The 144,179-nt window shown below is 40.2% G+C and overlaps 1 protein-coding gene and 1 long non-coding RNA gene across 4 annotated transcripts in view; both read right to left on the reverse strand.

Moving 5' to 3' along the window:
- Positions 1-28,896: 28,896 nt before the first annotated feature.
- On the reverse strand, positions 28,897-97,759 carry LOC128812868 (uncharacterized). The gene is made up of 3 exons (XR_008438858.1): positions 97,676-97,759; positions 95,963-96,027; positions 28,897-29,028 (listed from the first exon to the last, which is right to left on the reverse strand). It is a non-coding gene; the product is annotated as an uncharacterized LOC128812868 (long non-coding RNA).
- Positions 97,760-111,310: 13,551 nt separating this feature from the next.
- ZNF423 (zinc finger protein 423) overlaps positions 111,311-144,179 on the reverse strand; it is a 225,979-nt gene continuing 193,110 nt past the window's right edge. For all 3 annotated transcript variants that reach the window (XM_053987539.1, XM_053987538.1, XM_053987540.1), the window contains 3 exons: positions 134,555-134,686; positions 132,838-132,953; positions 111,311-111,957 (listed from right to left, as the gene is read on the reverse strand). In XM_053987539.1, coding sequence (XP_053843514.1) covers positions 111,928-111,957; positions 132,838-132,953; positions 134,555-134,686 — 278 coding nt within the window. In that variant the 3' untranslated portion in view covers positions 111,311-111,927. The remainder of the gene's footprint in view (positions 111,958-132,837; positions 132,954-134,554; positions 134,687-144,179) is intronic.

Here is a 144,179-nt window from a genome sequence, read left to right on the forward strand (position 1 = left end):
GCATGACTTGCAATTTTTTATTACATCTTATTTTTCTATTTCTAACATTATATTACCTATCTAGATTGTTACTCTTCTGTAGGGATAAAGATCATGCTGTACTTGCTTTTCCTGTACCAATTACTGCTATTTTAAGACTGTGTAGAGATGTCTGCAAATAAACATTAGCTGGAAGTTCCTGATGCTTTCCCCTGACACTGTCATTGGAACATTATGACCATAAACACCCTTGCCTATAGCAGTTATAATTGATTTTGTTTCAAATTCCGGACACCTGAGCAATGAAACACTCCAAGTGTTCCAAATACCAGGATCAGTCTATAAACAAAGGGCAACAAATTTCTGATGCAGCTGTTGCACCAAGTGACAAGAACAGACAAACTGCTTCTCCATAAATGCCAGCACCTGCTCTAACCTGTCTTGCCCAGCACTATACAGAGTGCTCACAGTCTGCACAAGGCTGTGATCCTGACAGCAAACACACAGACTTCCTCACCTTTACAGAACCTGAGATACATCTTTTGACACCCAAATTCACGCCCTCAATCCAACACTAGAAAACAAAACATCAGTGGGGGAAAAATAATTCAAAGAGCCTTGCTCTCTGAGAGTTCAAATGATCTTTTCATACAGTAAGACTGCAATACCCAGATAAAAACGTGCTAGTTCAGCTGGATCTCCACTTAGAAAATGGAAGTGCAGGGTGCTCAGACAGCAGCCATGAAGCAGCCTTGCACAGTCAGAGCCACTCTGCACATGAGCTCCCCCCAGCAGGACAGAATCCTGCAGTGGCAGAGCAAGCTCAGCGTGTCTGCTGGCTCCTGCCCAGCCCCAGCAAGCAGGGCAGATGATATTCTAGAGCCCCACAGTGCCAAACCAGCTCCTGCTCTCACACAATCAGCCTTTATTCCTAAACACAAGAAGCCCCACAGCACCCAGCATGAGGTCAGAAAGAACTTAGAGGTGAAGGGGATGTGCTCACCCAAAGGTAAATCTTGCAGGCTATCTTGGAATAATGCTGAGGGTTTTAAAGAGTGAACCATCCCATAGCAAAAAAGATAATAGAAATAATCTATAAACGCCTTATTCAAATGTACAAGATGTGTCTTACTGTTTATCATTCTTTGAGCACTTTCCTTGTCAAATCCTACTTTGCAATTGATGAAAAAAAATACCCACAGTGCTTCATAATGACATGGCACAGATACTTTAAGGCTGCTGATGAATAAGGAGGCCTTGAAAACCACTATGACCATGCTGTTCTTTGTTTGCCACATAAAAAAACAAATGCCAAACCTCTTCATTCAGGGTCTTCTATTCATCAGTCCAAAAAAAAAAAAAAAACCCCAAAAAAAAAAACAGGAAAAAGACTGGCACTAGAAACAACACTGTGTTGAAAATAATTCTCAAGGCCAGTGCCAGCTTACTGGGGAGCTGTTGCTTGTGAACTGGTATCCCAGATTGCCACCACGCACTGCTCAGGGGACAGGAACTATTTGGCTCACATTTTCTTTTACCTTGAAAATTTGGTGAGCAGTAGCTGAGTGTGCATTTAAGAAATCCACTCATAGCATTGGCCATCAACAGCTGGATTATATCTTTGTATTTTTTGTCTTTTGAAACTGTGGTGCATTTCCCTGATGAAAAAACATTTTTGGACAAGGGTCAAAAGACAAAAAATACCTACATATCCACACAGGATGATAGGAAAACCTGTCACATCACAGCAAGGAGAACAAAGGCAACAAGAACTGCCTGCATACCTTGGGAAGCTGACACTATACCAGCAGATACTAGAGTCTGCTAGGTGTGAGGATGGGGCTCAGGAGCTCTCAGAGCTCTGTGAACCACAAAGCACAGTTCATCATCTGCTCCCTTGAGAGGAAAACACTGCAACTTCTAACCTTGCACTACCAGTTTCAAGTTAATTTTAAAGAGAAAATTTCTGGACCATAGCAATTTTTTGGTTTGTTTTGCATCACTTTGTTTAGAAATAATAAGCAGGTGCATTTACCACTAAATTTCTTCATGATAAAATGTATTCCAACTTTATGAAGAAGCTTATACTTCTGTTAATTAAGATGAATAGTTTCAGGAGATTCTGAGAAAAATAACGCCTATACTCATAAAACTTGATGACAAAATCTGATGTGTTAGAGAGAAAAGTGATTACTCTAATGCATTATAATGCTTGATACATAGTCTCACAGCTCTCCCCTGCTGTGTTTTGTATAAACTATGAAGTCAACAAAGCACTGATAAAGAAACAAATTAAAGGTAGGATTCACATGATTCATATTTCAATAGAGAGGAATTAAAATAGATAATGGCTCCCAGACAAAGAAGGAAAAAACAGCATTTCTTGTATTATTTCATCCCTGACCCCATTAGAACTTCGTGATACTGCAGATCTATCCCCTCTCTAATTAGTACATACATTAACTGTTAAGTTACCCAACTTCAATTTATGATTTATGTCTGCAACATAAAAACACACATTGGTATTGTATTTGAAAAACATTACATCCCTGGTATAAACTGTTTGCTGAATGTTCAAGAATCTCTACCTTTTATCAGAAATCTGCATTCTTAGCAAGCCTCAGCCATTGTCCTCAAGCTCCTCCTCATCTGATGAAACAGCAAAGTGACCTCATTGAATATTTCTTTCCATGGACTATTTTCACCTGCATCCTTCCAAACTCATCTCTCTCAATTTCAAAGAAGCCAGAAACTGAAGAAGTGCTTAAAGGAGTAGATGCAAAGCAGAAAGTGACCATATTAGCAAAGCGACACACCAAGAGGAGCCACATCTGCAGCTCTTTGTCTCTGCTAGCACACTGGACCTGCCAAAGCTGCAGTGGCACCAAAGCCTTCAGTGGGACACAAAAGCACAAACACTTCTGTGAGAGACCTTGGCAGTGCTGCCCACGAGCCCAGGCTTTGCATACCATGAGGAACAGCTTGCTGCTTTCCCAAATATTCAACCAAATATTCAGGGCTACCAGCTGCTGGTAAGCATTTGCTAAAGACATCCACTTCACCATTTAGGCAAGACACTGGAAATGCCACAGTAAACTTTTCAAGGGCCTTTCTGAGCTGACTTTTCATAATTATGGTTAAATACGTAAAAAAAGTCATAATTGTGCTTAAACATATAATTTTTGATATAGAATCCTGAGCCTAGTTGTACCTTTTATTTCTCCTGTTGTCAGCATAAGAAAACAGGGCACATTTTAACTTAGTTCACTGTGTGTGCATCCATGGCTTGACTACAGGATTCTGCTGAATATGTTCTACGTTGCTTAGCTGGGCACAAAAGAGAATAATTGTTCAGAATGTGCTCTCCTACTCCAAGGTAAACACCAAAAATTTAAGTGTAAATAGATTTTAGTAAATATTTGTACTGTGTTATACATGTTGAGTATATGCTCTGTGTTAGGCAAATGAGCTGCCCCAGATCTTCATGGACTGTTTGCAGTTCTATAAAGCTCTCATCACACCTACTCACTAAAATAATTTGGGATCTTGAATATCAAAAAGGGCTCCTCAATGCAAACAAGTCAGTTTCCATTGTGCTGCTTATAGAGTTAGACAGCTACAAGAGCACTTAAAGGAGTTAAACTGAGCATGAGCAGGTGCTCTGTCTTTGTCTTGTGTGCTGAGTACTGACTGTGAGGTGTGCACATGATCTTGGGATAAAACCCAGAAACCTGAAACTCTTACAGGCAACCATCAGCTGGAGGCAGCAGCTTTGATGTATCATTACTCTATCAGTTGCAAAGGGAAAGACAAACCTTGCATAAATGCACTGTGATGTCACTTTGGTGACACAGGCACTTCTTTTCCTCACTCTGTATCTGTTCCTGGACCTTTCAGACTAATTTCTAAAAAATAATAACTTAATCTAAAATAATGGCAAAGTCACCTTCCCCTGCTTGCCCCATGTCTTTCATGCAGTGAAGTCCTAAAATTAGCCAAATGAAAAATTGCTGTCAGAAAATTGAAGGAGCCAGGTGTAGAGCTGGGGACACTTCACAGGGTGGCCTGCTGCAGGTCCTTGCTCTGGCTCTCCTGCCAGGACTCCCTGGTGACAGCAGCACTCTCTCAGTCTGTAGGAGCTGAATGGAGAGCTTGGCTGGGGACAGCAAGATGAATGCTTCAGTCAAACAGTGCTGAGAAAGTGGGGTGGATGACTTCTCTCCAAACACGTTCCCTGTCCCAGGCTGCCCACAGGAGAGAGCCCACTCACTCCTGTTCACTAAGTATATAGCCCTCCCAAACAGCACACAGCATCTCCATCTCAGTCTTCTGATGGAAAGGAAGAGAAAATGTAGAGAACTATTGAGCTGGAGCCTCATGTCCTCTCTCCTCAAGGCTTACCAGTGACTTTAACAGCCAGCTGAAGACAATTGTATTTCTGGGAAAACTTGTGGTAATATCTATAAGCAGGAGATGGCCTTTGGAATCTACAGCACTCCAAATCCTGGAAAATAGATGCCCAATCCAAAAAGTAACTGCAACACTTTTAGAGTCAATGTTCAAGTGCCAAATGAGAAATAATGGACGATTTCTCTGCAATGATATCTCTTTTTCAGATACAAAAAGGGCACTACTATTTTTCACTACTTTCTTCTTCTATTGTTCTTTCTGAACAATGAGTTGTTTTGTGCAGAAAAAAAAAATCCCTCATTGCTCCTGAAAACCCCATTGTCAAGAATCACAGAGAAAAGGAAACCAATTCTTTAATAAAAATAAAATATTTCTGATACTTGGGACCTGTAGGGGGCTGGTGCAAAATGCCACTCAAGAAATCAAATATCAGATGACCAAATCAACTAGGGGGATACAATGGCATGCTGGTGTGCTCATATCCAAATGCCTGAAAGGCAGATCTTGAATTTCTACAAGATATTCTACCTTGCACATTCTTGCTGAGGAAAAGAGACACTTGCCATTACCTACATGTAGAGGTAACCCTCCATCTCTCAGTGGGGACAGTGCTGCAGGAGGGAAGCAGCCAGCTCTGTTGGTGGGGTAAAAAGAAGAGATATTGCCCCCACAACCCAGATCTCCATGTGCAAATCTATTTCTGGTTCAGAATCCTTTACCCTGCAGATAATAAAGAACAGAGCAGCAAAGGATAAAGAACTTACATGGTAACAAACAAAAATACACAAGGACTCTGTCCTCAGTATTCAGGTCAGAATCTAACTCTGCCCAAAGTTCAGCAACATTCAGCTCTAGGGTTTTCTTCAAGGCCAAATCTGGGAAAAGGAGAGAATGAAAGATCTCATTATGTGTGTCCATTGCATGGAAAAACCTCTTCAACACACCATGTGAAACACTTTGTATTTTAGAAATCTATCAACCAGATCTAGTGCACATTGAAGTTAACAGAAAGCTTCCCACAGGCTTTACCGGGCTTTGGTTTAGGTTACATGTTTTAATTCTTTTTTTCCCTACAACAGAGAAGCACAGTAAATTATAGAGGTTCTCCTTGCTCTGTTCCCCTCCAGGCTACAGGCAGCATGCACAGAAGCTTCTCTCCATCTTCTTCCATGTTCATCTTTGATGAGGGCTCCATTAAACTCTCCCAGTTGTTACTGCTCAGAAGGATTTAATGACTGGTGTTCAACCCTGATAGCACTTAATAATAGCATTTATGTAAGGAATTTATGCTAAAATGGTTTTATGGCTTGCATGAGAATGTAGGAGCAATAATGATAATAATAATAAACCAGACACAGTGTCTTTTTTAATTCAAACTCTAAGGCAGGCATCAGTAGTCTTAACAGATAAGACATGAAAATACAATCTTGAATCATAAGCTCTCACAACATCATTTTCACAATTACAATTCAGAGATTATAAAAGCTGTTTTCCTGTGCTTTTTGTTACAGAGATTATAGAAACATAAATGTGCTGTTTAAATTTTTTGTAAGTTTTACTGAATACCAGAAGAAATCAATGCAAGCAGTGTTCTGTTATCAAACCTCAACCTTTCCAAACTTCTGTGTAACACCCTGGGGGCCATGACTCCTGAATGTATGCAATCAAGCATTTTAAAAGGCCAAAGACCAAAACTTTGGTGATTAAATACCCTGCTTAGCCCTGGGAGAAGCATTTAGCATATGCTTCTTCAGTGGCATTATACATTAATTTTATGTTATCACATCCATGGCATGTTTTGTCACTTTTAAGCAGCATCCCCTAATGTATATATAATATATAATTGCCAGACAGAAACCCTGAAAATGAGAACTGATGTTTGCTGGGAGTAGACATCAAAAAGATCATTTACTGTTTTACAGTGCAGTAGATGCATGACCAATGAAAACATCCATTCCAAGGCAGTTTGCTCTTTTACTACTGAAAGGTTTCATTGCCTTGGATGAGGCACTCAGTGAAAAAAAGATGCACTCAGTTCTTCACGATGATGCATTAAACAAGGTTTGGAGTTCTGTTTGTGTTTTAAAACACTTGAGCATTACCATGTTTCTAAAAAGTTTGCTTCTGAGTCATATTTTCAGGGAAGAAGCAGAGACAGTTCCTTTGTTTTCTTACTGTCACAAAGTTTAGTTTGATTAAAATGTAAAAGTGCTTCAAGTAGTCCCATAAAGCATGTCCAGCCTCATCAGCATTAGAAACATTGCTCAAATCAAATGTATTTAGGTGTCCTCATGCAACTCTTTCCAGCCCATCTCTCAGTGATCTCTTCAGCATCATGGGACATACTATCAGCTCTGTTCCATGTTTTGGCCATTTTCAAAAACCTCTTGCCAACCCTCCCTCGCTTAAAATTCATCTCTACCCAACTGCTCAACCAAATGCTCCTTCCCTCTCCTGCTCCATCTCATCTGCCACTGTCCCCACTCTTTTTCTGTCTGCTCAGGGCTGCTGCCACAGCTGTTCATCCAGCCAGGGAGCAGCGCCGCTGAATTTTGCAGGAGAAGAGCAAGTGCAGCCCCTCGCTTTGCTGAGAGACCCTCTGCATTATTTGTTTCAGAGGCAGCCACCTTCGCTCTCGGATTTCCAAATGGGAGAGGGGAATTAGGCAAGCAGGCAGGCAGATGCCTGTGTAAAAAGCTCTTTCTTATAAATAAATCTCCCAGATTTTAGTTTACAAAGTAGATTAATAATGCAACTACCAGATAGAATTCAGGGAAATTACGAACAAAGCTTTACCAAAATAAGGTACTTAATCCTGTAGCATATGAAAACACTGCCTCAGTATTAATGAATGACTCTCACTTTGGCAACAGGAAGAAGTAATTTTTTTTCATTTTGAAAGTATCAGATTCCCATAAATGTGGACTACCACACTCCCTAGCCAGTGGCAAGGTTTATGCCCTCTAAACATCGAAGCAGCTGCGAGGTACTTAAGGATTTATTCACAGGCTGCCACGATGAGGCAGTAGTAAGTTGTGGTGAATTCAGCATTTACAGCACAAATGATGCTGCTGAAATGCTAATTAGTGCTAATTTGACTAGGCCCGTTTTGGACCTCTGACAATCACAGCTCTTCAAAAGCAAGCAGGCCTGGCATATGCACATCTAAGGAAAATTTCCACCTCTCTATTTCCCTATTATGATATTTCTAAGTCAAAACATTAAGAAATGTAAAATATCTGTGTTTTCCTAAAGTAGTAGCCCAGGCTAGCTGCTGCTACAGATTGATTTCCAGAAAATAATGTTATCATATATTTGGCTTAATAGGGATTGTCAAAAGTATTAGAGCAAAGCTAGGAAGAAAACATGTCACTGAGCATAGATTTGAGTGTAGAGTTACGTACTTGTTCAGAAGCTAATAAAGAAAATAACTTCCTTTTCTTTTTTTTTTTTTTTTCTTCAGATAAGCAAAAGCTGTTTCCCAAAGAGAGGGTCATGAAGAGAGAAGCCAGTTTCTCTGCTTTCATCCTCTGCCTTTGGGCCCTGATAACTGTACTTGCCTCCCCCCATTTTCACTAGATGAATCAGGCTAGTGAAGAAAAACAGCTTAGAGATGCAGTAGGTTCATCCTTTGAGAAACCTGATGCAGTAAACTGTCTTGATCAGAAATATTTTTTCTACTAAGGTGAGCTACATAATTTGGTTCCTTAAAAGGGGGGACTTTGAAGCTACACTCTGCCTCCAAATACTTGTCATTTGACCCAGAAGGCAATAAGTGAAAAATTCTGAACAAATAAATCAAAAAAGCTGACACACTTTTCCAGGTGGTAAAGCTTTTGTGTGCTAACAAAAGGCTTGATTCTCACTGCTTTTGATCTCTGCAGAATGACAGGCCAACAAAAGCACGACTCAGTGATCGACAGTGTAGCAGAACAAGGCCAGCAGAGTCAATACTCAGAAGAAGAGAGTAACTACTCCAGGGATTTCTCAGGTGGGTGAAACTCTGGGCAATGAACATTTTCTAAAAATTACATTTTAATAATAGTTTTAAAAATGCACTTAAATACTTTGAAGACCTAAGTAACAAATACCTAAATAATCCTGGTTTGTGTTTGATGCAGTGCTTCTGTGCTTTAGGTCTCCACAATAACAAAAGGAATAGCAAAAATATTAGATAATTTCTGATGGCTGCTCATTTGATCAAACTATTGGCACTAAAAATGAGTAGCTCTAGCATCTTCACAGGGTGGTAGGAAGTGGTGGCAGGCAGGAAATAAATAAATAAAATCACAGGATGGTGCATTGCAACTTCAAACACATGACAAGCAGGAAAATATTTTTGTTGATTAAAAACCTCCAGATCATGGATTTGAGAAGAAGCAATAAATATACACTGAATCGAAGCAGAAATCATTCAAATGGGACAAAAAAAAAAAAAAAAAACATTAGGAATTATCTAAGGCTCTTATCCCATTTTTTACTGCTAAACCTACCAGAAAAATTAAAAGAAAACAAACAAAAAAATGAATGCCCAAAACTACAAAAGATGCAACAGAAGTGATGTTGTGAATAGGTCCTAAAAGATTGTTATGTGGAATTAATCCAGCTGCCTGTGGCTTTCACGTTTAGACACTGCTCACACGAAGTTGCAGCCTGCACTCACAGGCAAACAAAGCTCAGCCACCCCTTGTCACACCTCAGCAGAGATCACCCCAGGCCTGCAGGGAAGGGGAACCAACAGGCCAGGACACAACATTCTCTTTTCCCTTGATGGTTACAAAAATTACTTAAGCAATAGATCAGGAACTGGCCAAAGACCATCCGATAAAATATTTGAGGAAATGCATGAATATAGACATAGAAGCATGCATTTACTTGAATTTTTTTCTCTCCCTCCTTTCTATATGAATGTTGAATTTTCTTTTTTAATTTTTTTTAATGAGAACTGTAAAACACTGATAGAAGAAGAATCTTTTTTACATATACACAAACTCACACATGATAATATGATAATGTCCTGGAAATACAATGATATTCTAAGTTTTTCTTAGTGGCTTTTTACATTTTTGTTTACTTGGACAACCAATCCCTTCTAAGCCACACCAGATAAAGTCACACAGCCTGGAAAGTTCTTTGTAGGGGATAATGCACTTCAGCCATTCTCCTTGTTTTGCTCTATTCCAGATTTCTCAATTCCTATACTATCTATTTCCATGGTATAATTATACCTATGGAATTCCCTGATACCAGCCAAGGGTAGTGTTTATTCATAATACTATCCTTTCTCTCTGGTTTCTAAAGGATGAGGCACCACATTTTAGTGACTCCAAAATCAATCCAATCTCCTCAAAAAACAGACAAATACTGCAATAGCAGAAAATCTTAGAAGAAAAAATGGGTTGTCACATGTCTTTCAATGACCACAGAAGACTGCTAAATTAATTTCCTTAATGCATTTGATGGAAAGCAAATTTTTGAAGCTCTGATTTTAAGAGGGTTCAGTTGCAGCAGCGGTGACTGTTACCACAGGCAGCCAAGAGCAGCAACAAAGGCAAAGTACTTGAGAAGACTTCTACAAAACAACACCCATCACCACCTACTGTTAATGCTCCCGATAGCATATTGGCCTTAGAGTTGGCCTGTGAAAGCAACATTGCTGGGATTTGTGTAAGAAAAGTGGTTTTAACTTGCAAAATTCCTGTTGTGACTTAGGGACAGGCTCTTCATCCCTCTCAGCACCAGGGGGCTCCTGGAAGTGAGAAACTGGAGTCCACTGACTTCCCGGGAAAAACATTTCCAGTGTGTTTTCTGCACAAAGCCTGTGCTGCTGTTTATCGCTGCACTGCAGGAGAGGCACTCTGAGAGCAGGGCTGGGCTCTGAACACCGGCCCAAAGTTTTCATCATAAACTAAATTCACTCACTGTGCCCTGCTGCAATGAGCAAAGCCCTTTCTGTGCACACCTGAATAAATTCTCTTTCATCTTCAAATTGGACAGTTCAGCAAAATGCCACTTTTAATTAGAACTCAAATTTTCATTGATAAATATCTTGCATTTACAACATGAGACAAATTTACTGTGCTGCTGCTTGTGCAAACACATTCTCAATCCTCTTTCTGTTTTTCACTGATATCTTTTCCCCACCAGCACTGTGTGTTTGGACAGGTAGCACCTGTTTCTAACCCTGCTGATGAGAACTGCAGAGCTGCTGCATAGGTGCACTACACACACAAATGCTGACAGCACTGAATGCAGAGGGAGTTGAGTATTGGTTGTCAAAGACGATTAAGAACTGTGTGCAACTCAAGTCAGGCAAATAATATGCTCCATGGCAAATTAAGCTTTAGAATGGGCTGATAAGTGGACATCATTCACAAAGAAAAAGAACAACTACTCGAATTTGGGGATATTTTGTTCATAGAATTTTGAATAAGGACAATTAACCACGAGGAAACATTTTTTTTTAAAGCAGAAGCAGCCCAGACAATTCTTAATCCAGGGTGTAGCAATCCATTTGCATACGTAACTAACAATTTTCATGCACAACTACCTTGTTCTTCAAAATATATTTATGATTGCAATGCATTTAAAGTGAAATAGAATGCTCAGCCTTTGCATGGTCTAGAGCTATTAAACACTAGTTTGCTGAGGTGTTCAGTGATACATTTCTTAATCAATGAATTTTACTAGAGTCAAGTATTACCCTTAATGCAGCTCCAGGTTGATCAGCCCTGGAAAAGGGCTACTTGTAAAACAGAATAAATTATATTTCTAGAGATGAAACCTTGTCACTGTTTCAAATGGTTGGGTTTTTTTAAAACCTACATCTTTAATTCCTTATTTGTGTGAGTGCATTTTCCCTCAAAATATTAAATAAGCATAATGATGCTTTTGGTCTCTATTGTTAGAGTACAATATAATTTCACTGATCTATTCGAAATATGAGTTTTGCTTTCATAAGTATTAAATAACTAGTTTTTAACATGTCTACAACAGAATTGACTGCCAAAAAACCAAAAAAGCTTTTAGGGCAAAAGATATTCAAAATTTCCAATATTTGACATACACATCAGACTGGTTTCCCTAAAACAATCTGTGCATTCCAGCACCAGGGCACCAGCAGCACAGGCTTGAGGCCAGACTTACCAACACTGGGGAAAAAAAGTGGATCTTAACACAATAAAAATATTGTTAAATAATTTTAAGCTAAACATCTTGTGCTTGGATTTTTAAAGAGCTCAGAGCGTGTGTCAGATGGGGGATGATCCATAGTGATACAGTTAAAGTGCAGTTTTGGGATGACCTGCCTCCACATCTCTCTCCATCAGAGCAACTTTTCTCTTAAGCTGTCCCCTCTGGTTCTCAAATGCTTTTGAAGAAAGAAGAATGAAAGTTCTTGACAGTGCTATTAAAGCAAGAAACTTGTGCTTCCCACTCCCTTCTCCTCATGCCAGTAGCCAGACTCACCTCTGGATGTCGATGTACATACAGGGAGAAGTGGTTTTTCCTTCTCAAGTGCTTCTATCCACATCCTCACAGATATGTCCATTGACCTTCATGGCTCACACAGCTTCCAGGTCTGACCACACTCTGATGTAAAAGGAAGCAACAAAGTTGTGTTACTGTAGTCCTAAACCAGTCCCAATATAAATAGCTGAGAGAGCAGAGTGTTAAGCTGGGCAAGCTTGTGGCAGCAGCTCTCTGGCCACAGAAAGCAGGCACAGACTTTCCCAGGAATTTTCCCAGGGAAGGCTGTGGGAAAATCAAAGAATGAGTAACAATTTTTATCTCCACTTGTTGCACCTGCTGTTGTGCACATGTGGAATGTGTAATGGAGATTTGTTTACCAAAGGGTGATTTCTTAATTGGACACTGGATGGTTGGATTGATTGACAATTAGGTCAAAGCTGTATCGGACTGGTTGTAAGGGTTACTGAGTTTCTTAATGAGTATAGTATATTATAGTATAAGATGATATAGAAAGCAATTGATCAGCCTTCTGCAATCATGGAGTCAGTGCTAATTATTCCCCGGCTGGGAGCCTGCAGTGACACAAACTGACCACAGCTTACAGTTTCTGCAAGCCTGGACAAATCACAGGCAGATTTTACTCAAGCAGGACGGGGTTCAAGAGCCCTTTTGGACTTGCACAAGTGATATACCTTGCCTTTGCAGCATGGTAAAAAAGATTCCTCATTTGACATGTGGAAAGTACAGCCAAATTCAAGGATGGATCCAGGTGCCATGGGAAACCTCTGGGAAAGCTCTCACTTAGCCTTTTAGCAGTCACTGCAGTTGGCTGCAGTGCCTCCTTGTTCTTCAAGTATTTTCAGACTGCTCTGTAGTATTACAAGCAATACCATGTATTCCTTCAAAAACAGCAGTAGAGCTGTTGATAATTTCCCTTTGTACTGTTTCTTGCCTGGAAAAAGAAACCTGAAGATTGATGGCAGCACTCTTCCACTGCCTCCTTTCTCCTCTGAGGACAGGTCCTGTCTGCTGTGTCCAGGCCCAAGGGAAACCCAAACCGTTGGCATCTCTGAGAGTGAACACACTATTCAGTCACTAATTCTGAGACCAGCTGTGGCATGGATGCATGGTGAAAGAGTTAACTGCAAAACCTCTCTTTCTGGAGGATCTCCACTGCAGTAACACTTTACACCAGCTCCATTTTGTAGCTAATGTTTAATTTGTCCATAACTTTGACAATAAACCTGATTTGTGAATATGTGTGAACATACCTTAGTATGGTCAATTTATATTTACATTATCACATTACTTGCTTAAAGAAAAAAGAGTGGTAGATTTAATGAAAGTTTGAAAATGTTTCTGCAAAACCAAGAAGGGCTTGCACCAAGGGTACAGGCAGTACTGGTCCTGTGTGGAAGGCATTCAGACTTGAATTTTGATTTGTTTCCCTGCTCTCACCTGTTGAGCAGATGCCTCAGACACCATCCACCTCCTTCCTCCTTTCCTTGTTCATCTATTTGGATTGCAGACCCGTGAGGCAAAATCTTTCACAATACAAACCATTTACCTTAAACCTGAAGACCCACCTCAGATATACAAAAATGTACAGGAGTGAAGCTACTTGGCATGATGGCTGAATGGATTACAGAATGTCCAAAGAAAGAAATGCTAAAAGGCTTTAAATATCATCAATTAATGAAGGAAACTCCTCCCCTCCAAAAGTAATGCATAAAATAGCCCTCGCATCATTAGAAAAACTCTCATTCAGCTGTTACAGTACTGTGCATCCTTGGAAAGCTTAAATGGTTTTTCCTCTTCATGAATTCAGAGAATTTTCTTTTGGATCCATGTGTAATTTTAAATAATTACATGTGAATAAATAAATGAAAATCAAAGAAACTGTCTGTGCTTAGAAAACCAGCTTAATTTGGCATGCTCTGCTGCACACTTCTAAATGCTCAGAATCTTTCAGGCCTTGCTTAAACCAAATGCCTCCACACTGTGCAAGTAATCTTTATTTTAAAAGTATTAAATTAAATTTGGCACTAAGTGAGGTGTGAAATTCTTAAGTTGTCTCCTGAAAAAGAAGTCATCAGGTTCAGATAGGGAGGGCCATCCTTGTTGCCTCCAAACACACATTTATTTAGAAACTAAAACTCACCAAAAACCATCACATCAGGTGAAAAATAAATGTTGCCACAAGTCCCCCTTGCTCCCTGCAGGAGTCCCAGTATGCTTTTTAAACTGTGCTTATGAAATGCACTGATTCAGCTGAGCTATTCCTGCTTGTCCTCTTCCTGGAGTAGGCTGCTCTCCACAGTGCCTCTGCTGACTTCTGCTGTTTTGTGGATCTCCCAGACCCTGCTGTGCCATTTACATTGCCCACACTGGAAACAGAAAGTGTCAGGTTTTACTGATCACTCCACCCAGCTCCTTTTAGTAGCTGTCACTGGACTTTTTGTAACAGGGCAGTACTTGTGTCCTAACCAGGACAATTTATAGAGGGAGCCTCAGCTCTTCAAAGCCCTTCCTCCCTGCAGCCTGAGCCTTCTAAGCAAGGGAACAAGTGTTGAGTCCTGGGGACTCACTCGCTCAGTTTGCTCCCCTGGGAGGGTGTCTCACAGGTGTTCACTGTGACAGTGATGCCAATTCTTTGGAACAAAAACAAAACACAAAGGAGCCAAATCAAACCCCAAAACAAACAATCCCTTAAATATACCCACAGAAGGAAAGGGAAAGTAGTCTAATTTATATAACAGTATACAATTTCTTGCAAATATAAATGCAGAGCCTGATTTTACCTAAAATCTAGTATTTTAAAAATGTATTCTAAAAAATGAAATAATTAGCAGTTGTCAGTAATCAAATCTAGCTAAACATTAGAAATACTGAACTTTGAAACATTATAAACACATATTATAATGGAGACATGAAATAGCTCAGAAGTTTTAAAGTTCTACCACTTTCAGGACAGCACTTTCAGAGCAGTATGAACTGCATTGATTAACATTTCAAACCCACGTGAGCCTCCCTGGGGTCCATGGAATCAGTTCTCCGTCTGTACAGGGTTTTCTGCTTACAGGAACTAAGGATCTGAGGGCCAGACGCTGCATTGGCATGTCCACTTCATTTCAGGAGGAGTCTGACAGTGTGGTATCACTTAAATAATGAAGCACACATCTGGCAGGAGATTGCTGAGGTTGGCTAAGTTTGTACAAGGTCAATTCATCCTTTAAGCTTCTGTATGCTGAAAATGAAGCAAGAATTTTACATGGCAATCAGCAGAATCCACCAATTGATTTCAGCGTTTGTTTTCCAAGCAGCATGTCTTTCTTTGTAAATCAGTTTTGATTGTATTAAAAATAGAAGGGAGTGGTATTGCATTGCTCTGAGATGTATTTTCTGAAATGTTTCAGTAGCTAATGCATACCTATTCAAAAATATTGTGCTTTTTCTTTTGTAAGGAAGTAGAAAAACTACAATGCACCAGACATGACAAATGGAAAAGTGTACATATATGTCACAGATCTACCCCACTATTCTGCTTTGCAAGTTTTAGGTTATTTTTACCAAAGGTGGATAATCATTTAAGTAGAAATAATACAGGATCAGGCTTTGAAAAATGTATTTATTTATTACTTCCTCTAATTTTCACAGAAGGACAATACCTGCTCAATATGAAATGTGGAATCCAGTATCCTAACATACTGTTATCAACTTGCTTTACAAAACAGGCATTAGTACTGATAAAAAGTTTCATTTAGAAATTCTTTCTATGTTAAAAGAATAGCTGACATTTTTATAAACTCAGTGTAACATAGAAATGACACAAACATAATGAAAAATTACTTTAATCATTCAATAGTCCACAACATCAAAAAAAAACAACTTAGTGAGTAAGGGTTGTAGGTTAAATCTGAAATCTCAATGATTTTTCTCATTTTAACAATTATAAAAATACCCTTTCTCCAGAGGTCATGAAAATCAGCTACCTGCACCCCGGCTCAGTGCTCTCACTGCAAGCAATCTTTTCATATGGGTTTCTGGAATTAAAAAAAAAAAAGAAACCTTAAATATTTTTGCAAGTTTGCTTATTTTCCATGACCTGAAGATACTAACTTCAACATTTTTGTTGTTGCTGTTGATTTTTAATTTATTGTTGTTGATTTACTGTTGTTGTGACTTCTTTAATGTCTCCATTTGGCAAGCATTGATTTTTCATCAATGCTGCAAGTCAGAGCATGGACCAACTGCTGTGGACCAGCTGCTGTGGAAGTGACAGAGAGGAGAGCACACCCTCACAAGGGTGCACATACAGACACTGATCAGCAAGATCAGACTCACTCTGTGTCTGAAGGGACGAGGTCAAGTAAATACCAAGGGAAGCGGGCAGAAAACACCATCAGACCTCTCCTTCTGATGGCCCACCACTGCCATGCCAGCAAACATCAGGGCTCCATAGCTGAGCTCATGTTGATGCCTCTCCCTGGTTTTTAAAAATTCAGAGCCAGCCACAGTTAAGAGATAAGGGATTTTTGCCTTGGTATTTTAGTAAGGATCCTTCTGGTGCACTGTTTGGCCAAGGTGGGATGCACCACAATGCACACCCCTGATAGATCGTGTATACAATTTATAGACCTTACAAATTAGCAGATCTAACAAGGGTGCCCCAATGGGAGGCCTGGATGAATGGTGTGACATTCCCCCATCTGAGGAATTCCCCCTGGATGGGCCAAATCTCCAGTTTACAGGATATGTTCTAGAGAGGGCCTTGGTTTCCCAAGATAGGGTAGGGTTTTCTGGCCTCCTACTACGAGGCCTTTAGGATGTTTGGTCTCCTGGCCTAACAGAATGCCAGGACTATGCTAAGTTATCAGACTTAAGGAATTACAAGTATGCATGCTAAGAATACTGAGGATACATAAAAGTTATACAAAAGGCATATAAAAGGAAAGGCAGAAAATCATCCTGGCATCAGTGTGACTGGGTCTGGCTCCTTCCACAGAGCAACTCAGTGCTTCAGCCATCACAAGTGATGCTTTCTGCTCTTGTTGTTTCTTGGCATGTCTTTCCTGGGCTTTTGTCCTGAAGTGACTGAAAAACTAGAGGAGAATCTTAACAGAGAAATCTGAAAAAAAATATTTTCCTTTCATGGCATTTTCCACTTGTCTCAGTTTTATATTGCCATCCTGTGAGAAAGGTCAGCCTCCTCTACACCCAAGATACTGTAATAGGCACTTCAACACTGTAACGTCCCATTAAAACAATGACTTTTTCAATGAGCTGCCTTTTTAAAAGTAATATTAGTTTTATGAGCCAGTTTTTAAAAAAAAAGTAGAAAGACCATGGAAAATTCTGATATGTTGGCACCAGTCCATTATGATGCCAAAGCAACACCACAGAACCCAAATATAATTTTCAGTATCTCTCATCCATGATGTGCTTGTTTATCCCAGAGAAGGCACAGAGAGCCGATCAAGATGTTTTTTTCCTGTGGGGCTCAAGAGCTTCCTACTTGCCTTATCACCAAAAAGATATTATTCATGCAACACGTTACCATGGAGAGGAGCCACTTCACGCCTTGCTCATGTTGTACTTCCTCCCTTTGTTTTTCTGCCTTGAAAACAAGGACACTACATTCTTCTATATGTGGAAAGCACTGAGAACATTCACTTTAGCAATACTTCTGTTTATTGTTTTTTCTGTTCAGAGCAGCAAAGATGTACTGTCAGATCAGTTTGTGCTATTATTTGATTTCCTTCTTTCCTCTAACTTGGTCAGTCACTATTATTTTGCTTTCTTAACAGATAGACAACTTCTTTTGGCAAGCTTGTTGACAGGTCCATCTCCTCTGATGTCTTTCTTCACTACTACTTGGATGGGGAAAGGAGGTACTATTCCTTTCAAAAAAGGGGTGCCCAAATCTGGAGATACATGCACTGACCATACACTGCAACAGAAGTCCAGCAGCATTCCCACTCCAAAGGCACATAGCCATCCTATAGCCTATAGCCTTGCAGCCCTGGGGACTGCCCTTTTGTAACAGGGGTCTGGAAGCAGCTTTACTTTAGCAATGACTGTCCTGGAATCATCATTAGCTTAGGTACTTTGTATTGGCTCTTCCATAGTGAAACCAGGGATCTGAAACTGAAAAATCAGGGATTTTGACAGGTGTTTTATCTTTCTGGGCTTCTGGATAGTGGCCAACAACCCCTGGGTGCCCTGTCCATGTGTTCTGGTCAGCACATGCAAATGCCTGGGACAAGGTCTCAGCCCTGCAGAGTTCCACACCAGTAGCCACAAGATAGACAACGTAGACACGCAGACCAAAACAAGTTTGTCCTGTCTGTGGCAGCACCAGAAAACTGCAGCAGTACCATGAGGACACAGAAGGATATCTGGGCTTTACCCAGACACCAAGGGACTGGACCTCTACTTGACACCTTTACCTCCTGGCCTGCAGCTCATCTGACTGCTGGAGCAGTCAGAACTGTAGGACTGGGAAAAGACAGCAGAAAGGGTTATCAGGGTGATGGAGGGACTCAGACCCCATCTGATGGAAATGTGGGCTGAATGGCTGCTGCCACCACAGAGGCACCAGCCAGTCTTATTGTTCTACCTATTGCCTGGAAAAAAAAAAAAAAAAAAAAAAAAGCTGGTTACTTATATTTCCAAGGGCTTTACTTTGCACTAATTTTGCACTGAAACACAGAACATGCACACCAGCTGGCCATGGCAAAAGGCACACTGGAGGTAATAAACACCGTTTTTTTTTTCTGAATTAGACCTAACTGCAAGGAAGAAAACCATGTTCAAGCTGTATCAAGAGAATAAGCCCCAGTTTGCCTTGGTGTTGGATGAGATACCCTGCTCTAGCCAAGGATCTCTTGTGCATAGTGTCTGTGTGAAATTATTCCAAGCATCTCTTCCCGTGTTGGATTCTGCTACCCACAAATCTGAGGAGCAAGAAGAGGCTGAGTATCCTGCACTTGCAGCCTGTGTGAGTCAGGAGCAGGACCCAGGCATCCTTACAGCCAGCACTTCACTACTGGCGAAAGTAGTGGGTTTATATTGCCAAACATAATCACACAGGAACAATTATCTTTGGCAATCTCTAACAATAATTTTAAAATGTTCTCTTCAGTATCATCACTGAATTGAAATGGTAATATTTTTTTTTAAATCCACTGTCATTCTCCTTTCTAGCTCTAATTATCTGGACTGCATCCACACCATGAAGCAGAATTGTGACAAGAAAGCAATCACCCCAGAGATTTCTCAGAAATTTGCTTTCTAATTGGGTTGAAAATGCCTCAGCTTCCTGCATTGCATTTTGTACATAACTAGATTTTCTGTGATCACAATCTATGAAAGGCAGAAATGCATTATCGTGATTATTTGTGTTGTCACACCAGTGGACCTTATAGTACTAGGTGTTGTACGTAAATTCAGGCAAAAAGAATTGAATACTTGAGGGTAAAATTAAAAAGAAAAAAAATATTGGAGAAAGAGGTAAAGAAAATAAAATCACTTGAAATGAATAGGTGTTGCAGTGTAAGCATGACTCCGTAATTCTATTGCAAAAAACAAAAAAGAAACATCATCTGTTGGTGAATCTCTAGAACATTCCAGACTGTTATTTACAGATATGTCACTTATGTAGTGTAATCACTGTCTCCCTTATTTATTCATGGTAGAATGGAAATAATACTTACTGCACTTTCCTCATGAAATTTGATTAAATGTTCACAGTGCTTTGCCATCACTTGCTTGACAACACGGCTGTGAAATACCATTGCTAAAGACACACTGTGTTATATGTACAGCAGATACAACATTGACTAAGCTCATCTTTTCTGTTTTTAAAGTTTTAACTAAGCAATGCCTAATGAAATTTGCCAGCCTAACTGCTCCTGTTGTCTCTGCTGGTAACGCAAAAGCAAACGGCTGTAAGTACGGTACCCTGAAGGCAGACATTAGGAGTTTCTCTGTTGAATCCAGCAGAGAAGTTTCTTGCATCTCCGTTGAATGCCATCACGCTGTGATTAGTTAATCATTAAGTACATAGTGCTTTTAATTAACTGCCAACTCTGCTTGGGCATCTGTTCTGAAAATCACATCCGATCATGCTTTTCCCAGTCTGTGGCTATGGAGCTCTTCAATAATACGGTTGTTGCTCCATTCTCCAGCTCTCTCTGCTACAAGACAGCTCAAGTCCAGAGTGTCCTACATGAAATGAACTATAAATTAAGTATCCTTCCAAGGGAATAAGAGTAAATGGGAATTAAACAAATTTATTTGCCTCAATAGGTAATAAATGCCACTATTAAAAAGCAGAACAGGCCAATTAGCATTTTTTTCTGGAAGAAAGAAGAGGCTGGAACAGCATTTTTACTCTTCAGTATCATCACATAATTTTAACAAATATCCATTAAAAAAAAAACCAAACCACTAATCTTTAACTGCAGATTATAATCCTTTCTATTTTATAAGCGGCAGTGAGACTGAGAATAAATAAAACAGATTCTGCAAAATATTTCATTTGACTTCGAGTGCACAAAGATACACAGTGTGTAAACATTCCCTTACAAACACTACTTTTCTCCAACTATGTAGCTCAATTTCTCTTGGCTTCAAAAAGCTTAATTTTAAGAGTATTTTTAAATGAATCCTGGAATGGCTTGGGTTGAAAGGGACCTAAAAGATCATCTTGTTCCAACTTCCCTGCCATGGGCAGGGACACTTTTCCTTATCCCAGGTTGCTCCAGGCCCCATCCAACCTGGACTTGAACACTTCTAGGGGTGGCAAAGCCACAGCTTCTCTGGGCACCCTGTGCCAGTGCCCCATCACTCTCACAGTTAAGCAAATAATTTCTTCCTAAGATGAAATAAAAACCTTTGAAGCATATACTGGGGATAAAAATAAGATTGCAAAATATCTTAGGTAGCAGATTCTGTTTTGAAGGAGATAGGGAAAAAAACAGTAACATTTGAGCAAGACCACACAGTGAGCATGGAAGTAGGCAGGGCAACTTCTGCTGGTGCTGTGAATCTTGCTGAAAACCAGGTCAAACAGGATCAGAGGATGACTGAGGCCATTTGGTGGCACAAAATGAAATAAGGGCAGACACTTGGATCAGATGAGGCCCTGATTGTGTGACACAGGATTAGCAGTCTCAGACTAAGAATTCCCCACCCTAGGTAGGCACAAAGGGCTGGACCCTGCAAGAGCTCTGGCCTACAGAAGAACAGATTGACCAAGCAGACTAACAACAGAGCAGGTGTTTTATGGCATGAGAAATAGCTGTGCCAGCAGCCACCTGCTCCATTATCCCAACTGGAGCTGGTACAGCCTGCCAGAAAGCAACAGGCTCAGCAAGCACTGGTCCAGGTGAGATGCTTGGTTGCTCTGCATTTGTGAGCCACGCAGAGGCTCCTGGATTCATGGCAATGCACTGGAAAAAGCTGTAAGAGTGGTTATGTGGCTCATTCTACTCAAAACTTCTTAGGATGAGACATGCAGAAACCCAGTGTGCAGGACACATAAACCAGCAGCTTCTCTTGCTGCCACTCCCACACCAGTGTGCACCATCTCAGAGCTGTTACTTATCACGTATTAATCCAAGCAAGAAAAAAGGCAGAATTCATAAAGTGCCAATTATTTCTATATAGAAATACATGTCAAGGAAAAGGCCACTCTTTGTCAAGTGCTGAGAACAGAGAAGAATACCATCACTAATCTTTAAACTTGTAGTTCTTTCAGGAACAGAGCTAAGAAACTGGAATGAACTTTGTGACACAGAATAAAACACTCCAGTTAAACAATAGCTGGTCTATAGCAGACAGACACATAGGCACTATGGTTAATGTAAAAACCACTCACCATCAGATACACATTTTACATAATAACCCTTCTTCAACAAGTTCAAAGCAATTCTCCTGTTTTCTTTAAAAATTCCACCACAGATGTCAAGATGTGCCAGCACATAGAAAAGAAATATTTCATAACAATATAAAAACATGCATTTCTAATTGTTTCCATACTGAACCACACTGAGGGCAGCACTCTCCTATATGGAGTTCAAGGTATTCCTCGGAACAGGCTATTTTCTGATGACATCATAAGAACATTATTGCTCAGGCAACAACTTGTTACTATGGCAACCACAGCTTTTGCAGATGCTGAATGCCAGAGAGGTTAAAAACAGCATTTAGAGGTTTTTTAGTTAAAAGTTTGCAATATTTTATGAGAGTAGCAACAGAGAGTCCACTGCAGATGCACAGTGTTGTGCAGTTCTCTACCCGTAACTGGAAATCTGAGAACAATCAGTTATACCTTCCAGCCAAGGAGCTCCTGGGGTAATTGCACTTTTAGATGTATCCTTATATGCCACAGCAAATAGGAAGGCACCTGAACAATAAGTTTGTGATTTGGGGGCAGCTGGAAGATAAGGACTGCTACCTCATGCCTAAAAATTTAGAGATTTGAACATCTGGAGTTTTAATACTCTCAGACCAGAGACCACACAGACTGTGAAGACAGTCTGTTATTATATGAAGACATATCTCTGGGAAAGTGGATTATTTATTTTCCCCCCTGACTGCAAAGAATTATAGAATATGAGATAAAAACATCTGGTTTTGTAAACAATTGCTATCTGTTCTGAAACTACTGTCAGATTAAATCAGTCAGTTACAAAATGTTTTAAAACTAAAAGCCACATGTTACTCTTCTGGAATTTTATGCATTTTACTAACTGCAAGAAAATCTCAGAGGTACTAGAAGGCTGTCAAATTAAACATATCAACCTGGCCAGTAACCTGCCCTCCGCAGGACATTGTACAATTTCCTAACTTTAATCACAGGTTTGTTCAGCTGGCTTTGTCCACAAACAGTACAGCAGAGGCTTGTAAACAACATTCCCAGTAAATCAGATTTTCTGAATTATAAGGAGTCACAAACATTCTTAAGGGCCAGAAACCCCTCTTAAGCTTGACTGAATACCAGCAGAGTGGTTTTAATTTTGTAGTAGCAAACCTCAACTCACTTAGATCCTTTAGTTGTACTCCCTGCCAGGCTGAAGAGATACTTGGGGTGGTCTGGTATGAAAAGGAAGAACAGGAGCAAGAGAAGGGTGTACAGACTTTCCCTTGAAGCTTCTTTTCTTGGCAAGACCTTACAGTGAAACTCCTTAACAAAAGCTGTTAAAAAGGGAAAATTTAAACATGCATGCTAAAAATGCAAAACCTAAGGTATACTGCTTGTCAGGAGTTTGCTGCCACATTTGAACTAACTGGCCACTACTGGCAGTCTCAGAGGAATACTTAAAGCCAAATTATAACACTTGTTTGTGGGGTGATCTCAACAATGGGATATTGAGATACAACAGCAAGCTTTGAGAATTGCTCCTGTTCTGGGTCTGAATGAAAGTCATCTAACTCCAGGGCACTGAAGACAGCTTTCAATACACCCACCTACTTTACTCCTGTGTTTTTTCCCATATTATCCTATTGGGCATTCTTAGTGTCCAGGACATTTCCTTTTTAGTGCAGAATATTAAGGCCATTGCTGGGTTTCATTTCCGCACATTAACCAGCAATCCTGGCTCCTATTGGCAGCAAGCGCCCTCTCCACACAATTCCCCCCCATCATCTGTGAGAAAAGAGATGTGGAAGAGGCCAATTACCTTTTGGAGAGAAGAAAATTACTTGCTTATAATTGAGTTCTCTAAGCATGGTGTCCGCTATTAGAGCCACACTCATCCTCCCACCTCCCCCTGAGAGATGGGGTTTTATTCCTATTTAAGTTCTAATTATTATAATTAGTCTGAAAAGGATTTGGGAGTTAGGGGCTATGATATGCCATATAGACCCCTCAAGGCATCTTTTTGTACTAACTCATTATGACCAGTTCTAAACTTTACCATTTAATCTAGTCATTCAGTACCCAAGGTCACAACAGCTGAGACCCCCTGAGCATCAATCCATAGAGACTCCCACCTTCAGAGAACTACAATTAAAAGGTAAATAATTCCCTTGCTGCCTTCTCTGTGAGGCAATGCTATAAGTCAGAGAACGGGATCCAACCTCAGCCTAATTACTGCTTTGGCAATTCACGCAGTTGCAATGAAAAAGTTGGTGAATGCTTTTGCGTGCATCCAAAGAGGAACGCGAGGCCAGCTACAGTTCATTCCAAACTGGACAACACTCTGGCTTACAACAGCCAAGTTGCAAACTTTGTCTGTATTACCCAAACTCCAAGAAATTCTGAAGATCTTTGTTCCAAGAAAGCCAAATCATTGTCACAACATGCAGGCCGTGTTTTCCACCATGCTAATGAGAGATGCAATCCCTTTCTTTGTTTATGTCACCACCAAACTCCTATGGAATCAATACATACTAGTTTGAAATTACTTAAATCAGTCTGTGCTTAAAACAATTTGAAACACTCCAAGCTGAATTGAAACTTGAGCGAGTACAAATTCTTAAAAATACCAATGCCTGAGCTGACAGATTCCAAGAGATTCAACAGATGCTGGTATTTTCCTGAATGACAGCAGCCTACAGGCCTAAAAACTGTAAAGCAAAACAGTTTGTTACAGGGCCAGCAGCTGGAGTCATAGCTCACAGAATGGCTTGGGCTGGAAGGGACCTTCAGTATCATCTCATTCCAACCCCCTGCCGTGTGTACTTTCTGCTAGTCCAGATTGCTTGAAGCCCTGTCCAATGGGGCCTTGAACACGCCCAGGAATGGGGCAGCCCCAGTGCACAGTGTCAGTATGCAGAGAAGGACAGAGCTTCAAACAATTCTGTTGCAGATTTTTTTGAAAGATAAATTAATTACATCTGCAAATCAGAAAAATGGATCCTCAATTTTACCAACAAAATACGCTGCAGAACAATGTAATGCATGACAATTTTACATGCTCTTAACCACAAGTACAAACTTCAATGGCTGTATTGAATTCCCAGTGAAACAGTGTCTCTCTGAACCCGAATTTGGAAAGTGCAAGTAATAATGTACAAATGCACTTTGGAATGTGCATGTAATAATGTAAATTTCTAGGTAAATAAATATAAGTTAAGTACATGAAAAAGTATATTGATAAATGAATTATCTTCTCAATGCATTCTTACTGAGCAAATAACATCTTGGTACTTTATTATACATCAGTTACAATGTAGCATGTAAAGTGACCATAGTGGTTTGGTTGTACACACTGACATCACACTTGAAGACTGCACAACTCTAAATCCTTGATTGCAAGCAAATGCATCCTGAGAGAGGGGTTGTATTTATTCTCATTTTCTGCAAGAACTTTGAGTGCTGTTTCTTCATCCTGAAAGCAAGCTGAAGCCCTACCCTGGGATCACAGGTGTAGCAACTTCAGCACTGTTCCCAGCCATACAACGTCCTCCTAAGCAGGCACACAATTAAGCAGGATAGGCAATCTTTGCTCTAAAGCAGGTTCCACAAAATGAATTCTCTTCCTCCCAGACAACATTAGTATCACACTAGGGACCAATATGAAGAAGTTTGTACTGTTGCTGTCTGAGCTCTGTGTTTGCCGGTGACAAATAGACTCCAATTTCCTATGTTGCTGGGTCAGAAATAGCCATCTAATTTTCCTAAATTAAATAGTGGGCTAGTGTCATTTTCATAGCCAGGTACATTAACTACAGAAGCAATATTTCAGCTGCTCCTATTTCTTCTTCTGAGAAAATAAAGTGGGGGCCAATATTGAGGGACAGAAGTGGGGGAGTAGATCAGATACTGATACCCTAATCTGGACATGGTCTTGTAGTTGTTCAAATGGCTGAAGTCCCATATAAGAATTGTGGCAAGACTAAAGATTAGTTCCGACCATCATATTATTTACAGTTCTTGAAAGCCATATTTTGCTGGTGTCCATTCAGCTTTAACTACATTGTTAGAGGCTCACAGATCTCTGGGCGCATCATTTTGGGGACTAAAACCACTTGTTTCCTTTTCTTAACTGAGAAGGTTGTGTGTCATGTGCTGCTCAGATCTTTCCAGCACCATAGACAGAAGTTAATTTCCCATCTTAAAAGATGAGGAACAAAATAATATATTTTGTATTTACCACTGGCAGCAGCACAACTCCACGCAAGGGTGCAGGAGCCCGGGAGGCCATGCAGCAGCAAAGCTCCGGGGGAAGTTGTCAGCTCTCTCATATCTCCAAGCTGCTTCTCTCCTGCTGCTGAGGACACTGACCATGAGAAATTCAAAGCCCAGTGATGAGAGTTAAAAGGTGTCCAGGCAAGAACCAAGCTGCCCTGTGCCTGAGATGTGAGGACATGATCCCCCACCCCTTGAAGAGTTTCCTTTTTCTCTTATACCATCAGTGCCCAGAGAGATGCCTGCTCCTTCTGCCCAACTCTCAACCAATCCCTCCACACTTCTGCCCTCTTTCCTCCTCAAGAAAGGCACAAATCCCTTTAGCCTCTCTTCCTCTTCTCATCTTATCTCCCCAAGATGCAGAACCCATTCTTGTCCCAAGACACAGAGGCTTGACAGCCATCTCAGTCCCACCCTGCTTGCTTCCATCCTTCCATTCCCCCTGAATAGCAGCAAAATCATGAACCTGAGGAGGATCTTGGGCTCACTTTCCTCCACCCAGCCCAGCTCTGGTGGCAAACCAGGTTGGACAGAAGCTACTGAGCCACAGCTTTCCCGGGCTGGAGGGAGCACCCTGCCCTTCACATCAGTGACTGCCTGAAAGGAAAGGGCTGTTTCACTCCAGGAGAAGCTGCATCTGAAATGCCCAACACATTGGGCACTCAAACAGAGTCTGCACTCAAGCAGACTACAATTACAAATTAAAGGAGAAAATTAAGGAGCCAAGCCTTTGATTTGTATTCCTGTCAGCAAAATGTCAATTACATGAAAAGCTGTATTTTGGTTTTTTTCCCTTATGTGGCTTTTACAGAATGTTTTACTTTAAACCAGAGACAAAAATGGAGAAAAATCTTCATACTGAAGCTTGTTTATAGTGTGTTTTCCCATCTGTCATCCCCTCTTGTACTTAAAGGTCACCTCAACCAAAACTTCACAGATTCACTCCCAGGTCTTCTTGTGAAGTGTTAAGAGGAAGCTATATCATGTAAGATCATAAAAATACTGCCTCCCTCTAGCAGTGTGGGTTAAGTTCTCATTTAATAACAAATATATTATTTAATCTCTCCAGTCTGATATCTAGCATATCCTATCATCATTAAAAGCCACAAGTCTCTCCCATAAAGCTGCTCTCAGTTCATCATATCCCACAATTGTTAGTTTTTTGATCTTCCAATAGCTCTGTAAAAAGTCCATTGCTATAGATATCTCCATCCCAGAGGAAGCACTTTTCTTTGAGCTACTCTGTTTCATCAAGCTATTAGATGACCTGAAGTCCCTGGGAGCACCAGATTAGTGAATCTAGACTTTTGTGTGAGTGTTTTATTTCTGACATTCCACCTTCCGAGAGATGGTTGTAGGTGAATAATTCTACTCTGACAAAAGATATATTGGTTTAATTGAATGCATTTCTGCAAACAGATTCACATTTGACACCCCACCTGCAGTGCTGCACCCAGCTCTGGGACCCCCAGCAGAAGGACATGGAGCTGTTGGAGCAGGTCCAGAGGAAACCCATGAGGATGATCAGAGGGCTGGAGCTCCTCTCCCATGGAGACAGGCTGAGACAGCTGGGGTTGTTCAGCCTGCAGAAGGCTTCAGGGAGACTTTGCAGCACCTTCCAGTGCTAAATGAGGCCTACAGGAAAGACACAGAGGGACTTTTTACAAAAGTATGTAATCACAGGACAGGGGAGAATGGCTTTAAACTGAAAATAGGCAGATTTAGGCTAGATATAAAGAAGAAATTCTTCACTTATGAGAGCAATGAGGTACTGGAAACCCAGAAAATATGTGGCTGGTTAAACAAAAGCATCACTGACTGGACATGAAAGAAGCTTCACCTTCTGCTTTCAGAAGAGAGGAATATTCTACTATACATCTTTCACACCTAAAATTTAGCCAAATTTTCTCCTCTAGTCAATGGGGGCTCAGCTCTGACACAAAAATTACCTGTGCTGTGCCTTTGCTCCCAGTCATATTTGTAACAAGTCTCCAAAGCCTGCCATTTGTAGTCCACTCTGAACATACAGAGATTAAATATAAATCACCCTGAACATCTGAAAACTTCTCATTTGTGCAATTTTTAAGACCTCCCTGAAAACAGGACTCTAAAAATGCAGAAAATGTCACTTTAATCATGGCCAGCAGCCACACGCTATTTTCTAAACACCAAACCACAGGCAGGAAAGAAAATCTGTTATGTACCCCATGGTAGTGAAATTCTTCCATCCAAATGCTTATGGTTTATGGTGATTCAGCTGTAGATAAGGAGATAATACATTTATCTGTCTGTATAAAGAGTGAAAATTATTTCCAGAAAGGATTCAAAGTATAAAAAGCATTTGCAATACAAATTTGTTTTGAAAAAAGTTTTATAATCTAGTATGTACACTGAAGGCTTTTATAGCTCCTCAAGTTTTCAGTGTGGAGAACACACACTGGGAACCTTTATGAGACAACACAAACAGAAATGTAGCTGATTAAATCATTCCCCTGTTCAAAATGCTTTTCTACAGTAAACAGTTTTACAATTGCCCTCAATTTAATTAAGTTTAATTTAATGGTTAAGCTACTGCCTGAGTTGGAGCAAGCTGCCCTGGTACAGTGGCAATGCTCAGTTAATACTCTCTGTCTGGTTGCTGGGACATGGCTCCAGGGCACAACACAGTAACAGCCAGTGTGTTTCTTCTGAATCCTGTAACTATCCGACACCCTCTCCCCAACCAACCACAATTAGATGGTTCAATATAGGACTGCTAATACTAAATTTGAGATTAAAATGTTACCATTAGGTAGAGTCATCACAGTTCAGTTGCCAATCACCAGCACCAGGACCTGCTGGCCCCAGCTGCCTTTGGAAGTAGCATCCTTTTCTTCTCACCTCCATGAAATCTGGAAGAGTGTTGTCAGCAATGTTACAGGCCAGCTGGACAGTAAAAGAGCTAAGGTATGGAGAGTGTTCAATACCAGTGAGTTATTCCAAGCATAGTGTGAGGAAAAAATGGGTTCTTTATCTTTTCAATATCTAAGCTGAAGGGGAAAGAAGGGAAAAGAGAAAAAAAAATAATTAACTACATTTCTCATGTATATAAGATCTAATGGAAGAGAAGACCGAACTAGCCATAATACATTTGGAATTGTCTTAATCACAGAAATGACACTGGTTATAGCTTCAATTAACTAAATAACACATAAATCTTAATTTTTTCCTCACAAACATACATAGACTACCCTAAGAAATTGCAGAATATTTATTTACTAAAAGTTGTGACACTTGTTAGCATTTAGTTTAAGAGAATTTAACTGAGCCTTTGACACTGTTAAGGAGCTCGAATGACAAGCTGATAAAACAGAAGGAAAGAAAAATGAAATGATTCCTTAAAAAGCCAATTAAACCTTTATTGACATTTCTGACAAAAAATTTGCTGCCTTGCATGTGTTCTTAAGGATAGATTATCACAAGTTCAGTTCTCACAAGTGTAGTAGGGCAAAATAGGCTATTATTTTAAAACCCCTTCCCATTGGGAACCAGCCTGAACCTCCACCATGCCTCCTTTTGCTCCAGTTCCTAACTCCAAAGAAATATCAAGGATGAGCAGTAACTTCTGGGTCTCAGCTGAGTCTCACTTAGAGCAGGGATAAACTGTGAAGAGTATATTCCAGTATAAACCACAACCATTTTCTTTGTGCAGTGACCATTTTGAAAAGAATCAGTCTTTCAACAACTTCCTCAGAGAATTTCTCCCTCTTCTAAATCCATGAATATCTCAGACTCCAAGGTTTAGGGACAGGTTTCCTATGTCTGAGGAAAGTAAAAACTAGAGAATTCAGGCTTCTCAAAGTTTGACTGGGGTATGAGTTGTAGTCCATTGCTCTAGATTTTTGATTCATTTTCACAAGGATAAAATTTCATAAGAAAATTGTGAGCAGAATCAAAACACAAACGCAGAAGAATAAACACCTTTAGCTCAAAGATTTTCTGAGATTTCATTCGTGAAGATGTTTGGGGGCTGTATTCTGCTTTCCCTAAGTAGCAGATCTGCATTACTTGGGAGACAATTGCACCCCCTAGCATTTATTCCTGAAGGAGTGGATTAAAAAAAAAAAATAAAAGGAAAAAAATCCAGTGAAACTAGTGTATCTGCCCACCTTTTGCTGATATAAACAGCACCACTATAGGTGGACTATAAAGCCTATTTATTTTGCTTTAGGTTGGAAATACCTACTATGGATTATATCCTATATTTGTGTTTATCTCAGCTGATACCAGCAAGATGCTGAGTACTATTATAATGTATTTAAAGTATTTTAAAAGTCATCTAAATTTTATATACATTATGACCACTCAAACCATTCCAGTTTGACGACTCTGAATACCCCAAATGATGTATAACTGCAGCAAATGGCTACTAAAGACCACAATTTCCTCCCTCTCTCCCCGTGCTTCACACACCATAAATTCCTACTCCACATCACAGACCTGTCTCAGGACCCCTTGACTTCTGACACCTGGAGAGGATTTTTGGTTACATAGGGCCTGCCTCTGCTAAACTCTAAGAACACATTCCCAATGAATGTAAAGATACATCAATATTAGACTAAAATCATTAGGGATGTGCTGGAAATAACTGTAAGAACCCCTAGTGCTATAAACACCCAAACTGCAGAATTAGCCTTAAACTTACAAATAAACAGCCTTTACCAGCATGGAAATTAAGTGGTTTGACTCACAGAGAATATTAACTAAGTCCAGTAGTGTGCGTTAACATTTTGGATCCACTAGTGTTGAAACAGAGTTGGTAGCTGTTTTGAAAAATGGTTTCTGTTAAAAACAAAAAAATACAAAAAAAAGCCACCACCCAAAACTTTTTCATCCTCACTCATTTTTCAGACCTGATCAGGAGATGGCAGACAGCACAGAGTTTGGAGAAAAGTATTGTTACATAAAATTCTCTGAGAAAAAAAAATTGTATTAATTAAAACTGTGCAGAAGATGAAATCTTCACTTACTGGGGCCAATCCAAAGTTATGTCCTTTGTTCCCTGCACAGCTTACAAATATTTTTATTTTACACAAAACAGACTACAGAATTCTGTCCTTAGAGCTAAGATCAAGAACTGTGAGGAGAGAAAACCATTTGACTTGGGGAACTAAATGTTTTGGAAAATGTGCACTTAACTAATTTTAAATCTGTAATCAGAATTAAGTCTCTAGTTTAAAGGGCATGTTCTGGAATTACAAATACACAGTATTATCTACAACTAAAAGAGAGGTTGGTCAACCTTAATTTACACGTAAAACTCAATTAATTCCTAATTATGAGACCATGACCAGTTCTTAAATAATACATTTTCTCCCACCCTCAATTCAAGTACACCCTTGTAGCATTTGTTTCTTCTGAGAAATGAATGCAAACTCCTTTCTGTTTGCACTTAACAGTAACTAATAGGGTGTCTGCATTCAGACACTGCCAGTAATGACAGAATTTAAAACACAGGAATAAAGAAAAAATCAATTTCATCACAACTGCCCTGTAGTTAAAACTACAGGAGAGGTCTGTACTTTGACCAAGTAATTAATATCACTGTTTGGCACAGGTGAACTTAATTCCAAATTTTGTTCTATTTTTTTCCTATTTGATATTTAAATTGCTTGGAGTAGCTATCCCAAATACTTAGTTTGTAATTGTAGGAACTGCTGGAAACTGGTTAACCTTTAAAAAAATCTGTGTGTTCCTCTGATTTGTATTGGCAGTGGAAGGTAATGCAAGGTGCCCCCTTTGTGAATCAAGAGGCCAATCCACCATACCTGGCCCCAGGGAAGTTCCAGTGAAGCCACTTCAGGGACCATGTGCCCAGCTTGGTCAGCTTGCTGCAGCCACCAGAGGAGCAGGTTCACACAGGGGAGATCATAACACTCATGCCATTTTTATGAGAATTGATTTACCAGACTGACCCCATGCAATTACACTGAATCTGAAGAGCATGCTCCCTCTGCTTTATTGACACAGTTGTCTAAATCTAAATTATAGTTTTAGAAATTATTCTTGAACAGTAAAATTCTGTCTTTCATTTTAATATAATTAAGAGATAATGTCAATGGAACAGAACCTTGCCAGGAGATAATGAGCTCATGCTGACAGACAAATATTAAGGTGAAAAAAGCATTTAGTGAAAGCATATTTTTTTTTAATCCAGTAATTAAAATTCCTGCTATACCAACTGATCAGTGTTTAAGTACAACAGACCAGCGGACTGGTAAGGTGACAAAACTGGTGCCATAGATGTCTTTTGATCCACATTCTCATTGTCTTTGGAGATTGTTTGTAGAAGCCAAGAATAATGGTTTCCTTCACCCTGATGGAACATTGTTCCTTTGTACATGGAGGCATCCTTTAGGACACTCCCTTTTGGAAACCTGGCAAATATCAGTAAAAGCTCTCCGAGCTCAGTGTTCACTATCATTCCTCTTACAGGGTCAGCTCTCCTGCAGCAGCTGATCCACAGTACCGTCTGATCAATATCAGCAGGATATTTTTTAATATCCTGGTGGAAGGAAGACTCCAAGATGTACCAGTATCACGGAAAATCAGGTCTTTACATTGAATAATCAGCTTCTGTCATAAAGGGCCTAGCAGATTATAGAAAGCAATGATTTATTCCTCTATCTTCAGCCTTTTGTGCATAGCTTGCAATGGCAATATTTCCTCCTCAACTTATCAAACCTGTGGTCAAAGCAGTGGTTTGGCAGTATCTATGTACATAGTGGATCCTACATATTGTCCACATTTAGGCAGGAACAAGATGGCCTAAAACACTGATTACTAAGGTCAGCTAAAAAAAAATTTAAAAAAGAAACAAAATTGTACAAAAAGCAAATTGAGACCAGTAAGAAAAAAAAATGCTTAAAGCATAAAGCACAAAAAGTAAGTATAAAAGAAGAACTAAACAGCACTGGCACTTTGCTGTCAAAGATACCCACAAAGGCATAAGAAAAAAAATTACCATTTGGCAGCAGTACACAAAATGGAAGCTTACAATACTATGAGCAAGGGTGCAAACTAGAATTGGTCTTGGACGAGTTATAGGCAAAGTGAGTATTTAGTAGGCACTAATAGCATTGCCCTGCTTAGCAATACACTACAGCTGGTTCAGGTGCTTGGAGTTTAGGAAAAGTGTTTAAAATATTAGAAAAAATACAGAGAGGCAATAGAGGAATTAGAGGGTAAGATGTGTGAGGAGAGACTTCGGGAGCTAAACTTACAGTGTCTCAAAGAGAGAAGACTCAGGGGGGCTCAATCACAGTCTATAAATACCTTCAAGGTAATAATATAAATGAAGGAAGGGAATTCTCTAGTCTCAAAAGATAGCAGGACAAGGAGCAATGGCCTGGAGCTAAGGAAGCAGGAGCACGGGGTAGGTTCCAGGGAACAGTTCTTCACTCTGGCCTCCGCTGTGCTGGATGAATCCACTGCAGGGAGGAGGAATTGCTCTCCTTCCCCCGGCTCGCGGGCACATTGCCCACACACATGCACACGCGGCACTCGGTGCATCCAAGACTTCTCCAATCAGCCAAAGCCCCCCAGCCTGTGCAGCTCCCACCATCTGCATGGACCCATAGGTCTCCCCACAAACACACAGTGATTCCAGAGTGAAGGCTTCCATTAACCCAGCACCACTTCCGTGAGCAGAGCAGGGACATTGTGTTTCTCCACAGCTGTATTTCACATTATACCCTGGGAAGTTTCTGGTCTTAGAGCATTGCTACAAAGGCTGGTTTTGAACATTCTGCAAAGGTGAACAAAGCTCAAATCACAATATTAGCAAATGTGGTGGTTTCACTTCCATTTATCCACTTGGTTCAGTGGAGAACAAAAACTCAGACATTGAACTAGCTAAACAGAATGAAACCTTGTGCCACTTGTCTACCCCTAGGATATACCCATGTCCTCAAAGAGCAAAAAACTTCCCTCCTCCATTTTTCAAAAAAATATTTTTGCCAGGAGAAAAGACTGTCCCAAGATTTTCATCTTTTGCGCTAGTTCATAACCAAATCCAACTTCAGTTTCTCTGGCAATTTTCTTATCCTCCAATCTACCCGAAATTGTGAAGGCGGCAATTCAGAAGCCTCAAAGCAAAAAGACTCTGAATTCTGCAGATGTAGAGAGGTACCTGCATCCAGCAGAAGCCAAAGCACTGAGAATGAGGAAGGACTAGAGTGACTGAGACAATAAATTGAAGTTTCTGAAGTGGTCTGACTGACTGCATGGCTGAAGAATGCAAGCAAAGCATAGTAAAAAATAATTATAACAGCGATCTCAAGTGCTGTGCAAAGGGTTCAAAGCAGAAGAGTAAATGGACATACCTCTTACTCCAATGACCCACAAAGAAGAGTCATTGTTGTTCTTGTACATTAAAGAATGGCTTCCCAAAAAATCAGCTAATCAGCTCCTCTTCCAGGGACTGGAAGAAATAAAGGTACTTCACTTTACAGAAAAACCCTTTCAGTTTTACTGCTGTCCTAATGTAACCCTTAAACATAGAACAGAACAAAGACTCTGGCACTTCATGACATCTTGACTGTCCAATCCGTGTATGTTGCCCTTGCTCTGATCACAGTGAAGAATTTCAAGTGAAGGGATGTGATGTGTATGCTGAAGGCACTAAGAATAATGATTTTATTTAACAAGCATTTTTCTGGTTCAGAAAATACCATCCCTCCTGCATCAAGCTCCCCACCTACTAAGCTATCATGTTAGTTGGGTGCCAAAGAGGAATCCAGGTTGCAGGTACCACATCATGATTTTCTAAAGAACCAAATCACTCACTTGTAACCTGGTAAGATACGTTCCTCCTTAAAATGACAGTAGAAATAGGTCAGGAAATGCTTTGGATTTGTATCAAGCTGGCTTTTCAAGCTTCTCTAGATTTTCTAATTCAATATGCCCTGAAATGGTGCTTTATGTTTGCAACCTTGCTGGGAGCTTGCATCTTGCCTTAGCCCAAAAGCCACCATGCCTGTTAGCACAGATTTATGTTTGAAACCACCCAAGCTGTTATTAACATCAGACAACTTAATTACAGTTGGACACTTCACATATGGTGCTTGGCACCTCTAGAAAAAACAGACCTCTCAGCAGGGCACTGATATACGTGCAAAAACGCCATAGACAGACTGTCCTGAAATGGTAACCTGTGAAAGACTCATTGCCTTGTTAAACATAAGCACCTCCTTCCAAAAGGAAGTCAGAAGAGAGCTCCAGTACAGAGATCTATTCCTTTTAAAAGGTGGTGTTTGTGCTACTGTATCCCCCAAGAAAAATACTCTTACCATAAAAAATATTTTAGCTGCTGTTAAGACAGATGTGTTTGAGGGTTTCAAAAACTGTTTTCTACATTTATAATTGAATATACAAAGCAGTATCAGCTCCAGTGAGGGCTTCTCAACTCATATTTGCATCTGCGAGTTACAGCTTAAATGTACTAAAGCATATATTTGTGTAAGCTACCATACCACATATTGACTGAAAGGCTAGGCAGCTTTGTAAATACACACTGAAAAATGATCTGTCTTATTTGTATGTTGTCAAGAGACTGGAACCACTTCTGGGTACATAAGATACATTTTTAAAACTATCTAATTATGTACAGTATTTAACTTGAAAGACCTGTAGCCATTTTGGCCTCCTAGGAAAAAAGAGCATACATGTTTTATAACTCTAAAATAATGATTTCTAATGGAATATTGGAAAGTATTGCAGCCTTAAAAATTACCCAGTCCAAATTAGTCTACATCAAGCAAGATGTAGACATTACATAGCATCTATAAGAGTTTAGTTGGTGACACTAGTTTGCACTGTGAATTGCTTCTGTAGTAGCAATTATTTTACCCTGACTTTATTTCCTTTTAAAGGTAGCAAATAAAGCAAAGTAACTTTTGCTTTATATATTCAAAAGCAGTGAAAGAAAATTTCTGGTTTGGTATCTATCAGAACACAGTATCAGTGACCACAGTTAACATTTATACTTAGCAAGCTCCAGAGTTTTCAATACACACAGAACACATAACTCAGTAGTCGTTCTTAACAAAGGGCAACTCTATTTTTTCTACATACCAACCACTGAATACTTGTCTGTCTTAAGTAGGTGTTCTGGAAAAAAGACAGCAAGAAAGCAAGCACACATTTTAAGATGAAAAACATTGACTCAGTATTACAGTTCATTGTTTCATTATTATGCAATCCTGCTTCCTAACAGCAGGGATCCAGAGGCTATTGAGTGATGCAAACTGATGCAAAACTATGTCACTGTCCTTTGACATCCATTTCCATCCATCCTCCTCCTTGGAGTGGTATCATCTGTGTATCCAGATTGGATTTTTATTTAAGACACATTTTTTAATTGACATTTATAGTCAGAGACTATCTATGTCTATTCTCTACAGTGTAGGGCACATTTCTGAAAACTGAGGGGCAGAAAAAAAAAGAAAAAGGAGAGGAACAAAATGGGGAAAGGGAGACACAGAGAAAAAGAATATGGCACAGTATGTACTGAGGGAATCTCAAGCTCTGGAGAGATGCGTTCAACTCTCTGCTCTGCCAAATTCCCTGCATAATGCGAGGAAATCAATTAGTACCTTATCTGTGAAATGGGGATACTCAATTACACACAAGGGGATTATGAAACTAAATAAATAGTCACAAATTTCAAGTGATTTAGTCAGTATAGAAGTAAAAGACAAACAGTACCAAGAGAGAAACATATTAAGATTTCTATTCTACACACATACACACAAAAGAATTACTCCAGTGATTCTTCCTCTGCAACAGAAACCAACTCTTCAACACCACCAGTTTCCACCAGCATTTCCAGTGGCCCAGCAAGCAGCTCTCACATTGTGTCCCAAATGGCCTGCACCTCCAGGATGGGTATCAGCATCAGCCAGTTTGAACATGGATAAGAGCAGCTTACCCAAGCAAGAAGCTACAGCAATGTTTCCTTCCTTGCAAGCATTACCAGGAATGGGAGAGAAGCTGTCCTCACCTCAGCTTCCGAGGCATGAACAAGCCTGCATCTCCAGCTGATGAAGGCTGGAAGATTACCTCTGAAAGTGCTTGCAGTGAAGACAAATTTCACCAAAGACCAATCTGACCTGGAGAATTACTGAGCTGCAGGTTAGACTATAGTCCCTGTACAACTAGAAACATCTCAAAGATTTATAGTGAAAAAACTAGGTATAACGGGTGTCATTAAGAGCTCATGAGCTCCTAACTGAGCACACAGTGTCACATGAGCTACTGTGTTTAGCTTCTGGAGTTAGCCTGGGAACCCTCACAGTGCTGCTGGCAAATGATCTTTTAATGATAGCAGCTATATGGGGTAGCTTCCATTCAACTACTTCATTCCAAGATGATGATTAATGATAATGAGAAATTATTACAACTATCAGAAGTATTAGTAAATATTCCTACTGCTTGGTATTATAAATCTGGAGATGTCTTTGAGACTGATGTCAAACCACATGATACACACCATGCACTTAATTTTACATTTGATAATTTGAATTTTGGGAGTAAATTCAGCTCTACTGGAAGAGGAATCTATTAATTCTTTAGAATGCCATAACAATATTTAAGTTATCAATGAAGGAACTTTAAACATGTGATACAGTACTATCTTGACAATAAAAAATAGTTAAGGATTGCTGCAGTGTGCCAATTTTTCTTTCAATTTTTGTCCTCTTGTTCTGTCACTTCCCCTCTGATGGCAGAAGCACACCTGTATTTTCAGTAACAGCTTTTAAATTCATAGAAACATTGGATAATTTAGGTTAGAATGGAACCCTAAAGAACATCTATAGGCGGACAAAGAGTAAGCACATGATCTCCTGAAAAGATTAAACTAAAATCAACAAACAAACCACTTTCTCAACCCTTGAATTCATCTCCTGAATTTTAGGGAGGCACAGTGAGGACTTGGCCTGATCAGTGCTGCTTCCTGCTGCAGCAGAGCCATGGAGAGAGAGCGCTGGCCCTGGGCTTGCCCAGCCTCTGCTCACACCCTGTGCTCTTGGGGCACACGTGGGATGCAGTGAGAACACTTTCCAGATGGCTGAAAATTGTTTCCCTTAATAGTGTTGTCACTATGGTCTTAAATCTAAAGAGCTTCTGTACAGGATTTTTTTACCTGCCAAGAAAGGTCATTTATTAGAAAGAAATCAAGGAATTACATTTTGTGGTTTTTTTTTTTGGTTTTTTTTTTTTTTTTTAAGAAGGTCCCAGATACTGTTGACAAAATGTTTCCCTTTTTATTTGTGGTGGATTTTTCTTTTTCCTTTTTTTTCAGTCAGCTAGTAAATTTTGCAGGCTTTTGGGTTTTTTTAGTAATCTGACTACTCTTATTAAAATAATATTAAAATATAAATCTGAATTTTTGAGCATAAAAATTCAGTACAGGCTTATTAATAGGTTACCTCTTTCTCCAAATACTGTTGAGCATGGTGTAGGCAGTCATCAACTTGAAATTATTTTTATTAAAGAAGGATGTGTGTGCCTACAGAACACAACTCAAGAAATGTCTCTAATGAGGCAATATGAAACCATTTAGTGACAACTGTGTTTGAAAAAGCAAAGCAAACATTTAAAAATTCTTGCAAGACACTTTATGGCATTTTCTTGAATGCAAATATCTGCACCTATCTCAGAGCAGTATTAACAACAGCACTACTCTCTCTCCTCAATACCTAGTATGACTCTAAGAGCTTAAATTCTCTCAACTGGCTTTTGCTGCCTTTAGATCAGCTTTTAATTATCTGAAGTTATAACAACATAGTAAATGAATTCACATCTCTTTCAAGCCTTGAAACTCATGTTTTGATTGCTCTTATTTTAAGAGTGATTACCTCTCAGTCCATTCCTACAGGGCTCTGTAATCATTCCTTTAGTCAGGAGAAGCTGATAAATTATGTATTTGGAAAACATTATTCTTACAATCTAAATTTTCAACAGGTTTTCAAACTATAATAATTATTGAAAAAGGACAATGTCCATTTAGACTGGGATGTGATAAAATTAGCCAAAATTAGAAATACTTTTTGTAAGACTGTTTTTCGCTTACCCCATGTATTTTAAAATAGTTCTTGAAATTGCAACAAATTTGAAATCGGAAAAAAATTTGGACTTGTTTATCCTTCTTTTTCCCCTCCATAAAAAAAACACAAACAACAACCACCATCAAAAATATATGGGTTTGTGGAAATTTTCAATTTCAACAAAACTTGTATTTTCCCACATAATATGGTTTTGATGAAAATCATCTTGCAGGGAACAATTCAGAAAAGCTAATGAGTACACAAGGATAAACAGCCAAACTTAGCCATCCCTCTGTATACAGTGCTGCATAACTTGTCAAAGTTTTCATAAACTCATTCTGGTGACATTCAAAACCCTCGAAGCCAAGGACTAACTCTATGTGAAGGTGCTTTATTCAAACTTCAGTGCCCACCATAAGCCATCAGTGAGGTCTGTGTCTGTTAATGCTTCCATAATATTTCCATTTTTCTCAAAAATCTTATTCTATCAAAGGATAATTTATCTTGCCTGAAAGACGACACAGTGATTCAAGTTTAAATATTTTTTTATAACATTTTCCAAACCACACCTTCCCTTTCCCTCGGTCTACTTCTTTTCCTGCTAACATAACATCTGCCATTTAATTAGTTATTTCTTCTCTTAGACTTGATTGCACCCACCCTACTACTGCCCACCCATAAAATTCCTTTAAATGCATGGCAGTTGCCTCTGCAAAGCAATGTTAATTCCTTCTGTCCACCTCCCTCTTCTAATTTCAAATTTTCTCCTTGCCATGGGTTACAACCACCCCGTTTCACAGCTCTTGCTGTTACAAAGACCAGCTCCAATTTTAACTGCTATCAATTATTGATTTAAAGGCAACTAAAACTTAATACACTACTGATGCATTTACTTAAGTCTAAACCAGAAGTGGTCAACTTTGACCCCTAGGAGAGACATTGGTGTTATTTTTATTTTTAGGCCTAAAATCTTAATGAAAAGCAGCTTTGACTACACAGTTGTAACCACCACAATTAAGAGTTCATAAGCAATTCCATTATATAAAGAACACTGAAAAACTTTCATTTGCATTGCAATTATGTTGGGTTTGCATGGCAAGGTCAAAAGAGAATGATAAATACTGACATGGAAACAAGTCTCTGTGAGAAATGCTGAGTACTGCAGTGTGAAATCATTTCACTCAGCCTAGTCAGAATTGAAATCACAGCCTCCACAGCCCTCCAGCAAAGTGGGAAAAGGGTTAAGTTTACACAATTTGTACAGTGCAGGAAGGTAGTGCTGAAAGGAAAAGAAGGATCTCATAAAATCCCCATACACAAAGCTTCATGAAATAGCTTCTCTGCAGAGATTCACAGCAAATTCACAGCACCAGACATCATTAAATGGACTAAATATTAGTTCAAGTGGGGGAGTGAAAGCCATAACTCAACCTTAACTTAGCCGTGACTCCATTTCTCAGCTTTTTAAAATGTTCTCAGACAGAAAACCCCTTCCAAGTTTTTCAGAAGAACACCATGTGCACTGGAAGAGATCCTCAAATTGGTGTTATAATTAACAGGAAAAGCTGAAAGCCATGCAGGCCATTAACAAAAACTGGAAAAGAAGAATGTGATTTAGCAGGAGCTAACAGAACTGTCATCGAAGATCTAAAGAGAAGCAGTTGGCACATTACTGATTTAGACTTTATGCCCAGAAGATTTCCCAAACTTTTTATACATAACTCAAGTATACAACATCCATTTCGTCTTTGCTACAGGAGTTCAGCCACACCTCTCCCTCTCTAGCTCTCTCTAAAACATCAGGGGTAAACACACAAAAAAAAGAAAACTCTGAAATATCCAGTCTGAGAAAAAAGGATGCCATATTGAAACAAGCAAAACCACTGTTAACTTATACCTGGTGAAAGAGGCACAACAGACTAACAGCAAGGCACTGTCCCATTCAGGAGGGGGAAGGCCCCCACAGCACCTGCCCTTCGTCCCAGTGTTGAACACACCACCGCAGTTCAGGCACTCCCTGACTCGTGTCACAACAGAACAAACTGCCTACAAATACAGGAGCACTCATAATTGTAATGAACTTACCAACTGCATTTATGAAAACACAAAATAAAATAGTTTTACATTTGGTAGCATTAAAATCAATGTGGGTCATACAAAGCTGTGTAGGATGTATAGAGCTATAAATATCTGAACTTGGAGAAGGATATAAAAATATGCGTATTTTGAAAAATGAATAAGAATTAAACCCCTACCAGTGGAATAATAAAGAACTGAAACTGATTATTTTGGATGCTTAATCTTAACTCATCTCTTTGTGCAGCTAGAGAAGATGGAGCACAGGAACTTCTAAAGCTCACACACCTGAAGTTTGTTCCTACATCCATTCCAGCCTTGCTCATCCACTGGTTTAAGACAGGAATGGGCTGACCTCGCTGAGCTGGCAGGCTGCGCTCCAAAATCTGCCTGCAGAGAGTGCCCGGTTTTGGTCTACAGCAAGAAAATGCCTTTGGGACCTAACTCAGCCTGGTGTGGGTGTGTGCCACGGGTCACAGTGGGCTCATGGTGCACCCCAGCAGCCCCCTTTCTCCAGGCTAGCCCAGCAGCTCTGTGCTAGCCCAGCCTGCTGCAGCCATGGGACAGCTCCCGGGAGCTGCGCCTCGCCCAGCTCTGGTGATGGGGAGTCTGTGCAAAGGTGAAAACGAAAATGTTTGCCAAAACCCACCCCTGGAGACACACCAAAACAGAGACAGCCCTTAACTCTTTAACAATCACTACAAGCCTTGAGAGCAAATCGACCTCGACCAACACCAGAGCAGAAATATAATGGAAATGCCCATTTTGAATTTCATACACATAGAGGCTGTCAGGGCTTCCTTTCTAATTATTCTCCTTGTTCTCATTAGCTGGTGCACTGCTACTGCCTTGCACAACAAAACCAGAGGAGTTTGTGATAATTAAGTTTTTTTTTTCCAGGAAGTGTTTGATGACACAAAAAAAAAAAAAAAAAAAAAAAAAAAAAAAAAAAAAAAAAGCCAATTCAATATTGTTTTTCTAATTTTCTAAACTGAAGAAACTGTTGATGTTTATTTGAATCAGAAATGTGGGGAAGTTAGAACACCACAAGCATTTGCAATAAAATTCAATCTTCACAAAGGACAAAAGACACAGCCTGTCCGCAAACTTTCCAAAAATACTTTTTTTTCATTGTTTAAGATATAGTGATTAGTTTGTGCTGAAGAGCTGAGTATTTTAAAGTAGTATCATGATTAGATTGCACCTAAATACATATATATAATTTATATACTTAAGGCCTTGATCTTTTGTAAAGAGTTTCAGAGTTTTTTGTGCATCGTTTCCCTGCAGTTACAACTTCAGTTATTTCTTTACATCACCAGCAGATGGGGCTCACTTATAGCTGAAATCACTGTACACTACACAATTTTATATTACAGACACAAATTATGTTGTACACACACATATTTCTACTGCATGAACTTTCATTTTCATGGTATATTTGCACACTTTTCATCTCATGAGAAAAATCCATATTTTTAATTTACTGATACAACTAGTTATGGATTTTTTAACCTTATCTTTAATAACTGCATTAATCTCAGAACTACTTTTACATTGTAAGCCCAGTTTAGATCAAGTTGTAGTAGCAAGAAGAGGGGACCTATTGCTTGATAATTAAAGTGCCAGCTTTCTAACTAGTTACAGGTTTGTGGGAGCTGTGATGGGGACTATCTCTTTGCATGCCTTAGAATCACAGAATGCCTTAAAGCAGGCTGCCTCCAGTTCCAGTGTAATCAACAGCAGCAAAATCAAATGCCCTTTTTTTGGGCAGTGCTTCAATCTATTAAGAAACCTCCAATATTGTTTTGATGTACCAACATCCTTCCCTCCCCTTTTATTTTTTTAAGGTCAAAAAAGGAGGAGTGAAACCTCTTGCTGTACAGCCTGGAAATTCAGTCAGGGAAATGCCCTATTTTTATCACCTACTTTCTCTCTTTCTGAAGGCTTTCCTCGCTACATTATTTTCTCCCCCTTCCCAGTTATACATGAGCAGTAATTCCCCTAGAAAATAACTGAGCTTCCATTTCAGCTATTCAAATTTCTCAGGATGGATTTTGTGAGTGCAGAAGGGCTTTAGCCTGTTCTCTCAGTCCAAGTAAGCAGCACTGGGAACTCTCTGGTTGATGTCAATCAGAAACATACTGTGCTCAGGTTAAGCAGCAGCAGGGACCCTCAACTGCCTATTTGATAGAAAGATTCCATAATGGAAGACAAATAAAGGAGATAAGAATTGCAAAATGCAAGAGAATGACTTTGAGTCTATCAGATGCTCACCACCACAGTGGTGAGAAAATAAAACTAAAGTTAAAACAAATCCAAGTCTATTTCATTATTCATAGTTTAGAGCCATAGACAATATATTTTTAAAATTCTGTGACTTCATCTTTGAAGACTCCAGGGGGCTTATCAGACCTGGCTTCTGCACAGGATAATCCTAATTCTGCATTAAAAACTGTATCTCAGACAAGAACACCTCTGACTACATGGTTTGGCAGCACCCACTTGATTTACATGGTGCCTACTGCTCCATCGATATTTTTCAACAAACATAATCACAAGAGTATCTTTTCAGACAGTGAAATTTCAGACAGTAATTGATTAGTTCTCAAGACTCATCAGATTTTAAATAAAACCTTATGCAGAAAAGAGTCTTTCACACATACCAACACACCGTGACAAAAGTCAGCCCTAAACAAAAAATGTTGTGATGTTTATTTCTCTAACTGGGTGCCTGGACTGAAAATCCCTCAGTCCTCAGACAGGACTCAACAGAAATACACAGAGTTTGCAAAATGTATCACTCGCTAAGGAGTCTGAAAAGCTAATAATACAAATAATTAGGTATTTTTAATATATTAGCCTGCTTCTGCAATATTTTCTTTTAGTGGGTGCTGAATTTGACCCTGATATTTAACCCTGAATTTAATTTCACACTAGCATGCTTCTGAGATAATCTCTGAAACTCTAACTATGGAAAGCAAATTAAGAATTTGTGGTGATGCTTCCAAATTTCTGCCTCTCGCAAAATGTTGTTAGAATTGCCACACTTTTAGAGATCTTTTTTTTTCCTTCTTGATAGTGAAGAGACTTTTCTGGCTGCTGATCTAGGAGGGAGGTGAAGCAGTTTACCTGGGCAGACACTGGTCCCATGGCCCAAGCCCTGCCTACAGGTGGGACTGCACAGCCCCAAGGAGGAGGAACAGGAGCACAGTGGCCCAAAGTCTCCAGGGAGAGGAAGCAGAGAACTGAACAGGCACAGTCTGTCACAAACACCACCCACTCTCAGTCTTGGGCTACAGCTGAGCAGAGGGACAAAAATGGAAAATGAGAAGCTAAACTTCTTAGAGAGAAAAGAAGGGAAATATGGTCCGATCATCCAAAATATAAGAGAAGGAGGGAAGAAAATTATTTACCTCCTGTATAGCCACATCTCCCAGAAGGCTGAAGAAGTAAACACAGCTATTTTCACACAAAGAGAGAACAAGAGCAATGAAGTGCTGGGACTTGTATGAACAAGTAACAGACATCACCATGTACAGTGTTGAAAGATACTCAGAAGCTTCAAGTCACCTGGACTGCACTTGTTTTTTAGACGTTTATATGAACCAGCCCCAGTTTTCCAAATCTTTCAGGCTCTTCCACTATATGACCAAGACCTGGTTTTGTAGGGTAATGTTTGTGCTAATGCTGATTCACACATATTCTGTTTCTCCCAGTAACTCCAGGGTAAGGAGCAGAATGATTTTAAATTAGAAACATGGTCAAAAGTTCCTGTATAATTCCTTGAAAGGCTGATTTCCATCACATTACAACTCAACATAAAAAAAGTGGTTAAAAAGGTTAACAGTGACTGTCTCTTTCACTAGCAACACCATTTTAATTACTACATTGTTATTAGAATGGATTTGGATGGGGAAAAAAAAAAGTTAATTTGCAGCCAGTACAGTAACAGATAGAGAAAGCTGAACACAACCAGTATTTAATATTCAAAATTGTGACTAGCACCAAAACAACTGCTATTGAGCCACTTGAGAAGTTGGGTGAATTCACTCCACTGAACACCTTTGATACATAGCCCAGTTGATTTATTTCTGACTTCAACTACTGAATCCAGCAGCAGAAGTACATTTTTTTTTTCTTTTATGCTCCAGGCTGGCACAAAACAGACCCAAAGGTACATCTTTGAAACATAGTTTTTGTGTGTTACTGGAATATGCCTATATGGTCATTAGAACAAATTGCTCCCAATTTTCATGACATGTATTAACAGTGTGTTTTTCAGCTTTTCCAAGCTGATTCTGTTGGTTCCTTAAGCCTTTGAACAATGTCCTATGAACAATCAAAACCATTGCATACAATGCAATCTGCCACAAATCTTTGTTTCACATATGCATGACCAAGATATTATTTCTGCCTCTAAAGGCTGCAGAGTCCTGGTAGACTGGGTGAGATCCAGGCAGCCCCATCTGTGGCTTTCGGAGTAAGGCTTGTGACCCAAATGCATCTGAAAATGTGTTGTCTTCTGCTGTAACAGCCCTTTGGTAAGGTGACCACCAGGAAAATGTTAAAACACTGCTGCAATCGTTTTACACTGCATTCATAATTTGGCAGTTAAAGCTTTGACATAATTCTTTGAATTTGCTCATTCTTGTGGCTCCAAAATGTGGAAGAGTTTTGGCACATCAAATAAACTGTAGTAGCCTGACCTTGAACATTCATTTATTCTTACAGTACTCCAGCAGCTATAGAGAAACATATTTAAACATAAAGCCCTTCCCTAAAGAGCTTCCATTTGAATGCTTGACAAGACCATGACAAGCAGTAGGAAGGCAGAGGGATCCACACTGGGAAAAGGAAGAGTCACTGTAAATAGGACCACTAGACAAGTTCACTTAGCAAGGGTACACTTTGCAGATTTGTGAGCTTTCCAAGAACTAATTGCTGCTCTTGTAAGTGAAAAAAATAAAAGTGAACACTTAACAGTTTGAAATGGATCTAAATAAATGTGGAGGAAGAAATAATGTTTGATGCAAAGTGTGAAAAGAAAAAGGTCTCAAGGCTCATATAATTTACAGAGGAGGCAAACAAGAATTGACAGGTCACAGAGATAGGCCAGGGCAGAAATGTAAACAGTTCTGGAAAAGCAAGAACAAGCTTCAGCATTTCTCTTGAAGCAGAATCTGAAAGGGTGAAGAAAAAAAAGAGTAAAAAGTTAGTTTCAAGACAACATAATAAAATATTAAAAAGGCAAGTACTGAAATGTGGCATTTGTACTGAACACACTTGGTTGTCAGTGCAAATGCCATAAAGTTTAACATTTTAGTTTGAACAGATGCTTAATTGTATGCACTTAATGAACCATCATAAACCAGGAAGATTCCTGATATGGTTGTAAGCAATGTGTTACACTGCATAATCGCAGGGACAGATACAGGAATCTCAGCCTGATTACAGTGAATGGGGTACAGCAGACACAACTAACCAGAGCTAATAAGGTCCTGATTTTTAAAAAGCCCTTAAAAGTTTAAGCAGGCAAAATCATTTTGTCTGGAAATGACAGCAAAAATCCTACAGTTCAGAAGGCAGCACTGGCCTTCACCAAGGCAAGAAATGGGCCCTGTGTTGCCAGGGATAGTTATGGCACAGCAGAGTGGTGCAGAAAAAGCAGTAACTCTAGAAAGCATTCTCTAATGATGAAGAAATTATTTTTATTTCTATTCCTTTCACAATGTGAATCATAAAAAAGGCTAATGACATTTAGAAAGAGAACTAGAAGATTGTCAGGAAAATGCCCCTTATCACAGATTATATCAAGTTCTTTTCATTTACAGAAGAAATTGGGCACAAAACTCTTTCATTACTGTGAAGTGTCCTTAGTGTCCTCTGAAAATTTCACATTCAAATGTAATGACAAAAAGTATGCACTTGGACTTTATCCATTTTACATACTTATCCCTATCAACTTTTGGACAAAAAGGATCATATCTAAGATTGCGTCTAAGATCATATCTAAAGAAAAAAAAAATAATGGCTCAGAGGCTTATGTCATGGGCTGTAGAATAAGAGAAAGCAAAGGTACAAACAGGCATAGCCCTTATCTGCAACTATCCCTTCAGTAGGAAGCCATCAAGCAGCTAAACACAGTAGAGGAAGGTGTTTTAAATGTGTGGAAGGAAAAACAAGAGAGCCAATAGCTGCTGCAAATAAGAAAATAATGGAAAACACAAAAATCAGCTGCTATCAGGGTATGAAAAAATAGGTACTTGAAAGTCTCAGGGGACTTGAGCCACTGTGCATCACAATACTATTAGTTCTGTGAGCCAGGTGTTAATGAAGTTTCAAGGGCAATGGATGAGTGTAGACATCTCCAGCTCTTTCTTTCCCAAAGCTGTCTGCACTGGTGAAATCAGAACCTGTTCTAGAAGTTCCTGCCATGTCACAGACAGAAAGGCACCTGCCTGCTCTGCCCCTCCCTCGTGCACAGCCCCTGTACCCAGCACTGCTTGTCCTCTCCACACTCCTCCACAGCCAGGAGCCTCCACACACAGCTCTGCTCAGGTGCTTTGTAAGGGAGATGTCTCAGGAGCCAGCCAGGAGGAGAAAGAGTGTGGGCAAGCAGGGACACCAAACACAGCAGTCCCAAAGGCTCCACTGGCCCTCAAAGGTATGTGGAGAACCAGTGGGCTCTGCTCAGCACCCTTTTCCTTCCTCTACTAAAGGACAGGCCATGCCAGGACTCCCAGCTCTGGGGAGGGGGGATGCACCAGGAGCCAAGATATGGGGATACAGAGTAATGCTAAAGCTCAAAGAGTCAACTCACAGGTTTCCAGGACCAGCAGCTATTACTTTTGGCATCACCTAGAAGCTGTTGTGATATCAATATATTGCAAATTGCTGCATGAGGACATTACACAACACCTCTGGGCTCCATCAGCAAGACCTTGATTTTTTTCAACCTCTGTTACAGAAAGTATTAGATTTGTATCGTGAACAGAAGCACTTTATGAATAACTACGTTAATTATCTGAAGAGAAGTTAATCGACAGGTTACACACTATGCTCTCACTGACATTGTTTAATTTTTATGTGCAATATGCATACTAAACAAATCTACAGCTCCCACACCAAACAGCCAGAAATCCAGGAGTCGAAACACAAGATTGCTGAAGTAAGATAATTTCTCATACTTGAGGTTCAGCATCTGTGCATTTTCTGAAATCTTCTATTATTTTTTTTCTTTTCTTTTTTTTTTAAGTAATCCAGCTATGGAAACACAGTTTGTCAAAGGGCTATTGATCTGTATGTACACCCCTCCTCCCACTTAAATGAGCTGCAAGGGGGAGCCGGGGTGCCTGTTAAACCTAAACCACTTACATCTATTTAAAGGTAGCTTGTGACACGCACTTGAAGAAGGGCTGCTCTGCATGTTCCCCGGCCCGCAGCTCCTTGATGCTCCCGGCCATGCTGCAGGAGGCATCCAATCAGAGCGGCTGCCACTGAGGCCAGGGAGGCGGCCGGGAGTTTGATTTTCTATTCCAGCAGCAGTGCAGGGGATGTAAGGAAGCGAGTGTGTACGGCACGAATAATGAGTTGTACTAATTCACAGAAATTCACTTTTTTCCCTGTCACATACTGCTCCTTTTTCTATAGACCAAGACTTTGAAAGTTCATTTTTATGTGTCATTTACTTCCCCAGGGTGTAGAGCCTGCTAAAAATATCACCATTTCTTCTCCTCTGATAACAGATTATTTATGCAAAGGCAGAATAATTATTCTTGACATACTGGAAGACTCCCTCTGCTCCTCCCAACTACCCCCAGCTAAGGTAGTTTTAAATGATACCTTCATGAAATACAGCAAAGGTCAATATTATCAACTAAAGCTCAACATTGAACATGAGTCTTCCGAACTCAGGATGCTGGAAGGCTTGTTAAAGGAAGAAAATTATTTTGCAGTTGTATAGGACATTTGATGTGAAAGCATGAAGGGAACACAACTGGGACAATGAGGTTTCTGTAACCAGTTACCCCATTCAACCCTGAAGAAAATGAAATAAGATCTGTATGGTGTAGAAATACAGTAGCAATTAAATTAGGCAGAAATATATGTGGGGGAAATCCTGACAACTGGCATCAAGAGGTTAACTCTTCTTTTCTTTTTAATCAGTAACTAGTTCTGTCATCTTTTGGTTCAGTGCAAAATCTCCCCAGAGAAGCGCCTCGATTCTTTGAATGTCCATAAGGCAATTAGGTTTTACATTTTTAAAACTGAAGGGTTTTACAGGATGAGCCAATTTATATGTTTCCATAATAAGAAAAGACTCAGGGCTACTGAAGTATCTATTTCAAAATGGCTTAGGTGGTACATTATTGAATCCTACAAAGCCAAGGGGCTTCCAGGTCCCAGAGTCTTTAACAGTCATTTTGAAAGAACTACCCGGGCAGAATACAGAACATCTTCATTTCTGGAAACCTGTAAAGCAGATATTTGCTATATGGGATTCCTTCAACATGGGCAGTACAGAGTACTGTGAAGAGAGGCCCTGGCTTGAACACAGGAACCCAGAGGTGGAAAGGCGTTCCCACAGCACTGGGTGGTTATATTTCTTTGCTCAAGAGCTTTTTTATTGTCTCAATAAATGCTGGTCAAGTCCCAGTCATAAAAAACAATTGGGTGGATATAGCTCTGAGCAAAAATGGGTGATAGCTTTCAAACTGGAATAGTGTAACAGCTCTATCTACCAATTAAAGCCATTCAGTGAACAAATCTGATGATTAACTGGATATGTAATTAAGCCTTTATTATTAGTCTAATTGGATGGTTAGGGGAATTATTAAAGCTGTTAAGATTCTGTATAGCAAGCGGACTGTGCAGTACAGGCAATATGAAATTCAGCTCATTACAAGCAAGGCCAAATGAACATATTTGAGTGGAAATTTGAGACAGCTGCATGCAAGTCTTTCAAAACAAACCCAAACAAACCTTAAAGTCATGAGTTCAGCTCAGCAGAGATAATGCCCCACTCAAAGATGCATGGCAATAAGCCAAGCACAGACCCATTTCCAGGGGGCTAAGGAGAGGGGGATCTTCTCTTGTGATGCTGGCTAAGGCATCTCCCTTTCCCTCAACTCCCATTCCCTTCATTCCTGACACCAGGATCAGGAGGACACTTTACAACAGAGGCATCTGACCAGCCAGGGAGCTGGAATAGAACTCCTGAAGTGTTATGAGGAACAGAAGCCTGTTGATTCTGTAAGGAACTTGGCGCTCCAAAATCTGGTCTTGGGAACTTAATAAGAGGGAAGGAATGTGCAGAGCACTGCATAGCAAAACACTGAGACTTCTGTGAGCACTTTGTCCATGTTCCACCTGTCCCAGTCAAAGTCTGCAGTCAGCAGCAGTAACATGCCAAGCTGAGAGTTGGAACCAGGCCTTTCATGTCTCTTACCAACAGCAAAAGTCACTCATCCTCACCTATCCTTACCAAAAAAATTAATAACAGACAAACGAATATGGGAATTGCCAGGCTTTCCTGGTGACTGAGAAGGCAATTTAAATAGCAAGAAGGCAAGAGGAATGATGGTTTTTGAAGAGTTATCTCCATTGGCTGGCACAGTTTGTGCCAAGAGAAGCCCCTCAGTCCTGTGTATCAGCAGCCCAAACACACAGCAAAATTCTAAAGACAACAGAGATATAGACACCTCTTCTGCCTGCTATTAACGTCAGTGGAGAACCTCACCACCACACTCCAGTTGCAATCAAACTGTTTTAAAACTGCCAAAAGCAAGATGACACATCATCACAATGCTGTTGCACGCATCCAGAATGTATCTAATTCTCCATGGAAACCAGTGATAGATCTGATATGCCTGAACACTCTGGATAAGAGAAATCTTGTAAGTGACTATAAAAATTATACAAAATGTTACAGAACTCCCAGTGTGTGTTTTGAGTCTGATTTAAGTTCTTCTCTTCCCCGGTATGAGCTACACACTATTGCTGCTATGAACAAATTTCATTCATGGGTAGTTTCCTCAACTCAAAACCATATAACAAATTCTGTTCCGTGTGACAAAGTCTGGTATGGACCAGGCACCCACCTCCAATTAAATAAACATAAGCAAAGGAAAACAACATATGATTCTATTACTTCAAAAACTTGTTTTTTAGAGCAACACAAAGAAACTAAAATATATGGTAGCCACAAATAAAGTAGCATAAAGAGCATATGCTAACATTAATAGCTGAAATCTACAGATTCCATTTTATCCATTTATCTATACATGTGAGATTAGTTTTGTGCTGGTAAAGATCTCTTAAACCAAAATAAAGTAGCAATGCGTAAATAATTTAAAATAAAAGGGCATGTTTGATTAAAAAAACAACAAAATTTCAGTTTCTCTTTGCTATATAGAATTGTAAGGCTAAAGATCTTAAAAGAAAACGCCTTCTCTTGTCTGTTAAATTACACCACTTTCTACTTTCAGATGTCAAAATGTTTCCTTATTCTGTAGGGTATTATGTCACTGTTTAATTAATAACCAAATAAACTAAAAAAAATCATTTCACAATTTGAAATAATTTACTTCATGGACTTAAAAACACCCTAAGAACAAATAATTTAAAGATTTTCTCAAAAACTCCGTTGTAGTGCAATTTGAGTTTTTGTATTCAATTTGACATAAACATAATTAAATCTTCCACTTTGAAACCAGAATCCTGTGATGAAAGAAAATGTGGAAGGAAGGAGTTCATTACAGAAAGGCACTCAGTCACAAAGAGATACATTAAGAGAACACATATTAGAAAGGACCTTGGAGTAGCTGCAGTTAGAAGAACGAATCAAGAGAATGTGCTTGCAGGACAACATGGATAAAGAATTGTTTAAACAGAGAGAAACCCTAAAGTATCTCATACAGTCATCTAAATAACATGACACAAAGTTCTTCAAAGGTATGTTCCTCCTGTTGTCCTCGATAAAACTTGGTGCACACAAAAGAGGTGCAAAGACCATACTGCACACAGCCTTGAACAGGGGAGAGCTCATCTGGGCCAGATCTCCAGATGTACCTTGTGTTACCAATTTTCCCAGAAAACATTGGAAAAAATATCTCCTCCAACTTATTGCAATGTTTCAATTTTATTTATTTTTCCAGTAGTTAAACATTTCATGTTTATAAAATCCTTTGAAGTTTACATAAAATAAGCAATAGACTTGTGTGAAAACCACTGTCACAATGTTAATTATAAGCAGGCACTGAGCTATTCCACAAACAAAATTGTTTGTAGTTCTTTTAGGCTCTGACAGGAAAATTGTAGGCTGATGAAAACCAGTTGGTAGCTCATAATCCCTTATTCCAAAAACTGGGTGTACATATCTGTACTGGTGTGTCTTCACAGACCACAGTGCCTCTGCCTGCAGCAAACTGCCAAAATTGAACCTTAAACAGCTCAGAGAAAAACACCATCTTGTAGAATGAAAAAAAAACAAAGGAAAACCAAACAAACCAACCAATGTCACTAATATTTACATTTTGGTGGTAATTCATCCTCTCTGGGTTGAGGCGAGTGTTTCTGAGGTCAGCCTTCCAGGGCATTAAAGCAAATAGGAAGACTTACTTATATTTTCATAAGTTGCCACATAAACCTCATGAGAAGAAAAAAAAAAAAAGAAAAATCCAAGACCATTGGAAAAATAAAATACCACTGGTATCAAGATGGCATTGCGACTTACTGAATTTATTGCAACATCCTTCAAGAAAAGGTGAATCAAATCTGCTATTTCACTTCTTTCTTCTCCTGGAAGAAAAATGAAGACCTGTCATTCATCAAAGTAGCTACTGTATTTTAAAGGAAAGTAGAAAAAAATCCTACCAAAAATATCCCAAAGCAAGAAACTTTTTGAGTGTCATCAGGAGTATTTTCCAAGGATCATACTCCCCTTTAATACAAAGCACAGACAATATATTTGTTTAACAACAGAAGCCACCCCTTGGCATCCTTGCACAGAAAGGGCTCTGCAGTGCCTGGTTTGAGGACAAGCCCACACTCTCCAAGCTGAGCAAGGGCCCACAGGCACGGATAGCTGTGTGCTCCCAGATCCAGAAAGGATTTTGCACTGAGCTGCTGTAAGCAGCACCCATACATCATGGACAAGCCTGGGTGAGTTTCTTCTGCCCCTCTATCCAACAGAATATAAGGGACTGAGACTCCTTAGTAAACAACAGGTTAATTAATTCTTATCATCATCATTTGGGAAGCAAGGATTTTAAATTCCATTGTGCATATTTTGGCTTAAACCTGATTTGCAATATTACACACAATCTTTCTGAACTGGAAAATAATTGCATAAAAAATAATATCATATCTTCAATGAGTTAATAAAATTTAATTCTCAATAGAGTCTCTAAAAATACATTCAGTGATGCAAATATCCATGGCAAATAAAGCATACAGAACCAAAATTTCTAAGGCTGTGCAAAATATCAGGCAGGGTACAGGGCCAGCTGAAGAATGTCATTCATTAAAATATATATGTGAAAATTCCTTGTCCCAAAGGCTTCTCATAGCACTTCTAATTTTGTTAAAGTTAAAAGAGATTTCATTCATCTCAAGTTTTGGAAGAAAGCTGTAGATGGAAGCAGTGCCTTAAGAGAAAAAGAAAGAAAATATATTAAAAACCTATTTTCATCCATTCATACTAATTCTAATTCATCTTTTTCCACACAGGAGCCTTGGAAAATCCAAGAACAAAGAGTGACATCCTTCCACTGTATATTGTTCTGCTTCGCTTCCTATGTATAGGTATGGTCTTTAACTGATTCCAAACCTGTTCCTTTAATTATTCCCAATAAAGCCTAATTTCAAAGTTTTGCTGTAATGCTTTGAGAACTACATAAAATGTCTTTTTCAAGCAACTTGCCTGTATTTGTCCCTTTACACTGCAAGGACAGCACCAGTCATTATTGTCAGATATACTGGGCTCAAAAATAGAAGTATCTCAAGTACACAAAATAAAGTTATTTCATCAACGCACACGGTTTCCGATTTTCCGCGAAGTCTGACCCGCACAGTGTGATACAGAAAAAGGTATTAATATTTGAACTCCAAAATGACAAAATGAGACCTGTCTGAATGAAATCCTCTCTTTGGTAACAATGCTTTGAGAGTATAAAGAAACAGGATAGACATTGGGAAATTTTGCTACTTGGTATGCAAGAGCAAGGCATTCCTCAAAAAGCCTTCCTTAAAACCATCAAAAAGTTTAACCAGAGAAAAAGTAAAATTTCCTTCTCTGTTAATTTTACCTGCTTGACTAGTGGGCTAGTAGAAGTTTTTATATTTGGAAATCACTACTTGCAGTAGTAAAAAAATCATAAATCTTACAGAGCTATGAAAAGGTTGGACGAGACACAATAAACTAACAAGTATCCTGAGGCACTGAAGGTCTGGAACACTGACAAGAGCTGCTTCTAAGATCAATCCCTTTATACAGTCCAGTGTCTGTGCAGGACAAATATCAGAGTTCCCAGCTTCTTATTCTTCCCCAAAAAGGATGAGAAAGTGGGTAGTGAGAAAGTAAATTCAAGCCTGAAACAGGAATGCATAATTCTTAAAATAAAATAACACTTTAAAAACTGAAGACAAAATTGATTTTTTAATAAAAGAACAGAATTACAAAACAAAAAATGTGAAATATTCATCTATTTTAGCTGTCCCTCAAATATATTTAGAGAGCTGCTTCCCCCTACACCCAAAAAATAGGTAGCAATCACTGTAGTAAAAGATGAAAATACAACTACTGAAATAAAATTATGTTGTTGAGATACTATTAGATCCATTCTAAGAATGTTCATTAGAACATTCTTCACATAAGGGAGAAGCTTCTTCAAAAAACACATATGGGTGAATGATGTGCTATAAAAATCCTAGAAGACCATATGTCAATAGGAAATACATCTACGTGTAACATTCAGCTTGAGCTTCTATCAGCCAGAGTTTAGAAACAAGGTAATTGAGAACTGCTGTATGGACAATACCATCTATGATTTTGAGTGGCTAGAGCAGATCCTTTCAGCTTACAAGAAATTATTGCTGGTATACACCAACATAGGGAGGCTACGCAGAAAAGTGTCAGTGTTCAGGACATCCAAGAGTCTCTCATAAAACTAAAAACAGATGTGGAATTACTAAAAATCCAGATATGGCTTCTAATCACTAGATTTACATCTAAATTTGTATCATCATTTGTAAAATGGTGATAAATTAGTGGTCCTTGCCTTAGATACCTCCTGGGAGTTGTGACCTACATTGTCAGGGCCAGCAAAGCCTCCTGATGTCATGTGTCTGCTGGTAGCTGAAAAGTCTCACCTCACAACCCTAAAATCAAGAACAAAACTAGCAGCCAGAGCAAGACAGAAGAGGGAGATGACAATCTAACCAGCTTAGAGATATTTTGCAGAGAAGAAACTGAAAAACCTTTTCCAAAATAGCACAATTGAATGCTGGCAGTTGTGGAAAGCTAAAGGTAGGGTTTTCTACCATGCCTCTGGTTTGACTATGTCATTCTCATCCCACCCTCTGCATCCAGCAGTCTTCCCAATAATTTTCTTCTCAGGCTGAACTCTGGAAGGAATTGTACTTCACCCTTTCTTTCCAGTGTCTTCACTGAGTAAAACTAGAGAAGTCTCTGCCCTTGTCTCTCTTCCATATCATTTTACAACCCAATAGCATCTGACAGCCATTCCTGCAAGAACATGTCAGTGGAATCTCTGAGATGAGCACATTATTAATTAGACCAAACCATAATAACCCTCTGGAAGACAGTTCAAGAATTTGGGCCAAACCTTTTCAGCTCTTACTTGCCATTTATTAATTCAAATATTCAGCCAATATGTCAGACACTGAAAACAGTCTTCAAGAAAAGATGTGTACTGAAAAGTTTCTGTTCTGCAGTGTGAGGTGAATACTTAGGAGGAGCTGTTGGAATAAATAGCTATAATTCTGGCAACATGCAAAAGTGTTTCTGCTTTGCTGGCATGGATTTGTAAATCATGTGTTTATTGCAGTTGTTACTGACACGTGAACAGCTCTCAGGATAAACATTTCTGTAGGAGTGTGGTCTTCAAGCCTTTTACTGTGAAAGAAAGACTTGCAAGGTCAACTGTAGAGCAAGGGCAGAACCAGCAGCTCCAGGCAGAGGCATCAAGCTGCAGTATGAGTGGTTCACATGCAGGACTCCAAGGAAACTCTGAAAACAGTGGGTCAAAGGAGAAAAAGGAAGAAGCATTACAACATCAGCTGGGTCATGGTCTTAGCAGCTGAGCAGCAAGAGATACGTGAGGAGTGCTGTGAATGAGAGGGGGGAAAAGCCACAACAAAACACACAAAAAACAAGCTTTCTGTCAGCTCTTGAATATGGTCTCAAACCCATCAGTGGCTTGTGACTTATTTTTAAAGAATGAGCTAAATGTGCTTAGCAACCACAAGCACCAAACACAGCACTGAAAGGTCAAGAAACATGGCATAAAAATAATAATCTAAATGCAAAGGGCAAATTCTCACTTGTGGTTTTTCTGCTGAACAGACCTACCCCTTAATCAAAACAGTTCAAATAAACGTACAGATTAGCCTTGATTATCCAGTCTCAATTTATTTGAAATTCCAGGATAACCAGGATATATTGCCTTACTTATTCACTGAAACTATTTTTACTAAGAAATCTATTTTCCTTAAAGATTTTTTAAAATGTGGTATGCAAAAGCAAAACAGAAGTTGGAGATATCCTCTAGTGTTTAGCAATGATATTACTTAATATTTCTACATAATGATTTCCAGATCTGTGTCAATGTGCTTAGAGAAAGGCAGTGAAGGGCAGAAATATGTGATGTGAGAAACATGCCCAATATGTGATGTGATGTGAGAAACATGCCCAAGGTCAAACAGAGGACCCAGGTCTCCTAATTTTAAGCGTGGTGTTGAGTAGATCATGTCTAAGCTGTGCAAGGGAGGACAAAATCTTCAAATGAGCACAGAACAAGCTGGGTTCAAGCCCAAGACAAGAGCAGCACCTTCTCCTGTGTGAGGCAGCACGGTGCCCCTGGGGTCAGTGCTGTGCTGGCTCCCCTGTGCTGATCTGGGGCTGGATCTACATGGCACCATGCAGACACAGAATGCTGGGAGCCCTCCCAGTCACCCTGCATCAAACCACGCTGATGGTCCCTGCCTCCTTGCTACCCAACAGAGCCATTGCCTGCATTGTTCACACAGCTACAGCAGCTACTAACCATGGGCAGCACTCAAAATATGAAACAAGCACCCCTAAGAGCCTCCATTTGGAAAACCTAAGCTAAATAGGTTAATTTTTAATAAATTACTAAATACTTCATTCTTGATGACTTCCACACTCACTTATTAGTTCAGCAACACTTACAGCAGATATTTCAATCCACAGGGAGCTTTACGCCCTGCAAATTTGTGTTTTTTTAGGTTTTGGTCATCTTCCTCCCAAGCCTTTGAGGTTAAACAGCTTAAGTGCAGCTGTTAATCATCTCCCTTGATGAAGTTAATGAGTACATCACACCCTCATCTGAATCCTACCTATTGGGAAGGAATCCAAAACTGCACTTAATTTAAGGCTGCCAGTGTAAAACTACCAGATTTCAGACTCATGTTAAAGTTCATGTTTCTGTACTCAATCTTTGCCTTTCTATGTTCTTAATTTTTGCTACGCAGTTATCTGTGCAGATATGAGCTACCTGAATAAATCTGCAAGGCTCCTTCCACATACAGAATTATATTCCTCCTAAACCTCTATCCTTTCCAGGGAGAACTTAATCCATTTATATAATTTATCCTTACTTGTAAATCCAAAAATACCTGACTTCTGGTTACATATTTAGTTGTGAGCTCAGAAAGCAGACAGTCCTTTCACAAGAGTCTGAAAATACGCCAGAAATAATAAATAAACAAATACTTTTTTTTTTTTTTTTAATTCGGAAACAGCTTAAAGGAATTTAAATTGACTTGGAAGTATAAAATTAATTTCATTGTAATATTAGGGCTAAATAAAAATTTAAATTGTTTGCATTATGAAGCAGGTATAAAATATGTGCATTAATTACATATCACAGCAGCTTGATTCTCAATTATAATTTGATAGCCATATTAAAACAGGGGGTTTATCACACAGGTAAACAAAAATCAGTTTTGAAACCATAATCTGTAAACATAAATGCACACAAAGCTGTCTATGGTATGATCCAAATTATTGTTATTTGTGTGGGAGGGCCAGTGAGGGTGTTTTCACAGGCAAGACACACATGTTGTGTGCTTGCATAAACCTCACATCGTACAGTCATGGCCCTCATATCTGTTACCACATTTCATTTGGTGACAGGAATGGGTACATACTTGTAACAAACAGATTTGGAAGCCCTGGGGTTTTTTGTTAATTTATAAATCTTGTTACATGAGGTCGGAATTCCTCAAACATATAATGTTCATAAAACTAAACAGATTCATATGTCGTACTTTGATGACCTGATTAAGTGCCAGAGCTCACATACAAACACAGACACAACCAAAATGAAGATAAGGTAGATTCTTTTGTCAAAGATGTATTTGAGATTAATGGCAAGCTGACAGACTGAATGGGTTCCACTCCACAGAGGCAATTACTGCAGTAGGTAAAGCAAGTGATAAAGATTTATTTAGTACAAGGCTGATATTCATTAATCTCTTAAAACCCCACATTAAGGTTGTTTAAAGTACTGTAGCTCTTCTCTGGAAAGGTCTGTTGAATCTATGACAGAAAAGGCAGACCTGCATAAATGCAGTGCAGGTCTCCACAGACTATGACATTTCTATACCTCCACAGGGAGGCAAGTATTTTAGATTAGTTTGGTTAGCACTGCAGATGCAGCATGCTGATTTACTAAACTCTGATGCAAGTTCCAAAAATAATTAGCTTATCAAAGATCCACTTTCCTTCCTCTCTTTTATTAGTGTGCTAAATATGGCATTGTTGCAAGGAAATCATTTCGCAAGTGTTCAAACACTAAGCACAGACTTGTCAAAACTGAATCCTTTTAAAAAAAGCTCATTTTCAGTGCTTTCTTCTTTTAAAAGATATTCATATTACATGACTATCTAAACAAATGTCATTCAGCTGTGTAACTCCTTCCATGCTATTAGGAAAAAAAAGGAATTAGTAAGTGTTTCTGAAAGTCAAGTTATTTTATTGATCCAACATCATCAGAGCCAGTAAAAACCCAAACAATTAAACAGACACATGGCACACAAGCGTTTCATGAACCAGCTTTGAGGTGCCACGTAAGAAACTTGTTGAATGGAGAAGAAGCTAAAATTTTGTACTTCAGTGGTAAATTTTCTTTGTTACAGATATTCATTTAGGAGGGCGTTTTTTTTCCCAAGGAAAAAAAAAAAATATCATTTTGATTTGTCATACAGAAAATACTCCCTTTGAAATAGGTTAGTTCCTTCAGTGTGAGAGCAAGAGTTGTTTTTCAACATATCAGTAAGAAAGAATATTGTTTCAAAAACCACAGTCAAGGTTCCAGTTACTACTGGTGTGCATATAAATAATCAGCAAGACACCCACTGCCCCTCCTAATTTTTTATCTTCAGAAAGCATATTAAAATGATTTATTTCTAGCCTGCTACTCATAGTGAATGCAAGTCAACCTCTCCTTACCTTGCCAGTGACAGGGATATCAACAGAACCCCAGGTACCAACTCCCTAGTGAACTGTGCCTGGGGCAAAATCAGCTGCAATAATTCCAGCAACTGGAAATAAAAAGGAATGTTAACAGTAGAAGCTAATCCAGCACACATTGAAGTTACATGAACGGCTTACACTATGTAGATAAAAATAAAAATCACCAATGCTAAATGCAAAAATATATTCCATGAGACCACACAAAAACAGTGAAACATATTTTAATCAACTTCAATTAGAAGGTATTTCAAGCCTGTATTAAAACTTTCTTAAACTAGTACAATCATGCAGAAATGGAATCATAAAAAACAGATTTGCACATAAAAGGAAAGCAAGTCAGCAGGTGCCATCTTCATTTCAATAGTAATATATTAAACAATTTTTGTTACTGCTTTTTTGTGGTATTTTTTCAATAATTTTTCATACTGTAGGGTTGCTTAACCCAAGTTAGCACAAAAATAGTAGGGTTGGCCCACTGTTTCTCTAGCATTTTTTCACCCACACACTTCCTTATTTCTTCCCTGCTCTCCCTTTCTCTATGTGGCCTCTACAGTTTCGTATCTTCATTGAAATGCCTTCCAGAAATGCCTTTGTGCTGACAGAGTTGCCTTTTCCAAAAGAGCAAAATTCTCCAGAGACTGGGGTTTCCAGATCTGAATGCTTAATTTCATATTCCAGCCCAGCGAGGGCAAGGATTCAAAAATACTGGATCAGGTGATCAAACTACAAGGGCTAGTTTTGTTGAAATATTCCCTTATTTTCCAATGCTGTTTCAATATTAACATCTATCAAAATATTTTGAAGAGCTGTATTAACATTTCATAAGCCTACTATCCAGTCTATGAGTAAATCTACCCACAGAACTCTGTGCCAGTTATTAAATAAAACTAAAAATAAAGAATATTTTTCTCATGGTAAATATCTATTTTCCAAAATAATAATAAAACCCAACAACTCACAACACTTAAATCATAAAACAAGCAAGCCCCATTGAAACACCACAACTTCTGCCCTTCTAAAACCAAACCCAAGATCTCCATACTTTGCCCATCAAACAGCAGCAAGTAACCACCAGTGTCTTTTATCCCAGTTATTATTTGCTTTCCTTTCCTTGCCTATGAGATAAGCAAACTACTTTTTCAATATACAAAATTATAAAAACACAAGAAACAAACAAACAAACAAAAAAAAACAACAACAACAACAACAAAAAAACTTAAATCATTTTGCTATGAACTTAAAGGGAAAAAATATCTTTGCATCAAATACATCACACCAGTGTTATTGCAACTTCAGTTTGCATTCAGCTTGGAGTAGTTTTAATAATGATTTTTCCTCAAATCCTCTATGCTGATTCTCATATTTGAAAGGTGTCTTTATTAGTGTCCAGGCCAAAATCTAGAAACCTATTTATCTGGCTGAACCAGGCTTATATAAAGGTCTCTAACAGGCAAAATATTTCCTCCTCTTTCAGGTTATTAAGTGCTCAAGTATGGAATATTTCCATAGAAGGAGAATTCTGTCTTTCATGTCCTCTATCTTCAATTTCAAACTGTCTCAAATAAAATGATCATATAAATGTAATTTCATAAAATAATTTCATACTATGGGATTGTTACCAATTCACAAAACCTGTTGTTGTCTGTAACCTGCTTGTCAGTAGCAAACAATGCATGTAAAATTTTCAGTCGTCATTGACTTTTAACAAACAATATAAAACCAAATTTCCTAGGCAGTAAGTTACTGGTCTGCACAACTTGGGTCTCTTTCAATACCTGCCTTTTCAATACCAATCACAGAGCCCCTTCATTACTTGAAATATCTTCAATACCATAATTGAGTAATTATTATTATTATTATTATTATTATTATTATTATTATTCTCCCCAGCATCTCTGCACTAATGAGTTTGTCCTTGTGAAGGCTCTCCTCTGGTTCAGGATGGATGAGTTTCATAGGAAAGGTGTTGAAAGGGATTGCCATGGAATGCACACAGGTGGTTTGGCTTTGCTCTCTTTGGGGTTGTAAGATACAGGAATGAGACTGGGATGGTGGAATCCTGAGCTCTCTGGCCACTTCCTCCCCCTGAGCCGAGCAGAGCCCTTGTCCCCCAAGCCCAGGGCCTGCTGATGCAGGACAGGAGGTGCACAGCAAGGCCAAAGGGGCTGCACTGCAGCTCCTGTGTGCAGAGCAGTGTTTAAGCTTGGCTAACAAGGAAGGACTCTGGATCTAGGCTATCTGCACATGAGTACAGAGCAAAGAGCAAAACATTGATACAAAGACAATACCTTAATCATCCTTGTGGCCCTTCACTGGACTCTGTCCAGCAGCTCTGTGTCTCTCTTGCCTTCTCTACTGGCTAACACAAGAAGGGGAGAATTCATGATGCTGGAAAAGTTGTTACAACAATTTAAACCATGGTCATGTTACTCATAAAAGGTGAAATCACCTGTGAATTTATTCATATTCATCAAGAGTGCTTGCCAAACCACAGCACCAGACAATCATTTTTTCTATGTGAACCAAATCATTTACAGAAAAGCTATTTTAAACACTGCTTATAAGAATTTCCAATATTTTCATGTCCCAATACCTCTCAAGTCAGGCTCCCTCAGTGCCCTTAGTCAAATGATATCAGCCTCAGAATGAGAGAAAGATTTTAACAAATACATTTTAGAAATCTCAAAGTGATTAAAGTAGTTTTTCTATGCATAGTAATGAGGTGGTTTTCAGGTTTGCTCTTAAAGGGCTCAAAGCAAGTTTGAAGATGTGATCTCAGAGCTAAAAGTGACATGCTCACTGGAAAGCTGGTAGTGTCCCCTTTATGCAGAAGTCTAATGTTTCTGACAGAGTGGATTTTAAAATACCTGGCATTAATCTCATCATTATCACTAAAACTGACCTAGTCTTCAAGCCAAGGTACTCAAGTTAGAAATTCCACTTAGGGAAAGTGGAAAATATTTACTAGAAGGGGGATTTAAAATTTTTGTTATCAAACAAAAATTATTCATTTACAGGCAGAACTAAAGGTTAAGAATAATTCTAAACAACAACAGCAAAGTCATCTCTCACTAAAGACACCAAAAGTATTTGAGTGTCATTTTTCCCTGTGGCTGTGTAATTAGCACTATTTGTCTGCTACAAAGGTGTTAAGAATTATTTAGAGAGAAGTATCATTGTGCAACTGTAAATAAAATATGCTCAGTCCAAAGATTCAAAGGAATTGCAAAAATTCAGGTTCCTTAGGATAAGCTATACCTTCTCGGTATAATTTTTGGTATCCTATATTTAAAATGGATTTCTTGAAATTGCTGAAAAATTGAAATAAGAAAAACCAAAGCAAGAAAAATCTAAAAGATCCTAAAAAAAACAGGACAATCACAGGCTTTTAGGTCTAGCTGTCAAGGTCAACTGATATCATTAGACTTACATGAATGAGTTACAGTAGGGAAATCATGTTAGGAAATATGGGTCAAGTCATCATGCAGTAATAAAGCTGTTACCTCCAGACTCAGTTTTTGAAATATTCTTTAAAATCTGTCATGGTTTAGTATTTCTAATATTGCAGTCATAATTGAACAATGAAGTATGCCAATGTTTATAAAGGGCCACTTAAATATTTATTTTGATGTTTTAAAGAAAAACCCAAACAAACAAAAACAGTCCCCCCCCCCGCAAAAAAATCTCAACATACAAATTCAAAAAATTCTCAATTCAGTCCACATCTACTTTGTCCCTGAGCATGTCCAAGCAGAAAAATAGAAAAAAAAATATATACACATAGATGAAAGTATATCATGTATGACATACTTAGGATGTATGAAACATTTAGGGTAAAGAGTTTCTTAAATGTTTGTGTGGGTACAGTGTAGAGCTGGAATGATAAGATCACTACAATAAAAACAAAAGATCAAACAGACAAAAAGAATAAATCCCATGTAAATAGGAATTACAGTGCCAAATTCAGACAAGGTGGCAAAGTGACATAATCAAGTAGATAGAGCACTAAATCTAGGGCACTCTGTTACTACCATCACAAGCTCAGTCTAAAAATTAGGTTGCAACATTCTCAAATGTATATTCTCATTTACAGTTTAGGGAGGCATTTTCAAAGCACTCGGTGTTGGCGTAACTACTCCCACTGAAGTCACAAGGACCTTAACAATTGATTTCTAAGGAAGCAGGGTTAGGCTGAGCCCTTTTGAAATCCCACTGTAAATGATTTACATGGAGAGAATTGGAGCTTCTATGGCATCCTTAGGATTATAAGCACCTCCAAGGGCTTGGAAAAAAATGAATGATTAGATACAATGTGCTCAGTGTACACCGAGTAAGAGCTCACAGAAACCCTTGGACATTCAAACCTGCTTAGCTAAGAAGAAAGCGTGCATATAAACTACCCCCCATTTTTAATAACTGCTGCTCACATGAGCAAACTGGTAGTTAAAGATTATCAAAAGACAGCTACAGAGGGACAGCCAAGAGCTCTATACGCCATCCCCACAGATCTTCATTCCCTCCTGCCTATTCCCAGCTCAAACACGCCTTGGCCCCCATTGAAAATTCAAGCTTTAGCTTCTTTTGTCCCCTCTCAGCCCTGCATGGGGTGACAGAGCAGAACTGCCTGCAGAGGCAGGACAGGGGACAGGCAAACATCCCTGGGAGGAGGACAGGACAAAATACACTCATGCACTGTATGGCCTGGCCACAGCGTGGGTTTAATAGGGATGCAGCCCCCGCTTAAATGTACACAAAGATCCTGGATACTCCAAAATTAGGTATCAGAAATGCTGACAAATTCAGTGAATCACACCAATCAGCTGAGTAGGTTTACCTGTTTTTTGTATGATTTTATTTTTGTACTTTTGAAGATGTGTCAAATGTTAAGATTTTTTAGTTTAGTATGAAAGTATACACAAAATTGGTTTATATGTTGCTCAAATTTAGGCCCTGAAATAGTAGTTTGATCTCTTTTTCAGAAGTTAAATACAATGGAAGCCATTTAAATGAATAATGCATTTTTTTAATGGAACAGAAAAGTAATATAAGTGGGGCATGTTAATTCCCAGGCATGTGAAATTTATTGTCACTTAGGTGCCCACTGGGAATAATTTATGCATCCTCGATTAAGAAAATATTTTTAATTTGCATTTGCATATTTTACTCATTACAACTAACCTTGACACAGTCCTTTTTCGAGGTGCCATGCCCTTAGGTGGGAGTTTACAAAATGCCCACTTACCAGGAAGAAATAATGAAACAAAGGTGCACACTTGTTTTCTAAGGAGAAAAATAATGCGTGTCTGGACAATAAACACCCTTGGCTTGCAATGGTCTTTGCTTTTGTGTACTACAGTTAGAACTGGGTTAGAATTTATTCTTCCTTCTTTAAAGGAGACATTTATTCAAGACCTTGAAATCAAGCTAATGCAAGGATAGTATGGTAAATTCCAACACAAAGTGACAACTTAAAAAAGAAAATCAGAAAATCATAAGGGTCAAGCAGAGAGAGAAAAAACTGGCACTAAAACTAATCTCTCCATCATCTGCCATTACAATAACATATACACACCAGTGAACAGTTCATGGAAAAGCATTTGGTCTTCACAGCTTTCTTCTGACAGTTCTGACAGCCACTCTTAAAATTCTTGTCTCTAAAACTTTCAGAAGCACTTATATTAATTTAAAAATAAAAGTCTGAAAAAGGCCAATGGGTAACAAACACCTGTCCCTTCCCCATCTGGGCTCTGCTCCTCTCCAGGTAAGAACACTGCTGCAAGCTGTCTTCTGGGAAGTAATGGCATCCAATTTCAAATATGCAAGGAGGTCCTGCACATCCACAAACATTCCTGAATTATCTCACATAGTGGCATCCATACACAGCTTTCTAAAAGAAATTAGCCCTATTTAACCATCACAATTAAAAAAAAAAAAAAAAAAAAAGTAGGAAAAAACTGCCTACTACCTGGAGATGAAATTCCTGGCCACCTCCAAGTTCACAAGTCCACATTCTATTTTTCTTTTACTATGAATTTCCTACAGAAAGAGGCTGTGATTAAACATCTGCTACATTCTTAGGACTAGATCAAATGTGTTATCATTTTGCAGGCTCACAGAATAACTGTACTAGACCAAAATGAAGCTCTGCAATTGACATCATTTATGAGACCTTCACTCTCAAGAAAACCTGTCAGTTTAACAGCTTATTTCATGGAGGGCTGCAGTTTTCAGAACTCCTTACAAGAAACACAGCTGAAATGTCATGTAGGTTTCAAATATGATTGAATTCATCTTGATTACCAGAAGGCGTTGGCAATTGTGTTGGTTACAGGGTGAATGGTAGAACACCATTTAATTTCCAGGCTGCAATCAGACCCATGCTGGTATACTCCAGTGAACACAAGACCCCACCATAGCTGCTACAGATGAGCCTGTCATTTACTGGGTGAGATTACAGGAGTCAGGACTGACTTTCAGCAAATTAACTAGAACCTCACAAATACCTCATGCAATACATTTAAAAACAAAGTTGAAGAGCATCATTCAGAGGTGTCTGAGAATTACCTAAAGAGCACATGCTGGCCCCGCTAGGATGCTGTAGTTTCATTGCCATAGCGTGACTCAGAAAATCCACTTTACTGTCCTCACAGCTGTATTCTCACAATCATAACTTGTGTGAACTGCAGCTAGCCCAAACTTTTTCTTAACCTCCCCATAGGCCACATGTCCCTTTCTGAATTCATTTCATACTGAAGTTCATGAACAGCATAGTGTTTCTCCCAGTGCTGGGTCAGCTGCTCAGATCCCAAAAGGAGCTGTGTGGCACAGACTTCTACTGAGTCTGAGCCTAACTATCCTAGAGCCACAGAATGGTGTGGGTTGGAAAGGACCTTAAAGCTTATCCAGCGCCACCTCCTGCCATGGGCAGGAACACCTTCCACTATCCCAGGGTACTCCAAGCCCTGTCCAACCTGGCCTTGGACACTGCCAGGGATGGGGCAGCCATAGCTTCTCTGGGAATCTGTGTCCAGCCCTCATTGGGAAGAATTTCTTCCCAACGTCTAATCTGTGCACCTCTATAGTTAGTTTGGCTGGATATATTAAGATGAGAAATAGCCAGGGGTCTTCATTAGAGGCAAACAGCTGCTTCTTTGCAAGACACCTTTCAACCGAAATATGACAGTGCCTTGGGAATGCCTCTGCTTGAACTACAGATTCTCAGTTGCAGTTTAGGAACTAAAAGGCTCTGCAGAGTTAATTGGCTGTTTAGAGGTGGAATTGTGGAGCAAAATGTTCTTTGCTTCTTGTGTACAACAGTAGAGATGGTGTAAAGGCCTTATTTCCTTATTTGTCTGTATGTCTGTATGTCTTATACATACATTGCTGTGGGTCAAAGCTTGCTTTGTTTATCCATAGAATTTTTCAGTTTCCTATAACACATACCTAGCCAGGACTTCTTGTTACATTTGTAATAAATACTTAAAATAGAAGGAAGAAATAGATATTAGATGTACTACCAAGCCATTTATAAAGGAAAACAAAGCCAGGTCAAAGCAAGAAAAGAGCTCATATGGGATCAAAGGCATCTCTGCTTTTACCTGACAGGTTCCCCACACTGCAAAAGGGTAACTGCTCATATGTCACAGATGCACACCTGAGATGGCAAGGAGTGAAAAAAGCGACTAAAAGAGGGTGTGATAATCAAATACTATCCTTAAAATGGATGTCCCTAAATAAATGGATATCCCTATAGCTGCTACACACAAAGCTATCCTTAGGAGTGCAGCGCAGAGTTTAAAACAAGCATTTTCTCAATAAAAACTCACATATTACACCACTTCTGCTCTAGGGTGAAGTCATGCTTCCCTCTCCCCCAGCATACCTCTTATAGCATGTCCATGTGCTACAAAAATCTGATATTCTAAAGGAGAACAATTTCATAAGATCACTGGAAATACCACCAATAGAAGAGTATTGTTGAAAACATATTGTACATATTATTTCATAGGAATAACAAAAATCCAGGAATCATGCCTGATTTTTTACACACAGAGACAGAAAACATAGAGCTTTTGCTGAATCATGGTGCTTGATTCTTAGAAGTCCCTTTTAAAGAGGGACTCTTTCTAAACATGTGCAGCTTAACCTTATTTCTGAAGTTCCATATTTCTCTATATCACTCTTAGAGTACTAAACAGCTTAACTAGAATCAAAATAAAATGTGCAGTATTTTCCACCTCTCTGAAAGACTGAAGGATTCAAAACACTTTCATTTTCATGTATTCAAAAAAGGAAGACTTGAAATATTTACCTATGTTTACTATTTTCAAAAGATGATTTCCTGAAAAATATATTAAATAGAAAAGTAAGTTAATGATGATGAACAATAACAGAAGTACATTTGTAAATTTTTCACCAAAAAGAAAAAAATATTTTGTAAACTGAGCTAAGGAAAGAAGAAAAGAAGCCCACTTTTTGGCTGGAATAGAGTAAATTTTCTTCACAGCTGGTTTAGTGCTTGTGTTTTGGATTTAGTATGAGAATAATATTGATAACACACTGATGTTTTAGTTGCTGCTAAGTTGTGTTTGCTCCAAAACAAGGAGTTCTCAGTTTCTCGTGCTCTGCTATGGAACAGGTACACAAAAAGCTGGGAGGGAGCATGTTCAGGACAGGTGATCCAAAATGGCCAAAGGATATTTACTACCATAGAACATCATGCCCAGTATATAAATCAGGTGCAGTTGACTGGAAGGGACCAGCTGCCCCTTGCCCCAAGAGCTGCTGCACAGCCACAAAACACCCATGACGCCCCTCAGGGCCCCCCAGCAGCATTCCCAAAGTGCCCTGCCCAGTCCTCCGTGCCCACTTCTCCTCGCACTCAGCTTGCCCCGGAGCAGAGGGGGCACAGCTCCGTGTCTGCCTGATTGGAGCTGGCAGCCAATTCACCCTCGTAGGAATGAAAATGGAATTATAAATTTGTTTAGAAACCTCTTTGAAACCATTTATGAGTACTGTAAATGCCACAGTGAATTTTAAAACTACAAAAACTTTCATCGGCCACAGCCCAAAAAGTTGCTTTTTTAACATTTTGAGCTAATTCTCACACAGACTCAGACAACAAACTGAAAGCACAGGGTCTATTTCTTCTAATTAATGATTTATAAATTCTGATGTCCCAGACAACTTAACTTCATCTTTTCTTGTACCTCCCAAAAAAATCATCTCACCTGCTGAGAGGAAAAGTTAAATATTTCATCAATTTCAGTACTGGTTTCAGTAAAGATTCCTTAATAATAGAATTATTTTAACTATTCATTCTCTTTTGAATTAATCTACTGAATTAAAAAAATAATACCTGAATAACTCAATTTTGAGTATATAATTTTACTGTGTTTTAAGTAACTGAAATCTTTACTGACATTTTCTTGCTGCTCTCTGTATGTGGACACATTGTTTATAAATTGGTTCGCTACAAATCTACAGGGAACTTTTGCAGGGAACCTAAATGAAAGGGACAACACTGATACCGGCCCATCCCCTTTCCCAGGAAAGTGGGTGGGAATCCAACAACAGTGCAGGACTGGTCCTGCCTCAGCCAGGAATTTAAAGTGTCAATACTGCAAACAGTTTTTATGAGAAACAAAAGATTTTAAATTGTTTAAGGAGTCACAAGCACTTTAGCATTGCTACTGCCAGCCTTTTAGGTGCTAAAACAATCTGGACTCAGTCTTTGGTACATGTTACATCATTTGGGAGATTTGGAACTAAGCTTCAGCATTGCATATAGCATAATATTAAATCACACACAATGCACTACAAGCAATCCTCTGCTGGCCCAATCTACTAAAATGATTTATTCACAGAAAGTTTAACTGTACAGCAGGGAGACTGAAGCACATTTGCACCTTCACAAAGAACCCTTGTCAAGCAAGTCACCAGTATAAATGCCATTTGGGCAGCTTTAGACCAGAGTGAGATTTAGAGGTTTGAAATAAACCCACCTTCTTTCAATATGAAAGGACAACCAACATTTTATATGGAAAGGATGAAGTTTCTTATGCACAAACATATAAATACATTTTATGGCAGTCACCTAACAAAAAAAAAAAAAGAAACCCTACCAGCATTAAATAACAGACCTGCCATAATGCAACCTGTTGTTACTCCTTGGAGTGATTAAAATACGGCTTCACCATGCTGAAGTGTCTCTCCTCCCCCTCACACCAGCAAACCCTTTCTTCTTCTGCATTTGTTATACATTCTCATTGTTATTATCTGTCTAGCTGTCCATCCTTAGATTGGAATCTGCTTAGAACAGGCACTTTTCCTTCTTGACCATTCAATAAGCACTGCAGTTGGTGATACCATGGACAAATATTAAATGAAACTCTCTGAAAAGAGACAACTGTAAGAGGGAATTCTATTGTGTAAAACAACCGTTCCCACAGAAGAGAGCTAAGGTACTTAACTGAATTAGTTTTTACTCAAAAGACTATTCAAAATATTGAAACATTTCTCTGTACATTGTTTGCTTGTATGGAAATATACACAGGGAAATTTTAGGGGCCTCATGCTGACCAATTTTTGGAAGAACAAACTTCTGTTGATATTTTAAGAGGAATTGTGACTATTTTGGGATGTTTAATCAGTGCCTTTAAAAATCATCAGAAATGGTAGTTGAGTTGGCTTAAAGAGCTGATTATGGAGAAAGGGGAAGATTTGTAAGCAAAACTGCATTTCATCTTGCACAGGGAGCAATGCATGAATGAAAAACGGGGTCTACAGACTGACAGGATCTCTAGAGCACCTGCATTCTGCCCTGTTGGAAATTTAAGTAACCTTGCAGCATGAAGTAACTCTGAAATTAGAAGCTATTAGAAAATACTTCCTATATTATTTATGTTATTACTTGCAACTTCATCTTTTCTGATAGAGGATTTCCATCTAGTTTCATAAAATCTGACAGAAAAATTATTTTTGAGAAGCTTCACTTAAGTGGAAAAGCAATCCCACAATTAAAAACCTCATGGAATAATTTTTAAAAATTACATGAGTTGTATTCAGGTACAGCTGTGAAAAGGGTATGTGCAATTTGCTGCAAAGATCCACTCAAACCCCCTCCAATCCTGTACCCTTTTGCCCTCAGCATCCACCTTCTCCCCTGTTGAAATCAAGAATGCAGAGTGGATATTGAAATTAACTAGTACAGTAAGTGAACTGCAGAATTAGTACCAGTCTAGCAAATTAAACAAGGGAATAACCTAAATTTTTTTCCATTTTCCTTTTTTTTATTTCCAACAAATTAGAGGGCTCCAGTAGATTTTATCAAATACTGAGCTCCCCACTCTCTTTCTCAAACTGTATAAATGCCTTGAACTCCCAAAAGAACATCACCATTCCTTAGCCCCATGTAGTTCTCTTTCATTTACCCACTTCCACAGCACCATTTTCAAAGACTTATTTTAGCCAAAGGGAACAAAAGTGGAAATCCTGAAAGGACATCTGCAGATTTTTCCAGAATTTTTACTCTGCCCCCTCCACCAACTGTCCACAAGACCTCAACTCCCCACTGGGATATCCTTTATGGATGACTCCTGAGGCACTTAAAGATTAAAACAAAGGATGAGCCTCACAAGTCTTACACTGCAATGCTGGCCACAATAGTTTAGTCACCCTCTCTGAACACAAAAAAGGAGCCCAGCCTCACCTTTGAAGTTGTAAGCCTTAGTCAAATTCCAGAAAACAACAGCCAGACATGACTATATATTATATAATTTATTTTGTGAACTACACAGAGACGCACATACACTTCATGACCGGACACAAGCGTGTATCATAGGTATCACCTACCAGGTTGAAAGTGTTTTCTTTAAAATGTAGTACTAAACCAAACAAAATTTACAAATTTCCTCATGGAACAATACTAAACATTTATAAAAATAAGGAAAATGTCTCTTTAATACATAAGCCATTCAAAATTGGGCCCCAAGTGTTGTGCGAGGCGAACTACAATAGAGCGCCTGCAGGCTGCTTCAGAACTGCACAGGCACTGAATGCAAAAAAGAACCACAGTGCTTCCACGGTGGCATCAGTTCCAATTTAAGCACAATAATAGGGCAGAGCACAGTATTCTGCACTTGCATCACAAAAGGAAAAGGCCAGCAATCTCAAATTTTGTGTACAATCCCTAAAACAGATGCTAAAAATCCACAACAAAACCCTATGATCCTATTTTACGCTAAGTTCACCTCACACAAATTACAAATACCTACTTTACATATGTAACTGATTAATTCACTGCAAATCTTGCTTCCCTATAATATAAATTTTCTTTGCTTTCAAGTAACTTATAATTTCCACTCCCATGGCACAATTTAACCTAAATAAATCCATTCAGGTATGCTCCTCTCATCAGTTATTTTGCAGAATAGTAAATTCTAACTATGTATTATGGGGTGAATTTTGTACATAGATATGGCATTAGTGACACAAATGGGCCAGTTTTGGTGATGAATTTGTTCTGGTGACCTGAAAGCTCTACTCACAGTCTCCTTCTCCAGGAATAAGACCATAGCTGTGCCACCAACTGAGCCCAACCAGGTACCTTTAGAAGAGGCCATCACTGGGACCTGCTCTGTTTTGATGATGCTGACACACAAGAGTATGGCCCCCCAGAGTACTCTGCTCATGTAAAAGAAGAAGATTTAGAAAGATGACAAATCTAACTGATCCTATCAAGCTGATCCTATCAAGCTGATCCTAAAATAGCTTGCTAAGTCATAAAAATGCAAATCTTGCCAAGCTGGTGAGACTAATAAATAATAGAACATCTTTTACCAAGTCTAAGCTGTGACAGACAAAAGCAAGTAAGGTTTTGTTGGGGTTTTTGGTTTTGGTTATTTATATCTGCATAAAAGGTCATCTTTGTGAAAGAAGAGGCAGAGATGATTCTAAAGACGGAAGCAAGGAGACCACTGGAAACAGAAGACCAGGAAGACAACTGATGAGATAAAGCCTAATGAAAGCCTCTGATCATTAATCTGCAAAGATCCCAGTACCTTGTTTTGCAACACCTTCTAAGAAAAAAAAACATTTCAGTGACATGTTATCTGACTGAAACATATTAGCCCATGGGATGTTATCTTGATATAGCCATAAATGTGTTCATGTGGTTTCTAAAGCTAAAAAAAAAAGGGATCAGGACTATTTAGTCTAAGGACTCAGGTTAAATAGGATGTAGACTTCCACTCAGTAGCACCTCTCCTGAGCTCTCTAGATCTTAGATGTATTAGAACATGTCTCTCAAGAAAATTAGTGTTTAAATCAAGACTTCAAGTGACAGAGAACCTACTGGGGCAAGATATTCCAATGGTTAATTACACTACGTTCATTATGGTACATAGGGCAAAGCTACTCTGCTCAGGAGACATATCAAAGCCACCAGAGGACAGCAACCTCATCTGCTAGTTCCAATTTACTTTATGAAAAAAAAATTCAGGCTAAAAAGACAAGGCATACACACCCTTTCTTAAAGCAGGATGTGGCATACTATATTACACAAATGAGTACAACCTCCTCTTAGCTCCTTAATTATGGCAAACATGTCCATCTCTGTCTAAAATACATACCCATTCCTGTGCAACCCAGTGTGAAGTCTCAAGTTTGAAAATACTCTGAAGTTCATAATTTTTGACTGAGGCAAGGAAGAAGACACAAGCAAATGATTTTCATTCAAAAATATTGAATAGCACACAAAATAATAATCTAATAACTTAATGCAATGCAAGTATTTTGGAGTTGAAACACAGCAGCTTTATAGTAGCATGAGCTGTTTAGGACAAAAATAGATTAATATTTTATCCCAACTGAATTTCATGTGGAATTTTGATAAGAATGTAATTTCCCAAGCTGACTAACAAGCCAGGCCTGTGAGGAGGTGTAACACCCCTTCTCTACATGAAGCAGCCACAAATCTATAGTTACCACACTTGTTAAAGAGTTTGCTTTCATATATCACCCAAAGTCAACACTCCAGCTACCCTCTGACTCCTAACACTGTTTCTTAGCACTATTTATAAGCAGAGTACTCTTCAATATTGTCTTGAGCATCATCTAAATTCTTTGCACAGGACATCTTGCCTGAGGGTCATCCCAGATAACTTCTCATTTTCTAAAATCTGGAAAGATTACAAGAGAATGGCATGTAGGATACACTACAGAAAAAAAACCTTTCAACTGGCTGGGTAAAACATCTATTCAGACTTCTCCATCTCTACTTTATACACATTGTGTTTGCATTAACTAAAGTATTTATTAAGTCAGCTGCATTGTGTTAATAATAGAAGTGGGCCTGTACTGAAAACTTGAGACAAAAAGATATTTTATATACTTCAATCAGAAAAAAACCCACTTCAAACAAAAATGAATACTTATGCAGAACAAATTAAGTGATTCACTCACATCAATAACATCCAAGTAACATATTTACTTCTGAAGCTTGTTTTTAATGGAAATCCACTTTTCTGTCACATGCAAATGGCTTATGTAGAAACACCTATGAAAATAATTTTTAAATTTTATTTCTCTGTAATCATGATATGTGTGCTCCTTGTCTGGAGAACAAAAAAGTTTTAATGTTATGATTACAAATTAATATTTAACCTAATAGAGTACTGCAATTTCTGAGTTCTGAAGCTTTTTTCCACTTAAAAACATTTACAGTGATGTAGTGCACATATTAAGAATGACATAAAAATCACTTCAGTAATATGATGCAAAGCACCATACTAGCATCAAATCACTCCAGTGGATCAATATAATTCAAAGAATTTTTAAGAGGAAAACCTCACAAGGATCATGTAACTGCAATCTTCATCCTATGCATCTGTCAGATAGCCCACAGCTCTTTGCATCAGTTTCTTCTAATCCTCTTCTCACTATTAAAGTTTCCAGACTGTTAATATCCCCTTGATATTCTCTTGGTGTTACCACCCTGGGTTCCCCAGTATTCCTCAGCTCTCTGCAAACCACCACAACCCCAAACAAAACAGCCTCCAACATGTCAACACCAGCACTGCCCCAGTGACCAAGCAAAAGTAACTGCAAGAAAAAAAAAAGTGATTTTTGAGCACATTTCTCAGTGTAATGAGGATTCTGGCAGAGCAGGATGAGCAAGTATGATGGTTTTCTCTAAAGGTGACATCTTAAGTGTGCTGCCACCATTGTGCAACAGGACAGGCCCCTTCCAGCACAGCACAGGCAAGAGATGAGATGTGCTGAAAATCTGGGATGCAAAGGGAAAAAGCTCATCACACATGACTGTACCCGCTGTGAGATGGGGACTGGCTGTGTGCCTGCAGCTGATGGGGAGGGATTTGTAATGCCATGGGAACTGTAATGCACTGGTGCTGAACTGCATTCCAGGGGCTAAAGACATGCAGAGGATGGATAAGCAAACATTACCATGGGGTAACAACACAGACACACTTGTACCACTGGTAACATCTACTGTGTTGAGTGGTGGTTTATAATCAAGAAAAAAACTACAGAGAACAACCCTGTGTGAAAACCCCACATACACAAAACCACCCAGAAAGGGGCAAGGCAAGGCCAACCCGCCTCTGTGGTGGGTTTGAAGAGTATGTTCTGTTTACCTACTCTGTTTTGCACAAGATCTAAACAGGCTGATTTCTTGGCTGGGCAAACACATTGCCAGAAGAATTCTGACCTCATAAAACAGACCCTCATGTATCTGGGATTCTCATGTATGTGGTTTTTCACAGGGAAAAGCAAAAGCATCTTGTATTCTAAATTCAGCCTAGATTTCCTGTATCCAGATAACACATCCCAGGAAAAGCCAGATGCACTTAGTTACATTTTTGTCCTGGTGGTCCTACCGTGTGCAGCAAATCCAGCATAGCTGCAGCATACAACATTTCTGCACACAATCAGCTCATCAGGCGTGATTCCTGCTCACAGCTCTAAACACATGACAAAGTTTTATTCCAAGTTGTGGTAACTGGGACATCAGACTGAGAGCCTCAGTCAGAAACATGAATGGTAAAGCCAGAATTCAGCTTCAGAGTGGGTCTCACATTAAAATGGAAATACTTTTGTGATAGACATATGAAAGCTGAACAGAAACTTGCCTTGTGCATTGGAGATACTTAACACAAATAAAATCATAGCATCCAATAATGACACAATCTGCCACACTTCATATCAATCCTAGACACAATATATACCTGAATATATCATAAACCATAGTAAGCACCATGGCAATAGGCAACTTTGAAAGTTGCTGAACTTCTGAAGAGCACAAAGTATTTGTATTAAATAACAGCTACACATGAAAATCTATTTTAAATAGCATTTTCCATTCTCTTTAGTAAGTTCTCTTTTTCACCAGACAGTAACTATCCCCTATCCTTCTTCCCCCCATAGCCAACAACATAATGAAACAGAAGCCATAATGCTAATTGATAATTTATGAATTCTGCATTAAATACAATTTAAAATCAAACTGATTTCATTCTATCTAATTAAGAAATTTTTATATAGTCCTTTAACAAGTATAAGCTCATAAATCACCTTCCATATAGTACACTGCAGTTACCAATCTAATGAACTGAAAAGAATGTTCAAAAAAACCCCAAACCCAAGATTTGGGCAGATAACACAATAACTCAGAATGCAAAACATTAAAATTATTATTAGGATTACTACCCTCTTAGCAAAATAGAGGTGTCATATCAATTTTGAATTAAATGTCTGTATTCAACAAGAAGCCAAAGTAAACAGGGTTTTTAATTTTAATATGCTTACTTACACCTGCATAATTTTTAAACTTTAAAAATGCCACAAAACAGACATCTCTATAGGAAAAAAAAATAAAAACAAAATAAAAAATCTCCATGGCTCAAACCCAACCATCAGAAAAATTCAAAGAATCAAAAAAACATGCATTTGAATTGCCCCTTTACAAGTGGCCAGTAAGGCACTTTGTGAAAATTACTGGTTTTCAAATGATATTTAAGTCTCACTTAGAGAGGAAAAACTCTTTCAAAGAATAATAGATTTTTTTTTATTCTATCTTCAATGGTCAGATTTCCATAATATGAACTGCTTGATAGTCACTTTCCCTTTAAATTATTTTTTAACCATACAGGCAGTCACATCTGATTTCTGATTCTCCTTACCTTACTTTTCCTTTCAATTACTTCAGTTCTTAATACGAACAATAAGAGTGCTCATTGCATGTCCTCTGTGGGACTCCTGGAACTTAGATACTCAATAGACAGGTGCATAGATAAGGATTCAAAGTCTTTGTTCCACTGTCCAGACAGAATATGTTTAATCTTTTTTCTACCTTTTCTATGCCATTTAAACTTTAACCTAGTAGTAACTTTTACTGCCTTGATTCACAATTCAAAGGTATAAAGATGAAAAGTCCTTGCCTTGGAACGTAGCTTGAAAACTTCATTCTTAGTCTGTATTTCTTTTGAACTTCTTCTTGTGGTTTTTGTCTTTATTTTTCCAGGGTGCCAACTTTACAGTATAGGACTTTCCAAACCTAACAGCAGGGCTACTTGGAAGGAAAAAAAGTAGAGCAAATTTGCCCAGAATCAGCTCACCTTAATGGAAAATATTTAAATTACTGACCAGGGTTGATTAGAGGACAGTGAGTTGATTTTCCTCCCCATCTTCTGAAATATGTTACTAGTGACAGGCTGTTGTATATAATTGCAAACATATACATCAGCCCAGCAAGCATGGGACAAAGAGCCAGTATAAAAATAAAAGAAAAACCATACTCCATACAGCACAAAACATACCACATTTAATCGTACAGAAATAATAAGTTACAGCCACAATCACGGTATATCAGTAATGTAACTGTGTACCTAGAAGAATAAACCTTTTTCAATAGCTGAGATAGATGTTAAAAGCATGGATCTTTCAGAACAGATAAATATACACATTTCTGGAAAACTCCAATCTCTTCCAGGAGCGTGAAAGGTGGTGCTGCCGTATGTCACAGTGGCTCAGCCACGACTCAGTGACCGTGCTGATCCAGTAATGCACCAAGCTGCTGAGTGAGGTGCCAGAGGCACGGGCACACATGCTGACCTGGCACCCTGCTCCAGAGGGACAAGCTACCAACAGAAGGGCAAGACACCAACCAGCTCAGCTTGCCAGAGGTCACCTGTAAGAGCCCATTGCACTACTTCAAACTTCATGTGGGACCTATCCTAACAAATAAAAGGTTTCTCTGATTCTTAAAATGTGCTGCATTTCACCTCTCTCTTGGTTTAGGGAGGAAAAAAAGCAAAGCTAGAAATGGTGTATAACGCCCATTATCTGAACTGCTTTTCAGAGCTAATAGCTGGAAGAGCTTTTGTAGCTCCTTTAGACCTTCCAACAGGACTGTCACTCAGCTATGAAAAGCAGAACTGCCTGCCTCCTGCTCAGGGAAAAACACAGCAAGGCCAGGAGGATGCTCTGTGCCTCCCCCAGCACAGCTCCCTGGAGCCCAATTACCATATCCTGCAGCCAGGAGAGGGGAAGAGCAAGCTGTGTGTCTGGGCATGGGGCTTGCTCAGTGACCACGGGAAAACAAAAACAGCTTTACAGAGCTGAAGCCAAGGGGTCTAGGGTTACTTGGAATAAGACAACCTGCAGAAATAGCAATCCAGGTTAGCTGCAGAGTTTTCCAAGTCCCTAAAACATTTTTCAAAGGTCACACTGGATCATTTTCATCCATACAGCACAAGCAGCATTCATATATTTACTTATTAGGTAAGGATTTTAATGAGTACAAAGGAAAAATACAGTTGTGCCCATTTAGCATCCTTTAATTAATTACTGTCTTTTCATTTCAGGAAATGACATTCTATCCCCCTTCCTTATACATTGTGAAAACTAGCCTAATTATTGCTTAGAAATTTATTAAAACTCTTACTTTGCAAAAACCCCTGAGAGTCAATAAATTGTTTCAAGAAAACATCCATTGCTTATAGAATAGCACATCATTCAAAGTACTTCAGAATTACTAGAGCACTGTTCTTTACTGAAGTTATCTTTGTCAATTAAAGAGAGATCAAATGAATACCCCCTTCAACAAGGTGAAAGCCATCAAAGAGGCAGGATTACAGCATGCAGACTGTCAGGTAGCAATGTGATTACCAACATAAAACCTGAAGCTATAAAAAAACCTTTAAAGTAATTATGTAAAGGATATGCCCTCACACTCTATCATTTAAAAACCATTTAACTCATTATTTAAATTTACTAACAGATGCAAACTCTTTTCAAACACAAAACCGATGTCCATCACTGCATTCTCCATGCCTTGGAAGAAATTTTGATTTTAATTTATTGAGCCATACAAACTTCTGAAGTGCTTTATTCACCATTCAGTCTAGATTTATGACCAGGCAATAAAATTTAAAGGGCATACATATACTGTACTTACCAATTTCTTTCATTAAAAAAGCCATTGTTGAAGAGCTTCCTTTGCTGAAGCATGTGGTATTTGGGGAAGCACCACAGATCTAATAGTATCGCTGGAGAAGTCAGAGGAAATATTCTTGCTACTTCAAAAATGCCAAAGTCTTCAAAAATCCATTTAGAACAATTTAGAGTATGAGTTAACTCTGCCTTCAGCAAGAAGAGCTGAGTCAAAAGTTATAAAGAAAAGGCATGAAAGATCTAGGACAATAACAGACAACTGAGGAATTGCCAAAAACATTAGAGGGAAGGAAAAAAAGGAGGGGTAAAGACTTGACTGTGACCTATAAATTAAACTGCCATGGTTCTTACAAAAACTTGTCAACCAGTTTTATACCTCTTTCTTTCCATTTGTAACTTTTGCTTTGAGTTCTTCATTATTCAAACTCATATACAGTCCATACAGACTGTACAAAAATATGAGGTCTGAATCTTTCTCATTTATAGTTAGTTATAAGATTACCTGAGAAACACAGAAGCTTATTCAAGAGTATTGAATGAATTCTGGAAAATGTCCACAGACACATTTTCAATGCTCTAGGAGGTCTGTAAAGAAGGCCTGACAAGTTTTAAGTTCTTCTGTCTATTTGATCCATAACTGAAAATTTATGAAGTATGTTAAGGCTATTCTTCCCTGGTTTTCCTGCTTGATTTACTGGTGATTCACTTTCAAATTTAAGACTTTAACAAAAAATACTTCTGTCTCAAATATTACCCAAAGACATGCTTAGATATCTTATGCACAGATACAAGTCAAGGAAATCCACAAAATTCAGATTTTTGAATCTCTTATTCCCTTTGGTATATTCAGTATTCCTTTTTGTTATGCTGATGCTGGCACCAATTCTTTAATTTTCCAGCTTTCACACTCTGCTCCAGACCCCCTCAAATTCTAATAAAAAAGAAAAAGGATCATCTGTGACAAGTCTTACAGGAATTCTTTACTTCATAAAGAAATCATAAAAGAAATAAACCTATTTTAAAACCTCATTGGATTTTTTTTACTTGGTTACAGGGGATAAAAAAAAAGAAAAAAACTTCCATTAAGTGAGTTTCCATGCCATTTTTGATTCCTTTCCCCGATTCTCTTGGCAGGAGAGAAAATCTGCATGTTCTCTCCATGCTGTGAGTCACTCAAGTAACAGTCTTGTGTAAGGAAATTCTGAACAGTGTAGAAATTTTAAAGTGCATGTATCTAGTAGTAAACTGAAAGAAGGCAGTCCTAAAATATAAATATTAATTTGTATTTAGAGCCAGACTTGCCTATGTATCCTTTTTTTTTTAAATAAATATGCTTTTATTTGGTAGCCTTGAGACAGTCAGGAATCACTGTGTTACAATCAAAGAGTACATGTTTTATCTACCAAGAAGTTAAACAGATTTCAGTGCAAGTGTTCAACACATTGAAAAAAATGCTTCCTTCACCCTTCTCATGGAAGGAAGGGAAAATTCTAATCAGTAGATTTCCCCCCATATTCATCAAATCCCAGACACTAATTATATCTCAAGCACAAGCATGGTGCCTGGAATAAAGAGCAAACCTTAAGTGGCATTGATTATTTAGTAAAGCAGGATACAGATACAGGTACCCTACAGTTGACAAAACTGTCATCAGTGATATTGAGTCTCTAAATTGCTTCCAACAGGTTCTTGGTCATTCTAGCTTCACCTATGACTTTCCATGGTTTTTGCTGCTACAGATAATAAATTCACAAAACATCCCAGCTGGATCAAGGAAATCAGCCCATGTCCTGTACTCTTGATTCACAGACAGATATTTAGCCCTTTAAAACCTATCCTCAGAGGTTCAGCAGAATCACAGCTGCCCTGTAAATTTACAACAGCGTTTTCTTTGCATCATGTTAGTACACAGGGCAAAAGTGTTACTCAGGGCTTAAGGTGTTGAACAGCAATGCATACAAAAAAAAGAGAAAGACTGGCTTCCCACTTAAAGTAACACTGAGACAGCCAGACAGTGACCAGCTTAGTTTCTAAATCTCTTTCTCCAAAAACAGCTTCACTAAACCTAGAGGACATAAAAGAAATGAAAACCATATCTTAACCTCCAGCTGATTTGCAATCCCTTTGCATGCAGCAAAATGCTGCAGGTAGTTACGACAGCCCTTCAAGGACAATCATCAGCATTTACCAGTGTGCTGAAATAAGTTCAAAAAAAAGAGATGCCATTACAGAAGATCATGAAGCCCTCTAAAAGAGACTGCAAATACAGTACTGTTAACCTGGTTAAATTGAGCAAGAATTGTACATAGAGACACTTCAATCTCCTCAGAAGGAATCACTGACCTGTAAAATTGCAGCGCTGGAAATGATACCTTCTGGTGTCCTCTTTTCTTTGGTGATATATGCAACAAACCCAGTTAAAATTCTGTAGGCTTTAAAATATTAGCTTGTCATAATATACCACAATCTGTGAAATGCAAACTGTGGCAAGGCAAAAAAAAAAAAAAAACCAACTTTATGTCAAGCATCTCCTGCTGCACACTAACTCCTGGAATAGGCAGGCCCTTTGGGCTGAAGTTGTAACCCTTTATATATATATATGTATATATGTTCTTATGTCTTTAATAAATGATGAAACCAGGTGAAAGTGTTGTTGCCATTAGCTGTGGCCACCCTTCCTTATCCTACTCTTGATGTAACAGCACAAGAGTAACCAACAGAGTCAGGCCCTCGTCCCTGTGTAGGAGCGACGTGAGTTTGTATTCCCAACCACGTCCTCCCATCAGACATCGAGGCAGAGCTTCCCTTAAACAAAAACATAGCACTGGTCAGCAGGGCTCCCTGGTGACAAAGAAGTTTTTAATCGAGTCATTTCAGCTGTGTTTTCCTGACTCATGAAAGCTGAAGCTTCATGGGAGGAACTCTGCTCCATGCTACGGTGGATGTACCCTGAGTAACAGCTACTACAAGTATATTGAGCAGAGGAATGAAAAGAAAAAGTCAAAGGCAAAGGACAGACATCCTCGCCTTGGACAGCTTCTGATGGGTGGCATTCAAACAAAGCATATGGAAAATTGTAGAACAGTTGTGCAGAGGTTATAAAATTATGCCTGAAATTAAATTTCTCCACTACTACAAAATGATAGTCCCAAAGAACCCTACTGATTGCTGTTTCTGAACCTAATGGTAGAAGGCAGCAACTTTTATTCTCTTGGTTAACGTGATCAATGTGTTTAATGCTTCTTAAAGTTTATGAATTGTAGCTGCTCTTGGAGTAATGCCAGATTGGTCAGTGTGGGTGAGCTGGAAGGGATGGAGAGAGTTTGCTAAGATTTTCACTTGTATTTCATAGACTAGTTAAAATAATTTTATAGCTCAGCAAGGTTTTACGATAAAATATTTGATACATCTGAAACTAGAGAAAAATAAACAGCATTTGCACCCAACTCTGGACAGCTTCTAAAAGGCTTCTAGAGTGGCATTCAGATAGAGCTGCATTATCTCTATTTCTAATTTATTTTTGCAGGAAGTACCGGTGAGCATCCATTTTCAGGATTTATATGTCCTGTTAAGTGAACTGCTCTGTGTCAGTGTCTTCTGAATCCCTTGAATGACACTGTATGTTCAGAAGTATGTAAAAGGCATACAGATTATAGAATCTGTGCCAAGACAAAATTTCTCTTTGTACATAGAATAATTTCTGTTTGGCTCAATGTCCTCTTCTAAGGTTGAAGCTGACAGAAGTTCAGTGCCACCTAGATCTAAGTAGACTCAACAGGGTGTTGGACTAGGTTCCTTTTATTAATAAATAAGTAAATAAAAGCAAACCAAAAAGCCTTCTTCAAGCCCTGTATTTTCTCTATCTGAAACCCATTAACTTAATCTGTATTTTTAAAAAGTAAAATAGAAAATTAACAGGAATTGAACAGGAATTCTTCCAAGCATCATCTCCTTTATGAAAGATATTAATTTAAAACTTAATGCTGCATACAGAAAACATTTGTACCATATCTCAGGCTGTATTGGTGATTATTTCCAGGTTCAATTTAAAGTGTAACTATGAGTGTATAACTAGTGTTTTAACTTGGGGGTCCAGCACCTCTCTCTAGCTAGAAAGTCAATATTTGGGCACATGTTGACACTGTCAGCAGAAAGCCCAGTGCTGGCCATGTCAGCCTGAAACAAAACCTGGAATCTTCAGCAGCAGCCCACATGGCAACAGCCCATTACATTCCTCAGGTGAGGCATGCAAAGTAAGAGCTTCCTGCTTTGCAGAGAATTATCTGGGTATGAAGCTACAATATTGGTGCAAAACAGATTTCTGAAGAGTAAAGAACACATGCAGAGTGCCCATCAAGCTACAGAAAGCTCTTGCACACATAAACCAAAGAACAAAAGATTTGTCTTGACCATACTACCTACATCACTTTGAACACTACAGAGCAGTTGTTTGAACAGAAACTTGGTACTTGACATTTCCTGAAACTATCCCCAGGAGGAGCTTCCGATTTCTAGAAAACAAACATAAGCAATAGTCAGCAGCACTTATTAGTGTAGCTCCCAAATGTTAACAAACTTACACTCTTCTGTAACAGAAAAGTTGTCAAACTTTCATTTCTGGCTAGTATTAAGTGCAAACCTTTAATAGAGAAAATCAGCCTGCTGCTTCATTAGTTGAGGAAAAATATAAATAATTACTTCTGCATTTCTAGGCATGCTTACTACTAGGTAAATCCCAGAGGTTTTAAACCATCACTTAAGCAAGCCAGCTCTATAAAACCTGCCCTGTCTACTTTGCACACCAATTAGGCACCAAACATCAAGGTTATTTACTTTATAGCTGAGGCTCAGCTGCTTCTGTCATGGATGAAGGACACGCTGTGTATGGGCTCACACAGCTGCATTATTCCATTCTCTTAAAGCATAAAGAGACTTCAGCCACCTTAGCCCAGCAGGCTTTCTTGCCATTCCACACAAGAGCCAAGAATTCCAACAGCCAGTGCTCTCGGAGATAGCCTAAAGGAGGTTCAGACAGCACAAGGAAAAGGAACATAGGAGTCAAAACCACGACACCTCAAATCTGGTACCACATCTATCTCCTCCAAAACTCCTTTGACCTCTACCTGCTTAGTTCAAAATGGTAGAGTCAAGTTAAATGTTAGTTTGGGTTTTTTTTCCTGAAAGATAAATGAAAAATATTTAAAAATTCAAGGTTCTTCTCAGAAAATTAGTTTTCATTTTAGGCGGCTGGATTTATAGAGGATGATATTATTTGGGTTTGTTGTTTTTTTTTTTTAATTTGGACTTTGTTCTTTACCTTGTCACATAGTCATGATCTGAAATGCTGAGGACAGAAATACTTCACAAATTTCTTTTTACTAATTAACAAGAAGAAAATGCTGTAAAGAAGGTTCTACCTTGAAATATGTAATTCTTTAAAACTAAGAAAAAAGTGTATGGACAGACAGCAGTGAGAATAAAGCTGAAGTTAAAGAAATATTCTAAAACTTCTAGAGTCCTGAAAACATAAAACAATCAGAGATCATAGAATACTAGAAGTATAGATAAAAAACACAGTGTAAAATCTTAAGCAAAGAGGACGAAGAAAGGTAAAAGATCAAAAACAAAGTTGAGCTCAAAGCAGACACCCAGCATAAAGAATAAAAATTTTAGAGTTTATGTAAGAGTTAGTAAATGTTCTTCTGAAGAAATGTTTTGGAACTTTAAGGAAGGTTTGTTCATTTAGTAGAAACCTTTTATATGTTACTCCATTATTAAGAATTATCAAAGGAATCACAGCAAAAACTATCTTCTTCTAAGTTGAAAATTCATCTCCCATAGTACGTCCTTTAAAATTAGTACAACTTCAAGTCCTTTTGTGAAATTTGAGAAAGATAAGCCTGAAAATAATATTGTATATCCTCTATTACATAAAAAAATAAACAGGACATATTTATATCTACTTTCTGTCTAACCAACTTAAGAGACACTGCAGGACCTGAACGAACTCAGCTTTGCAATTTTATTGAAAAACACTGAAAGAAGTTAAAGAAACTAAGAAAACTTCACAATAAAAACTAGTTTCATACAATAAAAAACAACTTGTGTTTAACTTCAAATGCTCTCCCTTGATCTTTGCATTAGAACCATCACACTTCAGTATAGGTGCTAATGTTTATCACTTTGGTTAGTGAGCTGCAGAATGCAAATAGATTATCTTAAATGTGAAACACAGCTCTGAGCTCTAAGCCCAGTTACTTGGGATGTGATGAAGAGCAAAGCTGAACTTCAAGAGTACTGGGCAGAGGCCTCTGCACTCACCATACAGGACAGCAACCTGAACTCTGCTTTAATTTCCACTAGCTGCCATTCACTGCTGCTGATAATGATGAATAAGGGAAGAACAAGGCCTGTGGAAATGGTGCTTAGCTCTTCCACACCTACATTCCCCTACACAAACAAGGAGAGCATGCTACCTGCTATATTACTTGATAAAATGTCTCAAGGAGTCTCTTTGGTTGTCACCATGCTACAGTGCAGCATGATTCCTCAGACTTTCCTTAGGTGACAAGTAATTTCAATCATGGAGCTCAGTTCAGACCCAAGCAAACCCCCTTCCTCTGAAGCAGCAACCAAACCTTCCCATGGACAACTGAGCCACCACTGCCCCACACCACTGAAGTACAGCCACTGACCAAGGCAGTCACAGCTTTGCTGCCCAGCTCCCAAAGGATGAGGCACCTCCACTGCTGGAGACCCAGCAAAGCTCCCAAGTTCTGCTGCCTTGCTTTAAACACAGCACCACAAACAGGGCGCAGAGACTCAAAATCAACTGTGCATTTCTGTATTTATTTAAAGAGCCTTTGAATAATAATCAAGAACGTCCAAAGCAGCAAGCCTACAAAATTCTTCAGCAAATGTTGGAATTATCAGTACAATGAAGAGCTCAAGATCCGCTGGCACTGCACCCTTATAACAGGCTGTAACACACGCTTCAGCAGTGTGCAGTGACCTGCACATCACTCCATATTGTACAGAAGTCATTTAATGAGGCACATACACCTGCACTACATCGCAGAATGGTTATAATGCTTAGGGAAGTGCAATGTCAAATTTAAGTATTTTGCAATTAAGGTGTCTGCTAAATCACTTTAATTCCAATAATTGTTCAAAACATCTTTCCTGCCATTCTCAAAGGAGGACTGATATTTCCCATCACCCAGCAAAAAAAAACCAAAACAAAACAAAAAAACCAAAAAATATAAAAACACAAACAAACAAACAAAAAAACCCCTCAAAGCTAAAGCAAGACAATGCACCAAAAAGTCGAGTTATGTAGATAGAATCAGAGAAGACTTAAAGCTGTTCATATCTAAGTCTTGTTCATTCTTGTTCATACCCAAAACTACTGCAAGTGCTTGTTAAAAACTTGAGAAAGATAGGTGAACTCTCTCATTTAAGTTCTTGTTGAAAGAACACAACAGAAAGAAGCCAAATGCCCCAAATCATAGTCCATTACCATAAACACAAAGCATTCTCATCTGTGATCTTCTGAATTATAAACAACAGTACAAGCACTGATTGAGAGCACCATCCTGTGCACCAAACCACACAGATTTTAGTAACAGTAACATTGCTGAACTTCCGGCAGTTTTTCTGAGAGCTGTTAAAGAAAAAAGAAGCATTGCTTGCCACCAAGGTGCATAGTAGTTTCTAAATTATTTTCTTGGGATAACTACACACACACCCCTCTCCCAAAACAAAACAAAAAACCAACCATCCACACTCAAAACTCTAAAGACAGTTGAACTCCAAGGATTACAGAATTCCAGATTAGCCGACATTGTACATGTAGGGCGAGGTCCTGCTGTCAGATTTACAAACAAGGGGACGAGCAGGAGAGTGCTGGCTGCTGGAAGGGTACTTCACAAAGCTCATATGCCTCTTCCTTGCAGGGCCCCTCCAAAAAGGTATCTGGTATGGTCCAGAAATCAATTTATAGAAATACTTGAGCCTGTACTGTCAAACGATTGGATGAAATAGAGAAGGAATTAGGCTATAGCTATGCCTGTATCCTATGTGTTTAGCCTGGGGAAAAAGGGGTTTATTCATTTGGGGGGTCTCATGAATGTTTGAATACCAAAAGTTACTGCTGAAAATACCTTGTTCGAAAATACAGTGGCAGCTGTGTGTTCTACATTACAGTGAAAGCTGATGATATTTTAAGTGTAAACGATAATCCCCACAAGTAACAGAGCTCTCTACATTAAAAAGCTTCAGCACGTGTCTCAGCCAGGATTGTGTGTATAACTGGTGGCTGTGGCTGCTGTGGTGAGCACGTGCACACACACACATTGGGATGGTGGGGGAAAAAGAGCTAATAATTGGGTCCTACTGATTCATTGTATGAACTTTTCCAACCTTGAGCAAGATCTCCACAGGAGATACTCACCACAGAGCCAGATCTGTGGACTTCTGCACCACAAAAGTAGTGGTTCTTTGCTGCTTAACAGAACTCAGAGAGATTAAAACAAAGTGCTTCCTCTCTACATGGTCTTTTTAACAAATTGAGGATTTTGCATGTGACAATAGACAGCTAAACCATTTATTTCCTCTTTTTATTTCTTTTGGTAAATTAATAAAATTATTTTAATATTAAAAAACTGTCCTACTTGTGAAAGCAAAGAGTATTCCTGCTTTAGACAACAACTTCTGAGAAAATAACACATGCAATTAGTGAACAAACCATCAGCTATGAATATACTCTCTCCTTACAAAAGAAAAGGAGATTGTCTTGTTTTCTCCTCATACTCACTTGCCAGCACAGCATGTAAAAGCTTTCTCTTCTCAACAGGGTCAAGAAATCTCCCCTTGAAGAAGTTAGTAACCAATACAATGTGTCAGATTTCACAAGATAATTTACCTGGTGTATAAAGCAGCAGAATATGCACTGCAACCCAGCCCTTCTTCAAGTAGGGACATCCACTGGGAGCACTCTGATGTCTTGGGAGAAGGAACCTAAGGCACAGGCAGCCTGACCACAGGGATTCAAAATCTTTGCCTCCCTCAGTTCCTGCAGATGTGCTGAACAATTCTGCTGCTCAGGAAGGTAGGCCGATCTTTATGATTTGATAAAGCAACCTTCTTGTTTCCCCAGACTCATGTGTTTGGGGCTTTTTTACCCTTTAAAGCAAATATTGTTACAAAAACTCAGTAGCCAAGCTTGTAAATTAAAGTTACCATTCTAGGATCCTGCATTCCACAATACACAACTGCTAAATTTCAACAATTTTACTGGAAATAGTCTACCTCCTACAGCTTTTTCTAAGACCAGAGGGTTTTCTGGGCAAGTGGAGAGGATGTGACTAGTTCCTGGTAACATCGTGAAATCTTTCTGTCAGGGAGCTCCAGCATTAAAAAAAATTATTAAAAACTTGAGAAGGAATAAATGAGATTCACAAAAGTAGCACTTTACTTCAGCATACATCAAATTGTTGCTTTGTATGAAAGGATAAAGGCAGTTCTGAAGGCAATGTAACCAACAAAAGCAAAACACAGTGGCAACTAGTAAAATTTGTTTCACAGAAAAATTAGAAACTAAGTTTCTGGACTTGTTCTGTTTACCTGACATGAGGGAAACTGGAAGAAGGCAAAGAAATCCACAGTCATGAAGCACCCTTGGGGCAAGACTGGCAATGGAACCTTCCTCCCCTTTCACCTTGATGCAGTCAACAGCTCAAATTTAAAAGAAAGCAAAAGTCAAAAGTGCTATAATTATCCAAATCTCCCCATCCAAGGTTGTCCTTTTGCCTATTTTAAAATACAAAATACTGTTTATAGTTTTTTAAAGTCCACTTTCAGGCAACACAAGTTTTGCCTATTTCAAAAGAAAATTTGATAAAGCAATTCAAAGATTGGCTGCTTTTCTTTTCTGTAATGAAAAATGATTAATTGCTCAGTCTCACTATACAGGAGTTTATACTACACCCATCCTTGTCAATCTTAACTGTCCCAATAAAGGTGGCATCATCAAAAGAGTGAAATATTAATTCAAATATGTTTTTTGACAAATAAAAAGAAAGCTCTCCTACTTTTATGACAATACACCAAATACATTGCCTACATTTATATTTATTTTGTGTGTATTACTTTAAAAATGAAGCTGTTAACAAGGAGAAAGTCAATTGCGTTTCTCTTTTAAAAGTTCACATTAAAAACAGAGAGAAGTTTACGGAAGTGAAGAATAACATGGAACCCGTAGCAGTAGCAGAGTTTACCATCTACTAAATTAGCCTGAATTTAATTCAGGCACTGCGATAATAAGACAATCTACCTGCTCAGCTACCATGAGAATGATACTAATGGAATTACCTAGACAATCTGGACACATAAATGTATTTTAGTGACTGTTTCACAGTGAGGTCACCCAGTACTAAAGCCTGATGGACTAATTTTGCTAAGAGATTTCAGTGCTCTAGTTTACAGAAGATTGTGCCACATGAGGAAAATCTCCTGGGAAACTTGGTCCTAGGAAAGAGAATGTCAGTAAGTGGAGACTGCTAAAGCTGTGCAACTGGAAGCTCAAGGCACCACGCTGACAACATAAACAGTGAAGCAAACATACAGCCATCCATATTAAAAGCCCTAAAAATTACATGAGGATGGTCAGTAGATAGTTTTATGTTAACTCTCAAATCACATGCTACCTCAGCCTTCCTCAGTAGTTGTAGATATCCAGATGGCACTGGTGTTATGCACTACAAATGGGATGGTCTGAAGGTTTTTCAGAATGGCTCCAGCAAGTCAATATGCAAAATAAAAAAGGAAGAAAGCAAGCAAGATAACACAAACCCCCTCCAGTTTGCTTTAGTTGTTAGAGGACATTTTTAAAAGTCAGGGAAAAAAAAAATTAGAAAAGCTGTAGGAAATAACTTTAAAAAAAAAAGTCTGACAGAATCAGGGGACGCCTGTAACTAATGAGAAAATGCCAGCAAGCTAGAGAGGAAGATCAGGTCAGAAATGCCAGATATGATGGAAGAACTGTATGATGTGACAGTGGAGGCCCTGGAGACAACAGACAAAGACAGAAAAAGGAGAGAAAGACACAGTGCTCAAGAGATGGTGCCGAGAGAGAGAAAAGAGCAGGTTTTCTAGCAGAGAGAGGGAGGGAAAAAAATCTGAGGACTCAGGGAGAGCCAACATATAAGAACCCAAAACTGTTTGCCAAGCCTATTTACACTGATTTAGTCATGCAGAGTTGACAGATCTCAAACTAGGAGCATAGTGGGAAGGGAACAGTAAGGATAAGAATGGGCAAGAAGGTAGATTGGAGATTGCTTAAGTTTTTGAAAGAGCTTTTGCTAAAGCAGTTTAAAAGAAAGGTGGTCCACCATATGCAGCAGAGATCTTGTGAAGGATGAAAGGAAGAAAGAGCGAAGCTACAGATCATGCTGATGCCAAACAGACAATGAACATTGAGAAAGCAGCCTCAGAAAAACTAGAGAAAACACTAAATCCAAAAGAGAGGGATAAGAAAGGCCACCCAAGAACATAAGGAATCAAAGTACTAAAGAACAGCAGATTAGAGGACAGAAAAGAGACTGTAGATCAGTGGCCAGACGCAGAGAAACCTCATTTTGTAATCTGTGTAGCCTGAAGGGCAAACAGGCAATACAGAGTTAGAAAAAAAAAATATAGTTATAATACTGTACAAGAAAGAATCAAAGTACCATTAAGAATGTCCATGAAACAGTTATGCCACAAGTTCCAAATGAAATTAATAAAAAACTTATTTTAAAAAGGAGTTAGGGCTGTCACAAGGAAAAGGCAAGCAATATTTAGTTCACTCTCCACATATAAAATTATTTTAATGGGGAAGCGTCATGCTTTCAGCTTGTCTTCTGCTCTTCAAACACTCTTGATTTTCTTCACAGAGAGTACAGTATGTCAGCAAAAGTCATATAGCTACTCAGAATTTAAACAGCAGTAAAACCTACATTAGAATAACAGATACACTGTATTTCATCATATTTCACTACACTTTTCAGCACCAAAGAATCCCAGACATTTAACGAATATTGGGCAAAAACTAAAAACAAACCAACCAAACTCCCTCCCCTAAATCCACAAAGAAACAAACCCATCACAAAACAAACAGACAAAAAAATCCAACTCCAAAACTGCCCATGTTCAGATCTTACTGTGGAGATCCCAGCTTTGGAGAGAAAGAAGGGCTGATCAACACAGGGTGAGGAAGTCCCACAGTTAAATGGGGAAAAGGACATGCTTTTGCTTCAGAGAAATTAGCATTTGCAGCAAAGCAGAAAAATGCAAGCATTTCTCACAAACCAAAATGAATCACAAAAATTAAACAGAACTATATTAAAGTATGAAAATAACCAGGACCACTTTTAAAAAATAAAAGGTTTAAGGGAACAGCTGTAATATGAAGCCCATTAGATGAGTCTTGAGCATTTGAATGAGAGGATTAGCAATCTAAGGAGTACACACAGCTGGTTTTATTGAGAAATGTTACCTCCTCGTACATAACAAAAGCATTGTTAGTGTATCCCTACAAGAAGGGGAAAATATCAAAAGACTCAAGACAGAAGGAGGGCCACTTTTGAGCAACAAGTGTTTACAGGATTTAAGCAGTAACCACAAAGGAGTTCTTTTGATAGAACTCAAAAGCCTCAAAGTGGAGCAATCCCCCTACCCTTGCTGTTACAGGGAGCTTCATAAACTGTCCATTATCAGAAAGGAATCCTCAGTGTGAGCAAGGTTCTTGTATCAGGCCTCTCCTGATTCATGATGCTTATACCCCCAAATAATGTGAAATATTGACTCTGTTGTAATTTAAAAATAAGTAACTTAAATGACAAACATATGAGCATACAGAAAAGGATTTAAAAACCAGATGCTGGTGATAGCTACAGGTCTGTGCTGCTAAAGCCCATAGCTGTAACACTTTGTGTATGAGACAATGGATGTTAGGAAGGGAGCAGGGAAAAGCAGCTGAAGGTCTGGATTCTGGCATGCATACAAGCTGAGTGAGAAACAGCTCCCCTTCTCACCCAGTCCTAAACTGGTGAAGAGTTCACCTTGATAGACATGTAGGAGAGTTTTATAACAGCTGTTTAGCAACAGGTGTAGTGCATTAGTGCATTTTTTAAAAAAGCAAGCTAATCACCCATTGGATTGTTGGTTTTTCATATAATTTACCAAATCTTGGTTTTCTTTTTATATGCAATAACACACTAACCAAAAGCTAATTCCACCTCAGACTTATTTTTATAAAACTCATTTCTACAAAGTCCCTAATGCAGACACCAAGAGCTGTGTGTGCACCACCAAATGTGGATGAGTTCATACTGACCTGTCTTATATGTTCAGCTGCCTCAAGACTGACAAAATACTCCCTGCTTTAATCAACCCAGTGTAACTTCAGGCTACAAGGGATGGTTCTACTCCCACATTTTCCAAGCAGCAGCAGATTTCCAGCCCCTCCCTCATATGGGATGTGGACACCACACAATCACCGTATGACTCAGTTCAGTTCCCCTGCATGACAGAAGACTCTATTTCTGTTTAATTCTGAGGAGAACAGCTTTCCATCAGACCAGCTTGCTGAACCAATCTTTCTCCTTTCTGCTGCCACACCATCACTAGAGTTTATGCAAAGGGACAGGCAAGGCAAACAAGCCGAGTGGTAGCAGAAACAAGCAGTGCAGCCCTTTTCACCAGGAGTCAGCAGTTACTCCAAGCAAGGTGAAATAAGGAATTACTCTGAAATACAGGTGCAAATCTCTGTCCAAAAATACCTGCCTGTAATGCAAGGATCTGCACCATGAGTCACAGATAAGTGTAGTATTAACACACTTGCAGTCTCCCACTGAAACTTCTTTCCTCACTCATTTTCTTGAGTAACAATTCACAGTTTCCAAATCCTGGTTTCATTTTACAGCGTGTAGTTAATAGCAGCATAAAATAAAAACTATCAGTGACATGACATCTAAAAAACAAATTCAAAAAGAGTGCTTTTAGTTTGTATTTATTTATCTACCTCTGTCCAATTTCTACTCTGAAGCAAACACACTTATGTGTGCTGCATGAATTACCTGGCACTGGCTACTGAGGCTTGCTTTTATTCCCTAGTTTAAAAAGGACAAACAATTATTTACAACTGTGGAGAATTTCTATGCTGTCTTATGAACAGAATGTACAACCTAGACCAAGTGTTCTTATCACTGTTGTCACATGAAGTGAGAAAACTCATCTTTGCCCTATAATATGGAAGTAGGAGCCATGTAGAAGCATGTTAAGTGCCTTCAAGGCTGGTCCAGAGATGAACAGAATTACCTGTGCAGAATCACCTGTCCAGAATTACCTCAGAGATGCAGAGAAAGACCAGTGATAAAGTATAAGCCACCCACAGCTCTGCAAAAGGCAGGACCAGCATGCAAGAGACACAGCTATAAGACCTAGTTGTTCCTCACAGAAAAAGAATCTATATGTACATTAGAAATTCACACTACAAGCCTGCACATCCTCAGTCTGTCTGCATTGCCATTCTCACACAGGAACATGTTTGGGTTGAAAAAATGCAGCCTCTTTGGAAAGGCTGTTTTGTGTCACTGCAAACATCTGCTGCATTTATTACTCCCTGTAGGAATAAGCTTCCTACAGGAACCTAAAATCTCTGGATGAGCCCAAATAGCTGCAGTACAAAACCCATGCAGAGGACAAGCCCCTTGCCTCCTTGCTACTTTGGGGCAGTGGGGTTCACATGGAACCACCCTGGGCTCAGGGACAGCCTCAGCATGAATATATATATTTATAGATAAACATATGTACACATATACATAGGCACACCAGGACCTGCTTTCAATACTTAACTGCCAAAGTACCAGGAAAGTTAATTTGTGGCTAATTGTTCCACATAGTAAACATTGTCCGTCCCCTAAGAAAGCTTCTACAAACTCTTCTCACAAGATCACATCTTGGCCATATCAAGAGTTCTTCACACCAGGTTTGTTTTCCTTAATCAGTCTTCATAACATAAATCCTTCCTTCTGTCCAAAGCAAATCTCTTATTCTCATTCTGACAGATCCCCATTTTTTCTCTGGTAACCTTCAGCTTTTTTTCTCCCAGTACAAGTCAGCAGCACTCATGTTTTTCTGTATTTTGTCCTTCATCCACACTAGTTATTAAGGCAACCTAACCTTTCTCAAGACTATACAGAAGATTTATTTTATTGATTCCTCATCTCACCTCTCCCTATCTACCTCTGTATCTCTGACACTTTCTGACTCTTTTTTCTGGATATTCCACCATTGCTTTCAGCTCACTGGCCTAAAAATCAGACAACATATTCTCCATCCATAAGCTTTCCTTTTCTGCTGTGCTTTATTTACTGCTTTCCCTAACAATTCATACTTCTCTGCCCTGCTCACCTTCCTGATTTCATTCAACATTTAAAATTTTGCAAAATAGGCCTTAGAACTGTCCTGCACAAACTATAGGAACATAGCCAACTAATTCAGATCATTCCTGCATCCAGGTTCAGCAATCTCACTCCCCCATCCACCCTACCTGTGGCTCTACCAAGCTATCCCTTATTGCTCTCTTTCCAACCTTTTCCACTCCTGGTTTATGCCTCTCCTAAGCCAAGTACCCCCACCACCATCTTTCAAACTCCTCTGCATTTGTGCTGTCCTGAATTCTCAGAGAACCATTTTTCTCTTTCATACAGTTGACATTTACAGCCTCTACTCTAATATTGGAGTATTTGATGCCAGAACTTCATCTTGTAAGGTGCTTTTCTACATAACAACTGTTCGAAGGTGAAAATAGAAGCTGCATTTTTTTAATATTAAAACTATTTCTTGGTCCTTAATATACAGAGCAACTGCAACATAGAGGTGAAATGAGTGTGGTCTCCTCAAGCAAATTTCCAGACAAAGCTGTCTCTTGATCCTAACCTGGAATTCCCAACCTGATGGCCCACCATTCTGGCCATCCCCCAGCATCCAGTGAGTAGGATGTGGCTCCAGGCACTAATTCCCTTAATTCACACCCAGGTAAACCAATATAAACTTTAAGTACTTTACCTTTACCCCTCATCCTTGGGGCCATCAAGTACTGTGTCCATCTTACACTTAACTTTTTACTCACAAGCCTTAAATATGCTTGGCCTTGCACTAACTTTTTTTCAGTGTTACAGGCTGAAAACTCCTACTTTATGTCAGTGGCATAGTCCTCTGCTGTCACCACAAGAAAATGATACAAAGCGTTTGAAAACTGAAAGCTATTATTTTCATTAATAGCTCCTAATGCAAAGAGCACTTTTCATCTTCTGCAAATATTACTTAGTGTACTTGGGGATGCCAACAAACTTTGGGATTCCTAGGACTGTATTTTGAACTTTTCCCAAAGCTGTAGACTTCAAGAAAGAGGGCACAGTGAACCTCCATGTTCTCCATTGTGCAGACTGCACTGCCTGCCTTGCCTTGTTATTGTAAGGCTCCTTCAATTCCTATGGATGTCTGTAATTCTGTTCTCCATTAGTTCACCAACTGCCATACCTTCCAGTGCAATCAGCATCACTCCAGCCTCCACTTTCTTTCTTGGATTTCTCGGTCCCATTAATCTGAAAACAGATGAGAAAGAGAGTTAATACTGACACTGGGAACATCATATTAAAGATGTCTTTGGTCTCCATTTGCTTATTGAAACAAGTGACAGCTTGCTTAGACCTAACTGGTCACCTTTTCAGATCATCTTTTAATGATCCAGAGCTAAATCCATTTTACTTGACAATTTTATTTGCCCTGAGATGCTGATCAGTGAGCAGGCAGAACAGACCAGCAGCATTACCCCTGGTGTGCTGTGGGAGTACAAGCATAAGTAATGTTATAGAAGCCTGTGCAGATGTGGCAGTGGTGGTTCAGCCCCAATACTTGTCTCTGTCCTCTGTGCAAAAGAAATGTCTGATAAAAGAATAAAATATATAGACATTAAAAAATTGTCTTGAATTTGACTTGTTTTGGATAAAATCATTGAGACCTTAGGCTGGGGTCCCAGCAGTCTGCACACCAGCCCTCTGAGCTGAGGGGGCTCTCTAAGAAGCAGGTTGTTCCCCATTCTCCTTCTAGGCCATTAGCTATTCCTTTGATTAGTTTGCCTTCATCCCTCGGGGCCCTTCCCTGCTCATAATGTGCCATACGTTGTATTACTCTTAGCTCAGTTTTCAGAGCACTGTAGAACACATTTTTCACTCTGGGCTGGTCCAATATGAACTCATTTACTTCAGATTTCTTTTCCTTCCCCTGATTATTGAAAATAAAATATTACAAGTAACCTAATATTTTTTTCTTCATCGAATTCTTCAAAAGCTGTGGAAAATCCTAATATCATGGAGATGGGTGAGAATTACACCCCAAGAACCCACAGAAATCAAATGTATGATTACATTCTTTGCAGTTCTGGGCTCCAAATTAGCCTGTCAGGTTTGCATGTAGTGCTTCTGCTGACTTCTGTGGGAATTGTACATATGAAACTAACAGAATAATCAGGCCCTGAAAATTTGAGCTTGTGTCCCCAAGCATAGCTGCTACATTTTTAACTGATTCAGTGTGAGCTGCATCTGTGACCCCACAGCAACAGCAACAGCTGGGAGTATGTGCTGGCACCCAGAAAGCAAGTGCTGCCTTTCCACATGGGATATACTGCACTCTCCAACCTGCCCTGCTTGTATTTAAAGCATAAACTTAGCTATAATATAAAGGAAATCTTTCTGTTACCATGACATTGAGCAAGAAAATAAACATTACGCTCCCTAGAAAATGAAAAAGAAGGTATCAGAGCATTTTAGCAAGTCTAATGGCAGAAGGCGGAGCCATCACAGCACAGTGTAGAAGACAAATGAAAACGTTGATTTTGATAGTTTGAAATGAGAGAGGAAAACAATTAAATAATATGCATACAGAAAATGACACATTTCAGATACTCTTTGTTCCAATCAAGTGTTAGAAATGTGTTATTTTTATTTGCATTGCCATCCTAATATGGTTTTGAAAATCTGCTTCTTTTTTTCCTGAATTCCCCAACTAAAGCATAGAATTAGATGTAAAACTCACCAGGTACTTCTTTGAAGATTAAGAAATTAGATTATTTAAATAAAACAAAACTAACCCCAAACAAAACCAGAAAGAACTGTAAAACACCAGGTATTTTAGCTATTATCTGTAAGATACTGCATTATTCCTGAAAGAAATACGTATTCAAGTATTTTATACCTGATACTGATGGTTCAGCATGCCAATTCTTCAAGTTCAGGCTGGCTAGCCACTTAGGAAAGCAAAATGTTATGTAGATTACCACATCTGAAAATGAAGGGTTCAGTTAGCATTGCACAAGCACACAGAAGCTGCAAGAAAATACATGAGATCCTCAAAAGAAAAGCAAAATAACTACAGCATTTCAGATATACACTTTATATCAAGTTTCCAGAATATATATCTTAGAGCGTTTTCTGTTCAAGTAGATAAAGGTATTAATATTCAAATTCCAATCTTTATTTTCTGTTCTTGAAGTTCTCTTTTTAACAGATGGTAGAGAACTTCCAATGATAATTCAGTAGAAGTCTCTTCATTCAACAGATACAGGAGTTACAATGACTGCTGGGCTCAGAAATGTTGCACCATTTATGTGCATCTCTCTTTAGGACAGCAGTGAAATCCTAATTCAATATGTGCACCTTTAAGGAGCTGACCTTGCCCTGGGATATTATTCAAATACATCATGCATGTAAGTCCCCTTTTATACTGTTTTAACTTTGATTGAAATAAGATGCCTCCTTAGAACAAATGTAAAAATGTTTCTTCCCTTCAGTTTGAAGTACATCTGTAGTACTGTTGTGTTGGCCTGTTTGTTATGTTATACTTGGCACAGACATGGGGGCTTCTTTGCCCTCATTTCTCAAAAGAACAAACCTGCCCTGCTATAAGACAGGGGCCAGGCATGGTATTTTCAGCAATTCCATTACCCACCTGCTCTGCCCAATTCAATGAAGTAAAATCAGGACCACCCAACGTAATGTTAATAATTTATTTCATGAAGTTGTCCATTTTTGAGCTGAATTAGTGAAATGCAAGTGAACTGAGCCAAAGGCTCGGACTGGGCTGCCATTTTGACATTCTCATCAGGGAAATGATGCTGTAAACACCCATACTTGATTCACATGCATGGTCTCTTGGTTGCCTACAGTAATGCCCATCTGTTCAGATGGCATCATGCCCACTCAAGTTGCTCAAGGGAATACATGCTGGGCAGTGATTGGCTTAGGCAAGTATTTTTCAAACTGGGTCGGTGTCGACCTCCTTTTGGGAAGGCCCAAGAGGAAAAGGAAACAAAAAGAATTTTCATTTTTTATTTTAATGGATTGTTTTCATTTAACATTCAGCAAAAACACTGTCATCTATAAAACATGCAGTAGATGGTTTTGCTAATTCTTTGGTACCTGTGACCCCAGCAAGGAAACATAAATTCAATTGCATTCTCATTTTTTAAATAAATGAATTTAACCTGTTATAAAGTCACTGTCCATGTCCATGTAGCATTAAGACCATCTCATCTGCAGAAAAGAAACCTGTCTCAGCAGGCATCGTCACATTCTGACAATTGAACTAATTTCTTCTGAATATTGGTCAACACTCAAAACTGAATTCACAGGTATTATAGCTTGAATTTTGTGGGGAGGGTGGTGAGCAACACTGTGTCCAAAACTATAATTCAGATCAAAACTATAAGTCAGATCAAAACTATGTTACTGTACAAATATGCAATTCCAAATATACAACAAACACAAAAATGCAAAGAGACAGATGAATGATGTGCAGTTTCATGAAAAGATTAACCATTTTTGGTTCCCAAATTGGAATAATTTTCAAATATAGCCTTTTACTTCTCCAAAGCCAAAGAAGTAAAGTGAAGCTTTAGTGAAGTGCATTGTACAGTGAAGGCATTGTCTGTCACTTTGCTTTATCAAACAAAAAGGCAGGGGGGAGGGGGACATGTCATGCTTTCTTCCTGCAAATAAACTGTGGGGATTTTTATTTAAGAGAAAGCTACCATTAATAGAAAAAAAAAAATGGGAAAAAAAAAAAAAGGAAAAAAGATGAAAATAATCCAGCTCCTTTTCATTTGGGAGACAAAAGCCTTTCAGTGCTGCGTCCATGCGCTCTTGACTACTGTTTTGACACTGTGTCAAGATGCTCCTGCTCTGCTCCAGGTCTCAGATCACAGTTGGAGTGTCTTGATACAGTGTTGAATCAGTAGTGTCAGCAAGTCTCAGAGCAGAGTCAAAGAGCCTCAATGTAGCCTCTGAGCAGGTAGAGTTAGAGAGACCTTTCCCCTAAACTGAAGTAGGCAGAGGGCGCTTAATTTTTTTAATTGTTTGTTTTAACACATTTCAACCCAGCTGCACCAGGCTCATTCTTGTAATTAATAGTCTGTCTTGCAGAAAGGGATCAGAGTTAACTCTCCCTAGCCTGAAGAGCTGTTAAAAAGCAGCATGAAATATAATTTTCTTGAAAGAGCAAGTCTAGGCACAGGAACTGGGCTTCCTGGGAGCAGCTGGCACCTCAGAGGAAGTTTGCTGAGAGGCCCAGAGCCTGCTTTGGCAGCACCCTGCTCTGCCGTGGGATAGCCCTGCTGTGCTCCTGATCCACCATCCTCTGCTTCTGGAGACCCAGATGGAAACATGATGTCCTCTGCCTCTATCTGCAGGCCAAGCTCCTCCAACATCCATGGCAGCCTTCTCAGCAGCATCAACAGGGGCACAATTTTTCCAACCATTTTGTAAAAAAAACAATAATTAAAATAAAAACTATTTGAAGATTGAACATGCAAAGGATTTCTGGGATTCCTCCTAGGAAAGGGAGCAAAAGTGCACAGACCCCATGATTGCAAACACTGCCACTTGAATTACCCTAGCTAGCCTGGGAAAGACCAAACCCCAGCTAAGACAACAGTCTCTAAAGCATTCACTGTCCAGCACTCTATCAGGCTTGGGATGAGATGGATGCCAGTCCCTAAGAAAGTATTGGAGAAGGAATGAAAAAAGACCAGGGTTTAAAAAGAAAATAACTAGACTTAAGAGCCTGGATTAGAAAATGCAAATGGGTCAAAAGGCACATTCCTGTAGCTTTATATCTGAATATGTAATCCAGTCAATTTGGTATGCTAACACCGAGGGGAACACAGATCAATGTATATCATTTAGGTCAAATGACCACTGCAGAGTGAGATGCATGCATTCTTCTCACAATTGAGCCAAATTTATCCCTGATATAAATGCAGTGATTTCACTGAACTTTCAGCAGGAATATATTTGCTCATTTATATGGCCAATAACGTCTCAGTAACTTGTTGCTTATGTGTACCACTCCCACATGCAAATATGTCTTGAATTTCCCAGTAGTTTGTTCTCCTTTGTGATTATTGCACTGTTCCTTACAAAAAATGTTATTAAAATAGAGGTAAAAATATTTATACAACAAAGAAATAAATGCTCAAGGCTGATATTCATAGCTAACAAAAAAAATTCAAAGTCATGTGTTTCAAATGCTGGTTTTGAAAATTGTGTAACAAAATGACAGTAGAGTCTTCAAGTCAGCAGAAAGTACAGCAAAAGAAGAGGTGGGAACAGGGTCTTACCTCCCCACAAGAAGATGAAGCTCAGCCAGTGTTTGCTATGTGCCTTGAAATCCTTGGAGGAAGGTATTATTTAAGGTGCAAAGTATTTCTATGGGAAACAAACAAAGCTCATTGACTACTGCGGTGACTGTTTTGCAGGCATTTCACAGCAAGTGGCAGCCGCGGGATCCTGCTCCTGTGCCCGGGCTGGCCCTGCGGGGCTGTCACACCCTCCCAGCTGCAGAGGAGCTTCTGACCCCTCCTGACCATTTGCTCTCGTCCCCCACAATGGGGACGGTTGCCCCAGCGCCCTCCCAGCTGTCTCTGGAGGTAAAAGAGAAATTAAAGATTGTATCATCCAGGCACAAATTAAAATCTTTACTGGGAGAAACCTGGTAGAAAGTCTCAGAAGAGAATGAATTATGTATTTGAACACTTAAGATTTCCTTGCCTTTATTACAGCATGGGGTCTGAACTCTGCTTTCTTCCCTGCACTTTATTACATGGTTAGAAGTCCCGCAGTAGGAAACTTGCAGTTTGAATTTTGAAGCACCTATAGTGTCATACTTTTTATTTTAATATTTGTCACCAACAGTGCCGACAGATAAAAAGTGCTGGCTCCCCACAGCATGATATGCGGGATTTTCAATAGAGCTACACAATTGCTTTTGCTAAGTGCTTGCGGGGCTCACAGTGCCAAATCCCGCAAATTGCTGCATTCAGGCCACTTTGCAGCGCTGTGCTAAGGCAAGTGATATTAAAAGTTAGTTGGGACATATGCCTAAATGGCCGATTTCTTTTTAAAATCCTAAGCAATTGTCTGAAGACATTTCTACAACACAATTCAATAATTGTAGCACTTTTGAGATGGTCAAAAGTTTTGTATCACTTACAATTTATTCTGTGCTTTGCATCCTGTTTTAGAAAAAAAAAAAAATCCTTTTTCCAGTCTCAAAATTTGCTGGCCAAGGAATCCCAGAGGCAATGTCACCAAGCATGGTGACATTCTGTTTATAGATTACTACTTCCTCTTCTTCTCCCTTATTGCCTTTAATTTGTTTTTACCCTTAATTTATGAATATATTGTTGTTCATATCCCAGCCCCAGGTCAGTATTATGGTGTAAATTATTTCATGTGCACAGCAATGCTAAATGTATAATAGTTACACCTGAGGTATCAGGGGAGAATTTTGTATCTCCTGTCTTATTCACAGGTCAATTAAAAAGCTGATTAAACCCAAAAAGTCTATGATGATAATTGTTGGAAATAGACTGGGATGATAATTGGTTTAATGACTGCTAAAGGAGTCATTGGGATGTGCGTCTCTCAAGGAGCCTGAATGGCACTTTAAGAGCTTGATTCATCCTGGGTGTTGGTTGTTGACTTTAATGGTATTACTCAAAAACCTGATTTGGATCAACTTACAAAATATTGCAGACAAGACAAATAATTTTTAAAGGATGTCTCTGCTGAGCTTTGGTCTCTCCCTTGAACTATCCTATTCAATGTCAACTCCTCCAGTACATATTCTGCATGTATAGCTTGAAGTAGCTCTATAAGGTGGGAATTCACTGAAGGTTTTATGTTTTTATACATTTTTTTTCTAGCTTAGCAGGAAACAAATTCTATATAATAACTAGAAAATGTAGGCCGAGACCATCCTCTGCACAGGAAATTTCACTCAGAGGGTTGGACACCCAGTGAGGTCCTATTCACAGACATCTCTTTGTATTTTTCTGCCTGGAACCAAAGAAGGGGATTCATGCCAAAACCCTGCAGGATATGGAAATCTATCGGCTGTTCTGTGCTTCTGCATGTCTTTCAAAGTGGCTTCTGATTTGGGGAGCCCTAAATTAAGATCCATGGGCTTGGGGGGAGGGGGTTGGGTTTTTTTTTTTAATAAGGACTCTAAACCTTCATTTCAAATAGCAGTCAGAAACACTCAGTACCTTTGAAAACCCCCTGACATTTCATTCCTCATACTGAGGACCCAGAACAGCAAAAATTTAGACCAAAATTATTTCTCTGGGTTAGTCAGTATTAGAGTACAGTGCAGAAGTCAGAAACCCCTTGCTGCTGGTTCTCAGCCTACTTGCACTGCCTAGGCTTGAAAAGGTTATAAGGTTATAAATCTTTCAGTGAAAACAATTCCTGCTTCATGCCATCAACATTTCCTAAAGACATCTGTGTAGGGCATCTCTAGAGGAGGCTCCCATTACTAGACCTATGCAGAAGAATAATGAGGAACTTACATCCGGTTTGAAAGACATTAATGAGTCTCTCTTGGATACAAAATATTTGTTCAACACCCTTATGGGCAGAGTAGCACAGAGCTGAGCTGGGGAGCTCTGCCTGAATAGCATGAACTGGTAGGTCTCAGAAAAGGAACCACGCACAGCTCTGCAGAGTAAGTTGGTTTTTCAGGCCCAATTTACAGCTCTGGTGCTTACATGTGTCTGCAAAGATTGAATGTGTATATATCCAGCACCTATTTCTTTGTTTGTTCCAGTTGGGTTTCACACACCGTGGGAGTATTCTGGATTCCTTAGTGGTTCTTCTCTATTTTTTTGTTTCTATTCTCAATAACATTTGGACAAAAAACAGGCAAACAAACCAAAACAAACCACAAAGAGCTAAAGATATGCTGACTCTTTTTTCCTCCCTCCTCCCTTCAGACTACTCTCACACACAAAAATATTTCAGGGTTTGGGGGTCAGCTTGTTTAAGTTTTTTGCTCTCCCACAGCTTGGTGCATCATTGAGCTAATGATGCACAGTCAAGTTATCCAGTATTACCTAAGTTATACAGATTACCAAGGACTCTGATCCTAATGTGCCTGACATGTGTGAACATTCGACTCCTTGAAGTCAAGGGAAACCATTGTGCACATATTTGCAGCGCAGCACAAAAGAAGAGGCACTTTTCTGGCAGTTTCCAGAAAGGAAATGAGGTTCGTGTATAATTTGATGTAATGAAACAAAAACTGGAAATACTCTGTGAAATGAAAAATGGAGGGCAGGGATGACTCTGGACTTAATTGGTATTTTATGCTCTGTTATGGTGCTAAGCCCCTCAGTAAGAGAAGGGGCATTGCACTCCTGTTTGCTAGGACAAACATCTTACCTGCCTTTTCAAGCCAAACACAGCAGATTCTCCCATGTCAGACTTCTGCCACAGAGCTGCTGAGTGAGCATTGGGAAACTGACAACTTGGTGGGCAGTGCAGGTGCCACTGCTGAGGGAGAGGAACATGGAAAAAGCAAAAAGAGACCCCTGGACTTTGAAAAAAAAATAACCCAGGTAGCAAGGGATCAGATGAGACTTGCACACGACAGAGGATCATCACCAAAACTCTGGGTTTACCTAGCAACAGAACAGGTGGTATAAACCTACAGCAGCCAGGAAATCATGGACATGGCTCTGCTCAGCAGAGAGCTTTCCTGGCCCTGTGCTTGCACCCACACATCCCTCAGCTTCAGCACTGAAAGCAAAGTGGAAGATGGGGTTTTATTTAAAGACTAATGTTCTTGGGATCATCACAGACGTGATCAAGGCAATTAGAAAGACAGAGGCAAAACTATTTAAACTCATGCACTGCATCCACTGGCTCTGACACAAATCAGGTGTTGCCCACCTTCTCCTTTTTGACTATCCACTTTTCTTTCCACTCTCTGTATATGAGACCTTATTTTGACTTTAATCAAGGTTTCATCTCCCAGGTCTCAGTGTTTAAGCTTTTGAGGCTATACACTGTAATACAACATATAATGACATTGCATATCTATTGGAAATTATGCTACAGCTGATCAACTCTTAAGTCACAAGATCATCATGAAAACAAATGTTTCTGGGTTCTACTTTGGATGAAACTCTGTCTTACTAATTTAGCAACCCAAACTGTTTCTCCTACCTAGGCTAATGGAAGCTCTTGACCATTTAGCACCATTACAAAAGCATTAGCTGAGCTCATTTGCACACTTCCTTAACCTTCTCTTCATCACAGGCTTACACTGACATACCTTGAGTAAACCAGAAAACGTACAGAAGAAGCAGTATCTTTTGCAAATGGCATCTGTATTTATAGCTTTCATGCATAGAAGCGAATTTCTTGAAGAACAGTGCCTATAAATTGCAGCTGGAAGAAGATGCACTTATTTATTGCATTGCTTCCAACCAAGGGGGGGAAAAAAAGCTTTTTCTCTCTCCCTTTCCTTTAAATTAAAGGCTTGGTGAGGAAGAGCCCAGCACCTCGGGGACACAGCTTCTGCACATGCAGCTTGGAGGGCTTGTTTTGCTCACTCATTTGTTGCTAGAGAAGGATCACACGGGCAGCCAGGCATCTGTTCCAGTCATGTAAAACTTAAGACACAGACAATTTTTTTTATTTTTTTTTTTTTTATTTTTTTTTTTAGTTCAAAAAAAGATTTTGGGGTTAAAGGTTTTTTCAAGAGATGATGCCTCATCTAGAAGGATTTCTCATACAGAGAGCTACCATGCACTCACTAACTCTCTAGTTCCTTCTTTTTGAGGATACCATCAGTGCTGTAGAGGGCTTTAACGCCAACACGTACTTGGGAACATCAGAAGCAAAATCCAGAAAAGCTGGTGTGTACATTCTCCCACAGTTCAATACTACCCAGCACTGCCTCTCCAACCTGCCAGAGCACTGTGCTGTAAAGACAGACAAAGCAGTTGGGAGCCAAGTGTGGAAACGGTGATAACGCTGTCACAGCATCACCTTACCCGGGGGCATTGATGTCCCTAAAGCACTCAGAAGCAGGATTGAAGCGTGACGGTTCTCACAGGGCAGCTGCGACACCCACAGCTGTCACAGGGTGGCAAAACCCCCCAGAGCCGAGCGCTGCCCGAGCCCGTCTGCCTCTGCCCCCGGCAGCTCGCGTCCAGCACGGAGCTCACCCGCCCCAGAAGACAGAAAGTTCCCATTTACAAAATCCAAGGAGCCGCCCCGAAGCGCCTCAGCAGCGCCCCCGCCGTGAGGGGAGGCCGAGGCGCGGCCCCGCGCGGTGACAATGGGGCCGTGTGGGAGCGGCCCCCGCCGCGGTGACAATGGGGCCGTGTGGGAGCGGCCCCCGCCGCGGTGACAATGGGGCCGTGTGGGAGCGGCCCCCGCCGCGGTGACAATGGGGCCGCAGATGGCCGCGGATGGCAGAAGGACGCAGAAGGCAGGGGACAGCCGTGGCGAGCAGCGGGCAGCGCCGCGGGCACGGGCAGGCCGGCCGAGCGGGGCCCGAGAGGGGCAGCACCGCACAAGGCTGGCCCCGGCCCCTCCTCCTGGCACCCACAGGGGAACGCGCCGCTTTTTTCCGCAGAAAAAGGCAATTTCGGATGGTTAAACGGAGCTGGCTCGCAGGGCAGCGCGCACCGCGCTCTGGAGCGGCCTGAGTGGTGATCAGTCAACGTCTTGTCGCTCTCTCAGGGTGCTCGGTGTTTCTCATTTGGACACCTCCTGTCTCCCTCTGTCACCTAATCTGCCAGAATGCTGCTTGGTGTTCCTTTTTGTCAGGAAAGTAACAATAATTCACAAATACACAGATCAAAAGGCATATCCTTCTGTTTGCAGGAGACGGACCTTACAGTTCTTAGGACAACAGCAATGTAATAAAAACAGACAAAACTAAGAACAAAGCATCTCACAAGGGGCAGAAATGAGAAAAAAAGACAAAGCAATGAAGAGCACACCATGCTCCAATCAGCTCCAAAGCCCCGTGGCTGCAGCAGCTCCCACCATCTGGGTTTCTGCGGCCATACGCATGTTGGGCTCACATGCTCTCAGCCAGGACAGCACTTGCAGGAGCCGTTCTTGCCCTGGCTGATCCCTGACAACATTCCACAGGGACATGGCACCCCTGCCCTCTTGCACCTCAGACAAACTTAGACGATGCTTCTGGAGGAAAGAGGATTGCAGAAACCTTTAGGGTGTGGGCCAAAACAGGCTGTTTCGCAGACCAGGCAAAAAATCTTCGCTGTTCATACCAGAGAGTGATTTACACATTAAAAGCCTGATAAACACACCAAACCCCAGTCTACTCTTAGACATTGGTCAGACAGAGTAACTTGTACACTTTGGACATGCAATGTGCAGATTCACAGGGTGGAATTTTCATTAACTCCACTGGGAGGGTAGTACAGTTGTGGAGGGACACATCCCTTAGCTCCCTGACTTTTCCTCAGTAGGGTGATCTTGCCCAATCCACTCAGACATGTTCAGCACAAGGTGATCAGTCGCGCACTCCCTCAAATGGTCCTCAAATGTCTTTTGTCTTTCTTCTGGGAGGCAATTGGCTAAACACCTGACCAAATGTGGCGATCCCCCTGAAGGTGACAGATCAGACAAGAAAATAAACAAGTGCTGACTAGAACACAAATGTGTAAAGCTGCCTACATGGATAATAGGTGCTGGTTGCTGCTTCTTGACTAAGTATCTTCATGTCTTTTGGATGTGTGGGTACATAGTGAAGCTAAAGGCAAAGATTGTTCAGTGCATAAGGGCTGGTAGGGTAGACTGCTACAAATACAAGTCCTTTGTTAATCTAGTGCTTATATGAATTTATAGTTCAGTATTTTTCTAAACATGAAGATATTAAACTGTCTGTATGACATTTCATTACAGATTTAGAATTATTAATGAACTCCAACACTATACTTGTCCTAATGCCACTTGAATCATAAAGTGACATTTTGCCTAAAGCCCATCCTCAGCCAGAATTTCAGCACTTACCTGTGAGTGATCCATGTCACCCACACCTTGAACAGCCTGTGCCAGTGCCTGTCTGCACCACTACCACACAGGAGCTGCAAGTTACACAGACAGGCAGGGAAACATCACAGGGATTATGGAAAGGCTCTCCAGCCTGTTTTCAGTGTGTCATAGCTATTGAAATATAGCTGCCCTTGGAGCCAACACTTCTGACTGCTTTCCAAATGCCTTCAGCAGCACTTCTTGGCCACTAAGAAAAAGGGGGTGAAACCTCAGACATGTACCAGAAGCTGTGATATTATCTTTTTTCCACCTGCAGTTAGGCTCTGTTTTCCCTAGGAGCTTTTAACGGATACAGGAACTATATACTACCCTGGCAAAGCACTCCCTGGTGTGATTGCAACTATGGCAGCAAAGCTGTTTTGTACCAGTGCAGGGCTGCTCTGCTCCTGCTCCCCAGTGGCACCAGCAGCACAGGAAGCACCAGACAAAGGCCCCACGTTGTGCTGCAGAGGTCTGCCCCTAGAGCCCTGCCTGGCAAGGCTCCAGGCCCTGGAAAACAGGGTCAGACACCAGTTCTGCACCCTGGCATAGGCTAAGGACCACCTCTGTGAGCTGCAGGTGTCCAGTGTGCCGCAGATACAGCTCCATGGCAGGAACAAAGTAGTAGGCAGCTCTCCCTCTGCTTCTTTGCAGTAGCTTTCAGCCCCACACCCTAAACTGGATTTCTGTGGCCCCTAAAAAAGCAGTTATCAAGACAGCACCATCCCTTGCCATGTAATGATGACTGTTCATATGGGCCTGGTTATCTCAAAAATACCACAAAATAACCCAGTAGATTCATGGCAAGTAGGCACATTTGCCTATGTGGTCTTAGGAAATAAACATTTTTAAGAAATGGCATTGGTCCATTGGCATTCAAATATTACCCAAACACTGTAAGAGCAGAAGAGGACCACAGCTCATTTTTCCTAGACCTGGGGGCATAATCCAGCCCCTTTCTCCAACCTGACTTGGGCTGCTCATGAGTGAGGCTCACATGCCAAAAGGGATGAAGAAGATGGAGCAGGACCACAGCCCTCACTTGTGCTTTGGAGCCTCTTACCTGTCACAGCACATGCCACAGTCAAGACAGCCACAATACACAAGAGTAGCACCAAACAATACCAGAAGGCGTTAAGCATTCACCCATACACAATAACAACATGCCACTTCAGAAGGCAGCAAGTGTCTGCCCTTCTTGTTCTTTAGCCCCACCTTTTATACCCTCATGTTCATGCATTGCCCCTGTGTGCCCTCTGTTCCCTTTGTGGTTGGTCAGTGCCCCTGGGCACTCCATGGCTATTGCTGTCAGTGCTGCTCACCGGCTTCTCACAGCTGTGCCCACTGGGGATGAGGCTGGGCCCAGCCCCATCCCAATCACCACAAACTGTGTGCCTACACATACCTCTCAAAGGCCAGGTGCAAAACCAAACTATCCCTTTATTCTACCCCTGCCCATGGTCAGGGTTTGGGACAGATGAAACATGAGCTTAAGCACTGCTTGGCACTGCTGGGCTGAGCAGGTACCCAGCACCCTGACCCACACCCACCTTTCCACTAACATGGGGAATACATGCAGCTCCAAACAGGATCCCTGCGTGGGGAGTTCCCCATCTCAGCACAGTGACTGCGCACCTACTTTTAACTAGTCAGCAGGGAGATGCTCAGACAAAGGCATGTGTTTCAGTACAGCACTACTAAGGCAGCTCTCCGAGCTGCATGGAAACATCAGTTCAACTCTTGGGACTCACAATGCAGTACCTTTTCCTGAAGATAGAAACCTACATCTTTTTCATTTCTGAAGGCTTGCCTAGAAGTGATCCAATATCATTTCAAACCAGTGTCAGGCAAAGAGCCTCCTTTTTCAATATCTCCATTGTAAGAACCTGCTACCTTTTCTTTTGGCACGGAGAAAATGGCACATGAGCTCTTTCTACAGCAGCTGCTGTACATTGCCAGCTTTTTTTGCAAAGGCATGTCTATGAGCCTGTACTGCAAGATACTTTTCCATTTCCCATCTTAAAGTAGTACAATTGAGTTAGGAACATGCTTCTATTATGAAAAGGAATAATGAATTGGTGATTTCATTAACTAATTTTTCAGCCTGTAAACATCTCTTCTGTGGTTTAGAGAGAAATAGTCAGGTTGAAAGTTAACACTCTTTTCTAGAAACAGATCATTTCAGTATGATGCTGATGAAGAAACAGTGAGCTAAGAATAATCTAGATGCAAATGGAACTGTCCTCTTTGGAATGAAGAAAAGCCATTCCTGGTTTTGTTGTATTAGGATTCATAAATTTATCACAAGCCACATTGATCCTAAGCTCTGACTGTTCATGTAATGCTATTTCAGCAGAATAAAAACCATCTATCGTTTCTCTCCAACAGGACATTCTTCCTTTTTTTTATTTTTTGAGAAAGTTGTAACTGTTCTTAAGTTAGGCCTGCTCTGGTGCTTCCTGCTGTAAAGATGACCCTACTTCAGTTGTGCCCAAAGTTGTACTTCCATTGTTGCCTTCCCTTACTGCTCTGAAGGAACTGTGTGTGTGCAACAGGACTATCAACATCAGCAGGGATCTAAACGTGGGCTGCCGCATCAACAAGCTGTGCCACCCTTGCACTTGTAAAAAAGCTCACTGTATAAACTAATTTAGGCATTGACTATATGTCCATGAAAACATATTTCCTGCAAAATATCACTTACGTGCTCCTAGCCCAGACATGGCCCAGTGACAACCAGTTGTGCTCTAGTTCAGTGCAGCGATTTTGAAAGGCTCAGACTGCGCATGTTCCCATGCCAAAACCTTGTACTTTGTGGGAATGGGTAACCACATCATTTCAGCTGTCACAACTGCTGAATAGTTATGATGGTTATGATTCATTCAAGCCGGAGACACCAGGAGAACTACATCTTTCTAACTTTCCAGAGGTGTCCATGGTCCTTAAAATGACTGTTTACCTGACCTCTTTACCATAAGATAAGTTTAAAAAGAGTAGAAGAAAGCCTGGCAATTGGCTCTGTTGGCATTTACACAGAGCTACAATACCTGGGGGTCTGGGGTGGGTAAAATATGCAGCCTCCTACCACGGTCTGCAAGGCCTGATCCAATATCTGTGCATTTGTATACAATGCAGAAAATTAATTTTTGTATTGAAACAAAGCACGGAGATATGGGCAAGGCAGCTATAGGTCTGGTTCTTCTATTCTTGCTGAAAATTTTAAAATATTAACGACTATTATAAGCTAGCAATACCTTTTCATAGTACATGTTCTTACCTCACCTCAACCTACCGTGGAGCCAGGGAGGTACATCCAGAAGCAAACACAATACCAGACACAGAACCATGGCTTTTGCTTTCCCTCCTCCTGGGCTGCAGAGTGCTCTGTGCCATCAGGTGAGTGATCACTGAGATTCAGCCACCCCAGCAGCAGCAGCAGCAGCAATGCAGGGGGCACTGACAGACAGACAAGCTCTGACGCTAAGCTCATGTATTCCCTTTATTGAACTGTACTAGTTATTGCAATCAGATTAAGTCACATTTATAAAGCAGACCATCCAGTTGCACTGAAACCGATTATATTCATTACATAGTTTTAATCACTGTCCGGTGAACTGGCAAATCCAATCAAAGCATTAGTCTTTAATTAAAAAATTAAAAAGAAATATTCAGACAATAGCCAAGCAATCACATCACAATGCACAGTTACCTAAAATTGCAATTAAAAAGCAGTTAACAAAAAAAGAAAAAAATCACACCTAATCTTTAACTATCAATATAATACAAGAAGCAACAAAGGGCAACAGCATCAAAGCAGATTTATCTAACACTATAAATTCAGTCAGAAGCAGAAGCTCTAAAGTACACTAGCTGAAGCAGGACAATAAAAAATACTGAGCATGGAATACTTTTAATCTCTTCCATTAATATTCATTTCCAGCTGCTTATAATAGCAGCGCCTCATGGCCAAATCATTAGAGTTTTACATCTGGGTTGCAAATGACACTTTGATTGGATGTAATGTTCAAATGGTCCTCCCCACTGTGCCACCGTCAAGTCTTCTGCAGAGAGGTGTCCTGTAGTGCCAGTGGCTCACTGTGCGTGCTGGCTCAATGTGTGGTTCTGGAAAGACGAAAAAAGGAGACATGCATGAGGGGCAGAATAATAGAAAGCATGCCCATACCCTCCCACTCAGTACCATTTATGCAGAGCTCAACATAAAAGCTTCTCAATTATTACAAAACAAAATGCAATAAAGAAAAAGTACTCATAAGTAACAGCTGCCAATATGACATATTTGCTTTGTTCTGACAGATCTGTTAATGCTGGCATGAACTTAGAAAAAAAATTGCTACAAGCCAAGTATAGTCATGAAGGTTCCCTTTTTTTTTCTCCTTTCAGTATATATAAAGAAAATGGTAACTTCATGGGCAAAAAAATGTCTTTAGGGATTCCCTTCCCTGTAACAATTAAAAAAAATAAAAATCTGAATCGTGAGGGAACCCTTGCCATATTTTATTCTTTTATTCTCACTCATACCGGGTGCAAGTACTGGCAGCAAGAGACACCAGATTGTGACACACACTTCTCAGTCCAAGAAATACTTCGGCAATAACAGCTGAACCGCCAGCTCAGGCACCAGGGTAATATTCCCAGCAGAAAAAAGGCTGGACATTTAACCCAGAAGTTAAATCTCTTTAAAGAATATACTTTTCTCTACACATTTCTTTCAGCAGTTTAGAGTATCTTTTGTTCCCTTTTTTCCTTTCTGGTAGATTTGTAATAGCCTCAATGTCATCACAGTATCTCACATCAGAGGATGCTGACCTGTCTTGCCATTTTGCGTAGGAGCCAATAAATTGTGGAGCCAACCTCGGAAGCGTATTTTTAGAGCAGTACTGATTCACCTACATTTTGTGTTCTGACTAAAACCCCAGTCTTACACATAAGCTTAGCTTTATTTGTATGATTATCCAATTATTTGAGCAACTAGAGAAGTGGTTCATGGTGAGGTTTTCTTGAGCTGAGTCCCCAGCATCCCCAAATATAAAAATTCATTTGTGCTATTTCAAGCCTAAGCAATTTCCCTAGTCTCCATCTGCCTAATAACAGAGCCGGGCAAGTCCGCCAGCTTGAAGAATAAGTTTTTAAACACAAAATGAATTTTGAATCTAATTATTTATTTACAGTGATGAAGCTTTAAAATAAAGTAAGATATTTTAACTTTTCATAAATCATCTGCTCCTTCTACGCTATCCACAGCTACATCCTGATCAGGATAAAAGAGCAATCCCCCGCTTTATCCAGAAACGACATCTCCCCGATGGAAATCGCCCGTGGAAAGAGCTGATGGGCGGCGGGGCGGTGCGGGCCGGCGGCGGTGACCCCGTTTGCGGCGGAGCAGGAGCGTTTCTGGCCCGCGCACTCCCAAAGCACGACCACCAGGTGTCAGAAGCGCTGCTGAGTTCCCGAACCACGGCCGGAGCTCCCGGCGCTGCCGGGCCGGGCTCTGGGCTCCGCGCGGAGCCGGCCCGGGCGGCGGGAGCGGGGCAGCACCGCGGATGGAGCCCTTGCGAACGAAATACCAGCTGGGGAAATCATAAAGTCACTGCTTCGGCATAGCACCGGCCCTCTCAGCACACCCCTGCCTGTGACACTGAATATGCAGAACCACAAATCAGAAATTTGTGAATTGACAGCTGGAACTGCTTTGCTGTTAGACAATTTAACACCACCAAACACAAAATTCAATGGCTTTTTCCTTTGATATACATGGAAATTTTCCTGGCCTTAAGAAGGCGTGACCTTTGCAGTGCTGGATGTTATTCTCAAGTCTAACAATGACTTTATGGAGGAGGATGGATGGAGTCCTGCACACACAATAGCAGCACTGACAAGAAGCTTGCCCACTAAACCTAGCTGGGGAAGCATGAAAATGTGAAAGAATACACAGGCTCCTCTGTGCTCACACACTCCTCAGCATTTTAACAATGGCCATTCCTTGTGCACTTCATTGCAGTTCTATTTTTAGGTCATCCTGAATACCAATAAAAAACCCAAAAGGTTTACCATCTTCAAATTGAAAGAAGGGCTATTTGTGGTAGACAAATCCATACTTAGTTAGGCAGTGTCATTTAAAAGATAATGCACAATCAGCACTGGATGCATGATGCACAGCCTACAGTCAGGGAACATGATTTCAAAGTTGTGTGGCTGCTGCATTGATTACACCAGGCAGGTCAATAAAGGAATGGTATGTGGCTCTAAATCTGATAATGAAGCTTTTTTTTGTGAGCCCTCCCTCCTCAAACATCAGCTAATAACATGTTCTGAACATTCCCAATACAAGAAATACACTGGGTTTGGGTTCAGAATTTGTCAAAGGAACAAACAGATTGTACTCAAATACTGCAGCCATTTAGAGCTGGGTCAGGCAGAAGCTGAGAAATCAGCTGTGCCATAGGGCTAGGAGTCTAAAAATTACATTTTTCATATGCAAATCTTGATTTTGTCTTAGTATCTTGGGAATGTACCATTTATTCCCTGTGCATGCATTATTGACAATCAATATGCTGGCTAGTGCCTGGACCATGCAGTAAAGAGATAGAGCCATGTTTTACACAGGGCCTCACAAACAGGTCTGTGATGCCTAGGGACACGAGAGCCTGTGTGCTCTGCATCCTTCCCCTGCCTTTCTGAGCAGATCCTGCTCAAGCCATGGCCACAAATGCCAAATCCTGCATGCCCAGGTGCTGGTGAACACTGGGTGAAGGCTAAATTACCACCACTGTGTGTGTTTGAAAGCCCCATGAGAACCTCTTTATATCTATCCTCTGCCACCCATATAGGTTTCTCACATACTAAAATGTATTTCAAAACACGTCTTCTGAAAAAATAGTCTGGCAACTTGTCTTCTATTACTAGCAATTGTCATTTCTTATCTTCTTGCTTCTACTCTCTGTACCCCATGCATCTGCAGCTCATTGGAATTGCACTCTGCAGATGTCAGAAAGCATCTCACCCATTCAGGGCTTATGTCTGTTCTCTCACACATGCGTTTTCTGTATTTGACCCATGGTTTTTCAAATGCCTTTATTAGGCACTCTTTTGTGTGCCCAGACACAGAAAATTCCCCTGACCAGACTTTTGGAGCAATTGAAAATCAAGTATTAAGAATGCCCTGTGCCTTAGTAGGAACAGTTTTGACCCCAGTGGAGTCACTGGGCTGTTCCAGGCAGCAGAAGGAAATCATAAAGACCAGAAGGAAGCAAGTGTTTTGAAACGTGATACTACAGGAGTGCTGCTACCTAAGCAGCCTAAGGAAGCTTCACCCACCTTTCCAGCAGGAGGGTGGGCTGGCTGAAAACAGCTCGGGTGTGATTTTTCAACTCCAGAAATTATAGTTATAGAAAAAAAAAATTAATGGTGGTTTCCAGAGGAAAACAGAGCAGCCACAAAAATGCAGGCCCTCCAGGAACACTCCTGTGTGTGTGCACATGCCTACCAGCTCCAAGGCCATCCATACACGTGCCCGTCTGGGGCCAGCAGGAGGCACGACATCATTTGGAAGCTGAACAGGAAAAATGGTTCTTCCCAACTCCTGTTAGACCCCCTGGTTTACACACAGCTCACAGCTGATACCCCACTGAATACATCATTCTGAGACATTATTGCAGCTGGAAAACTCTACAGCAGCACTAAGTCACCTGTCAAGATCAAGTAAGTCACAGCTTATTTATAGGATAAGGTTGGAAAATCTCTTCTTAATAATCATGCAAGATGGATAGCAATTCCATTAGCTATGTCACTGGGAAAAATGCAACTACCCCAAGTCTTGGGGCTGTTGCAGTGTTTAAGTGGAATTTTCTACTGGCTGCACAATCCCCAGATGAACCATTTATGGAAGTGTCTGTGATCAAGGAACTGGGTGATGGGTTTTGCAGGAAATAAAAAGATTTCAAAGAATGGTTAATTATTGTCCATGTAGATATTGATTGCTCTCCAGATCTTCCCTGGAGACACCCCCTGCCTGCCCTCTGGATGCAGATCAAGCCATTTCTGCAGGACATCCACAATGAATATTTCTCTGTTTTCTTACATGCATGATTATGAAAACACTGGCATGACAATCTCCATTTTCAGAGCTCTGTGTCAAGAAGGAAAGCATCAGGCTTGAAAGATGATCACTTACAACAGTTCAAAGAACCCTTATAAGCTATATAAAGATCGAGAGAAAAAACACACACAAAAAGCAGCACATGATGGAGTAAAGCTCCAAGCCAGGCAGTCAAGCTGGGAGTCTCCCACACTGCAACGACACTCACTGCCAACAAGTCACAGGTGTACTACACAGGAGCAGGTGAAAAAAATAAAATGCAACTGTGAGGGGTGTGATAATGGTTTGGGGCCATAACACATCCAGTCTACAGTGCCATTGTGCATCTGTTATGGATTTAGACGTTTTCTATCAGCCATTTAGAAATACACTGTCTATGTGCATGAGCACATACCCCTAAAAAACTATATGTTATACAAAGGTTAAGAAATGGCCTAATAAGGCTGGTGATGCCCCCACCCTCAGGTGAAATTCATATGCCTTTTGCAGTGTTACACAGAGACTGGGACTCTGATGAAAGGCTACAAAGCCTCTCTCCCCTTCCAAAGGCCAATGAAATGAACAGAAACCAGTCCTCAAATAATTTCAGTAAGAATTATGGAGATAATAGATTCATGTGACCATCAGCCAACATGAAAATTAACTGGTAATTAGCCATTGGGTGACCTATTAATCCCAATATTTTTTCTCAGGGTGTGGGGGGTCCTCCAGACCTAGGTAAGAGCCCAGGTAGTTTCTTTCTGCCTCTCCCCACCTCTGTTCAGGTTTCTATCGCCCTTCAGGCACTGTCTGATTCTAAGCCCAGAGATCGGGGTCATGGCTGGGGAGCACTGGGACTGTGTCTCCTCCTCCCCATTCTCTCTCCTTTTCCCTTTACAGAGCAGGGCTTGGAAACAAGAGAAGTGATGCCTCCACTGACTGCCAAAATGCACAGCTTGCCAGACAAAAACTAAACCTCAGATTCAGGCATTGACTTGAAGCAAAGGTTTGTCTCACATTTGAACATATATATATATAAAGACAAAACAAAACCTCCAAATTGCTACAAACAGAAGCTAGAGTGTCTAAATATTTATGAAATACCATCTGTAGCAATCTTTTTTCAATGTTTTACATCTTTTCAATTCAAACTGGTCCAAAAATAAATCTCTCAGCCGTTATTACTCATTACACATCCATAAGCACACACATGTATGTGCATAGGTACTATTTCCCTTTAACAGCAATCCATAAAGATAGATATCTTTATGCCTTGACTTTATAAAGGGATTACTTTAGGCAGAGGACACAAGATGACCCTTGCTTTAGCCATTGGAGATTATGCTCTCTACAGAAAGCTGTGAGCCTTAAATTGGAGCTGCTCTAATCCTAAACTGGAGAGGCATTCAAGGGATGCCATGACCCAGAAGAGCAAGAAGAAAAAAAATTAATAAAAAAAGACACACTGGAGGAGGATGGTGGGAAAGGAAAGTGGAAAAGAAAGAATAGCAAGCTTGCTTTACAGGATGAAATTGTTTATTTTTAATTTTAATTTCTGGTTTCTACTTTCCCTTTGCTATCAGACTCTAAAGAAAAATCACCTTTGCACCCCCTTGCAGTTTGTATGTGCTTATTTTTAGAACTGTTTGACAATTATCCAAGGGTCTAAGACTAACAGATGGCCTGTCTTAAAGCCTCATATGTTCACTAGTTTGCACTTCTGACAAACAGTAAATGTACTCAAGAGCGTGCCATAAACAGGGCTGAATGAATACTCAGAACACAATTTAGTTAATACACTTCATTAAAACTGATAGTGGTAACCAATGTTTCTCATAAAACCAGGTGTTAATTGCCCTTCCAGTTGTTTCAGGTAACTTATGCAGTGACATTTATATGTTTAGATCATAGTTTTTCAGGCAGCGCTTTCTTTTCCCTTGGTGTTTCACCCACTACATAAAATGCTTGTAACGAATGAAAACTCCAAGTTATCATGGTATGCAATAAAAAAAAAAATTGTCAGGCAAGACAGGTTCACATGTCCCTTCTTTATTTGAAGAGTCCCTTGAAATGGAGGTAGAGGCAAACGAAAGGTGGCACATCCTTTGTGAAAGGCAATGGCTGCCTGTGTTACGGCTTCCTTCATCTCTGAGCATCTGATAACTTGCCATTTGTCAGTCAGTCCCTGTGTCAGCACACTTTGAGATGGCACTTCAACAAATGCAGGTAGAAAGCTGTCCTTTACAAGTTATTGAACCAGGAAAAAAAAATCATTTTGAGTGTCTAAGAAAATATGCCTGGAGGTTTGTTGTCGACTGAAAAGTGAAGTTGCCCGTTTCCAATGGAAATAGCTGCTTTTGAGTTACTCTGATGCTTGCACGTGCTTACTCCAGGGGTAAGCGCACCTTTCACTGGTACTGGGACACAGGAACACTCATCTGTGCCAGGACTGAGCTGCCCCTGGGGTTTCTGTACCCACTGGGGAGGATGAGCAGCCTCCCACAGTGCCTGCTCACCCGGGGGACCCCCTCAGCCCCCCCCCCGAAACCTGCCCGGCTCCTCCGGTCACCGGGACCCTGCACTTCATCTGCCATCCAAGGGAAGGTTCGGAATTCCGAACATTTACGGTGGGGGAAAGCCGTTCCACACGTGACTGCCTAAATGCTGACTGCTTTTTCTTTAGTAACTCTTTTTCCGCGGCCGGCGCGTTCCTCCGCAGCTGCCGGTGCGGGTGTGGGTGTGCAGAGCCCGGCCGAGCCCCGGCCAGCCTTTGTTCTGCACCGGGGCAGCTGCAGCGCCCAGCGCCGCACTGCCTCGGCTCCAGCGCCTTACTACACTGCTTCTGCCCGTTGGAATCCATTCTTGAATTTTGATAGGTGCTTCTGACTTACTCTGGTTTGAAAAATTACCTTTCTATACAAATACCTTTCTTGGAGTTATTTTTCCCAGCGCCAGATTCTTCTCATACTCACTAAGAATTATTAGATGATTTATGAATTTAATTGGTCTTCTAATTCAGGTTGTTAATCCTAATCAGACTTTGAAAACTCACCTAACATGCTTTACCCTTTCCACTTGAGACTAATAATTTTGTATCATCAGTCTTCTAGATCTGCCATCTCTATTCTTCTCTAAAACTCAGAATAAACCTAGTTGAGCCTATTACAAGTGAACTCCACGCACAACCTAAGCCTGGCATAGCCTCTTGTATTCTATTAAATGCCTCACCGAAAAGTCTATACACTTCTTCCAAAAACACTGGGTAAAATGCTGAAGTACAAAAGCAAACTGAAGCCTTTCGGAAAATCTCCTTACCACAGCACTTTGGAAATAAAAACCACAGAGGAATACATTATTAAGAGATAACCAGAGTCTTCTGTTAGAGAAACTAGCTGTAAACACACCGTGATTCACTGAGGCACCCAATAAAAACAAGGAGCTAATAATACCTGTCCTGAGGGACCACACGCTCCTGAGAGTTTCACTCAGAAATGCAAATTTATCAGCATCCTTGTAGTCTCCAGCATACCATGCACAAGATCAAAAATAAGAAGGGAAGAACCTTACACTTCCTAAATATAAAGTAAGAGGGACAAAATACTGTTGTCAGAAGTGCATGAAACCGTAATATTTTTAGAATACCTTCACTCCTTCCTTAGCCCCACTGTTACTTCCTGTCTGGATTCCAGAGCCATTTCTGATCCCAAGAGCAGAAAATGGTTTGCAGGATCCAGCACAGTGCTCTGCTGCCAGTGGTGCTATTTTAACCTGGGCTTGCTCAGTCCATGTTTTCCTGGGAAGCTGGTCCCACAGTCACTCGGGGTCACGGCCACCCCTGCTCCTCCATGACATGTCACAAACCCAGCATGCAGCAGCACGAATGCCCTGTGCCCAGCTTTGAAGTGACCCTCCAAAGCTGTCCTCGAGAATGCAAACACCCACCTCCAGTCTGTTTTCAAACCTAAGCTACAGTAATCAGAGAAAGCATTTCATGCCCACAGGGACACTCCTTTGCCTGTATACTACACCAAAAACCCAAATGCACACCCCAGTGCTGACCTGTTTCCAATCTACTTACAGGTCCTACTCAGGGAAGCAAAGTTTCAAAATAATTTTCAAGAGGTAAACCATTTTCCAGGAATCTTTCTTAGGTTTTCCTCTCAAAAGCATGAAATTGATGATTTCTTAGAAACCAATCCAAATCTTATCTCATTAATCCCTCCTTGATCTAAGGTAAATCATACTGCATAAACCAGTTAATTGTTCACTTCTGTGAAGGCTGGAATCATCATTATGGAACACGGTGTGCCTCCTCTAAACACCAAATGATTCTTGATTGGGTCTTTATTATAGGACCAGGATGGTGTCTTTTCAAAAAATACTTAGAGCAAGAGTGAAACACTTTACATAGCACCTTTAGAAGTTAAAATGCATAGGGCAAAGCTTCACTGAGGGATTTTTCCATGGGAATAGAAATCAACAAAAGGCAGGAAATTGAGAGTTGAACCTAAAACTTACTCTGCTGTTCTTTGGTATGGCAAGGGTCACTGAACACCATCTGATTACTTTTTGTTGGTTTTTTCCTCAGCACCAGCTAGGTATTCCTGGTATTAAGGACAGGTTTCTGTCTTAATGGTGAATTTTAAAGCAAACTAACAGGGGCAGGTCTCACATTCATAATTTAGGCAACATCCTCCACTGAATGATGGGAGCTGCAGCTGAACCAAGTTCCTTGGGCTAAATAAGCAAGTGTGGACAGCCAGACTTGACACAAGCAGCACCTGCCTGCAGCAGGACCACAGCCCTTCAACCACTAATTCCTTTAGGAAGGAGCAACTAAAGTAAAATTCCATCTAATGGAATACTCATTGGACAAATTGTATTGCCTTGTGTTATGGATACACTTTTCTTAGGGGCAGATAAATATTCCTGTCACGTGGCACCCACACACTGCTCGTGCTGACAAAATGGCTGGTCAGCGACCTGTTGCCTTGGACATAATGGTTGTTATTGCTGGTTTCTAATTTCAAAAGGGGAAAAAATCCTCCAATGCAAGCAGCTCTGCTATAAAATAGCAAGGCCATAGTTACAGAAGTGCTTTACATGCTGCCCCATTAGTGTAGATGCCACCAGCAGAGCAGAAATCTGCAGACAGGGCTGTGCTTAGTCCACTGCCCACTGCCGCAAGGAATTAACCCTGGAGGAGCTAGGAGTGTGAAAGAGCCATGCCCAATTTGTTCTTGTAAGTAAAAGGGGGGTCAAAATATCACCAACATGAGCCATTTCCTCCAAGACATCATAGGACAAAACCAGCAAATCAACATTGCTATGGTATGTGTGCAAAACAACTGGGTTAAATGGGATTTTCCAGCCATTGCTACTCCATTACAACAGTGTCACCTTTCTCAGGAAAATCTGCCTTTTAAACAGCAAGATGCCACATCTTAAACAATTCTGATTTCATGCAAAGACTAAGAGCATGTGCCAGCCCCAAAGGAGGACACATTTTTCAGAAGTAAATATGTTCTAAACAACCTCACTGCTCCTTTTGGAGACACGATAATGTAACACACCGATGACAAATATGCCAAACCTCAATGCCCATGGCAATTTATTCAGGTTTAACTGTGCAGCAGAAACAAATGAGGAGGCTGGGTGGTCAGGCAGGAGCTCTCCCCCAGGGCTGGCACAGTGTGGGCACTGCTTTGGCCATTCCTGCTTGGTGCAAAGCAAAGGCAATGGGGTTCTGGGACAGGCTCTGCATGGAGGTGACCTCAGGGTGTCCATCCTGCCTGCCCAGGATGTGGCACAGAAGACACACAACACACTCCACAGTGCATCAGCTCAAGCACAGCTGAGTGAGAAGCTCAGGACTGCTGCTGCCAAATCTGGTCTGGCTCACACAGAGTTGGGGTGACAGAGCCTCGCTGAACCCAAGCTGACCCTGCACAGAGCCATGAGCTGTCTCTACACTGGTCCCATCAGCACGTACCATCTCACTCTATCATCTAGATTTTTCCAACAAAGCCCCATAACCTCACTGAGGACAGACAGTTTGGTGGCTCGTAAGTTATTCCATTAACATGAAACATGAAGGGAACATTAACAATCCATCCACTGGCGGTTACTGCCCAGGTCAGGTCATTGCACATGTGCACCCAACCCTGCACCAAACACTCCCATCCCCTTCTCATTTCACATAAGAAGAACATGAAAAGAACAACATGAAAAGAAACTGTATTCTAAATTGTTTTTCCTTTTTCCTCTGGTCAAAGGGAGGTATAAAACTACTCTCAAAATACGATGTTAAAGCAAGGTATAATTAGGCAAAAACAGTGTATGATTGAATGTACTTCTCTGGAAGGAACAACAGAAGGAGCAAACAGCAAGGCTGTTCCAGGCTTGTTTTCAGATCCCTGAGATGGGCTGGACTGAGAATACTGACAGCCTTCCTGACAGGAGCATGGAGGTGCAGGCAGTGACAACCCTATACACACAGCCCGGTACAGAAAAGCAAGTAGATCACTGACTTTCTAACAATTCCTTATCCTTTTGCTGTTCTCAATCCTAATTTTTTTTCTGGCCACTCATCATGCTTGCTCCATGCATCTGACCTCACAGAAGAATGAGAACAGGTAAGGCAGGGAGGAATTAACAAGAATCTCTCTTATGATCTTTAAAATCCCCCTGGGAAAACTGGCCCTTGGGATGGGGTCACAGGGCAGGACCCCTGTCCTCAGCTCTCTCCAGCAGCCAGGGCTGCTGCTCCTGCTGCCTTTCTCTGGCTTAGGAGATACACCCTACGATTACACCCTAAATCTCTTACTCTGGAAATCAGGGCTACACACAAGGGCTTTTAAATTTCTTCATGAAATTATTTTTCAAATTCTTTTTAAGCAGTAAAAGTGATGGGGCCTCCACCAGCACCACAGCAGTAGGCAACAGCAGTACAGTATCACTCCAGGATTTCCTGTCTGGAGTCTAGGCTTCACATCTGAAATACAGCACACACACAACATTTGTATGACAGAGGAAACACGAGACGCTTGCCACACATTTATTATCTTCCTGGGGAAATGATATAGAGGACAAAAGAGACTATATTTACTCCCTCCCCAGCTGCTTTTACAATCTAATAATTTATTTCTCCTAGACATAAATTTCAGATTTAAACGAAATCCCTGAAACCTAAGGATGCCACATGGTAGAGGCTAGGGCAGTATTTCTTTCTGTTTTGGAGATGGAGTGCTTAATGCATTGCTCAGTTAACCAGAAGCCTTAAAATTTAGGGGGGCAGGAGTGGAAAGAGACAAGCAATTAGACTGTGGCAGACCCTAGATGCAAATACAGGTGACTGTGATTAGTACCTTCACACACAGAGTTAAAAATATCTGGTTATTGAAAATTACTTTCTCAGTCCACAGGGGTTTATTTAGGTTTAGGCCGAGATGTTTATTTTTTCTGCAGCAGCTGTACTGGGGATTCTTTCACAACATTTTCCTTATACAGAAGCTGTATATCATTCACATTTCTGAAAGCTGAGGCGATTTCTATGATGTAAGAAATCTTTGCAATTAGAAACAAACATAGCTTTTTTTCTGAAAAATAAAATGAATCTCCAAACCCTTCAACTAAGGCAGCAGCTAAGATAGCAGTGCTCTTAGGGCAAATGTAAAATTCCAGGGTATAAATTCATGTTAACTGTTACAAATATATCCATCTGTTCACAGACTAACTAGTGACTGAAACTGATGAGTCCATTGAAATGTAATTTTTGAGTCCACTAGTAAATAAAATTTCTCCTCTAGTAATAAAGTAAATGCTTTTCAATAACTCTGCTGCTTTTCAATGCCAATTTCCATTTAAGTAGGCTCAGGTTCTCTCTAAAAAAACCCTAAAATTAAAATAGCAAATGCCTTTTCTTTCCAAAGGTCAAACTCAGCTTTTAAAGAACACGCAACATTTCAGCAAGGCAGAGAGGACAAAACTCCAATCAGATAAATGGGCTGTGTAATGATTGAGAACCACGGCTGCCTCAGGTTTCTGAATGGGCTGTAGCATAGAATTTGGCACAGACTGATGTTGAAGCTTATATCTCTTTTACTGCAGACAAGAAATTCACTGAAATATATAAATAATGAATGTGGCTGGGGATCTCTACTGGTACTATTGCTGGTTCTGCAAGATGCAGGAGCAGAAATATACACTGCTCCATGTTTTTGTTATTAGGGAATCCTTGTTCTTCAACAATAAACACAGAATATTTTATCTGAAATGGCTTCTGTAGCACATCCAATATAAGTTTCAGCTCTCTAGAAGTGCCAGCAAATTGCAGAAAGATAAGTTACAAAGACGTACCTAATTTGCTGTGATGAATTGTGTGCATGCTTCAGTGATCAAAACTGCAGCTGAGACCTATTATATTTAATGATCTAGACATTTCTTGTGAAAACACTCAGGCATATACTGTTATGTCTGGACAAGCATCCCCATTTTGGTCTTTGCAAGCAAAGGAAGAGACTGAACTTTTAAAAGGATGCTGTACAGCACCCTCGATGAGCTCTTTAAAACTGAGGCTGATCAAGCTCCACTATTTTCTTTAAATAATGCTTATACTCTGCCCTTTCCAGTGCAGCATCCCTCTTCCTTTGAAAAACAGTCAGTTCCTCTGGATGCTAGCGACACTTACAGGAGGCAATGGAGCTAGTCTGGAGGCCCCAAACTATGCTCCACGGCAGCAGGGGAAAATCAAAGGAGCTGGATCAGACATCTCTTCCCACCAGCAAAGAAAATCTCTGACAAGACATTTAAGAGAGAAAACAAAAGGAAAAAAAAAAATTATTTGTCTACATGTTACACAAGCGTTCTGTTTCTATTTTAAGGACTCTGCCCTGCTTACAAAGGCATGTGCTACCCAGCCCAGCCGGGCCAAGCAGGGGTGGCCGGTTGTGCTGTCCCTGAGGACACTGCTCCTGCAAAGCCAGCTGTGCCATGGCCACGCTCACAGCCCCACAGCTTATGGCCCCTGTGCTCCAGCCTCTACACAGAGCAGCAGGAAACAGGGCTTCCTACCACCCTCCTGTGGGGACAGGGATGTCACGTGAAGGACTTTGGAATAAAAGGTCTGAGGTTTCTGGGGCTTTATGTCTGGTTCCTCCAAAATTGTCCTGAATGGAACAGGGTATATTATTCAACCTTGCCTTTCCAAATTTGCAAAACAGAAAAAAATGCCAAAACACCAACCCCCCCCCCAAAAAAAAAAACCAAAACCAAAACCAAAACCAAAACCAAAAACAAACAAACAAACAAAAACAAAACAAAAAAAAAAACAAACAAAAAAAAAAGAAAACCCTCAGAAAATGTGTTGGTAAACTTAATTCATTCATGGTTATAAGAACCACAGAGATCTGCAGAGAAAATCCACAGAATTTTCTTGCTATACACATCCAAGAGCTCATGCTCTTCCTCCCTGCTCAGTCTGAACCTCTTTATATCATTCATTGGTCAACAAAACACAGCAAAACATAAACGTGTGCTTTTGACTCTAGAATTAAGGATTTCAAAGTGCTGAAATTTTCATTCACCTGAGGAGCTGCTAAATACTATCACAGTGGTAATCTGTGATAAGTGTGGTAAAGAATGAAGAAAAGGTATTTGTTAATTGTTGACATAACAAAATTAATTTTCCATCCCTAAACTTTTTCTCATGTCTCCTGTGAGCTCTGATGCAATGTTACTGACTGGCACTGCTGAAATGCCAACTTGCATTTCTCATCCTTAATTTCTCTCTAAATGTCATTAGTAATTGTTATTGCCAGACCAGAGAGTGCAATCTGGTCTTTCTGAAAGAAAATCCATTTCTCATTTCTTCTCCTGTGCTTCCTCCTTTTGGTCAGGATGGATGGTTAACACAGCCCGTGTGCTCTGCTTCCATGAGGAGGGGAATGCATTAATGTATCTGGAAGTACAACATTCCTGCTTTATTTATTTACATATAGTATGCCTGGATCCTTATGAATACCAAATTGTATATTCAGAAGGGTCTTCAAAGCATATATTTCAAGAACACTAACAAGTCTTAATTGAATAAAGCTAACAAGTAGGGGAAGGGAACACCCTTTAATGTGTGCATACAGACTCCTCTCTGGATGCTTCCATAATTTACCCTTTCTGGTGGGCAACAATGCTGTCAAATATAAAAGCATATTATATGACTTTCCTCTCTTTTAGTCACATGGAAAACAAACCTTTTCAGTGAAATGTGTAAACTAGTCTAGCTTTGGTCTGGATTAATGTATCACCCTCATTGCCCAAAAAGTAAAAGTGTTTTCTACCACTAAGAGGGGAGGTGAGCTTATACACCTGTGTGCAAAGGAAAACCTGCCAGTGTAAAAGGCTGGCTTCTTGCGTATCACTGTGTGTTGAGCCAGAGATGTGTACAATTATGTGCAGCACCTACAAAATTTGGTCTCTGGTACTTAGAGACAAGTAGCACCTTGGCACACTGAGTCAGTTTAAGGGGGGACTCTGTGTCACGACAGACCTTTAACAGATCTCCCCATAATCAGCACATCTTACACTTTCACGTCTGCATTATATTTTGTAAGGTATATAAAGTAATTAATTCAAAGCTAAGCTGCATTTCCCTACCCATTAACTAAAGGCATCTTATCGCAAAATAAATAGACATTTGAACATTTCCAGCCAGGAATTGTGCTTTCAATAAACACAATTGATGCATATACATTGTCTCTTGGCGGCTTACGCTCCTGCCCATCTGTTGGGATGGCATGGTGCCTGCGCAAAAGTTGGTTGGACCCTTGCCCTAGGGCATAGATGACAGGCAACGACGGGTTTAGCTGGGCAGCCTGAGCAGCAGATCCAAGTGCCATCTCTGCTGGAGGAAGCCCCGTCTGTGTGCCAGCACTGCCACATTGGAACGACATGCCTCCTTACACTTGATCACACATGTTGACACTTGGGTGCGCTTAAGTGCATTAATGACTAAAACGATGCCTTTCACCTGGCTCCCTTCTTTTTTTCCTCCACTTTGCACGGCTGCTGGGTTTTCTGCACATGTTAATGTGAAGTTGTGTGCACTTTGTTAGCCAGGGCCAGCCACCGAATGGCCCTAATGTTTAAGAAATGAAGGAGGGGTTTTTGTTACAGGCCATGCTGCTCCAGTGCCAGACATATCTTCATCTCAGGTGAGAGATCTTTGTGCCTCTCACTGAAGAGACCTCAGACAGGATGAAGATGCAGCAATATATTGATCAGAACCATCCTTCCAAATTTAAACGCTACACCCTGGCACTACACCACAAACAGGGCAATTCAAGATTTCTGCACCCTCCTTTGTTGCAGCAGAGGTGGCCACACAAAGAGGCCACGCGGTCTGGACTCCGTTACTGCTCCCACAGCCCCAGCAAACAGCCCCTGCCTGCCCGTGTGCAAGGGAACAAGGTGCTGCCTACAAACCACACGGGTGCGTGAGCATGAGCAGCCCTTGCTCTTACATTAACCTCTGTGGATGCCAGGCCCAGGAAACCTCCAGCATCCCCTGCATGGAACCCCAGCTGCTGCAGACCCAGCCCCACGTAGTCTACAATGGAGTTTCTTAGCTTTGGTCCTTATCAGAGCCTCTCCCTAACTCTAAATTTTCAAACAGCCACATATTCCTCCTCCTCCTCTGAATTTAAACAAACGCACTGAAAACCAGAGAGCTTATAGGTAAAAACTCTTCCCTACTGTGAAAATAGATCATAGATAAAACTTGTGGTTTTGCAGTCCATAAAGAACATTCAGGCAGGCAGACTCAACATGATGGGTATGTGCCTACAGCACTTTTAATTTTTAATTATTGTTAGTTATAATTATCTGACTGCGTCTGAATGAAACACAGCAATATGGCTGAAATAGATTTTGGTAGTCTTGTAATTTATTAGCTTTGTAACTACTAATAATTAAAATTTAACAATACTCCAAGCACCATAGCAACTTTTTTTTTTTTAAGAAATGCTAGCCAAATCTGCTAGGATAACTGACTAGTCATTTTCACAATTTTAAAGAAGGAATGACATTTTTAAAAATTTAAAAATAAAAAAATAAAAGTACAAAAGAAGGAAAAATAGCTAACAGGTTCTTAAAAGCCTATCAAAACACAAAATGCAAAGATAAAAAATCTGTTTTAAAAGAAAAAAAAAAAGGATGTTGCTTTCAGAAAATTAATTCTACACATGATTTTGTGTGTGCTTTGTGTGAAATTTAGAAAGAGCTTGTGGTATGTTTTCAGAAAGAAGCTCTTGGTGTTAGCCATCTAAGCCACACTAAGTCCTGAAATACAGCAAAAGTTATATCAAGTGAAAACTCTGCCTTGAGATAGAGCCACATTTCAGGTCCCATTTGTCCTGCCATCCACACACTCTCAAGGAGAAACATTTTCTGCAACTTCCTCAAGATACCATGGAATTGCTTTTCTTTCACTGCCTGAATGGACACTGGAGCCCAGAAACACTGAGATACTGCACTGCTGCAAGCACACAGGGCTGGTTGGAAGAAAAATTTCACTCCTACTTAAGTAAGCTTTCTTACACCCCCAGAAAGTAGGTAAAGCTCATTTTTCAAATAGGAGCTGGAGATATGGCTGGGTACAGACTTAAAATTGCTGAAGTCTTTTTTCAGTGCTCCACTGGTGGTGAGGTGAGCCCTTGGACACAGCCCTGCAGGCTCGCCTGCGGGCGGGTGGCTCACAGCCAAGCCAAGAGGCTCTCGCTCCCCTCCGTGCTTCAGGGACACTGCTGTACCCAGATGGCCCCAAGGACCACTGGCATGAGCAGGTCCTCTGTGTCCCCCACTGGGTCACATCACACCATAGGGCAGCTCGCTGTGGTGCCCCCTCACCTGGGCAGGTCACAGTCCTCTATATCCTCACAGCCCTGTGAGGCGCCTGGTGTGGCGCATCTAACATCAAGCTGACATTAAAAGCAGACTTAAAAAGAGAAAACCTGCTTAGGGCTTGATCTGCTGTAATCAGCAGAAAAAAATCCCAAGGACTTTGATGTGGACCAAATCAAGCCCCTGGAGGACATTCATGGTAAATCATTATTAATATAATGAGTGCAATTTCTGTGCAGCAGCTCATTCCTGTTTATGGATATATGAAAATTGCTAGCTTTTCACATAAAATAAAACGAGAGGGGAGACAGACCACAGTGCTAGCCAATGAGCCATAGTAGCTCCTTTTGATATGTGTACCTTTAAAAAACTGGGCATTTCAAATGACAGCACACTCCTCCAGTGAAGCTCTCTTAATTTAATGGTTTGACATATCTCCAAATCTGAGCAGAGAAGAAAGCCCTTTATTCATATCAGGCAATAAAACACCTGAACACCTGTGCTAGGAAAGACCTGGCAGGTACCCTGCTCCCTTGGTACCTGGATTATTTGCGCATTGTTTATTACATCCCTTGCCTTAGTTTTCATCAATTGTAATCATTTAGGAGGAAACAGTGTGATTAACAGTACACAAGCAAACAGCAGGAATTAATCCTTTAAATACAAATACTTCACCGGTTATGTGATGGCTCCTTGGAAAAGCAGTGTGGCAAAAGAGTACACACAAAAATCCTTCTCAAGTTTTCTCTGAAAACTGCTCAGTCACAATTTGCTTAGTACAATTCTCGATGCAAACACCTGAGGAGGGATCTCCCCTTGCTGTGAATCACACCACAAATAAAACTCTCAGCACCCATTATGTGTCATCATTTCCGACCCATCTTTGGGGCTGGCAGGGTTCCCTGCTACGTTTTAAACAGCAAAGATCAAAACTTCACTTGTCAAAGAGCAAGCTTATCTGCCACATCCAAGTGCCCATGGCTCCAGCTGCCTCTGAGGAGCTGGACCAGCAGCTCCCAGCACAGCCCCTGCAGATGGGGATCTGTCTGAAAGGGCTCCTTCTGCTCTACATGTGAGGAAACCCCAATCCTCCACCTCTACACTTGTTTCAGTGAGCATGTTTCAGTAATGAATGAAATGCCATAGCCTTGGTGTTTTATATATGAGCTATAAATTCACCCTTTTTCCAGGAGAATTTCATGATATTCATAGATGTCAATTGTACTAAGTGAGGATGTGAAAAACACAGAGCTGCCAGCCTTTCCTCTTTTGCCCTAAGGGTGTGTGGGGTTATCACACATATTCTTTCCTTTGTGTTTCATACTTAACCTTCCCATGTTTTCTTTCCTTATTTCCAGTGAGATAATGTAAGCAGTTAAGTAGCATTCTGTTTTCTTTTCTTGTGGCAATATCATTAAAGTAACATCACTGACTCATTGCTCCAGATTCTCACCAAAATTCCCACCGTTTATAAAGCAAGTTCAGTTCCTCGGCGTGTTCCTAAGCCTTGGTTTTACAACTCCATCAGATGGTGTGAACTTCAAAGCAAAAACCTATATTAAAATACAACTACTAGCTCAGCAGCACAAAGAGGGTTTGATCACTTCCAGAGCATTAAGCTACCAAAGCAGTATCTGCACCAGCCACTAGAGGTACATTTACAGGAGCATTTACAATTTCTCACCACATGGCACACACATTGTTTAAAAAAAATGATCAAAAATCAGCAGGGCTAGTTCATGACAGTCCGTGACATCTCTAAAAGTTACCCTTTCCCTTTGCTGCCGGTCATTTCCCCACCTTCCTTGTTTTTCCTGCTTTTCTACAAGCACCCCACTCTGAATTTCTTCTTGAAATAGTTGAATGCTCAATTTTTTAAAACGTATTTTCTGTGGTTTCACTTGAAAATACAAAGAAGGAAAACAGTGCGTAGGTTCAGGTTTTGATACCAGTTATTTCATGCCAGTAGGAAAGCAAGTTCAGAACTGAACAGTCAAATTCATCAAGCAGAACCCCTTGATGGAGGCTGATTTGCCCACATAAGATAATTGCACAGTTAAAGACACAGAAAGGTTTATGCAGATTTAACCCTAAGTAGCAGTTGAACAAACGGTTCACTAAAATAATACTAAATCTTCATTACTCAACAAAAATATAACCAACAGCTGAGGAATTTAGAGCAGGCAGTTTACACACCAGAAACTAATGAGATAATCATGCCAAGGCAGACTTGTTCAAAAGTCTTACACATTTCTAACTGATTTATACACATATTTTGTGTCCTCCTTGGCTCCAATATTTGCATTAGTAAATTCCCTGGCATAAAGTAAACACACATTTCTGAGTCGCTACTGAAGTAAAGACTAAAACTGTGCAGCTAAGTATTGCATTTTCATTCAGCCAACATCATTCAAAACTACCAATGTAATTATTATGAATTATTATAAGCAGAAAAAAATTTGAGTGCAGAAAAATGCTGCATAAAACCTGAAAAAATTACAATCCTAATTTATATGATTAAGGCTGACATTTGCAGCAATTGTGCAATGCACAAAACTTCAGAATTGAAACACTATGTAATTAAAATCTGTAATTGCAAAAAACAGGCTGCTTAGACTATAATTTAACCAGGTTCTCTTTATTTGATCATCTGATTCTAAAGGTTAATGCAGTGGCCTAGGAAGGCAGTGTTCCCATTTTAATTGTGCTGGCATTTTGACCAAACACCACTTTTAGGGAGATATGGGAGGAAAAATCAAAGCTGTCTTTGCAAGCCACTGCTGCCTTCATAAAACGTTCATAGTGAGAACACACAATCCCAAAATCTGCTGACTTTATTAAAATATTAACAAGGTATAGTTAAAACTTTTGTACACTTATGCAAATCAGGTCGCTAGAACAAGAGAAAGGCAGGATCCCCTGGGAGAAAAAAAATATAAAATCAACAAAGTGAAAAGATCAGCCATCCTTCCACAGCATGACAGCACAACACAAGAGGCAGCAGCTTGGGAATTCAGCAAGATAAATAAAAACCCTCCAAACTTTAAGTAAATTGTGGTTTATAAAGCTAATACATTTAAATGAGGCATATGGTACCATTCAACAAAAAGACTGCCTTTCCCAGGGGATGGGAGGGGTGATTTTGGTGGCCATGCTGCACAGGTGAGATAGGTGTGAGGAGGCCAGCCAGGGTGGGCACCTCCCCACGAGCTCCCTGCCAGGGCAGGCTCTGGGCTCCACTGCCCAAGAGGAGCCATGCACACACACATGGAGGTTCAGTGCCTGTGTGGGTTCAGCACCAAGGCTGTTGGTGGGGTTTAACCCCCAGCCTCCCTCCTCCAAGGAGGTCTCTGGGGCCAGGGCTCCAACCGTGCCTGCAGCAGGCCAGGTCAGGGTCCAGCCCCTGCAGAAGCATTTGGGAATGGGTGTGAGCCAAGCACTGGCTCTGTGGAGGCTACAACTGCTGTGGCTGCAGCCCCCAGTGCTGGCAGGGAAAGCGAGGCCTGGTGTGCAGAGCCACAGCTGGCAAGGTGCTGCTGCCTGGGAGGAGCCTCTGCCCGAGCATCATGTTGAACTGCACCCACCCACGCTTTCTCATACCTCAGCAGGGAAAATTCCTTTACTTATGATTTAGCAGCAGGGAAGGGGATGGGGCAGCTACCATTTGCTTAGTCTTTGTATGTTAATCAGTCCCTAAATTATTAATGGAGGAAAAGAAATTATTTACAAGGTGTTTGACGTAGACATGTAAGGATGTAGCAACACTACTGTCAAGAGAAATACTCATAAATCATTATATCTGTCTTGTCTTATTTATTTATTTATTCCAGCCATGCTCAGAGACCTTTTTCTCCTCCAGGCACCCAGGGAGGCAGAAGGAGACTGAGAGACTGTTTAAGGGCAGAAGAGACCATACCAAGGTTAGGCACCTTTTCTAAATGCTGCACAAGGGTGACAGTTGCACAGAGAAATCAACAGCTTTAGCTTTGTTTTTACTCCTGTTGTAAACATACCTGAAGCTCTGTTTGAAAGAAGAACTTCTGTGGGCACTGCGAACAGTCATAAATTTTGTCTTCCTGCCCATGCACTGCAAAGATGTGCTGCTGCAGTTTGTTTGCCTGTACAAAAACTGAAACAACACAGTACAGTTAGTTAAGATTGCTTCATATAAGGCACCTTGTTTCAAACTGTACTTCAGAGTCTCTGCAACTGTAAAAGGTCCAAGGATATCTGCCAGAGAAGTGCTGATACACTTGGTTCAGCAGAATTTCCTTACAAGTAGTCAATTTAGAGTCTCCAGGCTGACAGTCAGCTTACTTCTAACAGACTTTACATCCTGTATGGATTTTTGATATTTCACATAAAGCTAACACTGTCCACAGGTAACTGGAAGAACTCAGCCATCAGACCAAAGAGAGGACGTCACTGCTCCCATGGGGAGCCCTGGGCCCATGGCAGGTGCATCAGATACATTTTTAATGCAGGACAACTGGGCCAGGAGAAGCCTTGATGGCTGGTCTGGAAGACACGTGGCCCAGAACAGCCTTTCTGGCAGAAATGTGAATTTGAAATGGCAGGCTTGCCACAATTTTTAGGTCTTTTAAATAGGTTGTCCATTCAGTATAAAATAAAAATATTATTGTTCAACATCACAAATATCATAGCATCTGCATTATGATTCTGGATTGACAATTATTCTGACTTTACTGAGGGAAATTTTGAAGTGTATTTTGAAGTACAGAACCATAGCTTTAGCTGGTTAAAAAATATATCTATATCTGATTTAATTTTTGTCTCACTTTACATGAATGGTCATCTGTATGTGAAAATGGCTTCCTCAGCAGAATTTAACAAATGCATCCAAAATTTTTTACAGCACATTTCAGAAAGGATCTATTAACTCCAAGCTCACACAAAAACCAGTTTCTCAAATGGTGGGCCAAACCCTAAAGAATGTAGGTTCACCTTATTCCCACCAAAGTTAAAGGAATAGCAGGTGCTGCCATGCCCCTTTACTGACAACAGGCTCACAGTGACACCTACACAATCCTTATCGCTCAAACAGATTGGAAATGCAGATGTTAACTACTGTGTGAAGAGAGTATAAAAGGCAGCCTTTAGCATGCACCCTGCAGATCCTGGAAAAGCAAGAATCACCCATGATCATTTGCACTGATGAGACAGCTTAAATGATCGACAGAGAAGGAATACCTAGTAGGCTCTCAGACAGGAGTTAGAAATGTGCCACTGTAAGAAAACTGGGTTTAAAAAAAACCTCTGAGAGAGCAGCTGGCAAAACCATAGAGTTGTACAATTTGCTCTTATCAAACCTTTACTCCCCTTTATTCAGCACTGTAAGCAGACCATGAACCACCTGGCCTTTAAATAGTCCTTGCTCAGGTGGATAAGGGCTTGCAAGAGCAGGTCCATCCTTTGCAAGTCCTGCACTTGGAAACACATAGCACCTTTGAGCCACAAGGCAAAATGTAAATGTTTGGAGATGTGGGGGCCATGCAGAGCCTCCTGCATGTGGCAGTGCTGCTCGGCGTCAAACACCACAGAGCTGCTCGGCAGAGCGAGCCCCAGCTTCAGACAGAGGATATTTGAACATTTCCAAGCACAGTATTTCTTTTTCCCAGGGAAAGGAATACAGTATTTTACAAATCCCCCGAGTGTCATTTCTGGATCTAGCCATGCACGCTGAGGCTTGTCTTGGCCTCCCTGTCTTACCTGTGAAACAAACAGGGCATTTGAATGTGCCTCCCATCCCCTCAAAGCTGTGCTCAATCAGGTGACACAGGAGCTTTGCCGGAGAGTCAAACATCTGGTTACACAGCTTGCACTCATGATTGATGCCTTCCTCTGCAAGGTTCAAATGATACAACTTGTTAGTGACACAGCAGATTAGCGTCGGGGAGGCAGCAGCAGCCGGCGGGGAACGCCTGTGCCGGCACACAGGGCCCCCAGGACCCCCAGCCCCAGAGCAGGAGGAGCCGCCGGCGCTCAGGGGTGCAGCCCCCACATCCCGGCTGCAGGGCTCCATCCACCGGGAACCCACGCGGGGCTCCCGGGCTCCCAACAACCCTGCCACAAAGGGAGAGCAGCCCTGCTCTGGGTGCAGAGGATTAAAGAGTCAAACAGCATTTAAAAGTACTTTAATAGTGTGAGTTCAGCCACCAGTGCTGACAGAGGGTGAAGTGATGTCTTCACCTCAGAGCACACTGCAAACATACAGGAGAGGAAGGAACTGTTGGAGAATAGCAGGAGCTGAAAGCAGAGTGTCAGTGTAAATTTTTTTTGTATTTCTTGGCTTTTTACAAGGTGTAGAGAGACCACTGAAGGTATTTAAATGTCATCTGATGGCGGAATTTCCTTGTCATGTATCTTAAGTATTGAATACACAGGGCCCATTTTAGATGCCTCTATATTCTAACTGAATTCAGTGAAATAGCAATAATTATTACTCTTGGTTCAAGTCTACCACTTTTGCAAGATGATATACTTCTCTATTTACTGAAGTTTGTTGTTCTGGGGGTGCAGTTGAGCTTTTTTTTATTGAAGTACTGAAGTCATATTAAAGCAATTTTCACACATAAAACTAAACAATGCTTTGGTTTTCTTGAAGGGAGGGAGGGAGGGAGTTGCAGAATTTTAGAAAACATAGCATACGGTTTATAAAAATCAGAAACTACCTAAAAGGTTTTTATACTGTGGTTGGTTTCTGCAAATAACTCCCTGAAAATATGTCTTTCCTTCACTGTGGCAGCACATGAACTTCTCATGAAAACATATTTTAAAAACTAAATAAATTTTTTTTTGTTCTAAACTCATCTTTATTTTTACATCCTCAAATATCAATGAATATTAATTTTTAGTTCCAAGATTGCTAAGAAATGACTACATTACCCCATGAACTAATTCCTGCCAAGTACACTTGGCTCTTACGAATAATGTGAGCCCTCAGAAGCATGGTCTTTACTTACAGTTGCTTCAAATTAGCTTTTTCTATTTTTAAAGGGGCTAGACAGTAGGAAAGTATTGCTTGCTGTGAAGCCTTTGGTACTCTAAGGATCCCAAGGCCCCTGTACAAGGCTTGGACAGTGGAGAGCTGCCCGTGCTGCCTCTGGAACCCTGTGGCAGTGGGTGCCCACGGTGAGTGCTGCACCAGAGCTGCCTGGGGAATGGGGAGGCAGCGTGGGGACAAGTAAACAGGTGGGTTGGGAAGGAGATAAAAAGAGAAAAGGAAAGAGCCAGGAACAGAAAGATGAAAGGGCTGGTAGCTCCGTGGCAGCAGCTCTATGAATTCCCTTGGGAGCCACAAGCAGGGACTGGGATGTTTCTAGGACGCGACGAGGTTTGCAATGCTCTGCTCGCACAGGCTCCGTGTTGCCCTCTCTAGTGTGTAGGTTTCCAAACCAGGCCCTCTCCCCTCACTGTGGCCTAAGGCTGGATTCTCCCATCAGGCCCTTGCCTGAAAAGTTCTGGCTTTGTGTGAATTTTGCAACCTGCTCCAGAGGGGAGAAGAGATGGGGAAGGGACATGAGCCTCATGCTGAGCGTGCCCAGCCACACCGCTGTGTACAGCGACCAAATGCTGCAATAAACCCGCAGAGGACAAAGGAGGAACTGGGGGGAATGGAACAAATGCCTTCTACAAATAAATCAGAGAAATCATGTTTGACATTAATTTTCTACCCTCTACATACTGGGTATTTGGAAAACAGTGATTCATGTACAGCCTATGGTCCTGTGTGAGCACATGTGTTCATAAATACAGATAGACACATATTGATGACTAGACTGCTGCTCCTTTCCCAGCCTAAATTTCTATAATTTGAGTAAAACTAAAAAAAAAAAAAAAAACCCACAAAAAACCAAAAACAAACAATGCTCAGCATTTCAGTTAAAGAATATTCTTACAAGCTTGGTATGTTTAATTAGGTAACAGAGATTGTGTATTTTCTTGGCTGATCCCTGCAGTATTTTAAATAGTTAAACCCATAACAAACAAACTAAAACTAGAATGAAAAATAATAAAACATAATGGGTTCCTGCAGATCTGGAAATTTATCCCACTCGAGGCAAGACCTTTTGATTTGCAAATCCACTTCTGAATTATAAGGCCTTCTCCTCACCGGTGGGGGTTTTTATTCCACTCCCACAGGAGTCCATTATGTATTTCTTGTGTCTATAAAACCATCCAGAAAGAAAAAAAGAGGGAAAAAGTACCATGGTTAGCATGACAAACGTTTCTCTTTTCATGCATGTGTATTCAAAATATGAAAATGCCCAAAGATATAGATAGAATTGGTGCTATAATCACTCTCTCCTCTATGGCATTTTACAGCATATTATTTTACACAGAAACACAGCACATGTATAGAGATACTCAGTCACCTTTGGAGAATAACTTCCTTGAATTATATAAGATCATCTAGGTACATGCAAGGAGGCTTTCTGACAATGTGGTGTGACAGTCAAATGTGTGGTGCTGGGCACTAGCAGCAGCAAACATATCATCGTTTCCCTCATTCTTATTCGCCTTTTTTGTTCTAGCATGACAAGCATCTATGAGAGACCTACATAACTCAAGTGAATTATGCAGCCCCTCTCATTTGTAAAATAAAATGCAGATTTTTACAGTTTGTTATGCCAGATCTTCTCCCATTTCTTCATAAGTGTATCTGTGGAGGGATCAGATGATTACAGGACGAAACAAGCAATGCACAGCAAACAAGAATCTTGGGTTTCTTGCCTTTTTTTCCTGAGCTCAAAATAATAAGCATTAATTTTACACTTGATTTCTCAAAAAAATAATAGGATGTGCTCTTGTTTAAAACAAGCAGGCCTGCTGGATTCTGTCAGGCTGAAACTATGTCAGGCCAAAAGAGGAACAGAGCGCTTTGTGTAAAAGTATCATGGGGAGATGATAGTATCCTGTAATGTTTTCAGTACCTACTTTTGTCTCCAAAAGCATTTGATCCCTGGCAGACACATACTTATTTCCATACTGGTCTTGAGGGAAGCCAGTAGGAATGAGAGCTGATTATCTGAATCCTGAAGGTGAAACCTGGGTGGTGCCCGCTGATGTCAAAGGCAGGCATTTGTATAAATTTGGAGGTACATAATTTACTGCCTGTTAGTGAGGATTAGTGGGCTGCGCAGACCCAGCTGAACCGCGGTGGCGGAGCACGTCACTCATTGTTGCCAAGTCCGGGTGCCTTTGCAGGATAGTTTTAAATATGTTGATAGGGTGTTTAGTAGCACTTACACTGCCATCCTGCCCATTTCAGAGCGGGAATATGCTTCTCCATAAAGCTATTTCTGCTGCAGCAATGTGCATTTAATACATATTACAATGAGTCTCTAAGCCTCTAAGAGAACCGACACCAGCAGCCTCCTGGCGAGGATGCAGTATAATTAATAATGCTGTATTAAACCCATTTACTGTATCAGCTGCATTTCTAATTATAACTATATTAATGGCAATGTGAAAATACATGTTAACACTGTCGTGTACGGACACGGTATACCAACAACAAGTAGATGATTTCAATACCAAAAATCAAGATGGCATTGTCTTTATTGTTTGTTAAAACTTCCCTCGTCTACTCAATTTAATAAAGCAAAAATTTTCCCTTATGGAATAACTGCAATAGTCTTAATTTGAGAGATCATGTCAGACAATCTGATGCTCATTGCTGACAACAACATGTACATCCCACACTATAGCTTTCCAGACCAGTATATTTCTACTCTACTGTAGCAAATTAAGCCAGTAAAAGGGAATTTCTTCCCTGTACTTAGATGTTCACATCCATGAGTTAACCGTGCTTTTAATGAACTTTGAAATACTGTGATTCACTGTAACAAAGCATTAATATACTGTGTTCACAGAGAACCTTCGTCTGTCCATTACATCATAAATCTGGTAGAATTAAATGGGCCGTGTGCTCTAATTATGGTAGAAATAAATAGAAATTGGAATGAACACAGGGAAATAAAATGAAAACTGCATGGAACTATTCTGTTTATGCAATTCATTTCCCAGTAAATAAGAAATCAAAGGGAAAAATTTATAATGTAAGAAAAGGAGCTTCCCCAGCAATTTTTTCCATATGGCTGTGAAGGAGCAAGGGGCTGGAACCAGGGTAGGATAGCAGCGATGGACACCCCCTCAAACACAAAGCCTGCAGAGAGCCACTTTGATCTCTCATCTGTTTTGCACCACTCCACCACTGGTTTTCATTAAAAACAATCCAAGGATGGAAGTAAAACCAAGGTCTGAGGACACACTGCAACTGCTCCAAGGGGATGGCAAATTTGCAGACGGTCACATTGGATGAAGACGACGTCTGCTGTACGGTCGACATTTCCTCCTCGCCATTGCTGCCTAAACCCACAACCTGCTACAGAAACCATTTGGGCCACACTGCTCCGCTGCATTTTTGTAATTAATCCCATAGGGTGTGGCTGAGCCCTTCCCTTGCTGGCGGGCAGCATCGGGCCAAGGAGATCCTGTGCTCCAGCCCGGCACGGGCCAGCGGCACCGAGGCGTGCTGCAGCACGGCCATTAGGCAGCCTGGGCGGTGAAAGGCAGCGGATTGATGGCGTGGCAACAGAAATGTCACCTGGGGAGCTGGGTGCCGTCCTCCCAGGGATGCTGGAGGTCAGTTACTATGGCAACACCGAATGAGCTCAACCTTGTAACTGACCCTTATCTTTTTTTGATCTGTGGCCCCCTTGGGACCTTGGCTGGAAATCAACTGGAAAATAATCTGGTCACATATCAGAAAGAAAACTATTTATACTTATTTATTTATCCAGGTAGAGCTCGTGTCTCCCTTTGACGACTCTGCCAGACTAAAGACACCCATCATGCTCCCTCAGCGGTTTCAGTGGTGGAAACACCCAGCTCTGCGCTGTGAGAAACCATGCCAAACCCCCCTGCCACTGCACAACACACACACACAAATTGCCATGGATATCTGTGCTCATGACTCCACTGATATATTGCCAAAATCTTGCCTTGCTCTCAGCCCCCAACTTGCCTGTGTGGATAAACATACACCTACACCCCTTCTTGGATGGTTTAATATTTTATGTTGGTATCCACTAATCATATTCTTTTGTGCTTTATCTCTCTGCTGAAATATGATACTGCTTTGAAATATATTTATATGATCTAGAATGGCACAACACTGATGTCTTTTATGAGCTGAAGATTGTTTAATAAAATCTTGCATTTCTGCTTCATCCTTATGACAATTTTACTATTATAAGTTTTCAAGGGATATGAGAGCTGTCCACTGTGGTTAGAAACATCACTTTAATGAAAAATGATAACATGGGGGCTTGGATTTTTCTAGAAACTATGTAAGGAATACCAGCAAAAATACAGAGTTCCCAACATGCATTTGTATGTAATTTTGTTGGTTTTTTCTTATATTTGCCTATGGATAAGACTCATTAAAATCAGGTCTGTTTATCATAGTTTTCCAAAGGATGGGCAGCTTAGACAAGGGTTTATCAGCACAAAGGGCAATTGCTCTTCTTCAGGTGGGGAGACTCTCTGGGGAAATGGGATTCAGGAAATCACGGGCTATATTAGGAGACAGGAGCCACAGGATTTGCTGGTGCTAGAAGAAGTTCCTATGGATTCCTGGTAACAAAGTCCAGGGTTACTTGTGATGTACTTTTTCAGGCTCAAAAAGGTATTCTTTTCCATGCTAAATTAGCCTGACCACACAACGGGCTTTAAACTCTTTCATCATCTTAGGGGGCCTCAAGCTCAAAATATGCAGAATTAGATGCCAAATTATTTATAGGGTAGCTTGTAAGTTCACTGCCTCCAGTATATGTCAGTACACTGCAATATTAAAATGACCATCAAAAAGAAGCATGGTCCCAGAGGGACTGGGGATGAGATTGAAGGGAGTTTCCTCCCGACTGTGAGTTCCTGGGCTGCTCCAGAGCCCCTGCCCTGCTCCTGGCCGCAGGCTGTGTGCTCCCACTGCTCCTGAGGGGAAGGCTGAGCCTCACACTCATGGGATGGGGCTGCCAGGCCCAGCTTCATCAACTTAATTTTCAGTTCACAAGAAAAATAAAATCTGAAAGTTCAAAGGAGTTCATGGAGTTGTGCATCATCTATCTCTGTCTGCAGAGCCCCAGAGGGACCTGCCTGCAAAGCTTTATTTTAGATTTGGATATTAATCTGGGAAACTGCATAAAGATAATTTATAGCAATACACACAATACTTTACCACAATAACTTCACACTTTATCAGCCTTTCTCTGAAGATGCCTTTTTTTTAATAGCCTATATTAAAACATTTTGTGGACTAAAGCCTGATAGGTCTGACTGCTCATTCAGAATAGTTGATTAAGGAATAACTCCACTGGCTTCCATGCAAAAATGGAAATGCAAAACCCATACAGGAAAAGAAACAAATGCTGTCTTTCAGTGTGCGAGTCCATACAACCACACATGGAATTAGTTTCATCCAGACTAATGAACCTCTAGGAACAACCAGGGTTTAGTAAGAGCACCACCTCATTCCCACACAATTCAAATCAAGTCATGTATTTCAATGTTTTGAAATACTCACAGTTGTGTTATTTCAAGTTTAATGTCAATACCTGAGGAAACTGAAGTAAGGCAGCCCTGAATCCATGGCCACACAGCCTATTCCCTGCAATATTCTCCCTCATGCCATTGTATTGCTGAAAACTAAATACACCTTATTGCTCCTGGTCTCCTCCCTGGGAGCAGCTCCCTGTACTGCTACACAGCAGGAACACATTCATCCTCTCATGCTATTGACAATAGCACATAGAAGAGCTCAGTACAGACAAACAGCAATAACTAGCATCTACTTGGCATCTATTCTTCTTGTGAAATTAAAAATTAAAATTAAAACATCATTATACTCTTATTAAACATCCCACTGGAATATGCCAATGCTTTAAAAACAAAGCTTTAAACCTACTTTAAATAGGTGTCAAGCCCTTTTTTCCTCCTTTTACAGGCCTGGCACATTCCCCAGCCTCAGCAGCAGGCCCCCAGAGCTGTGAGGTGCCCCCTCCCCACCACATCCCACCCGTGCCTCCTGCAGTGCCAGTGTGTGGCAACTGTGGTCACACAGAGGCCACCAGAGCTGCCAGGATGCCAAAGGTGCCAAAGGCAAAGCCTTCCCTCCCACGGGCAACCCCTCCTCTGCCTGGGTGCGGAGTGGCAGCTGCATCCCAAAACTACTGCTCCAAAGGCATTTGCCTTGTTGCTGGGTGCATTTTTGTGCCCTCAGAGGCAGGTTCCTGAGCTAGGGATGCAGGGCAGGGTGAGCAGCCCCCTGAGCTAGCCCAGCACACCTGGGACAGCACACGGTGTTTGTTAAAACACCAACTCCCACTGATGCGTATCGCTGATCTTCACATTACCATTTCCCAAGTACACATTGACGTGATGGACTTTAAATCTATTGTGTAAATAATCATCAGATTAATGGTCTCTAATAGTGTATCATTAACATGACAGGCTACAAGCCAGTTGATGTCAACTACACTCAGCAATGCATAGAGTAAGAGAAAGGCATAAACCATTCCCATGATGGCATCAGGGAAGCAGAAAAACCGGTAAAAGGAGAAATAGAAATAAAACTCCTAAATACATCCCCACCTAAATGTACAATTTAACTGAGAAATACTGAAGGTTCTTTCAGGCATCAAAACATAATAAATGTCAATTTTTATTTTTTTTTTTAGTGGAAGGGTAGACTTTAATTTCCATCAGCAAAGAAATATTCTATTATCCCTGCATTGGTGCAATGCCTTTTGAGTCTCTGCAATGCCTTATCTGATATTACAAATTCTGCATAAACATGGAAGTATGTATCCAGCAATGTAAACTTTACAGCAGTATCAGCTATGGTCTAATTAAAGATTACATTAATATAGATATCTGGGAAATGGTGCAGTGGGCATAGAGTTAAAAACGCAATTGAAAATCAACCATGAGCATTATTTTTGTGGTACATCACCTAACACTCAGAGACTGGCCAAATGCTGCATCCCCACAATGCTGGGGCAATTTGCACCACTTACTCAAATAAATGCATTTCTTTTAAATATGTATTAATTTTGTTTTCTTATTAAGAAACAGTATCCCTAGGGAAAAGACTCTGGTTAAAAAGCAATCTCTTAAGGCATTGTTATCAACTTAAAGACCAAATTTCTTTGAAATACCTACAGACAAGCAAAAAACCCAGAAACACCTCTCAGCTATTCCTTGGAAAATAAAAATGATGGTTACCCAGCTATCTTGACGTGAGCATTCAGCTCAACTGCACTGGAGCTTACTTGTTCATCTGAGGGTTGAACTCATGTCACAGCTCAGCCCCAGAGAGGCTCCTGTCCCCCACCCCTACCGAGGTGCCTCCTTCACTCCTTCTCCCCAGGTGCTCAGGGACACAAACCAGTTATTGGGGATGGCAGAATGAGAGGCCACTGCAAACAGAGAGAACCAAGGGTCACTAAATAAGGTCTGGCTGACTAAGATAGGTAACTGTTTTTGCATGGCACAAACACCCCTCAGAGCTCATTAAATGCAAATATGGCCAAAAGAATGAACCTCCCCTATGAGACATATTTTAAATCAGGAATCCTAGGGAGTAGTAACACATGATATTCCTTAAAGCAGTCAAAAAAAAAGAATCTTCATGAAAACAAGAAAATATCTTAAGCATCTCTGCATTATGCAGACATATATTCTTGTACTGTGGGATTATGCACAAGTAAATGTACAGAGCATCTCCCATTGATGTTGATAGAATTTGCTTAATTCACACTCCACAGTCCAGGTGGAAATCAAACCCTCTGGCCAGCTTCATCTTGAATAAGAAGAGAAACTGCAACCCAGTGACTTTCTGGAAGAGATCTCACAGGTGAGCAAGGGCTCTGCATAACACAGACTGTAAAGTTACTCTGGTAGTGCTCATCTAACATACAAACATGGATTACAATGCAAAAAACCTAGTATCAAACTCATAACACCTTTACACGTGTTCTTTGTCCTGCACATGGGCCAGCCAGCTTGCACACTTCACGTATGATCTGGAGTGGACAGGCAACACTGAAGCAGCTGCCCTGAGTTCTGCACAGAAGGAGAGCTCAGGGCCAGCACACATATTCTGTAGAGCTGTGAGGGGCACCAGTGGCACCATGGGCAGAACCTTCTTCTGGGATCCTAAACTCAGAGGACTTTGGCTTCTACCTTTCTATTCAAACAAATTGCTTTCTATTTTACTGTGAGTAGCTCGGTCAGGCATATATGGCTGTTGACAGATACACTGTCAGTGCAC

The sequence above is a fragment of the Vidua macroura genome, chromosome 11 (assembly GCF_024509145.1).
Source record: "Vidua macroura isolate BioBank_ID:100142 chromosome 11, ASM2450914v1, whole genome shotgun sequence".
Taxonomy (NCBI): Eukaryota; Metazoa; Chordata; class Aves; order Passeriformes; family Viduidae; genus Vidua; species Vidua macroura.